The sequence below is a fragment of the Hordeum vulgare genome, chromosome 1H, assembly GCF_904849725.1.
Source record: "Hordeum vulgare subsp. vulgare chromosome 1H, MorexV3_pseudomolecules_assembly, whole genome shotgun sequence".
Taxonomy (NCBI): Eukaryota; Viridiplantae; Streptophyta; class Magnoliopsida; order Poales; family Poaceae; genus Hordeum; species Hordeum vulgare.
The window spans coordinates 324,815,155-324,959,333 of NC_058518.1; positions in this window are offsets into that span (position 1 = coordinate 324,815,155).

The following is a 144,179-nucleotide window of genomic DNA, read 5'->3' on the forward strand; positions in this document are numbered from 1 at the left end:
CTATCAATCCAAGATCCATTGTTTGGACATCCGAGATCCTCTGGTTTTAACACCCACATTGGTGCTTTCATTGGGAGCTACTGAAAGGACGTGGATGTCGCCTAGAGGGGGGGGGGGGGTGAATAGGCGCTTTAAAATAATTAAGGTTTAGGCTAGAACAAATGCGGAATAAAACTAACGTTTAATATGTCAAGCACAAAACCTACAAACAACTAGGCTCACCTATGTGCACCAACAACTTATGCTAAGCAATATAAACAACTAAGTGATAGCAAGATATATTACAATAAACAATATGTCTATCACAAAGTAAAGTGCATAAGTAAAGGGTTCGGGTAAGAGATAACCGAGGCACGGGGAGACGATGATGTATCCCGAAGTTCACACCCTTGCGGATGCTAATCTCCGTTAGAGCGGTGTGGAGGCACAATGCTCCCCAAGATGCCACTAAGGCCACCGTAATCTCCTCACACCCTCGCACAATGCAAGATGCCGTGATTCCACTAAGGGCCCTTGAGGGAGGTCACCGAACCCGTACAAATGGCAAACCTTGGGGGCGGTCACCGAACCCGTACACGTGGCAACCCTTGGGGGCGGTTACCGGTACCCATACAAATTGCTCGGGGCAATCTCCACAACCTAATTGGAGACCCCGACGCTTGCCCGGAGCTTCACACCACAATGATTGAGCTCCGAGACACCACCAAGCTTCTAGGACGCCAAAGCATCCGCGAAGAACAATATCTAGGGTACTAAGTACCAAAGCTAATAAGCTTCTCAAACTTAACTTCCACGTATCACCGTGGAGAACTCAAACCGATGCAACTAATGCAATGGCAAGAACACACGAAGTGGTCAAGTCCCTCACACTCAAATCCCTCCACAACAACGAAAGCTATGGAGAAATATGAGAGGAAGAACAAGGAGCTCACAAAGAACTCCAAGATCAAGATCCAAGGGGTTCCCCTCACGTAGAGGAGAAAGTGATTGGTGGAGATGTGGATCTAGATCTCCTCTCTCTTTTCCCTCAAGAACAAGCAAGAATCATTGGAGGGATTGAGAGTAAGCAAGCTCTAAGAATGTCAACAATGGAGGTAGAACAAGAGCTCAACGGATAGATGAGACCAAGGGGGAAGAAGACCCCCTTTATATAGTGGGGGAAGGAATCAGACCGTTACCCCCACTTACAGCCCGAGCCCAGCGGTACTACCGCTGACCCTCCTGCGGTACTACCGCTGGCTGCAGCGGTACTACCGCTGACCCTCCGGCGGTACTACCGATGGCTGCAGCGGTACTACCGCTCGCTGCAGCGGTACTACCGCTGAGCCCATGGTAGCGCAAAGATACTACCGGGCCAACCACCGCCAAGAAAGTCTTCGCAAAAATGTCCGACGCAGTACAACCGCAAAGATGACGGTACTAAAAACTTGGAGCGGTACTACCGCTGGCCAGGGGCGGTACTACCGCTGGGACAACGGTACTACCGCCAGCTCTAGCGGTACTACCGCTAGGGCCAGCGGTACTACCGCTCGCCACTGAAACAACCATAACTTTCGCATACGAGCTCCGAATCGAGCAAACCCAAGCTTGTTGGATTCAGGACGACAAGAGCTATCGAAACAGCGACCATGTAGATATGAAATTGCCAATGATATAGAGATGTGAGTCATCTATGAATGAAGAACCGGCAAAAACTCTAACATCGAAAACATCATAGTAGATGCATATGGACTCCGTTTTCGATGAACTCGAGCTTGTCACGAAGATGACCATAAACTCTAAAACTCACAAAGAGAAACACCAAACAAGAACCAAGAAGTATGATGCAAGGATGCAAATGGTTCGAGATCTCAACGAACGATACGATCAAGCTACTCACTTGAGAGCCCCCCTTGATAGTATAGCAATCTATCCTAAACAGAAAACCTATCAAGGGCAAACCTATACCTTGCACCTCGTCCTCTTGAGCTAGATGATGATGATCTTGGCTTCCTCAAGATGGACCACCTTTCTTGATTGCGTTGGCTTGATGAAGACTAATTGATTGCTCCCCCATACTCATTATGGGTGAGCCACTCTTCAGCATATCTTCACAAGTCCATTGCCACCACAATGGACGGCAAGCTTCAAGCATGGTATCTTCGTGCTGATCCACTTGAACTTGCACATCGCAATCTTGATGACGATCACAACTTGACGTCATACTTCATGGGTTGTATGAGATCTTCCGTTTGACGCAAGCCCATGGAAACACACCTAACCCCCACATAGAACTCTCACGAAGACCATGGGTTAGTACACAAACACGTAATGGACAATGCTTACCATACCATGGGATCACTTGATCCCTCTCGGTACATCTTGTACGCTTTGTGTGTTGATCATCTTGATTTACTCTTTGTCTGAGATCTTGATCAACCATGTGTCTCTATGACCATTCTTTGGATAATACCTTGAAAACCATCTTGGTCATCATATAAACTCCTTGAACCCAACAAATGGACTTCAAGAAGTGCCTATGGACAAATCCTATAAATGTAACTTAAGGCAACCATTAGTCCATAGGAATCGTCATCAATTACCAAAACCACATATGGAGATATATGCTCTAACAATCTCCCCCATTTTGCTAATTGATGACAACTACTTCAAGAGAGTTTATATAAGGAAATAAGCATAATGAACCGCACACATACAAAACAATAATGCATGCGTGCAAGATGTAAATGCTTACGCAATAAAAGCAAACCCCTCTAATCATATCCAAAGTAAACTCTCTAAACTTCTCCCCCATTGGCATCGATTGCCAAAATGGATGAAAAGTTTAGAAAGCCCATATATTTGGTGGTCCTCCAAAAAGTGTGTACTTCTCAGCAAATGAGTGCAAAGAAATACACAAATACAATGATAAGTAGTTGGAGGAAAACAAACTATATTGAGTACCCAAAGATTGCAAATAAAAGAATCGCATGCCACAAGGACATACCAAAATAGAGGCAAGCAATCAAAAGATACCGGATGGAACAAACAATCATATGGTCCTTCGAGCCACATGAATAAAAGATATTATGATAAAAGCAACGGAGTGTTTTATCAAAACTTAGAGAAGCTCCCCATGATTTGTGCACTAATAAGAGATTTTTGTATATGATACAAGTGCACAAAATAGGATCGTTGCTCCCCCAAAATTAATAAAAACACACAATGGGTGCAAGAAGAAAGATGAGACAATAAGCAAATCTCTTGCACAAAACAAGTGGTTGAGCAACATGTAAAAGAAGCAACTTAAGATTAGGCTCAACCAAAATAATGTGTGTGAGTCATGGCAAGGCACTTGAGAAGACTAAGATAAGGATGAACATTACTCATCAACATAGTCTTGATGAAATGAGACACAAAGTGCAAGACATATCATTCCCACACACACATACTAGAAAATGGGTTCACAAGCTTACTAATAAACAAAATAAGAACCAACGCTTGTGACAACCCATGGTGAAGAGAGGAAATAAGAACCTTGTCAAGAGAGGAGGGATACCAATCGAAATGGCAAAACCCTCATCAAGACAGGCATGAGGAAAAATAATCTACACGGCCAAACAGTGCATCAAGATGTAGGAAAATAAGATACACACTCAAGACAAATCCTTTCACGAAGCCACCAAAAACTGAAAAAGGAAATACAACGGTGGACGTAAAAGAAAAGAGGATATCAATTAGAGATGTAACTTCTCTCATGTGTAAAAGATTCTAAGTAGAAGACAATCATAATGATATATATCCACAAAGAAGAATGTACACACGAAATGGTTACAAGAAGGAAGAAACTAGATATCCAAAAGGAAGTCATAAATATATCAATAAGATCTTTTGCTTGGAAGCATAGCACATGGCCTAATATTTTCTTATTGTACAATATGAACTTCCAACATACGAACATCAAATACATCCCAACTAATAATAAGACATCATCGTTAGGATGCTTTGAGAAAGGAAACAAGTACTACAAGAACGAATCAAGAGATTCATGCCATGATGCAACCTACAAAGAAAAGACAGGGACCTTTGCAAGAAAAGAATGCATGAAGTAGATACTTGTTACCAAGACAACATTGGATTGATGTAGTAGATAGTTGTTCTTTGATCATCCTAACTTGGCTCCAATAATCATATGGTCTCAACACCTTCCTTATAGGTGAGCCGAGCATCCAATGCATCTCCAATTGTTCCTGGAACAACAAAACAAACAAAATGGTGCCCAAACTCATTGGGACCAAAGAGTTAGAAAACCAACAATACATAGGACAAACTCCACATACATATGTGCATATAGATATGAATTTGAATTTCATGCACACGTCAGCCATTTTATGACAAGGTGGAGTTTCCCCTATATATCGGGCAAAGAAAGAAAGCATGCCAAAGGAAATACATATAGTAAATATGCATGCTCAAGGCTTTCAAGAATCCAATCAACATATAGTTGATAAGATACCAAAAGACAAGGTATCAAGTGATAATAAGATAGCAAATGAAAAACTATCACTTGAGGGATATCAATTAAAATATACAACAAGGCATGAGATATCCATTGACACATGCCAACTAAAAAGGAAACAAGATACCAATTGAAGGAAAACAGACACGAGGTATCTAGTTTCCAAAAGAGAGCTAGGTTCCAACAAACCAAACCCTCGACAAATTTTCATGATGGCACAAAGCATCATAAAGAGCAAGACTTGCCTCCCATCAACATACACTTGATGGAGATCAAAAGATTTTATGATGGGCGAATAAAGAGAGTGTTCTAAAGAAAATAGGATAGCTCCCCCAAGGGTTATGCATTATATAGAATTTGCATTTAAATACAAAATGCACAATATGGGATCATCACTTTCTATATATCTATAAAAACACTAGGCAAGTTAAAATAGATCCACAAGAGGCAAGGAAGACAAACGAAACACAAAATCCAATGTAAAGGCGATTAGCAATTCCTACCACATGATGGGAATACCAATTGTCAAGGACAAGAAGTATTTTGGAAATGATACTCATTGGTAGATCGCAAATATATCCAAGATCATCTTTACCCATAAAACGCAAGCAAATGACACTTGTAGAGCAAACATGCCACCTAGGAACAAGATAATTTACAATATCAACACTAAGTGGCAATACCTCAAATGTACACATTCTCTAGGCTTGTAATATGCACATAGCATATTACTCCCCCATAATGTGATAACCCAACAATATTAACAAGTGGCAAACAAAAAACCAACAAGAGATAATTAATGGACCATTTAGAATTTGAATTTCTCATGAGTAAGACATACCACATAGAAACTAGATAATCTTGAAATATCAATACTAAGTGGTATTCCCCATGTATACACATTTATAGGATCGTGAGGTGTGCAAAGCACATCACTCCCCCATAATGAAATAATCCATTAATCTCTCACAAGAGCCAATCAAAGATACAAACAAGATGCAATAAGGCTCAATACAAGACTCACATGTACATGATATGCGAACCAACATACACATATTCGCTTACTCAAGATAAGCAAGTTGGAAGCACAACATATACAAAAACATGAAAGGTACAAAACCACAACATGCAAAGGGGCAAGCAACTAACAATGTAAACAGTTTAAGTACAAGTTACCGTGAGGAGGCACATTGGATATAAGATAGAAACTCGATAATCCAACTGACTTGGCTTGAGAAAATATGAATGATGAAGACCACTTAATTCTTCATTATGTATCCAAGTCTCTAATGTCCTTCATATTCACCTATTGATCAAGTTTGAGCTTGTTGGTCCCCAACCACGTTGGGTCCTAAGAGGTTAGTCACAATTGCTTGGAAACCCAAATGGTACTTTTCTTGACACCACTTTGAGTACCAACAAACTTGGCAAACACATTGCCAACCTTATCCTTCCCAAGAGAATAGATATCATCAATAATGATTGGGCTGGATAAATTACCTCTCGTGCAAGAAGAGGCGAAGTGACCCTTCTCACGACATAAGTAGCAACATCTACCCTTTAATTTCTTCCCTATTGATTTCTCAACATGAGGAGTGTTGGCTTGGGTCTTCTTGGGAAGGGGTCTTTCTTCAACTTGTAGTTGAGTATGTGAGTGCACTTGTGGCCTCTTCCCTTGTTGCTTGTGACTTTGGGGCTTCTTCTTTAGTGGGCAAGATCTAACATGGTGCCCTTCAATTTTGCACTTGAAGCAAATAATCTTGGCCCTTCTTCTTGAAGCTTTTGGACTTCTTCTTCTTGTTGGAGTTGAATCCAAGTCCATTCTTATCATTCGGGGATTTTTGTCCACACAAGACATTGTTGAGTGTGGACATCCGTTCATGCCTCTTTTCCAAGTCTTTCTTCAAGGAAGTGACTTGGGCCTTGAGCTCTTTGATTTCCTCTACATGGTTAGTATCAACACAAGTACTAGAGGAAGTATAAGCTTCATTGTTAGAGCAACAAGGCATGGAAAGTAATTCATCACAAGATGTAGCAACATTATGAGTAGATGAATTACAAGGACTAGCACATGGCAATATAGCTTTTTGACTAGAAGTAGTGTTAATGTCCACATGAGGCTCACTCGATGTTACCTTGGTAGTAATAGCCTCATGAGATAATTTTAGCACATTATGGGATGCTAGAAGATCATCATGAGAGTTTGTGAGCACTACATGACTTTCTTCCAATTTCCCATAATTGCTAGATAACAACTCAAGTTGAGCCCTTAGCTCAACATTCTCCTTTAAAATGGATGCTTCACAAGAAGTAGACTTAGTAGCACAAGCATCATCATTAGCAATAAGAGGAGAAGGCACCTTGGCAAGCTCTTTAGCATATGAAGCTTCAAGTTGAGCATGAGACTCGGTGAGTTCGATGAGCGAGCTCTTAATAGCCCTTGAGCCATTTTCGAGGTGCTCATTGTCCTCAAGGAGTTTAGCATGTGCAACTTCAAGCTTATCATTTTTAGTTCTAAAATCATTAGCCACCTCAAGAGCTCTATCATAGGATCCCTTTAATCTAGATAATTCTAGAGCAAAGGTTTCCTCAAGAGATTCCTTGGTGGTTTGTTCATTATCAAGAGCTTGAGATAGCTCTGCGATCTCATTAGCGTAATCACGCTCATGACCTTCCATTGTCTCAATGGTGGCCTCATGCTCCTCAAGATGAGCTTCCAACTCCTCAATGTATTTCTTGCCCTCAGTGGCAATAGACATGATTTCCAAGAAGTTGGAACGAGAAAGTTTATTCTTATAAAGAGATTTAAAAATCATTTCACCCTTAATTTTTAAGGAAGAAATATTATCACTCTCTTTATCATTATCCTCATCCCCATTATCATCAACATCATCATCATGAGATATATTGGAATTCAAAGTAGGAGATACCTTTGAAGCCTTAGCCATAAGGCAAACGTGAGTCATAATAGATGATGATGTAGGATCCCTTGAAGCATCATTCAAGGCCACATCTTGTTCCATGGAGTGATGAATTTCCTCTACATTGTTAGCACAACAACTCGAGGAAATATATACATTTTTATCATGACAACAAGATATATGAGGCATATCATCATGAGATTTAGACAAGCAGTTTTTACATGATATGCACGGACTAGCAACACAAGCATGTGAAACATTTAGAGTGCTCAAAGTGTTAACACCCAAAGATGAAGCATTGCAATAATATAGTGATGAAGGATCATCAACAATAAACCCACTTTCATTATTGCAATGGTCACCACTACTCACCATATCATTACCTTGTGGCAATCCACATGTAGGTGAAGTAGATGAAGTTGAGAAGACCACACGACTGGAGGTGGAGGGAGAACAATCATCCCTACAAATCTTGGACACACCATATTTATCTTGAAGCTTTGTCCACAACTCATGAGCATCCCGGAATGGCATGAGTTGAAATGTAACTACATTGCTCAAAGCATCAAAAAGCACATTAGAAGCTTGAGTATTGAGATAAGAGTTTTTCTCATCCTCTAAGGATATATTTTGAGAATCCTTTGGAGGAGAAAAACCCATATCTACAATTCGCTCTAAATTTGGGTCCAAGACCCGAAAGTGATTAAGCATGCAAATTACCCAAACATCAAAATTTGTGCCATCGAAACTAAGAGTGTCAGTGAATCCTAAACCCCTAGTCGACATCCTTACTCTCTAGGTGGTTAAACCTAATAAAGAGAGACCTAGCTCTGATACCAATTGAAAGGACGTGGATGTCGCCTAGAGGGGGGGGGGGTGAATAGGCGCTTTAAAATAATTAAGGTTTAGGCTAGAACAAATGCGGAATAAAACTAACGTTTAATATGTCAAGCACAAAACCTACAAACAACTAGGCTCACCTATGTGCACCAACAACTTATGCTAAGAAATATAAACAACTAAGTGATAGCAAGATATATTACAATAAACAATATGTCTATCACAAAGTAAAGTGCATAAGTAAAGGGTTCCGGTAAGAGATAACCGAGGCACGGGGAGACGATGATGTATCCCGAAGTTCACACCCTTGCGGATGCTAATCTCCGTTAGAGCGGTGTGGAGGCACAATGCTCCCCAAGATGCCACTAAGGCCACCGTAATCTCCTCACGCCCTCGCACAATGCAAGATGCCGTGATTCCACTAAGGGACCCTTGAGGGCGGTCACCGAACCCGTACAAATGGCAAACCTTGGGGGCGGTCACCGAACTTGTACACGTGGCAACCCTTGGGGGCGGTTACCGGTACCCATACAAATTGCTCGGGGCAATCTCCACAACCTAATTGGAGGCCCCGACGCTTGCCCGGAGCTTCACACCACAATGATTGAGCTCCGAGACACCACCAAGCTTCTAGGACGCCAAAGCATCCGCGAAGAACAATATCTAGGGTACTAAGTACCAAAGGTAATAAGCTTCTCAAACTTAACTTCCACGTATCACCGTGGAGAACTCAAACCGATGCAACTAATGCAATGGCAAGAACACACGAAGTGGTCAAGTCCCTCACACTCAAATCCCTCCACAACAACGAAAGCTATGGAGAAATATGAGAGGAAGAACAAGGAGCTCACAAATAACTCCAAGATCAAGATCCAAGGGGTTCCCCTCACATAGAGGAGAAAGTGATTGGTGGAGATGTGGATCTAGATCTCCTCTCTCTTTTCCCTCAAGAACAAGCAAGAATCATTGGAGGGATTGAGAGTAAGCAAGCTCTAAGAATGTCAACAATGGAGGTAGAACAAGAGCTCAACGGATAGATGAGACCAAGGGGGAAGCAGACCCCCTTTATATAGTGGGGGAAGGAATCAGACCGTTACCCCCACTTACAGCCCGAGCCCAGCGGTACTACCGCTGACCCTCCGACGGTACTACCGCTGGCTGCAGCGGTACTACCGCTGACCCTCCAACGGTACTGCCGCTGGCTGCAGCGGTACTACCGCTGAGCCCATGGTAGCGCAAAGATACTACCGGGCCAACCACCGCCAAGATGACGGTACTAAAAACTTGGAGCGGTACTACCGCTGGGACAGCGGTACTACCGCCACCTTTAGCGGTACTACCGCTAGGGCCAGCGGTACTACCGCCAACTCTAGCGGTACTACCGCTAGGTCCAGCGGTACTACCGCTAGGGCCAGCGGTACTACCGCCAACTCTAGCGGTACTACCGCTAGGTCCAACGGTACTACCGCTCGCCACTGAAACAGCCATAACTTTCGCATACGAGCTCCGAATCGAGCAAACCCAAGCTTGTTGGATTCAGGACGACAAGAGCTATCCAAACAGCGACCATGCAGATATGAAAATGCCAATGATATAGAGATGTGAGTCCTCTATAAATGAAGAACGGGCAAAAACTCTAACATCGAAAACATCATAGTAGATGCATATGGACTCCGTTTTCGATGAACTCGAGCTTGTCACGAAGATGACCATAAGCTCTAAAACTCACAAAGAGAAACACCAAACAAGAACCAAGAAGTATGATGCAAGGATGCAAATGGTTTGAGCTCTCAACGAACGATACGATCAAGCTACTCACTTGAGAGCCCCCCTTGATAGTATAGCAATCTATCCTAAACAGAAAACCTATCAAGGGCAAACCTATACCTTGCACCTCGTCCTCTTGAGCTAGGTGATGATGATCTTGGCTTCCTCAAGATGGACCACCTTTCTTGATTGCATTGGCTTGAGGAAGACTAATTGATTGCTCCCCCATACTCACTATGGGTGAGCCACTCTTTAGCATATCTTCACAAGTCCATTGCCACCACAATGGACGGCAAGCTTCAAGCATGATATCTTCATGCTGATCCACTTGAACTTGCACATCGCAATCTTGATGACGATCACAACTTGACGTCATACTTCATGGATTGTATGAGATCTTCCCTTTGACGCAAGCCCATGGAAACACACCTAACCCCCACATAGAACTCTCACGAAGACCATGGGTTAGTACACAAACACGTAATGGACAATGCTTACCATACCATGGGATCACTTGATCCCTCTCGGTACATCTTGTACGCTTTATGTGTTGATCATCTCGATTTACTCTTTGTCTGAGATCTAGATCAACCATGTGTCTCTATGACCATTCTTTGGATAATACCTTAAATACCATCTTGGTCATCATATAAACTCCTTGAACCCAACAAATGGACTTCAAGAAGTGCCTATGGACAAATCCTATAAATGTAACTTAAGGCAACCATTAGTCCATAGGAATTGTCATCAATTACCAAAACCACATATGGAGATATATGCTCTAAAAATCTCCCCCATTTTGGTAATTGATGACAACTACTTCAAGAGAGTTTATATAAGGAAATAAGCATAACCAACCGCACACATACAAAACAATAATGCATGCATGCAAGATGTAAATGCTTACGCAATAAAAGCAAACCCCTCTAATCATATCCAAAGTAAACTCTCTAAACTTCTCCCCCATTGGCATCGATTGCCAAAATGGACGAAAAGTTTAGAAAGCCCATATATTTGGTGGTCCTCCAAAAAGTGTGTACTTCTCCGCAAATGAGTGCAAAGAAATACACAAATACATTGATAAGTAGTTGGAGGAAAACAAACTATATTGAGGACCCAAAGATTGCAAATAAAAGAATCGTATGCCACAAGGACATACCAAAATAGAGGCAAGCAATCAAAAGATACCGGATGGAACAAACAATCATATGGTCCTTCGAACCACATGAATAAAAGATATTATGATAAAAGCAACGGAGTGTTTTATCAAAACTTAGAGAAGATCCCCATGATTTGTGCACTAATAAGAGATTTTTGTATATGATACAAGTGCACAAAATAGGATCGGTGCTCCCCCAAAATTAATAAAAACACACAACGGGTGCAAGAAGAAAGATGAGACAATAAGCAAATCTCTTGCACAAAACAAGTGGTTGAGCAACATGTAAAAGAAGGAACTTAAGATTAGGCTCAACCAAAATAATGTGTGTGAGTCATGGCAAGGCACTTGAGAAGACTAAGATTAGGCTCAACCAAAATCCCAAGGCAATCTGGTTCTCGCTGGGATCTCAGTTTCAACCGAAGAGCCTAGAAACCCTGAAGCCTTGACTTTGAGTCCCTTCTCGACCTCGCATCGTGGATGGTGCCCACTTCGGATCCAGCCTTAAGCACTGATCCGATCTCCGTGTACGGGGATCGAAGTTTAACCCTGTCTGAGCAGAATTGTTGTGCCGATGCACCAGAGATTAACTTCGCCAAAACTCCAAGGACTAGTCCGGGCAATCTCTGACCCAAATCACGGAAATTTCGGATGCCCCCGCCCTGATCTATGAACAGTTTGGCTTCGAGCCCGGACACAGGGAACTTTATTTCCCACCGACCTCCCACTTAGTAGCCACTATCGCTGACTTAACTGATATGTTGGACTTCTCTTCAGACGATGCTAAAGGCATATTTATAGATGTCTACACATCGGCTCCTCCCAAGACGGGACGATGGACAGCCACCTCCACCTACGACGTATACATGGTGGATGCCCCTAAGGACGATAACTACACAAGAAAGAGCAATGATGATACCCCAATTAAAAGAAGTGGCGATGGACCCCAAAGGGACAGGCGTCGCAAGAAACCTAAGCCGCGTAAAGGCAAGGAAAGCAATACGGGTACCAATGACGATGCCATCTGGGATAACTCAGAGAACCCCGTTGATCTCGTTGTTCCCGAACAAAGGCCCGACGGTTCGAAGGGACAGATGGATCTGGATAAATTCAAGGACCTAGACGATTCCGAGGATAGCAACTATCTTCCTCTTTCTTAAGAGGAGTGTAGTCTCGGACACGAGGATTTCATCATCCGTGAAGACCCGCTGGATAAGGAACGATTCAAGCGACAACTAATAGCCACGACCCGAAGCCTCAAGATCGAACTACAAAATCAAGGCTGGACAAGACTCCATCAATGACAGATGGACCCAAGTCCTAGACGCTGAATGAGGGTACAACATGAGTAGGAGGAATAGTATGAAAGTTACCCGCGTCATAGATTATTTCCAGAATTTGAGAATGAAGCCTTGGAGCCTGATACGTCTCCAACGCATCTATAATTTTTGATGGTTTCATGCTATTATATTGTCTTCTTTGGATGTTTTATATATATGAATATGCTATTTTATATCATTTTTGGGACTAACCTGTTAACTCAGTGCCAAGTGTCAGTTTCTGTTTTTTCTGTGTTTTTGACCCTTTTTCAGACGGAGTCCAAATGGAATGAAACTTTACGATGATTTTTTTGGACCAGAAGAGACCCCCGAAGCTTTGGAAGAAGGCCAGAAGATCCACGAGGGAGTCACAAGCCCATGGAGCGCGACCTACCCCCCAGGTCACACCGTGCATGTTTGTGACCCCCTCGTGGGCCCAACTGACGCAATTCCACCGCCATAAATTCCTATAAATTCAGAAACCCCCAGAAAGAAACCTAGATCGGGAGTTCTGCCGCCGCAAGCCTCTATAGCCACCAAAAACCAATCTGGAGCCCGTTCCGACACCCTGCCGGAGGGGGAATCCATCCCCGGTGGTCATCTTCATCATCCTGGCGATCTCCATGACGAGGAGGGAGTAGTTTTCCCTCGGGGCTGAGGGTATGTACCAGTAGCTATGTGTTTGATCTCTCTCTCTCTCTCGTGTTCTTGAGATGTCTTGATCTTGATGTACCGTGGGCTTTGCTACTATAGTTGGATCTTATGATGTTCTTCCCCCTCTCCCTTCTTGTAATGAATTAAGTTTCCCCTTTGAAGTTATCTTATCGGATTGAGTCTTTGAGAACACTTGATGTATGTCTTGCACGTCTCTATCTGCTGTGATCAACTTGCGGGTTTGTGAGAATTGGGAACCTATGCATATGGGTTGGCACACGTGGATTCATGTGAGTACTTGATGTATGTTTTGGTGATCAACTTGCGGGTTCATGACATTGGGAACCTATGCATAGGGGTTGGCACACGTTTTGACTCTCCGGTAGAAACTTTGGGGCACTCTTTGAAGTTCTATGTGTTGTTTGAATAGATGATTCTGAGATTGTGTGATGCATATCGTATAATCATGCCCACGGATACTTGAGGTGACAATGGAATATCTAGGTGACATTAGGGTCTTGGTTGATATGTATCTTAAGGTGTTATTCTAGCACTAACTCTTGAATAGATCGATCAGAAAGAATAACTTTGTGGTGGTTTCGTACCCGACAATAATCTCTTCGTTTGTTCTCCGCTATTAGTGACTTTGGAGTGACTCTTTGTTGCATGTTGAGGGCTAGTTATATGATCCAATTATGTTATCTTTGTTGAGAGAACTTCACTAGTGAAAGTATGAACCCTAGGCCTTGTTTCCACGCATTGCAATACCGTTCGTGCTCACTTTTGTTACTAGTTACCTTGCTGTTTTTGTAATTTCAGATTACAAAAACCTATATCTACCATCCATATTGCACTTGTATCACCATCTCTTCGCCGAACTAGTGCACCTATACAACTTACCATTGTATTGGGTGTGTTGGGGATACAAGAGCCTCTTTGTTATTTGGTTGCAGGGTTGCTTGAGAGAGACCATCTTCATCCTACGCCTCCCGCAGATTGATAAACCTCAGGTCACCCACTTGAGGGAAAATTGCTACTGTCCTACAAACCTCTGCACTTGGAGGCCCAACAACGTCTACAAGGAGAAGGTTGCGTAGTAGACATCAAGCATTTTTCTGGCGCCGTTGCCGGGGAGGCTAGGTAAGCGGCACTAACATCCCGTCAACGAAGCATTTTTCTGGCGCCGTTGCTGGATAGGTTAGCGCTTGAAGGTATATCTTTAGATCTTGCAATCGAATCTTTTTGTTTCTTGTTCTTTCGCTAAAGAACTACAAAAAATGGAATTGAGGATGCCTCATATGCTCCATCTTTTCAATGTCTTTCGTGAGCATTATGGGAAGGAAAATTGTGCTCAAGTGCTGAAAGAAGAATTACATAGAATGCTTGGCATATAATATGTGAATGATGAGCATGATTGCAATGTTCTTAGCATGAATTCTTTGAATACCCATGATGCTAATGATATGCAAAGCCACAAGCTTGGGGATGCTATATTTGATGAAGATGATCTTTTTAGTTCTTCCACTTTGAATGATCAAAATCATTTTGATGAAAGCATGCCCCCTATCTATGATGATTATTGTGAGGATACTTATGCTTTGAAGAAGAGGGATGATAAAACTTGTCATACTTTCGAAAACCCCTTTGCTAGACCTTGCTTTTTCATCGTGGACACAATTTGTAGTGCTGAAGTCTTTTACGATACTCCCACTACTATTCTTGAGAATAGATTTCCTTATGTGGAGAGTAGTAAAATTCCTATGCTTGTAGATCATGAAAAGAAAGCCTTAGGTGGTGGTTATATTGTTGAATTCATTCATGATGCTACTGAAAATTACTATGAGAGGGGATCATATGCTTCTACTTATTGCAATAGTATCAAGCTTCCTCTCCATGTGTTGAAATTTTTGAAGCTATGCTTGTTTTGCCTTCCTATGCTAGTTGACTCTTGCTCCAACAAGTTGTTTGTTCACAAAATCCCTATGCATAGGTGAAAGTGCGTTATATCGACTAGAGGGGGTGAATAGGAGATTTTTAGAATTTCATCACTGAGGAAATTCCTTTTGAGGAAATTCCTCACTGATGACTAACTTACAGCGGAAACAGTAAAGGATCAGACGCGCAAACGTTCACACCAGCAGTATTTCAGAGTGAAGAATGTGAAAACAGATCGCACAGTAAGCAGGCACGCAGAATACAGATGATGATTAACTATTGTGAAGAATTTGGGGTTGAGGAAATTCAAAGAAAGTCTTCAGCAAATTCTTCAAACAGTCACAGTGAAAGTCATCAACACATAATACAGAGAAAGTAAAGAGTTGAGGAATTAGAACCCGATTCTGAGAGACGACAGTCGTTGATGACCCAGTTCCAACTGCTGTGACAGTTGTACATCTGGTTTGGAGCGGCTTGGTATTGAAACCAAAGGACACCCAGTCCCGGGACACACAGTCCCTACCGTATTCTCCTTGAGCTAAGGACACACAGTCCTCGCCCAACTCTCGTGGTAAGTCTTCAGGGAAGACTTCCAAACCCTCACAAACTCGGTCACCCGGTGATCCACAATTGACTGCTGGATTGCTCTAGACCATGACGCCTAACCGTCTGGAGGATGCACAATCCTCAAAGGTAAAAGGCTTCAGTCCCACACAGGAACAACTTCTTCAGTGATGCTCAATCACTAGGTTTGGTTTGTGGTTTCGGTGGGTGGTGTATTTCCTCACTGATGAATTACTCTCGAAGGCTCTAAGGAATTTGGGTTGCTCTTATGACAAGTGTCAGTTTCTAACGGAGCATCCAACCAGCTAGTGGTTGTGGGGGGTGGCTATTTATAGCCTGGGAGCATCCCGACATGATTTGACACTAATGCCCTTAAATAATATGACCGTTGGAGTGGATAAGACGAGTGACTTGGCGTGGTTATCGAAACGGTCGGGACCCTCAACTGTGAGAGTCCTCATGTCACTCATATTCCTCACTTGAGGCTTTTGGTAGTGGGCTTGGGTTGAGCATCATGAGGAAATCCATTCCATAGTGTTACTTCGACCCCCTTTAACAGTACGGTGTTCCTATTCATCAAATGCGAAGAAAGTAAAACAGAAAACGTAAATCTTCACGCTTCAATTTCTTCAGAATGATTTTCTTCAGGAACCACCGGTCTTCTCAATATCAGTGTCTTCATGAGGAATATCGATTTCATCGCAGATTCGTCACGATTCATTTCTTCAGCTCCAGACCAATTTCTTCAACTGAAGATATACATTTTTAGGGGTCGATATTCTTCAAATATCTCAAACTCCTCAATGACTTATAGATCATGTGTACACTTATAAACACATTAGATACTTAACCTATAAGTCTTCAAACCACCAAAATCACTAAGGGGCACTAGATGCACTTACAATCTCCCCCTTTTTGGTGGTTGATGACAATTAGGTTAAGTCTTCAACAGGGATCAAAAATATGAAGTGTAAATACTCATTTGAGGAATTTGAAAACAAGATTCACAGAGACTCCCCCTGAAGATGTGCATACCTTGAGGATTTTGCTTTTATAGCGGATGCACATTGATGATTTATATCATGGAGATCTCCCCCCGAGTCTTGTAAATCATGCATACATATAACATATCATATGAAGAAAATGAAGATGCATGATGGCAAATGGTATGTGACGAATTCCAGCATGCGTGCATTAAAACTTGAGGAATAAGTATGCGAAGAAAAACGTTCAAAATCATGAGAGTACCATCGGGCTTAAGTTACAACTCATTACATAAAAACTTCAGAAGAGCCAAGAGTTTGTAACTTATATATAGTTCATAAGCCCCCAAAAATATCCCGCTTGAAGACTAACTCTCGAGTTTCTCTCCCTTTGTCATCAAGTGACATAAAGGGACAAACTGAGGACTAACGCCCGTGAAGACTTCATTTCTTGGCGGTTGATGAAGAGCCTTGACGCTTCTTGGGGGTAATCTTCTTCCTTGGGCCGGTTGCTATGTCGAGTTGTTCCTCATGAGATTCAGCGGTGCGGAATGAAGAAAAGGAGCTGTCTTCAAGGTCTGGCACTGGAATGGGCCTGAACTTCCTCTTGGGAGGCCACGACCAGTCAAAGTCTTGCTCAAAGTTCATTTCTTCAAGCTCAGTCTGGGTCTTTAGATGTGCAAGTGTAGCCCAGGTGCGATCGAAAACCTCATGCAGATAGTGATGATTAATCTTCACAGAGTTCTGGGTTTCAGTGAGGGTTTTAAAAATGGCACCAAACTGGCGTTTGACCCATTTGTGGTTGTGATCCACCTTCTGGTGAAGACTGAGGAGAAGCTCTCTGGTGGTTAGCACGCGAGGAGGAACAGGGCTTGCTGGACGAGTCTTAGTATCGTCCCATGAAGAATATGCTTCTGGCTCTCTGAACTGACCATCAAAGGGCCTGTTGCCTTCTTCAATCACAGATTTTCCTTTTCTTTCAATGGGCTCAAAAGTCTTCTTGTTGACCCTGATAGGAGGCATATACCCAACATGGTTTTGACAATCAGCATGAAAGTTGATGCCTGTCCTTGTCCTGATGAATCTCATGATCCATGGGGCATAAATCTTGTGGTCATAGGGGCACATGGCATTGTCAGCCAAAGTCCTCAAGAAGAAATCATGGATATTAATAGGAATACCGTGAATGATGTTGAAGAGGATATTCTTCATGAGGCCTACAACATCTTCTTCATCGTCATGGCCTTTGATTGGCGCAAGCACACTGCAAAGGATTCTGTAGACAGACCGTGGTGTGTACTTGAGCTCATGGACGAGAAATGTGGTTCTTGAGGGTTTTCCTGCAGCCAAAGGGTTCATGAGGACTTCCATCATTCCATTTGGCAGCTCACGCTCACCATAAAGCTTCACTGCCCCATCTGAGGGAATTGGTACGGGCAGTTCTCTGAGGAGTTCAGAAGCTGGAGCTTTGTAGTGAGTATTTTGGGACATCCAGTCGAACACCCAAGTGTTGATGTCATCAGCGTTGCCAGAGATGTGCAGAGTGGCATAGAACTGAAGAATAAGCTCACTATTCCAGTCTAATATGTCGGAGCACATAGGGAGCAAACCTGCATCGTGGAGTACACTGAGGACTGGTTCCAGGCAGGGTATTGCTTCAAGCTCAACATGAGGAATGTGCCTGTGCTGGAATATCTTGTTGCGGCCACAGAGCACTGAGGAATAGTAGTTCATCTGAGTTCTTGTCCAAAACTTCAGATGCCTCATTTGAGGCTTGTCATAAGGGTTCTCTTCGATGAAATACATGCGTTCTTCAAAGAAATCTTCTTTCTAAAACTTTGGACGCTTGGAGAATGGCTGGCGTTGAACTGGCTTGAGATTGTGCTGAGGAATGAGAGGGGAAACAACCATGGCAGTCTCTGGGTTGAGCACAATGAATTCATTGTCTTGGGTGGGAACATTTTCTTCAGCATGTTCCTCAGGTTGAGGAATTTCATCAGCTGGTACTTCTTGCTCTGGCTGAGCTTCAGGCTGAGGAATTTCTGCTTCTTTCTCAGCTTGAGGAGTTGGGTCAGCCTGTTCAGAATGAGGAGTCTGCTCAGAATGTGCATTTTCCTCAGCTTGTTTTTCTTCAGCTGGCTTTGTGGCAGAAGCAGTTTCATCAGCTGCTGCAGCTGAAGCTTGAGCAGTCTCTGTCTGAGGAACAAGAGGTTTAGGACTGTCATCAATCTGGATTTCCTCATCAGTATGTTCCTCAGAGGCGACATCCTTCATTTCCTCATCTGCCCTTGTATTCGGGTCACCAATGACGACCATCTCATATGAAGGGGCGACATTTAGAGGCACTGGATCTAGAGGAGCAGTTTCTTCAGTTTCCTTGAGGCGCTTTGCCTCTATCTTTTCTTTTGCTGAGGAAGCTTTTTCTCTTCTTTGCTTCCTTTTCAGCATCTCTTGTCTTCTTCGCGTCTGATGCAGACGAGATTATCTTCTTCACCTTTGAACCTTTTTGTGAAGGTGTTCTTTCTGCAGATTCTTCAGCTGGTAGTGAGGAACCAGCTGGAACAGAGTCATCAGCCTGCTTTGATGAAGCAGCTGGATCAGGAGCAGTCTCATCAGTTGCAATTTCACCAGTTGCAGTCTCCGTGATGATTTCTTCAATGGCCGGTTCATCAGCACGACGCTCTTGGTGTTCTTCCTCAGCTTGAGGAGTTTCCTCCTCATCAGGAGATGCATCTGCTGGCTGCTCAACCAGGGGCTGAGGAGTTGGTGCTGGTTGTGCGGTTCTCTTGTTGTAGTCATCAACAGCACTAGTGGCTAGCTTGATGAAATTGCGCTTGATGCTTTTGCGATCTGATATCTTGTCATACTTGTCAGTCAGTACTTGCAACTCTGCCTGGGTTGACACCAGTGCATCAGGAGTCAGCTTGAGGAGATTCTGCCTGAGGAATTTCTCCTTTTTGGACTTTGCAATCTTTGCCTGCCTGGCCTGCTGTTCCTTCCACTTGGCTTCATTTATGAAGGTGGCCACCATGTGGCTGATGCCAGGAGGAAGTTTCAAATCATCAATGGGTGTGTTTGGGTCCTCATACCATATATTGATGTAGTCGAGGAGGACCTTGGGGTCCATGGCCAGAGGAATAGCACTGCCTGATGCTTGTGCTACCCGTTCTTGCTTGTTCCTGATGATGGCTTGCAGGGTTTCATCATCATAGTCATCACTTCCCTCTGATGCAGACGGGACTGCGATGATTTTGCTGGGGCTGGGCAGAGGTGCACGTTGAGCAGTTGTCAAAGTCTTCACAAGTGGTGTTGAAGACTGTCTCCGAGCTAGTTGCAGCTGGGAGTGAGGATCTAGAGCTGGCGGTCGTAGGCTTCACGACATGCTTTTGTACTGGTTTTTCTTGAGGCTTTGGAGGTGGAGCTGAGGATTTTGGTGCAGAGGAGATTGGTGCTGAGGGTTTTGGCGCTGATGGTTTTGGTGTTGAAGGTTTTGGAACTGAGGGTTTTGGAGCTGAGGGTTTTGTGACAGAAGCCTGAACAGACTTCTCTTGAGGCTTTAGAGCCCTTTTCTTTGTCGGCACAGACTGCGTGTGAGGAATCTCTGAGCCAGAGGTTTCCGCCGCTGAGAAATTAGCAGCACCGGAGGCAGCAACTGAGGATTCATTAAATTTCCTCACTACAGCTTCTGCTTGCTTCTTGAGCTTGGCCAGATGCTTTTCCTTTTCATCTGGGTAGTCATCAATTTTCATGAGACTTGAGGGGTGTGCTACTTTATGATCTTCAAGTGGGGCCCTTCTGCCAGGAGGCTTCAAAGCGAATTTCTTCGCATATTTTGGAGTCACAAACCTGTACTCCTTCCATTCCTTCGCCCATCTGCGTTCAATCTTCTGCAACCTAATCTTTCTCTTGGCCATTGTCTTAGGTTCTTCATCAGGCGTACAATAGTCCAAGTATATGTCCTCAGGAATATCAGCAGCTGTGTTCTGCTCCAGTTTCTTTCCTCCCTTCTGTTTTCTCTCTTCCTCCATTTTCTTCAGTCGAGGAATTTGCTGATGATTTTGAACTCTTGAGGATTCTGATGAGCCTTGAAGAGTTTCTTCCAGAAACACTGCAAATGAGTTAATGTGATGAGAACCGAGAGATTCATCAGCTGACATGTGTGTACCTGTGAACAGAGTATAGTTGCGAGGAATTTGGAGAGGTCATATGCGTTCTCAGATTTGAAGAAAATGAAAAAGTTTGACAGTTTGAGGAATATAACCAGTGGTTGAGGAATTTGCCTAAGCATACTGTTCTTGGGTTCCAGAGTTGTACAGATCCGAAAATTCACACAATTGAGGAATCTCGTGAAAATCTTAGATGCTTAGCTAGTTCATCAATGATTGCGGTGATAGGTAGTGTTTGAGGAATCATGTGCGCATCGTATCTTGAAGAAAAACAGATTTCACATAGAAGAGGTAAAATTTCAGATCTAATCTGCTGTAAAAATGGGATATATTTACCCTGGAAGGTGCGAACAAAGAACACAGAAAGTAGTGTTGGAGAGGCTCTTCGGTCGAGTGTCCAATGCACCCTAACTTGGCGGCAGAGGATGTCTACGGCGGCGGCGGACGTAGATGGTCCGACTCCGGCGTGATCCTGGCGATGAAAAGGTCGAGGCAGTGAAGCTCTTCCTCTCCGACGACAAGACTACCAGCGGTGGCACTAGGGTTCGGTGGAGTGTGCTGTGGCAGGAGAGCGATGAGGCGAAGAAGAGGATACCGAGGGGGATAAGGACATATTTATAGCCTGAAAGTTACTGTTTGGCGCGAAAGTTTCGGACCAAATAGCCCCTGCCTCTACGTCTCCGCAGGACACGTGTAGCTCCCGTACGATGCGGTGGAGATAGTGGAGATCGTGGTTATCCGATCGTGGGAAGTGGGGGTTCAGTTACTGTGCTTTTAAAGAAAACAATTTTTGAAGATTTGATGATTTTCGTTACAAAATCATCAGCTGACAAGGATGCAATGAGGATTTTGAACAAAGTTTCAAGTAGAACGCATATGAAGAATTGAATAGACTGGATAAGTATAGCATAGAGGGAAAGTAGGGTCCGATCACATTCACTTAGCAGAAACATCAACTTGAAGAAATAGCAATAAGTGAATGCTGTTGAGGACTAGAAATCTCAGTCTACCTAGGCAAATGAAAGTCATCAAGTGTTTTTGAAGATTTTGTAATAGATCATCACAATGAGGAACAACTGTTTTGAAGAAAAATGCATTGTGAGGAAATTGATCATTTGAAGAAAATCAACTTGAGGAATTTCACATTGGGCGGTGGCGTTACCCACCATATAAGAATGTTGATTACAGACGCCGCGTAAAATTGTCGTAGGGCCCTGAGAATCAATTTCTTCGTTAATTTCTTCACATTCAGAGTGACTTTCTTCATCAGTTGAAGAAAATCGTTTCATCATGTGTTGCACATCTAAGTGATCAACTTTGCATAAGTGTTAGGATGTGTGCATGTTTTTACAAAACATTCGAACACTCTAAGATATTTAGCTCACACCGCAACTTGCAAAACCTTTTCTCATTTAAGGGCTTAGTGAAGATATCTGCCAGTTGATCATCAGTCTTCACATGGTCGATGAGGATATTGCCCTTGAGGACATGGTCCCGAAGAAAATGATGACGAATTTGGATGTGCTTGGTCTTCGAGTGCTGTACTGGGTTGTATGCAATCTTGATAGCACTCTCATTGCCACAGTAGAGAGGCACATTCTTCATGTTGATGCCGTAGTCCTTGAGGGTTTTCTTCATCCATAGCAATTGAGCACAGCAAGAACCAGCAGCAATGTACTCAGCTTCGGCAGTGGAGAGTGATACGCAGTTCTGCTTCTTTGAGGACCAGCAAACTAGTGATCTTCCGAGTTAATGGCATGTGCCAGAAGTTGACTTGCGATCCACACGGTCACCAGCATAGCTTGAATCAGAATACCCTACCAGATGAAGATTGGAGCCCTTGGGATACCATAATCCTAGTGTTGGTGTGTGAGCTAAGTATCGAAGAATATGTTTCACAGCCTTATGGTGTGATTCCTTCGGTTTTGCTTGAAAACATGCATGCATGCAAACACTAAGCATTATATCTAGCCTAGATGCACATAGATACAATAAAGAGCCAATCATAGAACGGTAAACCTGCTGATCGAAATCTTTACCATTTTCATCAGTGCCGAGGTGGCCGTTGGTAGGCATTGGAGTCTTGGCACCTTTGCATCCGTGCATGTCGAATTTCCTCAGAACATCCTTGAGGTATTTCTCCTGTGATATGAATATTCCATTGCTTTGTTGACGAATTTGAAGACCTAAGAAGAATTTCAGCTCCCCCATCATGGACATATGATATTATTCACTCATCATGTAGGCAAATTCATCACTGTATCTTTTGTCAGTACAGCCAAATATGATATCATCAACATATATTTGACATACAAACAACTTATTATCATAGGATTTTGTGAAAAGAGTTGGATCGAGTGAACCAGGTTTGAAGCCTTTCTTCATGAGGAATTCCTTCAATGTATCATACCATGCCCGAGGGGCTTGCTTGAGACCATAAAGAGCCTTTTTGAGTCTGAAGACTTTGTGTGGATTCTTTGGATCCTCAAAACCTGGGGGCTGAGCAACATATACTTCTTCCTCAAGCTTACCATTGAGGAATGCACTTTTCACATCCATTTGATATAAGGTGATGTTATGATGATTAGCATAAGGAAGTAGTATTCGAATAGCTTCAAGTCTAGCAACAGGTGCAAAAGTTTCATTGAAATCTATTCCTTCAACCTGGGTGTAGCCTGGGGCTACAAGTCATGCCTTGTTCCTCACCACTTGACCGTCCTCATCTTGCTTGTTTCGGAAAATCCACTTGGTGCCGATGAGGTTATGCTTGCGAGGATCTGGTTGTTTGACGAGCTCCCATACGTCATTCAGCTTGAATTGAAGAAGTTCGTCTTGCATGGCTTGGATCCACTCCGGTTCCAGAAAAGCCTCAGCTACTTTTGAGGGTTCTGTGACGGATACAAAGGAAAAATGCCCACAAAAGTTAACTAAGTGTGAAGCTTTTGAGCGAGTGAGAGGACCTGGCGCGTTGATGCCGTTGAGGATTTTGTCAAGTTCTACTTCGTTTGCAATCCTCGGATGAGCTGGTTGAGGATTTTGTCTGGGATGAGGAAGTGGTGTTGTTGCAATTTCCTCAGGAGCATCTTCTTGGTTTTTATCAGCGATGGGGATCGTTTCTTCACCAATTTCCTCAATGGGGACAATATCTTCAGTAGGCTTAAGCTTTATCGCTTCCTCAGGAGACAACTTATCTGGATCAGAAGGCAATTGCTCTCTTTGCGAGCCATTAGTTTCATCGAACCGCACATGTACAGTCTCAACAACTTTGTTGTGATAGTTTTTGAAGACTCTGTAGGTGTGCGAGTCCTTTCCATAACCGAGCATAAAACCTTCATGTGCCTTAGGTGCAAATTTTGAGCTATGGTGAGGATCTCTAATCCAGCATTTTGCTCCGAAGACTTTGAAATAACTTACATTGGGTTTCTTGTCAGTGAGGAGTTCATATGAGGTTTTCTTGAGGAATTTGTGAAGATATACCCTGTTGATGATATGGCATGCAGTGTTGATTGCTTTAGGCCAGAAGTGACGAGGAGTTTGATATTCTTCAAGCATAGTTCTTGCCATTCCAACCAGAGTCCCGTTCTTCCTTTCGACGACACCATTCTGCTGAGGAGTATAAGGAGCAGACAATTCGTGAGTAATACCAAGTTCATCAAGATAATCATCAAGACCAGTGTTTTTGAACTCAGTTCCATTATCACTCCTGATGTGTTTGATCTTGATGCCAAAGTTCGTCGAGGCCCTTGAAGAAAATCGTTTGAAGATTTCCTACACTTCAGTTTTATACACTATGATATGCACCCAAGTATATCTGGAATAATCATCAACTATGACGAAGCCATATAAAGATGCTGCATTGGTTAGTGTGGCATAGTGAGTAGGTCCAAATAAGTCCATATGAAGCAATTCAAATGGACGTGTAGTAGTCATGATGGTTTTAGAGGGATGCTTGGATCTGGTCATTTTCCCAGATTCACAAGCACCGCAGAGATGGTCCTTGAGGAATTTGACAGATTCGATGCCGATGACATGCTTCTTCTTTGCAAGCGTGTGCAAATTCCTCATGCCTGCATGACCTAGTCTTCGGTGCCACAGCCATCCTTCTGAGGTTTTTGCTAGTAAGCAAGTGGCTAGTTGAGGACCTGTAGAGAAATCAACAATGTACAAATCCCCTCTTCTTACACCTTCGAAGACTTTGGATCTATCAGATTCCATGATGACTACACATCTATATCTACCAAAGATAACAATCATATCAAGATCACAAAGCATCAAAACTGACATGAGGTTAAAACCAAGGGATTCAACAAGCATCACTTTGTCCATATGCCTATCCTTGGAAATAGCTACTTTGCCAAGTCCCAATACCTTGCTTTTACCTTTGTCAGCATATGTGATTTGCTTCAGAGGTGATGGAGTTAGTGGCATATTCATCAGTAGGCTTTTATCACCAGTCATGTGATGTGTGCAGCCACTATCGAGAACCCACTCAGTATTTTTGGGTTTGTCATCTTGCAGATGAATTAGTACAGCTTACCATCTCATATGCTTCAGATTTGAAGAATATGATACTAATTTCACCAGTTCAGTAATTTCATCATAACAGAAATTTAAGGACGTGTGAAATATTTCTATTTCATCAATCATTAGCTTGCGTCCTATCAAGCATTTCCTCAGGTCTCCAGAAAATTCTTCAGATGATGATTTTCATCTGGAGACCTGACCTGCAGAAGTGATTAGTTTGATTTCTTCACCACCCACATCTGAAGGGGTGGCAAAGCGTTCATCATCCTGCGAGCACCATATGAGAAAGTTGGCATTGAAGCTAATGCATTTCTCTTAACAGCAGGGGGTTAAAGTACTCATATGAGTATGCAGAGAACTGGTTTGAGGATTTATGAATATAATGATTTGAGGAGTAACACTCATATTCATATTCCTTGTAGTTTCCCTGCATGTTAGACGCATAAGCACGGGTATGAGCATAGTTTTGACCAGTTGAGGATTTTGATCCTCTTGAAGTCTTTGGTCCTCCTAAGGAATTTGATCTGGGGTTCAGATTCTTCAGAGGTGGTGTCATGAGGACATTCACCTGAAGATTTTCAAGACAACTTTTGGGAACCCAGATTTTCCTCAGAGGAGGGCCATTCCTGCAGTTAGTTCCAACATATCGAGCAAATACTTCACCAGATTGGTTTTTGAACAGTTTATAGTTGGAATCAAATGACTCATCCGAGGAATAGGATAATTCACATGAGAAGCCAGTTAGATTAGATGGATCAAAAGGAGGCCCAGTAGCAGCAACCCATGAGGTTTTGGGATACTGCTCAGGTTTCCAATTAGTTCCATCAGCATTTAATTTCCTCTCAAAGGCAATTCCTTCTTTCCTCGGGTTCCTGTTCAAGATCTGCTTTTTGAGCACATCACAAAGGGTTTGGTGTCCTTTGAGGCTTTTGTACATGCCTGTCACGTACAATTCCTTCAACCGTGCATTTTCATCAATAACATTTGTGTTTTCCTCAAGTGAGGAAATAGACACAACAGGTGCAGTTGAAGAATTTGTAGCATTTGATGATTCTGGTGAGGAATTAGCAGTTTCACGTTCAATGCATTTAAGACATGGAGGAATAAATTCAACTTGACTAGCGCTGATCTGTTGAGCTATTAATGAATCATTTTCCATGCGAAGATCATCATGAGACATCCTCAGCTTCTCAAGATCAAGCTTCCTTTGAAGAAATTCGTAGGAAAGCTTCTCATGATCAGTGAGGAGTGTATCATAACGATCTTGAAGAATATCAAATCTAGACTGAAGATTTTTCATGTCATCAACGAGGATTTGATTAAGATTCATTTCATCATTCAACAGATCATCACTTTTGTCTAGCAGTTTTTGAAGCTTTTCCAGAACAGTTTGTTGTTTAGTGGCAATGATGGCAAGTTTACTGTAACTGGGTTTTTTATAATCATTATGTTCACAGTCACTTGAATCAGAGGAGGAGGCATTATTTGATACCTTTGAACCTTTTGCCATGAAGCAATAGGTTGGAGCGATGTCATCAGCATAGTCATTAGTATGGATGGTGCAATCATTTTCTTCAAGATTGAAGATTGACTTGCTGACGAAATTGGTTGCTAGTGCAAGACTAGCCTGTCCGGATTCTGAGTCTTCTCCAGAGCCTTCTTCTTCATCACATTCCTCTGTTTTTGCCTCGGAATCCATTTCCTTGCCAATAAGTGCCTGAGCCTTTCTGAAGCTAGTCTTCTTGTGTGAAGAGGACTTTGAAGATGAGGATTTTGAAGATTTCTTCTTCTTCTTCGAGTCATCGGAACTGTCATCCTTGTATTTCTTCTTCTTTGATTCCTTTCCCCGACGGGGACAATCAGCAATGTAATGACCTGATTTCTTGCTCTTGTGACAGGTCCGTTTCTTGTAGTCCTCAGATGCAGATTCTGATATCCTCATGTCTCTTTTTGATGATTTACCGAACTGGCCTCGGCGTGTAAATTTCTGAAATTTCCTCACAAGCATTGCAAGCTCCTGTCCAAATTCTTCAGGGTCACAACTGTTGTCATCTGTGTCTTCTTCTTCAGATGAGGAAATTGCTCTAGCCTTCAGTGCACGTGGTCTGGAATAGCTTTGTCCATATAGATCTCTCTTTTCTTCTTGCTGGAATTCATGAGTATTTAGCCTTTCAAGGATATCAGCTGGATCTAGCATCTTGTAGTCTGGTCTTTCTTGAATCATCAGAACTAGAGTGTCAAATGAAGAATCCAAGGATCTCAGCAATTTCTTCACAACTTCGTGATCAGTGATGTCTCGAGCTCCCAGTGCTTGCAGTTCATTTGATATATCAGTGAGGCGATCAAAGGTGTCTTGGCAGCATTCATTGTCATGTCTCTTGAAGCGATTGAAGAGATTGCGAAGAATATCAACACGAGAGTCACGCTGGGTTGATACACCTTCATTTACCATGCACAGTCTCTCCCAGATCAGTGTTGCAGAGCCCAAAGCACTTACGCTTCCAAACTAGCCAGGGCTCAGATAGCCACAGATGATGTTCTTCGCTTGAGAATCAAGTTGCTTGAATTTCTTCACATCAGCTGCAGTGACACTGGCAGAAATGATGGGGACGCCATTTTCCACAATATACCAGAGATCATTGTCAATAGCTTGTAGATGCAGTTGCATTTTGTTCTTCCAGAAAGGAAAGTTCTTCCCTTCGTAGGTGGGACATGGTGCAGTCACCTTGAACATGCCTGCAGTCGACATAACTAAAACTCCAGGTGGTTAAACCAAAATCACACAGAACAAGGGAGTACCTTGCTCTGATACCAATTGAAAGTGCGTTATATCGACTAGAGGGGGGGGGGGGGGCGTGAATAGGAGATTTTTAGAATTTCATCACTGAGGAAATTCCTTTTGAGGAAATTCCTCACTGATGACTAACTTACAGCGGAAATAGTAAGGATCAGACGTGCAAACGTTCACACCAGCAGTATTTCAGAGTGAAGAATGTGAAAACAGATCGCACAGTAAGCAGGCACGCAGAATACAGATGATGATTAACTATTGTGAAGAATTTGGGGTTGAGGAAATTCAGAGAAAGTCTTCAGCAAATTCTTCAAACAGTCACAGTGAAAGTCATCAACACATAATACAGAGAAAGTAAAGAGTTGAGGAATTAGAACCCGATTCTCAGAGACGACAGTCGTTGATGACCCAGTTCCAATTGCTGTGACAGTTGTACATCTGGTTTGGAGCGGCTTGGTATTGAAACCAAAGGACACCCAGTCCCGGGACACACAGTCCCTACCGTATTCTCCTTGAGCTAAGGACACACAGTCCTCACCCAACTCTCGTGGTAAGTCTTCAGGGCAGACTTCCAAACCCTCACAAACTCGGTCACCCGGTGATCCACAATTGACTGCTGGATTGCTCTAGACCATGACGCCTAACCGTCTGGAGGATGCACAGTCGTCAAAGGTAAAAGGCTTCAGTCCCACACAGGAACAACTTCTTCAGTGATGCTCAATCACTAGGTTTGGTTTGTGGTTTCGGTGGGTGGTGTATTTCCTCACTAATGAATTACTCTCGAAGGCTCTGAGGAATTTGGGTTGCTCTTCTGACAAGTGTCAGTTTCTAACGGAGCAGCCAACCAGCTAGTGGTTGTGGGGGGTGGCTATTTATAGCCTGGGAGCATCCCGACATGATTTGACACTAATGCCCTTAAATAATATGACCGTTGGAGTGGATAAGACGAGTGACTTGGCGTGGTTATCGAAACGGTCGGGACCCTCAACTGTGAGAGTCCTCGTGTCACTCATATTCCTCACTTGAGGCTTTTGGTAGGATTGGGCTTGGGTTGAGCATCATGAGGAAATCCATTCCATAGTGTTACTTCGACCCCCTTTAACAGTACGGTGTTCCTATTCATCAAATGCGAAGAAAGTAAAACAGAAAACGTAAATCTTCACGCTTCAATTTCTTCAGAATGATTTTCTTCAGGAACCACCGGTCTTCTCAATATCAGTGTCTTCATGAGGAATATCAATTTCATCGCAGATTCCTCGCGATTCATTTCTTCAGCTTCAGATCAATTTCTTCAACTGAAGATATACATTTTTAGGGGTCGATATTCTTCAAATATCTCAAACTCCTCAATGACTTATAGATCATGTGTACACTTATAAACACATTAGATACTTAACCTATAAGTCTTCAAACCACCAAAATCACTAAGGGGCACTAGATGCACTTACAATAGGAAGTGGTTTAGACTTAAATGTGCTAGCCACATGCTCCATGATGCTCTCGTTCTGTTTCAATCCTTACCTTTTATGTGAGCATCATTGAAATCATGCCTATCTAAGGGCGTTAAACAATAGTGCTTGTTGGGAGGCAACCCAATGAATTTATTTTTGCTTTTTTGCTTTCTATTTTTCTTTTTCCACACTATCATAATTCTGTTATGATTGTGTTTTTTGTGTTTCTTGTAGTGTTTGTGCCAAGTAAAGCCTTTATGATAGCTTGGGTGATAGTTGTTTGATCATGCTGGAAAAAGACAAAAACTTTCTGCTCACGAAATTATTTTTCATTTCTATCCAGGAAGAGCTTTTGAGTTGATTCGTTTTGCTGCTGATTGATATGCTTTTTTCCCAGGCTGTCGTAATTTTTCAGATTTTTTGAGGTACCAGAAGTATACGAAGTATACAGATTGCTACAAACTGGTCTATTTTTGTCAGATTCGGTTTTTGTTGAGTTGGTTGCTTGTTTTGATGAAACTATGGTTAGTATCAGGGGGTACTAGCCATGGAAAAGTGAGAATACAGTATCCCATCATCAATACAGATAGTGTCGGGACCCCGAACCTAAGCCATAGGAATCCAGCCTGTAACACATCGCATCTCTTTGCGGTCTAACACACGGTTATCCCCATGGCTGCAGCCTTACCTTAGCCGGGACCGTTTGCGCCTTTTGACTCGCGTATGCAATTGTGTCGCTAGCAATCCAATGTCAAAGAACCCGGATCGACATGTCTAGTCATAAACTAAAGCGGCAGTTCCATACAGGGACAGGCATACATGACCCAGCAAAGCAGGTGTCGGTCATCAGCGAATGTAGACGAGTCGTAGCAAGCTACAAGGACTCTATTACAACGCGTGACATTTCCCAAAGGGACAGACACATCATCTAAGAAGGACACATGCCGGTCAACCAATGTGTCCGGAGCAGTAGCGAACTACCTTGGCTCGATGGAATCACAAAGGGGCATTTCCCTATAAGGAGTGCTACTAAGGCATACGACTAGGTATTCGAACCCCATACATATCAAGTACAACACACGTACGCATGGCATACCGATATGTATAGATACATCAATGGCATCACAACATAACCATAAACATACAAACTTTATTTAGAAGGCTCGGAAGAGCCTCACACATAATATTACACAGATAGGGGTCTCACGACCCATCATCACAAGTCATACACACAAGACTTACAAGCCACCGAAAGATTAAAACTTTCTGAGTACAGACAGATGGAAAGATAAAGGCACATGGCTTGACTTTCTACAGACCCAACCTAGGGCCAGATCGTAGCTGGGACACCAACTACTCGTCGTCGTCAACGTCTAGGTAGAACCCTCCATTAGGGTCATTAACAACCTCTGCAACAATTTATTAAGCAAATGTGAGTACAAAAGTACTCAGCAAGACTTTAGGATAATCTATCTACTCATGCAATGTATCAACAAGGAGTTGTGGTGTTTCATGCAGAAAGCCAGCATTTGACTCTTGGCTAGACAACTTGCATTTTTAAATAGTTTTGACAACTATGTTTCTCGCACACGAGTCCACTAATACCACAACAATACTCCATCGTGGAATCATTCCGTCTCCCTATGGAAGTGCCATCCACGACACTCACACTTATCTTGACAATTTTATGAGTAGCCATTATAGTTATCTATGAACAACATATGTTTCCAAGTAGTCCATATCCGTGGACGCGGCTATTCGAATAGATTATAACCCTGCAAGGGTGTACTTCTTCACACACGCTCTCGCCACTTATCGCCATGTGCACGTCATGCACCTCGGCAACCTTCAAGCGGAAGCCCAGCGAGGGAGTCGACCACGACCGTTAACCATGCTAATACCTAGTCCAGGTTTATCGCTTATCTGAGGGTAACCCGTACAGAAGTCCGGCCGAGGTTTCCGCCACGGCCCCAAATGATGTGCGCAGGGTTCCCAAGCCCACCATCCAGGTGCCACTTGGTACACCGTGCCACTGCCTACCGCATCATAGCCCACCTCTAAGGTCAGCACCATGCACGGTCTCCAGCATGACTATAAACACCAAAAACTACTTGCAACTCCTGGACCGAGTACTAAGCGGTTAATAAGTCAAGAGGGTCAATTAAGTATCCCAACGTGTGGTAGTATCTAGTCTTGGATTACATACACGAAACTCAGTTCCTAAGGACAGTTGCAATGAAACAACCCACCATGTACTCCTACATAGCCTTTCACCGGTACCTTTACCAAATTAGGTTCAACACACAACCTTTACTAACTGAACACATTCTCACGATCCTGTTCATCACCCAGATGACAGACCATACACAACTCTAAGCATAGCATGCATAGCAGGATAAGGCACATCATGGCTCAAGCATCTACCAGGTATGCTAGGTTGCAAGGTTCAGCTATTTACTGTGAGAAGGACAGGTCATGCAAAGGAAGTGGGTTCAACTAACATGGTAAAAGCATTTGAAGCATTTGAACCTAATGCAAAAACTAAGAGCAGGAGCGAGAACATGGGATTTATCGGGATGGTCAAAATGGTTGCTTACCTTGTTGCTCAGCAGAGGGGTGATATCCGTCAGTCGGATAATCAGACGTATCCGGAGGGGCGGAGCCTACCGAAATAACAACAATCAATCAATATCAATCATATGCAACAAAATGATGCATGAAATGCAATTTAGCATGGTTTGAGATGACCAACAAAACCTTTTGGGTGATCTTGATTTGAAATCATAATTCAAATATCATTTGAATTATAATTTATCACATTCTTTTAATCGATTTGACCTGATGTTGTTTCATAACTTTGTTTTTCATGCATGAAAATAACACCATTGGATTTCTTGAATTTTTCAGATCCTTTTACATATATTATTTGTCAAATTTGGAGTTATATTCAATTTTCTATGAATTTCCAAAGTTTTGAACTTATTCTGGAATTGTTTTTAAACAGAAAAGGTTTTATTGCATCAGCATGACATCAGCAGGTCAATCTAGCCGTTGAAAGTAAAACCTGACGAGTGGGGCCCACTGGTGAGTCACTCTGGCCAGGTTTTAGTTAAATTTAAACTTAATTAGGTATTTAACAGTGCTGGACCCACATGTCAGTGACTGTTTAGGTTTTTGTTTATTTAATTATTTTATTAACCTAAACTTAATTAGCCAGGGGGCTGGCCCCACATGCCAGTGACTCAGGGGAGTCAGATCCACCGGCGGCGAGGTGGATCTCACTGGCGATGAGCCTACGGCGACCACAGAGACGGCGGAGGGATTCGGGAATTCGATTCCGGCAACCATTTGCACGGCAAAGAACACCAAACGAACCAGCACACAACCGCAGTTCCAGTCCTGCAAAGAACCAAGGCTAATATGGCCGGAGATGACGCCGGTGACGAGCTCGACGGCTGTCGGAGCTCGGGCATCATCGAGGTCACTGCTATGGGGCTCAACACGCGCGGGGCTAGGCTCCTACATCACCTACTCAATGCACTGAAGCCATTGGTGGCCTCAGAATGACCAGTCGATCACCGGAGGGCTACCGGCGACGAGGTCCCGTGGTGGATCTCATCGGGCTCCGGTGGAATCGGGGCCTAGATCTCGGGATCGAAGGGGAAATGAGGGGGAAAGAATCCTGAGCTCACGAGGAGTGCAGAGGCGACGAAAGTGGGCACGGGGATGGCCTGAGGAGGGAGAACGACGGTGGCGAGCTCCGGTGACCCGAGGAGGAAGATGACAGCGTCACGGTGTTTCAGGGGTTCTTGACATCGCGCGACTGGCTGGAGAGCTTCAGGGGACCAAGGCGAAGCTAACGCGCATCTCAGGCGAGAGGGAGAGAGGCGGGAGCGACTGCTAGCTCGAGCTCGAGCTCGCGGTCATGGCGGCCGAGAGGGGGAGAGAGCAGGGGGCGAATGGAAAGGGGATGAGCACGGGGAGGTCTTCGGGGACCTTATCCCCTTCGCGCGAGCGCGATGCGGTGGCCAGGCAGGCACGCAGCTGCGTGGGCGCCGGGAGGAACGATGACCACCTCCTGGTGCCGACTGGCACAAGGAAGACGACGACGCTATGGTGGGCTGGGCCTCAGGTGAGCGACAGGTAAGGGTTTTCTTATTTCTTTTCTTTTCTGTTTTCTGTTTTATTCTTTCTGACATTTGTTTCATTTTATTTTTGGCTCCAAACTATTCCTAAAATAGTTTGAATGATAGTGGAGTGTTAGTTGGAATATTTCCAACCATATATAAAGTTTTCAACATTTTTGGAAACTTGAAATATTTGAAATCAAATATATAATTGATATCAATAGCTTTTAACTTAAATTTAAAATGCCAAAAGTATTTTGAAAATATGTTTCAACTCTGATATCTTGTTTTCAACAATTATCAGAAAAGATGAATGGCTAGCCCGTACACTTGGGCAAGATAGGCCAAGAACAATGGCGGCCCTAACGTCCCTCACGACCCGCTTTTTCATAGGTGAGGACAGCTGGATAGCCCAACGGAACAATTCTCTTGCAAACCCCAGCACATCTGAAGTGCAGGACATGAATGAGAAGCCATGACATAACAAGAACAAGCGTCGTCGCAACACTGATGAAACAGAAGATACGCCAGTTAATGCCGGATTCAGCAACTCTAGGTCTAGACCACGGAAGAAACCCTCTAAAGGGAATTGGGATGGATCGACCGTGCTGGAAAAAATAGTGGATAGGCCCTGTCGGATCCACGACACCCCAAATAAGCCCACTACCCACACCAACTATAACTGTCGGGTAATCAAATAGGAGAGCAAATATATAGCCGAGGACCAGGGCAAGAGTCCTCATAGTGAGGATGGTGTAGAACCTCATCGACCGAACAACAGGGGCCCAAAGCATTTTCCTCGTGAGGTGAAAACCATGAACATGATCTATGTCATGCACATACCAAAAAAGGAGAGGCAACAAGAACTTCGGGACGTATACACCATAGAGCTAGTAGCCCCAAAGTACAACCCATGGTCGACATGCCCGATCACTTATGATCGCACACATCACCTGACCAGTATTCGGCACGGGGGTTCAATGGCTTGGTGCTCGACCCTATCAACGATGGGTATCATCTCACTAGAGTCCTCATGGACGAAGGTAGTAGCCTCAATTTGATTTACGTAGACACGATGAGAAAAATGGGTATCGGTCTGTCAAGGATCAAGCCCAATAACACGAACTTCAAAGGCATAATTCCTCGCGTCGAGGCTCGCTGCTTAGGCACTATAACTTTGGAAGTAGTGTCTGGTTTGCCTAACAACTTTTGCAGCGAAAACTTGATCTTCAACAATGTCCCTTTTTACAGCGGGTATCATGCACTCCTTGGTCGTAGATCATTCGCTCACTTTAATGTCGTCCCCCATTATGAATACTTAAAGCTGAAGATGCCAGGACCCAAGGGTGTTATTACCGTTAATGGTAACACTGAGCGATCCCTCCGAACCGAGGAACATAATGCGGATCTGGCAGCCGAAGTAGAGGCCGGCAATACGACTCCAAAATCCGAGCTCACTGTTAAGGAACACAAACGAGCTCATGTTCCGCCACAGTTCCCAGACCTTTCTCCCGCTCACACTAAATAGGGATACGCTCCCCATAGGAGTCCCTTGCCACCAGCAAAATATGTGCCTTGAAGGCACAACTTTGTGCTTAAGATACCATGGGCAGCTATGGGGACCAATTATACATAGCCAGGTATTCGGTTAAACCGAACTATGGTCATTACATGTCCCAGATAAATACATGTACCATCAAGGACCCATTTGGCGTCAAACTATCGACACCTAGGCGACTTGTCAAGACCGCCTCCAACTATTCCCCCTATAAAGGAGTACTTACCGCACAGTAAAGGAGCAAACATGCAGTAGGGGGCCATAAAGGACATCAAGCCATCCATAAAATACCCTATATAAACCCTTCCTCTAAAAGTTTCTTTTCAATATTCATAACCGTTGCTTGGTCAATTCGGATCGTATGGATAGATATTGTGAGTTAATCGGATATAAAGATCACTCTTTATTGTTCATTAGCATTTCTACATCTTTTTTCTTTCTCCTTCTTCCCTGAACTGTTTTTCAACACCAACACAAGCCTGTTTGATACAAATATAAGACGCTACTCGTTAATTGACCGGGGGCTTGGCTATCATGGTCACCCTAAGCATCATTCCGACACTATTTGGTATCACATGTGTGCGGAGTCTTGGATATTGCAATATATGCATCGGTTCCGAATTATGTCTTGGGTCAATAGTTGGGTTGCAGGGTTCCTATGCTTACCCCTTTATGTTCTGTCTGTTCGGCTAAAACGGTAAAGGGAGAACCGATGTGATTGTGCTTCTAGCTGGTCTGGTTAAGTACCTCAGGAGAGAAAGCCAAAAACTGACTATCATAATAAGTGAGAACTGGTCTGCAATCTGATGAAAAACATTAAAATGGGAGCCCCTGGATGTCCACCGCACTATGTAGAGGGTTTGGAGTAATACAAACCAAGTGATAATGGTTTTCTACACCTCGGCGTAGCCAAACATCACAATTTTAAAGGGGGCTCTTCTTTTGTCCCCATAGGTAAGCTCCTATGGTTAAGTGAAAGGATTAAGGCCACATAGTTTGATTGCCTTGTTTCCTTTCGCACTACCACCTTCGGGTGCCAAGATGTTGGCTAAGGGTGATAGTGCAGAAGCCTAAAACACCCCTGATAGCATGTGTCGGGGGGTTGAAGCTGACTACTGGAAACTTTCAAGTTAAAATGAATGCACATGACTCAATATTAAAAACAACATAAGACATGGTATACCATGCAAAGAAAAGCATTGTACCAAACAAAGATTCGACAACTCATACATGATAGTTTTTTCAATCAATGATTACATCCTTGGGGCACTGAGCTTCTATTGCCCGAGAACCTTTCATAACTTTGGCAAAATATCACACGAGGCGTCTATGTTCCTTTCCAGGCAGCGGAGGCGTGATGGCCATCTTGGTGCATTCCATGTTCACGTAGTGCATCATAGTCCTTGCAAAGGCCATGTGAGCTCCCTGTGTGCAAACGGAGCGCTTCATAATGTCAATCTTAGGAGCGACAACAATTAATTTCTGCAACATGCCAAAATAGCTTCTTGGCAGCGGCTCTATGGTCCATAACCTAACGCAGAGATCCTTCATTGCCGGCTCCGCCATCCTATGCAGCTCGAGGATACGTCTCCGTCGTATCTACTTTTCCTAACGCTTTTGCCCTTGTTTTGGACTCTAATTTGCATGATTTGGATGAAACTAACACGTACTAACGCTGTTTTCAACACAACTACCATGGTGTTGTTTTTGTGTAGAAATAAAAGTTCTTAGAATGAAACAAAACTTTTTGGAGAATTATTTTGGAATAAAAGAAAATTATTGGAGCCAAGAACCACTGGAGGGGTCCACCTGGCAGGGCACCACCCACCAGGGCGCCCCCCTCCTCACGCGCCCTGGTGGGTGGTCCTCACCTGGTGGCCCCAATCGCCTTATCCCTCATGCTATAAAATCCTATTTTCGGAGAAAAAATCATAGAGAAATAATTATCGCGTTTCATGAGACGGAGCCGCTGCCACCTCATGTTCTTCATCGGGAGGCCAAATCAGGAGTCCGTTTGGGGCTCTAGAGAGGGGATTCTTCGGTCTTCATCATCACCAACCCTTCTCTATCACTAATTCCATGATGCTCCCCACCGGGAGTGAATAATTACTTCGTGGGCTCGCTCGTCGGTGAGGAGTTGGATGAGATTCACCATGTAATTGAGTTAGTTTTTTATGGCTTGATCACTAGTATCCACTATGTTCTTCGATTGATGTTGCTATGACTTTGCCATGATTAATGCTTGTCAGTTTTGCCCGGGTGCCATGATTCCAGATCTGAACCGTTTATGTTATCACCACTATATCTATGTTCTAGAGCCGATCTTGCAAGTTATAGTCACCTACTACTTGCTATGATCCGTAAACCCTGGAGTGACAATATTCAGGATACTTTCCGATGATGATCGTAGTTTGAGGAGTTCATGTATTCACTATGTGTTATTGCTTTGTTACGATTCTTTATTAAAGGAGGCCTTAATATCCCTTAGTTTCCTTATGGACTCCACTTCCATGGAGGGTAGGACAAAAGATGTCATGCAAGTTCATTCCATAAGCAAGTATGACTATTTACGGAATACATGCCTACATTACATTGATGAACTAGAGCTTTTTTGTATCGCCCTAGGTTATAACTATTATATGATGAATAGCATCCAACGAATCCACCCATCCAATGCTTACGTTTTTCCACTATATTGCTCTTGCTAAGTTACTACTGTTGGTGCTACTGTTACAATTGCTACAAAATTACTGCTATCACTATTACTGTTGGTGCTACTGTTATCACCGCTGTCAACACTATCATATTACTGTGCTACTGATCCTATTGCTGCAGATAATTAATCTCTAGGTGTGGTTGAATTGACAACTGAGTTGATAATACTTGCAAATATTCTTTGTCTCCCCTTGTGTCGAATCTATAAATTTGGGTTGAATACTCTACCCTCGAAAATTGTTGCGATCCCCTATACTTGTGGGTTATGAAGACCTTTTTCTGGGGCCGATGCTGGGGATGCGTAGCTATATTTGTTGAATCACTTGGGATTATTACCTATTTATCGCTATGAAGAATCTGAAGGATGATAGAACCAATATATTTCCCTCGAAGACGAGGGGAGGTAAGGAATTGCCATCTAGCTCTGCACTTGATTCTCCTTCGGTTATAAGTAAACTTGCAACACCACTATCTCTTCTAATCCTGATATTTCACAAGTTATTGATGTTGCTGCTTCTGCTATGAATGATGCTCATAATGCTTATGATGATGCTAGTACCTTGCCTGATAAAACCGTGCCATTAGGTGAACTACCTCATGAACAACTTGCTCAACTTAAAAATACTTGAATGCTGAAAGTGATAAATTTGTTGAAACTCATGAAGTGCTTGAAGTTGAAAATCTTGAAACCCCTGCTAGATCTAGTTCTCTTAGATATGAATTGCTTAAGGTGTCTGAAGGTTATGTTATGGATGCAGATATATCTAGGGAGATCTTGCTTGCAAAGATAGAGATGATCTAAGGAAATTAGTATGCATACTGAAAGAAAAATCTTTGAATGCTAGAATGAAATATGACCCTCAATTTTCTACTTCACCTATATGTGTTACCGATAAGGATGATGAATTCTATGTCGACCCAGAGTTAGTTACTTTGGTTGAATCTGATCCTTTCCGTGGCTATGAAACTGAAACCATAGTGGCACATCTTACTAAACTGAATAATATAGCTACCCTATTTGCTTATGATGAGAAGATTCGCTTTTACTATATCCTCAAATTATTTCCGCTCTCACTAAAGGGTGATGCTAAAGCTCGGTACAATACTCTTGCTCCTCGTTGTGTGCGTAGTCCCTAGGATATGATTTATTACTTCTCTGAAAAATATTTTCCTGCTCATAAGAATCAAGCTGCCTTACAGGAGATATTTAACTTTGTGCATATTGAAGAAGAGAGTCTCCCACAAGCTTTGGGGAGGCTTCTCCAATTTCTTAATGCTTTGCCTGATCATCCACTTAATAAAAATGAAAAACTTGATATCTTCTATAATGGAGTAACTGATGCTTCTAGGGATTTCCTAGATAGTTGTGCTGGTTGTGTTTTGAGGGAACGAAATGTTGAACAAGTTGAGAAACTATTGAATAATATATTGAAAAATTATGATGATTGGACTCTTCATAACACACTTCCCAAGCCCACTTCATAGAAGAGGGGTATTTTATATCTCAGTCCCGAAGATATGCAAGAGACAAACAAATCTATGAAGGAAAAAGGTATTAAAGCCGAGGATGTTAAGAATTTACCACCTATTGAAGAAATACATGAACTTGATGCACTACCCACACAGGTGGTAGAGGTAAATTCTTTATTAAAGTTTAATTAGAAATATATCCCCTATGATAAACATCCTAACCAATGCTTAGATGAGTTTGATAACTACATGATGAAACAAGATCACTTCAATGCCAATGTCATGAAACAATTGAAACATAACGCTGATATGATTGCTCGCTTGAGTGACTTGTTATTTAGAATAACCAATGATGTTAGAGGTGTAGGAAAACGTGCCTCTATGGTTCGAACTTAGTTAGAACAAGTTGCTAAATCTCAAAGAGAATTGCTTAATGAAATGAATGACAATATGAATGATCATGCTATTAGATTAGGAACTAGAGGAGGTACAATGACTCGGGAACCAATTTATCCCGAGGGACATCCTAAAATAGATAAACAAGATTCACAAAGAGTTAACACCGATACACCTAGTCCTTCTAAAAATAAAAAGAAAAAGAAGAATGGTAGGACTTTGCATACCTCTAGTGAACTTGAAATAGATAAACCTCCTGATAATGACAATGATAATGATATCTATATCTCCGATGCTGAAACTCAATCTGGTAATGAACATTCATCTAGTGATAATGAGAAAGATAATGAAGATGTTCATGAAAGTACTCAACCAGACAAAGATAAAGAACCAGATAATGATGTTGAGATAGAACGAGCTGTCGATCTTGATGACCCACAACCCAAAAATAAAAGATATGATAAAAGAGACTCTGTTGCTAGAAAACATGTAAGAGAAAGAGAACCATGGGTTCAAAAACCCATGCCCTTTCCACATAAGTCTAATAATAAAAAGATGATGACGAATTTGAACGCTTTGCTGAAATGATTAGGCCAGTCTTTCTGCGCACCCGCTTAACTCATATGTTAAAGATGGCCCCTTATGAAAAATATATGAAAGACATCATCACTAATAAGAGGAAAATACCAGAAGCCAAAATCTCCACTATGCTTGCTAATTACTCTTTCGAGGATGGAGTACCTAAAAAACTTGGAGATCCGAGAATACCAACTATACCATGCTCCATCCAAAGAAATTGTGTGAAAACTGCTTTGTGGGATTTAGGAGCTAGTGTTACTCTTATGCCCTTCTGTTTATATAAAAGACTTGATTTGAATAAACTCACACCTACTAAAATATCGTTGCAAATGGCTAACAAATCAACTACCATTCCGATCGGTATTTGTGAGGATGTGCCTGTTGTTGCTGTAATGTTACTATCTTAACTGACTTTGTTATACTTGAGATGCCCGAGGATGACAACATGTCTGTTATACTTAGTAGACCATTCTTAAACACTACATGGGATGTTATTGATTGCAATAAAAGCAAGGTCACTTTTCATATCATTGGTAATGAGAATACGGTGCACTTTCCAAAGAAACAATTCCAAGTGAATGGTATAAATGTTATTGAAAAATCTCTGACACTCACTATTGGAAGTTTTTATCTACCTCTACATACTGCCGAAAAGAAATATGAAATGCTTATTGTTGGGGACATGCATATCCCCATTGAGGTAACTTAGTGTTTCTCGAAAGTCCTTCGAATTCATGCTAATCGAACGTGGTTGTTAATAAGACTTGATCAATCTTATTAATGGATCATTTTTAGAGACTATGAAGTTGATGAATTTAGTGAGCACAAACTTTATGTCCTAAGTTTATTTTCTATTTTCTTTTGTTAATAAAATAAAATGCCATGTTTTGTCTGTTTTGTGTTTTTCCCGTGCAATAAAAAATGGCCCAAAAAATAAAAGTGCTCAGAATGTTGTAAAAATTTGATCTGATTTTTTTCTGAATATTTCTGAATTTATAGTCCAAATAACTTTAGAGGGAGTTGTACCAGGTGGGCACCACCCACCTGGGTGCGCCGGAACCCCAAGCGCGCCCTAGTGGGTGGTGGTACCCACGTGGGCCCTCTCGCTTATCTCTTTAGCCCTAGTCATCACCTACCTACAGAAAAAAAATCACCATTGCTTTCTCTCTCGTGTTCTTGCTCTCAAACCCAGAGATTTTGATCTCTTTGCTCAAAGCTCCATTTTGGAAACTATTTCGGGGGATTGTTGGTTGGTATGTGACTCCTCCGTTCATCCAATTAGTTTTTGTTTTAGTGGTTTATATTTTGAATAATTAGCTGCTCTTGGTGCTGCCGTAGATGATCTTGCATGTTGAATTCTTAGGGTTCTAAGTAGTTTGAATGCTTAATATGGCCTATATGCATCCCTATAAGTAGTTGCTATCAATCTTGCAAAGTTTTGTTGACAAAATTTTGTGGACCAAAAATTTCAGAAATTGTATGAAAATAAAATGTATCTTTTTGGGAAATCTTCGAAGAGGAGTTCCTCAGAGGCATCATACATTAGTGGTACGGTACGCCGATCTTATGTGGAACCAAGTGCAAGATCAATATGAGAAGCTGCCACCAAATCCTGCTTATGACCGTGCAACAAGTTCATGGTAATGGCAGGTATTAAGGAAGAGAGTTCGAGTGTTATACTCTTACACCAAGCTTGGTCCTCACATCACAGATAAGTGCCAACAATATCTCCGTCTCACTGAATCATTCACTAAGGAATTTAAATTTTATCCTAGAGAGTCTAGAGTTTTGTTCAAACTGTATGAAGAGCCTTTTACGTTATCTCTAGATACATTCTCTAACATATGCACTATTCCGTTTTGGGGTTCGTTTGACGAACCACCAAGAGCTGAGTATGAGGCATTCTTATCCAGTCTTTGCCTTGGTGAAGACAGGGGTGACATAGGGGAGAATAAAATGCATTCATTTCCCATCAATCCAATACTTTGCACTATTCAATGGAAAATGCATTGTAGACGAACAGGTGTGTAGTACACTTTGTGCTCCATACTTGAGCTTCATTTACACTGCCCTCACCGGTATTAAGAATTATAACCTTGGAGTGATTGTTGCACGCAGTTTGCACCATAACGCAGGTAGTGTGTACTTCTATGGTGGGATTTATGCTTCACGTTTAGCCAAGGAATTAGGTGTGTCACCTTAGCCATATGACCCCATCCTACCCACTCAGTATTTAGACTTTGAGGCCATGAAGCGCCATAAGTTCCTTAAGGGCAAGATCATTGATTAAACTTATAACCTGAGGTTCAATAAAGAAACCATTGTGCTCTCTTTGATTTTCACAACAAAGGAATATATTCTGTTTTTGAGAACGAGGCCCGAGAGTACAGTGTGGCGGTTGTGGCTGCTCGACAAGCTCAGGAGGCTGCACTGCGAGCTTCTGTGATCTACCACTCCGACGTCTATACAAGCCACTGATGGTGATTGCCGAGCTAGGCCAAAAGCCTAAGTTTGGGGGAGTATGTATTCCCACCGACATTACATTCATGTTCGCACATTTCATTCCAGTTGTCGGTTTTCACACCTTTGCATTGTATCATCCATGTTAGATTTATTTTTTCATTTTCTTTTTGTGCGTTTGAAAACTTTAAGAAAACCTAAAACATTTCCTTGTTCTTCTTTTTCTTGTTGGGAGTTCTCCCGTGTAAATAGTTTTCTCATTTTTTTCTTTCTTTCTTTAAATTGCTTTAGTTAAGAAAAACTAAAAACTCCAAAAATATTTCAGTGTGTTTATTTTAATTTCTTTTTATTTTGTTGAGTTGTACCTAGGAGGAGACCATGATGAAAATGTTGAGTGGCTCTCATATGCACTATTGTTTATCTAACAAAGAGCTCAAATTACCGCGTCTTCTCATTTCGAATAAAATGTTTGCAGATTCCAGCTTAGTCCACAACACTCTTGCAATATTATTATTTTCACACCATTCGGTCGTGCAAGTGAAAGGCAATAATGATGATATTCGATAAATTGGTCGTGGCACAGAGAAACGGGTATGAACACGACTTGTTCTATTTTTGTAAATATGTTTAACCTAGTATCCATGATTCAACATATTATGATCAAACATGTTTGCAATGACCCTGAGAGATTATAGTTTCTCATGCCATGCTTATGTAGCTAGGAGTGGATACTGATTTATCTTGGATATCAACATGTATTAAAATAGCCGTGATGTAGTATGATGGTATCGTATCCTCCTCTGAATGTTTCGAGTGGCTTGACTTGGCACATGTTCATCCATGTAGTTGAGTCAAAACCAACATTGCCTCTATGATATTTATGTTCATGGTGTTCATATCGTAGTCATGCTAGTATTCAATGTTACTTATGCATAATGCATGTTCATGACCGTTTTCGCTCTCTAGCTGGCCGCTTCCCAATCTATTTGCTAGCCTATGCCTGTACTAAGCGGGAATACTGCTTGTGCATCAAAATCCTAAAACCCAAGTTACTCCAGGTGAGTCCACCATACCTACCTATATGCGGTATTACCCTGCCGCCCTAAGTAAATTTGCAAATGCCACCTCTAAAACCTTCAAATAAATATCTGCTTTTGTATGCCTGGATAGTTTATAGAGTTACATGAGGTAGTTGATATCTTCCATGCTAATTAGGTGATTCTCATGATGAGTGTTTATTCACTCGTCCTTGCACGAGAGGGATGGTAAAAGGGATTCCCAGTCCCAAAATCAAAAGAAAATTACAAATAATTAAACAAACTCCGGCAAGATTGATGTTGGTATGGACGGTACCATGGATTCGGCTAGTCATGGAGTGTGATTGTTAGTGGAGGGGGAGTAAACCTTTACTTTATCGCTTGGGAACCGCTACTAATGTGTTTCGCATGAAAGATATAGATAACTGATAGTCCCGAAGTAAACAAGAAGGGTGTAATTCTCAAAATTACATTTACCTCTATTTTAAAAATCTGAGCTCTGGCATCGCTGCAAATCACTACTTCCCTTTGCGAAGGGACTATCTATTACATTTATGTTGTGTCATCACCTTCTCGAACAAGCGCCAGATCTGAGAGCACTATTGTCATCCTCATGCATTGTGTATAATTAATGTTTGATGCATCATGACTGGATCTTTTCTACCATGAATTACAATGTTTAGTCGCTGCTTGAACTTTGGAGATGCTATGCATTTATGTTTTGCGGTATCAGAAAGGGCTAGCGAGATACCACTATTGTCATGATCGTTTTGACTAAGTGTTGTAGTTTGAGATATTTTATTATTACTCGCTAGTTGCTTGTGTTATTGATATGATTTAATGTAGTTTCTAAGAGTTATTGTTGGCATGGTTAGTCATAATATTTGCTGAAAACCTGGATGCTACCTAAGCTTATTTATGTAAACAAGAGCAAAGGAGTTCGTAGAAGTTTTTCTTTCTCACTTTTAGTATATCAACTGAATTGCTTGAGGACAAGCAAAGGTTTAAGCTCGGGGGAGTAGATACGACTCCATCGTATCTACTTTTCCTAACACTTTTGCCCTTGTTTTGGACTCTAATTTGCATGATTTTAATTAAACTAACTCGGACTAGCGTTGTTTCCAGCAGAACTACCATGGTGTTGTTTTTGTGCAGAAATAAAAGTTCTTAGAATGGAATGAAACTTTATGGAGAATTATTTTGGAATAAAAGAAAATTACTCGAGCCAAGAACCACCAAAGGGGGCCACCTGGGAGGGCACCACCCACCAGGGCGCCCCCTCCTCGCGCACCCTGGTGGGTGGTCCTCACCTGGTGGCCCCAATAGCCTTATCCCGATGCTATAAAATCCTATTTCTGGAGAAAAAAGATCAGAGAGAAAGAATTATCGTATTTCACGAGATGGAGCCACCGCCACCTCCTGTTCTTCATTGGGAGGCCAGATCCGTAGTCCGTTTGGGGCTCCGGAGAGGGGAATCTTCGATCTTCGTCATCACCAACCCTTCTCCATCACCAATTCCATGATGCTTCCCACCGGGAGTGATTAATTCCTTCGTGGGCTCGCTGGTCGGTGAGGAGTTGGATGAGATTCATCATGTAATCGAGCTAGTTTTGTTAGGGCTTGATCCCTAGTATCCACTATGTTCTTAGATTGATGTTGCTATGACTTTGCCATGCTTAATGCTTGTCACATTGGGCCCGGGTGCCATGATTCCAAATGTGAAGTATTTATGTTATCACCATTATATCTATGTTCTAGATCCGATCTTGCAAGTTATATTCACCTACTACACGTTATGATCCGTAAACCCTGGAGTGACAGTATTCGGGATACTTTCCGGTGATGACCGTAGTTTGAGAAGTTCATGTATTCACTATCTGTTAATGCTTTGTCCCGATTCTCTATTAAAAGGAGGCTTAATATCCCTTAGTTTCCTTATGGACCCCGCTGCCACGGCAGGGTAGGGCAAAATATGTCATGCAAGTTCTTTCCATGAGCACATATGACTATTTACAAAATACATGCTACATGACATTGATGAACTGGAGCTAGTTTTGTATCGCCCTAGGTTATAACTGTTATATGATGAATATCATCAAACGAATCCACCCATCCAATCCCTATGATTTTCCACTATATTGTTGTTGCTAAGTTACTACTATTGTTGCTACTATTACAGTTGCTACAAAATTTAAACTATCACTGTTATCGTTGCTGCTACTATTATCACTACTATCAACACTATCATATTACTGTGATACTGATCCTATTGTTGTAGATAATTAATCTCCAGATGTGGTTTAATTTACAACTCAACTGATAATACTTGCAAATATTCTTTGGCTCCCCATGTGTCGAATCTATAAATTTGGGTTGAATACTCTACCCTCGAAAACTGTTGCGATCCCTTATACTTGTGGGTTATCACTCCAACAACTGTTTTAGCTTATCAAAGACACAGAGGGGTTGCTCCGGGGATTCAAATTGCGCCAAGAACAACATTTGCTCGGCGGCCCCTTCATGGATACATAATGCCTTGAGGCATTGGCCGCACTCTTTGCAAGATCCGCAAACAAGCGTGCAGAATGCCATACTCAAGTAAGCAATTCTAGCCTCTTTCCGCCAAAAATACATTCTAGTAAATATCTTTTACATATGCAATCTGCTTGATCTGGTGGAACTCCTTCTGATGGCTGTGTGCCTCCTTTCGCGCATCCTGAAGTGCAGCGGTTGTAGAGGACATCTTGGAAGATTGCTCTTTATTTTTCTGCTCAAGGACCTCACATTTACTGACGACATCCTTGATCTCCTGTTGTACCTCACTGACCCTGGCCTCGTGCTTGTCGCTGACATACCTCACTGTCAATAGTTCGGCAGCTACCTGTTCGGTAGCCTCTTGCTTCGCTTTATCCACCTCGGCTTTGAGCTTCTCAACCACCACAACATTAACCATAGTTGTCATGCAAATAATTCGCATTTAAGGGCACAAATAAGAATGCCTCACTTTTATGTGAAACTTAAAGGTTAAATAGTCCAGTTCAGACGTATCTTGTTCATCATCAAACCGCTTGTTCATAAGGTCGAGCTTTTCTTTGGAGCTCTTCAGATTCCAGTTCATTTCCGCCAACTCTACGGAGTTGGGGGCCACTGCTAAGGTCGAGGCATGCAAATATGTGCCTTAGACTCTCAAATTATCAGATTTTTTGAACTCCTCTGCTAGGCGGCTTTCATCATCCTGCCAGAGTCTTGGGGGCTACTGTTCATTTTTTTTACAATTATATGGGTGTGATTTCTCCGCACTACTTTGACCCCTGCATGATTTTAAAAAAAACTCACACAAGGCTCGGGAGCTAGTGAATATAGGGTTTGCTTACAAACCTATAAAAACACAATTACTTTGTAAAAAATAGATTGTGGATTACCTTGAAGCGTGTCAACAAGCCGTCAAAAGCCTCTTCCAGTCCGTTGTCAACAGACCGAATGCTTTTCAAAACTGCACTCAGAAGAGTGCGGTGTTCTTCGGGGATGGAAGAGTCATTTAGGCCCTCCTCCATCATGACCGACCACCCGGTTTGGGGCCACTGTATTGTGAACGGCTCTAGGTGCAGCTTGGCAGTTTCCCTTTGCGAAGAAACTATTGCAGATGGTTCCGGAGGCGAAGAGGCCTCGAGAATTTTCTTTGAAGAAGACTCGGAGTGTCTGGGCTCTCTTTCCTTTCTTGCTAGGAGGGATTCATCCTCCTGGTGATTTGCGGCTTAGGTATTAGCCTCAACCATGAAATCATCATCTCTGGCCTTGGTTTCCGGTTCTGGGGGATTCTCTCGAGATGCTACCTCCTCGATCTCCTCGATGGCTGAGGGAAGTGTGTTGTGTGCACCGGTCCCGCTTTTCGCTAGATGGGCCGGCAAAGAGTCCCCCTGAGAAATCTGATCGGTGGGGAAATTCTGCGGCAGGCTACAAAGCACAAAATGGCCAAACAACATCTCAAAACTATAGTATGTTCGGGTTTTTGATAATTACCTTTGCGTTCGGGGTTTCAACCTGAGGGTCCTTCGAGGGACCAGGTCATAATCCTCGGATTCTTTGTCAGAATCCGGAACATCATCAAACAAGGCCATGGGGGGCCTGCATTGCCTCTTTGGAGCAGAGGGAGCTGGATCTCCCTCGGTGTCGTCGGACGCCACTCTCTTCTTTGAATGATCCGCTCTACTCCTCCTTGTCTTCTTCCTCCTCTCCCTCCAGATGAGAGGGATCAAACATGTCCTCGGACCTAGTGTCCGGTGGACCCTTCGATCGAAGACCCTCCCGGGCCTTTTTCTTCTCCTTCTTCTTCTCGCCCTTCTCCTTCGGGGATGTGTATGGCTTCTCGACTAGCATGGCTATCAATAAGGGCTTCGTGGGGTCATCGGGCAATGGCGCCGAATAGTTGATCCGCCCAGATTTTTTTAGCCGGATGTGCGAATATGGAGGAAAAGAGAAGTAAGAACCTTGTTAAAAGGAAGGGGAAAACAAAGTATATGATAAAACCTTACCGGTCCACGAGGGTTAAGAACGGAGATGCCGATGTCCTCTTCCTCGATTGGCCAAGTCTTCTATGGGTTAAACAACACCTTCCACAATTTCTCGTATGTATTGCAGAAAAAGTTCCACAAAGTTGCCGGATCATCCAGATTGTAAGACCACATCAGAGTGGCCCAATGTTGACAGGGAGGAGGCGACGATGTAGAATTACTTGGACTACATTGGTGAGCTCAATTTTATTATCCAGTAAGAGGAAGATGTTCTTTGTTAGCACCTTCACGTCTCCGGCCTCTCCCCAATCTAAGGATTTCTCCGTCCACAACACTAGTTGGGTGGGGGACCCGATCTAAATGTCAGAGGCAATGCCCCTTCCATGTCACGCGGCTCGGTGATATAAAACCACTCCTTCTGCCATGCTTTGTTGGTGTCCCTGAAGGTACCCTTCGGCCATTGAACCTGAGCAAGCTTGCTAAACATTGATCCCCCACACTCCTCCTGCTCACCATTTACCGCTTTGGGCTTGATGTTGAGGACCTTTATCCATAGGACAAAGTGGGGTGGACCCGCACGAAGGCCTCACAAAATACGATGAAGGCTGAGATGTGCAGGAAGGAATCTGGGGGAAGATCATGGAAGTCTAACCTGTAATAAAACATTATGCCACGAACCTAGACCCTGAAGAAAATGGGGAATGAAAACCACTCTCGCCATCTTTCGGCATGGGGATGATTTGGCCCTTTTCCAGAGCACGATGGACGATGTCTTCCGACAAATAGCCCGAGCTCTTCAACTCTTGGATATCCTTTTCGGTGACGCAGGAGGCCTCCCATTTGCCTTTCGAGCCCAAGCTGGCCATGGCCCGACTAGGAGAATGATTCGAGGAAGTGGAAGGAAGAGGAGAGCATGAAGGCTCAAGCTTAGGAGGCTGGGAATGGCAATACCGGTGCGAGATGTGGAATGAGTGAGGAGGGTGTGGTGACTATTTTTCCTTTTATGAACTGCTAAAATACCAAGAGCCCCACTACTGCGCCGTGAACTTCGCCACTTCCCAATAAAATCACGTGGTTATGCACGCATGGGATAACCCAAATCATAAACCATATCCATGGAAAATAGGAGGACGGTCTTTGTAATGGAACATGTCAGTAAAGTCAGTCTCGAACCGCGCTTCCTTCATGGGTCATTGGCCTTGACTAGCCGCGACCTTTTGTTAGAAAGGGTGTCACACAAAAGGCACTATTTGTGATTGAACGATTCGCCTGAAAGCTAAATCTCGTCTTTATATATATATATATATATATCGTTGTGGAAATAAGGTGGTTATCAGTGGCCGAATTATTACCGAGTGAATGTGAAGGAGGTGATAACTCGCTTCGCAAGCCGAAGACTTATGATGCGACTACTGTGTTGGAGGCCAGTTCGGGTGCTACTAAGGGAGTCCTGGAATAAGGAGTCCTTGGGCCGCTTACCTATTTCGATGGGCCAAACACCGGGGCCATCCTATTTATCATTATTTGACTTCAGATAGATGAAGGTGATCTTGTGTTCAAGACAGATTATTCCGAAGACTTGGCGTGCACTCCATGGCTATGGGCAGACCGACATGTTTACTTCCTGATTGTAACTGAAGTATGTAACCCTAGCACCCCTGGTATCTATATAAACCTTGGGGCTTTAGATCATATGGGAGATTAAGCTCATTACGCCTAGTGTTTAGGGAACAACATACAATCTCGAGGTAGATCAACTCTGTACTCGATATTCCACCATCAATATAAACAAGAGCAAGACATAGTGTTTTACGTCCATCGAGAGGGCCCAAACCTGGGTAAACACCGTCTCCCTAGTATCCTGTTACCCATCGATGGAAGGTCCACACTTCGGACCTCCTAACCGAGATCCACCTATTTTAACACTGAAAGCAGAGACGGTTCCTTCCCGGCAGCCACACACATGCGCCCCCCTCCTATGTGCATGGCCGACCGGGGCGGTTCCGGGTCTGGTGAGCCGCGGGAACACTGCTCCTTCTCGTTCCTTATGCTCACTTGCACCTTGGTGCCTCCATGATGACCCACAAGTATAGGGGTTCAATCATAGTACTTTTGATAAGTAAGAGTGTCGAACCCAACAAGGAGCGGAAGGAAATGACAAGCGGTTTTTAGCAAGGTAATTTCTGCAAGCACTCAAATAGTCTTAGCAAGTTGTTTGATGGCAAGATAATTGTAACAAGTGACAAGTAGTAGTAGTAACAATAGGTGAAGCAAGGTAGCCCAATCCTTTTGATGCAAAGGACAGGGCAAAAGAGATTCTTATATTAGGAAAAGTGTTCTTGAGGGCACACGGGAATTTCATCTTGTCACTTTCGTCATGTTGGGTTAATTTGCATTCGGTATTATGGTAATTTGATATGTGGGTGGACCGGTGCTTGGGTGCTGTTCTTACTTGAACAAACCTTCCACTTATAATTAACCCTCTCGCAAGCATCCACAACTACGAGAAAAGTATTAGGAATAAATTCTAACCATAGCATTAAACTTAGGGATCCAAATCAGCCCCTTACAAAGTAGTGCATAGACTGGGGTATAAGTTTGTGTCACTCTCGCAACCCACTGTCTAATTCCTACTACACAATGCATTCCCTTAGGCCCAAATTATGGTGAAGTGTTATGTAGTCAACGTTCACATAACACCACTAAGGGAATCACAACATTCATATCATCAAAATAAAGAACGAATATCAACTTCACATGACTACTTGCAACATGATTTGTCCCATGCCCCTAAGAATAAAAGTAACTACTCGCAAGTGATAAACATGTTCATGATCAGAGAGGTATTAAATAGCATAATGGATCTGAACATATGATCTCCCACCAAATAAACCATAAAGCATCAACTACAAAATGTAATTAACACACCTGGACACACCCGACGTACCAATTTGAGGTTCCGATACAAGATTGAGTACAAGAGATGAACTAGGGTTTTGATAAGAGATGGTGCTGGTGAAGTTTTTGATAAAGATAGGCATTCCCAAGATGAGAGGGTTGTTGGTGCTGACGATGGCCTCGATTTCCCCCTCCAGGAGGGAAGTTCCTTCGGCGGAATCTTTCCGCCGGAGGGAAAAAGTGCTCTTGCCCAGTTCTGCCTCGAGACGGTGGTGTTTCGTCCCGAAAATCCTCTCCTTATTTTTTTAGGTCAGAGGAGAACATATACGAGAAGATGGGCGCCAGAGGTGGGCCATGTGACCCACTAGACATTAGGCCATGCTAGGGGTCCCTAGCGCACCCTGGTGTCCAGTGGCCACCTGGCCACCTGGTGACCACCCTCCGACACTTCTTTGTTCCAGTATTTTTTATTTATTACAAAATAAATCTCCATAAATTTTCAGCCCAATTGGAGATGTGCAGAACAGGTATTTATGACATAGCTTTTTCAGGTCCAGAATTCCATGTGCCGGTATTCTCCCACTTGATGTAAACCTTAAATATTATGAGAGAAAAGGCATTATAATTACACCTCCAAGTGGAAAATGCATAAAAACATTATAGATAATAGTAACAAAACATGATGCAAAATGGACGTATCAACTCCCCCAAGCTTAGACGTCGCTTGTCACCGGAGAGAAGACATTAGAACACTCCAGACACCGGAGGAGCACATTATTCAAACCATGAGACTTGAGTCTCAGGCTCTTCCTTTTAGGGGTTGTGGAGTGTTCTTGAAGGTATCCCTAATGTGCTCCTCCGGTGTCATAGTTTGAATAATATTTGTTTCAACATTAATTGGTGTACCTAAGATATGGTGCTTTATTCTTTGTCCATAGACCACCTTCAGGTTAGTGCCTTTGGCATTATTGATCTTCATAGCTCCACACCAATAAAATTCTTCGACGATATATGGTCATTCCCATATGGAGAGAATTTCTCCTACAAAAAATCTAAGACGAGAATTGTACAATAGAACATGTTCACCAAGTTTGATTTCTTGTTTTTGGATTCTTTTGTCATGCCATGTTTTAACATTTTCTTTGAATAGTTTGGCATTTTCATAAGCTTGGGTTCTCCATTAATATAATGAGCTAATATCAAATAACCTCTTTTCACAGGCAAGTTTGAAATCATAGTTGAGTTCTTTAATTTCCCAATAAGCTTTATGTTCTAACTCAAGAGGTAAATGACATGTTTTCCCATAAACCATTTTATAAGGAGACATACCCATAGGATCTTTATAAGCTGTTCTATAGGCCCACAATGCATCTCTAATTTCTTAGACCAATTCTTCCGGGACCTATTGACAGTCTTTTGCAATATATATTAGTTTTATTTCTCTATTGGTTAATTCTACTTGACCACTAGATCGAGGATAATAGGGAGATGCAATTCTATGGTTGACGTCATATCTAGCAAGCAGCTTTCGGAAAGCACCATGAATAAAATGTGAACCAACATCATTCATTAAATATCTAGGGACTCCAAAACGCGAGAAAATAACTTTCTTAAGCATCTTAATAGAGATGTTATGATCAACACTATTGGTTGGCATAGCTTATACCCATTTAATAACATAATCAAGAGCAACCAAAATATGTGTATACCCATGTGACATCCTCGACTTTTGCTACAATGATGATTGTAATTAAGCGACAGTGATCCCGCGCTAATGATGTCACGTCATCGTTAATTATATCAACGATCTCGCTTTGGTAGAAACCGAATCAAAGTTCGAAACTTAAAATTAAAGTCGGACGAGAAAAGATTTTTATGTTGTTGAAATAAAAACGTCGGGGAGTTATAAAAATTCCCTAGCGGATTATAATAGCAAATCGGGCACTTTAGGAATTGTTGTTAAACCCCATATATTTAAAAGTGGAGCTTTAAATCAAATAAATAAAAGAAATATAGTAAATGAAAATAAATAAATAAAAGAAATAATTAAAAGTATATATAATAAATTATTAAAAGAAAGTAAATAAAATTAAATAATAAAAAGAATTAGAAATAATAATAATGAAATAAAAAAAATAAAAAAATCAAACAAGGGAGACCCCCTTGCCCCACTGGGCCTAGTGGCCGAGCCGGCCAGGCCACAGCCACCGCGGGGGGGGGGAACCCTAGCGAAGCCCCCGACTCCCCCCGCTTCCGTGCCGCTGCCGCCAGAGGCTCCCGCCTCCCGCTCACCTACCAACCCCCATGGGTCCGCCCTCCATCTACCGACCCCCAGCGATCCCCACGTCCGCCCCTTCTCTCGGTAGCCTCACCGCACCAACCCCCACCGAGAGGCTTCTCTCCCTCTCGGTCACGAGACCCCCACCGACACTCCCCTTGGCCTCATCCTCTCCCGCACCTAACCCCACCTATCATTCTCTCCCAACCGGCACCCCTAGCCGATTCTCCCACCTACCACCGACACCCACATCCCTCGGCTCCTTCTCCCCCACGGCACCACTCCCACCTCGCCTCCCAGATCGGCAGGGAGCCCCGCCGACCGGCCCTCCCCTGCTAACTCCCAATCCACCTCGCCCCTTCCTCCCACCCCGCCCCCCAAATCCCATCCCGTCGGCCTACCAACCTCCCGGCCAGCCCCACTTCCTCCCTCCGGCGACCGAGCCCCCGGTTCCCTCCCATCGGCCACCAGATCTCACCCCGGATCTTCCCCCACCGACCGGCCCCTTCCCCATCCCCCGGCCAACCCGCACCAGGACCCCGTCGGCCGAGCCCCTGCACCATTCCCCCGTCGGCCCCTTCCACCCGCTCGGTCCACGAGGGACTGGGCAGGGAGACCCCTCCTCCTCGTCACACCGGTCGGCCCCCTCCGGGAGGCCTCTCCGGCGACCGTCCTCATCGGAACCGCATCACCACCGTCACCGCCTCATCCTCCTCCTCGCCGTCACCTCCGCCTCACGAGAACTCCGGCTTCACCGGGCCCTCTCGTCAACATTGGTGAGCCCCTCCTCGAGCTCCTCCCACCATCTCCTTCCTCGCGCCGTCCCGGTTCCGTTCCGGCAAACGGCGTTCCGATCCGACGCAGTTAGGTTCGCGTAGGTGATCTTGGAGATGTGTCCCTCTCTCTGTGATGTTGAGTTCTTTGTTAAACACAGAGGTTGGAGAGAGAGAGTCCTTGAAAGAAATAAAAATAAATGTTGTATTCCGTATGTATGTATGTATAAACGCCGTAAGTATTTTGTATGTATGAGATCCACGTATGTATGTATTTGTCTATGTCAGTATATGGCGGAATACGTTATTTGTATGGATATGTATCTGTGGGTAAATAGGTGTATGTGGCCTAATCCACTTACCGGTGGGGCCAACTCACCCCGCTGTCTACGACAGGGAGGCCCGACACCCTCTTTTGAGTAAATGTGAAAAATGAAAATATAAATATAAATATAATATTTTTATTAAATAAATGAATAGATATATTATTTAATTAATTAATTGGGTAATTAGAATAATTAGAGTATGACACGTGGGTCCCCCACTAAATTAATCTGATTAATTACTATTTAATCTTAATTAAAAACTTGTGTCTATGACGCTCGGGACCCATTGGTCAGTTGACCAGTCAACTGTTGATGTCAGCATGACATCATGCCGATGTCATAATTGCTTTTAATTAAATAAATTAAATCTGTTTTTAATTCCTAATTTTTGAATAAAACTTTAAAAATTAATATAAAATAATCCGTAAGTCAGATCAAAATATTTTCAACATGAAAGTTGATCAGCAGAACGAGACGGACCCGGATACATGGTCCATTCGTGTGTCACGCGTCCCTAGCATAGCAAACATGGAACATTTGCATTGTTTCCTGTCTGACCGGTAGTAGCCCGAGACCCGGAAAATATCGTCAGATATTCTTCCGACCCGTTTATGACGGATGTTGCTGCGTTAGCTCATGTCTAGCCTGCATCTTGCCATGTCATGCTTTTGTGTTGCACCGTTGCTATTATTTATTGTTTCTTCCCCGTCTTCTTACCGATAGACCCCGAGACTGACGCTGCTGCCGGGTACATCTACGACCCTGCTGATCAGTCCTTTGCCGCGGAGCAGCAAGGCAAGCAAACCCCCTTGATCATTCCTATATCGCATATGGCTTTCTTCCTACTGCTTGCATTAGTATTTTGCTACTATTGTAGTTAGCTCCTATATCTGATGCATAGCCTATTTTTGATGAACTGTTACTTTCAGTCATGTACTTTAATCTGCTTAGTATAGGTGGAGGAGTCATCCCCTCTGACCCCGTAGTCCAGTTGCCGCCTTGCTTTCAAATATCGATCCCTGATCGACGAGCCAGACCCGACACAACACATACACCCCCCTTAGTTGTACGACGCTACAGAGATACTATCGGGTACCGAGGGTGACACCTCGCTAAGTACTCCTGATGATATCTCTGTAGTATAGCTAGTCGGTCGTGGTTATCGAGGGTGATTCCTCTTTCACCATTCCCGACGATGCCTCTGTCGTGCAACCCCTCAAGTGTGGGACCCTCGAGGGTGATTCCTCTAAGCCCACATTGACGGATACATCGTTCAGAATCCAACGAGGGTGATACCTCGGATTCCCCCCGATGTTACAACCACACAGTTACTCGACCATGTTACTGGGATCGTTGGTGATTAGTTGTAAGACGGGTGGATTCCCGCGAGATTGTGTCGATGGCCTAATTAAAATGTTAATGGATTTGGGTATTTGACCTGGGTTGGTCGGAGACCTTTTCGCACTAACCGGCTACGCGGGAAGAATTATGGGTACTCGGCGTCGCGGTATCAGCCGAAGCTTTTTAGATGTCAGCAAAGTAGTGGCGCGCGCCCGAGTGGTCCCGAGATGCATTGCGCTTGTGATTAAAGGATGCTAGGACTGATGTCGGCCGCCCTCGCATCGTGCAAGAGCGCGGAGGGGAACTGGGCCCATGAACCCTTTGCGCTTAGGATTTAGACCGACGGGCTGGCCTGTGTGATTAGTCTTAGGTGGGGCTGTGACGTGTCGATATTCCGAGGCCGGGTAGGAACCAGAAAAGTGTGTCCGGCCAGAGTGTTATCGAGCGTGACGGGACATGTGGTGCACCCCTGCAGAGATGAAAATTAACTATTCGAATAGTCGTGTCCACGGTTACAGGACGACTTGGAGTTGTGCCCTGATCTTATACAACTACAATTGTTACTTAACTGGAATTAGTTGCCTCGGGAGTGCTTCCTCACAGGGAGTCGAGGGAGGATCTCTAGGCGTGACCTCACTTTAATAATATTGCAACCATATGTCTATTAATGGTGTTATCTGTTCTACTCTCGTCTATTGCTGCAAGACCCTGAAGATGCTAGTCTTCGATAGGACTAGGCCTTCTCTCTCTATTCTCGCATTGCTGCAGTCAGTCCACATATAACCACCCCCCTTCTTTGATACTGATGCATACTTAGCATTGTTCTGATGTAACTCTTGCGAGTACTTTGGATGAGTACTTGATGATGACCCACAAGTATAAGGGATCAATCGTAGTCCTTTCGATAAGTAAGAGTGTCGAACCCAACGAGGAGCACAAGGCTCTGATAAATAGTTTTCAGCAAGGTAATAACTGCAAGCACTGAAAGTAGCGGTAACAAGTGATGGTGTAGTAAGTTGAAACGTAGCAGGTGTAAAGTAACAAGTACCAAGTAGTAGCAACGGTGCAGCAAAGTGGCCTAATCCCTTTTGTAGCAAGGGACAAGCCTGAACAAAGTCTTATAGGAGGAAAAACGCTCCCGAGGACACACGGGAATTTCTGTCATGCTAGTTTCATCATGTTCATATGATTCACGTTCGTTACTTTGATAGTTTGACATGTGGGTGGACCGGCGCTTGGGTACTACCCTTACTTGGACAAGCATCCCACTTATGATTAACCCCTCTCGCAAGCATCCGCAACTACGAAAGAATAATTCAGACAACGTCTAACCATAGAATTAAACTAGTGGATCCAAATCAGCCCCTTACGAAGCAACACATAGACTGGGGTTTAAGCTTCTGTCACTCTAGCAACCCATCATCTACTTACTACTCCCCAATGCCTTCCTCTAGGCCCAAATAATGGTGAAGTGTTATGTAGTCGACGTTCGCATAACACCACTAGAGGAAAAACAACATACAACATATCAAAATACCGAACGAATACCAAATTCACATGACTATTATTAGCATGACTTATCCCATGTCCTCTGGAACAAAAGCAACTACTCACAAAGCATAATCATAATCATGATCAAAGGTGTAATGAGTAGCATCAAGGATCTGAACATAAACTCTTCCACCAAGTAATCCAACTAGGATCAACTACAAAGAGTAATCAACACTACTAGCAACCTTACAAGCACCAATCGGAGTCGTGATACGGAGATTGGTTACAAGTGATGAACTAGGGTTTGGAGATGATATGGTGCTGATGAAGATGTTGATGGAGACGAGTCCTCTCCGATTTGAGGAGTGTTGGTGATGATGATGGCGACGATTTCCCCCTCCGGGAGGGAAGTTTCCTCGGTAGGATCGTCCTGTCGGACCTCTAGATTGGTTGTGCTCAAGTTCCGCCTCGTGGCGGTGTAGAGTCCATGAAAAAGCTACACCTTGATTTTTTTTCCGGAAGAAACCCTTCATATAGCAGAAGAGGGGGGCCAGTGGGCCACCAGGGTGGTCACAAGCCCTGTTGCCGCGGCCACCAGGCTTGTGGGCCCCTGGCAGCTCCCCTCTGGCACTTCTTTCACCCAGTATTTTTTATATATTCCCCAAAAATTCCATGTTGATTTTCAGGGCATTTGGAGTTGCGCAGAATAGAGGACTCAGACTTGCTCCTTTTCCAGTCGAGAAGTCCAGCTGCCGGTATTCTCCCTCTTCAAATAAACCTTGCAAAATAAGAGAGAAAAGGCATAAGTATGGTACCACAAAGTATAATAACAGTCCATAAAGCGATAAATATCAACATGAAAGCATGATGCAAAATGGACGTATCAGTACTCACCGTTGCTTTGCTCCCCTTTGTTCCCTTGATCCGTTGCCGCGACCAGATGATGGAGCCCAGGAGTGGAGTTTCCTGCCGATGTCTGCCCTCCCGATTTTGCCTTCTTCGTGGAGGCCGCTGGAGATAGGAGTAGTTAGGAGGTTCCCAGGCAGGAGGCCTCGCCTCGTTCGATCGTGTTTTTCCTTTTGTGCTAGCCTTCTCTAAGGCACCCCATGTTTTATGTGTGTACTCAGATATTTGTTGCTTCTGCTGACTCGTGTGTTTAGCGAGCTTCTGTACTCTAGCCCTCGAGGCCCCTGCCTTGTAATTTGAAGCTTGTATTATTTTATTTGTGTCTAGAGTTGTGTTGTGATATCTTCTCGTGAGTCCTTGGGTTTGATCGTATGCATTTGCGTGTATGATTAGCGTACGATTAAACCGAGGGCGTCACAAGTTGGTATCAGAGCCGACTGCCTGTAGGTAGCCCCCTTTCCAACTCCTTGGCCTAAGTTGAGTCTAGTGTTTGAAAAACTTTACTAACACTGATGTTGTGGCTTACGGGCCCACATCTCAATTGGGTGGTATTAGCATCTTTTACTCCTTTTCTATACTCTGGGTTCTACTCTCTCTTCTCTTTCGGGATAAAGATTTTGCTAACTCTAACATTAGGTTCTCGTAAATACTTCCTCCCGGAGAGCCCCGTATTCTAGACGATGGCTTTATCCCTCAGAAGAACTGCAGTTACTCTTTGATGTTCTCTTGAGCTGTTGTGCTCATATCTTCTACAATTTTACCTTCCTCCGTCAACCACTATGGATGACTACATACAAATGTCGCTTATACTTTCCCTTCCAATTGCTCTTGTTTTACGAGAGGCAACGAATTTTGTTATCGAGGATACGGCCGTCATCAGTTGTCATGGGTTTCGAATGTTCTTCGGATTACTATTCGATCTTTCAGAATCCCCAGTAGCCTATTGCTTTTGACCTTTCTCACCTGCTTGTGCTATGGTTAAATCCATATGTCTAGCGACATTCACTAAAACTCCTTTGTGATTTTCATGTGATCTTATTGGTTCTACCTTTGTGTGAATGCACACAATCATCTACAGATACTCATGAAGTATCTTCCGGCTCAAACGTACTTCCAGACAGAGCTGGTTCTCAACAAATCAACTGTGTGGTTGTCCATCAAAATCCATTCAGCTTACTTATTTTTGATCGGAGCATCTGATTATGATACACCAACCTGGAAACCTTAATTCCTTTGGTAACTAAGTATCGATATTTTTCAGATGTTCTATAACCCGATGCGTTGCATCCTATCTCCCTGTGATTGAGTACCGATACTCACATCAGGTCATTTGTGGATTGCCAGACTCAGTGTGAGTTATTATCCGACGACATCCCTTTACATTCAAAAGATTCTTGTGATAGTGTTCCACTGATACATAATGTCATTGGTAAATTTGTCTTCTCCCTCTCGTAAATTCTATCCTATACTTTTGTCGGCCATGCGTTATTGTCAAGCATGTGTTAATTACTCTTAGAGTGTATGGTATATGTTCCTAAGGTGCTCCGATGGGTTGAACCTATGCCTTCCTAAACCCATATGACTCGAAAGGTTTTCACGAGTCTTGCTCCCATGGTGTTTTGCCAGATAAACTTTTTAAGCTATAACCGATCAGAGGCGAGGAGTAAATGGCAGGTGATGCATTGATGAAGTGGGAGTCGGCCTTGAACTTTGTGTTCATGCCCATGGAAATGACGTTGATCCTATCATAGAAACTTCTCGTATCAATAATCATTCATTATATGATCTGATCTGGTATATGTGATCTTGCCCTTTGCAATCATGGTTCCAACCATGTTGTCCTACAATGACTTCATTCTCAGGCAAGTTAAAGGTACTTGTCTTCTTCAGATCAACACATCGGCCCAAGCCTTAACGTTGATCTACCTTCGAGTATTATCCCTCGTATCTTGAGGATATCACGGAGCTACCTATTTTCTTGTGAGCTCCTCATCAACTATGATATTTTCATTAATTCTAGTCTTCCTCGTGTTGAGTTGTTGGACACGCGAGTACATCGATAACGAAATCGAGTATGCATTGTGATTCAACAATTTTTAGTAATCTTCCTTGTTTACGAGTTTGTACTCGATCCTGTCATTCGAAGCTGTTAAGCTACATCATCATCGTCATGTTGGAGCTCGGCCATGCTATCTATACCCTTCATCCGTGGAACACAATTCCAACTATGCGTTAAGCTTGGATCGAGCTTTCCACATCATGTTGGTTGTCATGAAAGGCAATCTCAATTCTAAGCTAGCATTCTTATCTGTGATTCCGACAACCTCTTGCTTCATCATTCCCTTGCTTGATGTCGTCGCTGAACGATTACATCTTCACGAAGCTTCTCGACAAATGTGTCATGATCATCATCAACATCCCGAGCTCTTGGACGGTATCAATCGAATGCATGATGAGAAATACCATCCTTGCACCCTTGATGGTTTGTATTATCATCGACATCCTTGTTTGCTTTCCCTCCAACACAAACGTGTTCATGTTTTGTGTTGTCCCTTGAGTTCCTTACTAATTCAGCTTATGTTATCTTCTACCTTGGAGTATTACCATCTTTGTGTCAAGAATATTGTGGGCATCATTGCACCTCTTAAGAATTCTTGATATAGTAATACTTCTCGCCATCACCCTTCATTTCTTGGTCCCGTGTTGTTTCTAACCAGAATACCAACAAGTGAACCCTGATGTGTGATCCCAATACTTCTGGAAACGCTAGTGCCTTGAGGTTAACAACTGATTGTTTCATTCTTAGTGAGTTGGGTGTTGACTCAGCATTTTTGACATTGGTTGCGCTACTCCGTCCGTATTTCCGAGTGCACCCTTCGACCAATGTTTAATTGTTATTGTTTCCTCGAGCATGCGACATTATACCATTTGTTTTGAAAAATGCTATCCCCTTCATATTGTCATTTTAAAAATTCATCCCTGTCAAAATCTTGAGGGATTGTTGCTGAGCCCATCGGCCGCACCCTCAAGTTCTAAATGGTACGTGATGAAGCTATTGCAGGTATTATCCTTGTGCCTAGCTCATGAAGAATGTGTTTGGTAGCAGAATTTTTTTCCCAAAGTTCACGTGCACTCTTTCCGCCGTGAGTATGTGGAAGTTTAGTTTTTCCTCTTCTCAGGAAATCCCAAGTCATTCACGCATGTGTGAAGTGTTATATGTTTTGAAGATTTGTTATCTTCACTTCATATAATTTCTCTTAGCACGCCAAGCCACTGCCTGATTTGATTAAGGGAAAAGAAGTTCCTTCATAAGAGCTAATCAGACTTACACATGGAGCCCTGTTATCCTCAATGACGGTTCGCAAATCAGAACTCAGTCGAATTTTGACGTAAGAATTCCATGTGGGCACGAATGTATTGACATTGTGTTCATATGTCTTAAAGTCGAACTCATGATTCAAGGATTGCTTGTTTAGTTCATATCCTGAGACTCCTGCATCACCATCTTTTCTTCTCAGGTATCTTGAGCCTGAGGTGTTCCGACACCAATCAGATCTAAATCTCTGGCAGATATACTGGTTGGAACATTTTCCAATAATTATAACTTTGGTCTTATATAACCCGGTACAGTGATGTCTTGGCTGGCACACCGGGCCGCAGGACCTATGGTTATGAATTCTTCTATATGTAAGATTCACCATCCTTTCATGCGGGAACTATATGACTTATTTAATAAGTTGTTCCTCATGAATCCTCTTTGTATACCCATAAGTCCAACCTTTATCTGATGACCCTGTCGATGCTACCCCGAAGTACGGATGTGGTACTTCAAATTTCAACAGGGACATTGGAAGCGCAATGCTAAATTGTTCCTGATCGATTATCCAACCCGTATGGTATGGGTAAAAATCATGATTCTTCTTGCCTCTTTGTCAAAATGGTTGTGTATTGGATGACCTATCAGGTATACCATACTCTATGTTTTCCTCGGGAATGGTATACTTTAATACTTGTGTGGGTGGACACATTTCTCCTTCCTATTGGTCTGTTTAACCTTTCTTGTGACATTACTTATCTAAGAAGTGTTAACTCCCTGCTTAGGTCAAAATCTCGGTATACAACTCTGTCAATAAGACCTTGTTGCTATTGTAGATAACATTCTGGTAGCCGCCGGTGGACGAGAACTTTGCCTTTTGGTCCGCCTCGTGTCAACGAGCAGGACAATGGTTCTATTCGTCCCCCACCCTTGGTACTGATGTTGTTCCAACATAACTGACAGGTTATCCTCTGAAATGTCTTGATACCAAGACCGTATAGTATGTCACCCCTCTGCCTACTCTCGGCACACAGAGTGGACCCATAACCCAAAGTTCCAAAAGATTGAAACCTGACTCTCCTGTACATCATTTGACTCCAAGGTATCCCTTACCCTTGGCTTCGTAAGAAAGTCTTGAGCCACCGTTCAATGGGCCAATCACTCTTCGGTCCGGATATTTATCCAACATGTTGGAGATTAAATCCGTGTTGTTCTAGAGAATCTGAAGGCTGGTCAGTCTCGTCAGAAGAGGCAGTATGACCATCATCATCAAGATATGGTCTGTCCACCTGGCGAAAGGGCTTACATTCGTGTCACACCAATGAGAGGTGCACATTGTTTTGAGATCAAGGGCAAGTTAGCTTCTCGCTATATTGGTCCTTTCACCTTTCTCAAAAGGCGTGGGAGAGTGGCTTATCAATTGGAACTGCCGGCGAACCTTTCTCAGGTTCACGATGTCTTCCATGTTTCTCAACTTCGTCGTTGCTTCGAGGATCCTATTCGAGCAGTGGATCATGGTATGCTTGAGCTTCAACAAGACCTCTCTTATAAGGAGCATCCGGTCCGCATTCTCGACCAAGCTGAACGTAAGAATCGTCGCAAGGTCACCAAGTTCTTTAAAGTGCGGTGGTCAAATCATTTTGAAGGTGAAGCCACTTGGGAACGCGAGGATCATCTTCGTGATGAATACCCCGGGCTCTTTCCTTCTACCTCTTAATTCTCGGGACGAGAATTCTTGTTAGTAGGGGAGAATTGTGACATCCTCGACTTTTGCTACAGTGATGATTGTAATTAAGCGACAGTGATCCCGCGCTAATGATGCCACGTCATCGTTAGTTATATCAACGATCTCGTGTTCGTTGAAACCGAATCAAAGTTCGAAACTTAAAATTAAAGTCGGACGAGAAAAGATTTTTATGTTGTTGAAATAAAAACGTCGGGGAGTTATAAAAATTCCCTAGAGGATTATAATATCAAATCGGGCACTTTAGGAATTATTGTTAAACCCCATATATTTAAAAGTGGAGCTTTAAATCAAATAAATAAAAGAAATATAGTAAATGAAAATAAATAAATAAATGAAAGAATGAAAAGTATATATAATAAATTATTAAAAGAAAGTAAATCAAATTAGATAATAATAATAATAATGAAATAGAAAAAACAAAAAAAACAAACAAGGGAGACCCCCTGGCCCAACTCGGCCTAGTGGCCCAGCCGGCTAGGCCACAACCACCGCGGGGAGGGGACCCTAGTGAAGCCCAGCCCCCCCCCCCCCCCCCCGCTTACGTGCCACTCCCGCCAGAGGCTCCCGCCTCCCGCTCGCCTACCAACCTCCACGGGGCCCCCCTCCACCTACCGACCCCCCAGCGATCCCCACGTCCCCCCTTCTCTCGGTAGCCTCACCGCACCAACCCCCACCGAGAGGCTTCTCTCCCTCTCGGTCATGAGACCCCCACCGACACTCCCCTATGCCTCATCCTCTCCTGCACCTAACCCCACCTCTCGTTCTCTCCCAACCGGCACCCCAGCCGATTCTCCCACTTACCACCGACACCCACGTCCCTCGGATCCTTCTCCCTCACGACGCCACCCCCACCTCGCCTCCCAGATCGACAAGGAGCCCCGCCGACCGGCCCTCCCCTGCTAACTCCCGATCCACCTCGCCTATGCCTCCCACCTCGCCCCCCAAATCCCATCCCGTCAGCCTACCAACCTCCCGCCGGCCAGCCCCACTTCCTTCCTCTGACGACCGAGCCCCCGGTTCCCTCCCATCGTCCGCTAGATCCCACCCCGGATCTTCCCCCACCGACCGGCCCCTTGCCCATCCCCCGGCCAACCCGCACTAGAACCCCATTGGCCGAGCCCCTGCATCGTTCCCCCCGTCGTCCCCTTCCTCCTGCTCGGTCCAGGAGGGACCGGGCAGGGAGACCCCTACTCCTCGTCATGCCGGTCGGCCCTCTCTGGGAGGCTTCTCCGGCGACCGTCCTCACCGAAACCGCGTCACCACCGTCACCACCGTCACCGCCTCGTCCTCCTCCTCGCCATCACCTCCGCCTCACGAGAACTCCAGCTTCACCGGGCCCTCTCGTCAACGTCGGTGAGCCCCTCCTCGGGCTCATCCCAGCATCTCCTTCCTCGCGCCATCCCCGTTCCGTTCCGGCAAACGGCGTTCCGATCCGACGCCGTTAGGTTCGCGTAGGTGATCTTGGAGATGTGTCCCTCTCTGTGTGATGTTGAGTGCTGTGTTAAACAGAGAGGTTGGAGAGAGAGAGAGTCCTTGAAAGAAATAAAAATAAATGTTGTATTGCGTATCTATGTATGTACAAACGTCGTACGTATTTTGTATGTATGAGATGCACGTATGTATGTGTTTGTGTATGTCGGTATATGGCGGAATACGTTATTTGTATGGATATGTATCTATGGGTAAATAGGTGTATGTGGCCTAATCTACTTACTGGTGGGGCTAACTCACCCCGCTGTCTATGACAGGGAGGCCCCACACCCTCTTTTGAGTAAATGTGAAAATGAAAATATAAATATAAATATAATGTTTTTATTAAATAAATGAATAGATATATTAATTAATTAATTAATTGGGTAATTAGAATAATTAGAGTATGACACGTGGGCCCCCACTAAATTAATCTGATTAATTACTATTTAGTCTTAATTAGAAACTTGTGTCTATGACGCTCAGGACCCACTGGTCAGTTGACAAGTCAACTATTGATGTGAGCATGACATCATGCTGATGTCATAAATCCTTTTAATTAAATAAATTAAATCTGTTTTATTTCCTAATTTTTGAATAAAACTTTAAAAATTAATATAAAATAATTCGTAAGTCACATCAAAATATTTTCAACATGAAAGTTGATCAGCAAAACGAGACGAACCCGGATACACGGTCCATTCGTTTGTCACGCGTCCCTAGCATAGCAAACGTGGAACATTTCCATCGTTTCGAGTCTGACCGGTAGTAGCCCGAGACCCCGAAAATATCGTGAGATATTCTTCCGATCCGTCTATGACGGATGTTGATGCGTTAGCTCATGTCTAGCCTGCTGATACGTCTCAAACGTATCTATAATTTTTGATGGTTTCATGCTGTTATCTTGTCAACTTTGGATGTTCTATATACCTTTTATATCTTTTTTTGGGACTAACTTATCAATTCAGTGCCAAGTGCCAATTCCTGTTTTTTCTGAGTTTTTGACTCTTTTCAGATCTGATTTTGGACCGGAGTCCAAACGGAATAAAATCCCCAAAATGAACTTTTCCAGAACAGAAGAAGATCGCGGGACTTGAGGGCCAAGGCAGGAGGCCCACAGGGGGCCCACAAGCCCTGTAGCCGCGGCCAGGGGGGCCCACGGCTACCAGGGTTGTGGCCCCCCTGGAGCTCCCCTGCCCTAGCTCTTTGTCCTATTTATTCCCTAAAATCCCAGAAAAAATCTGGGCGTCCACGAAACCACTTTTCCGCCGCCGCAAGCTTCCGTTTCCGCGAGATCTCATCTGGAGACCCTTCCCGGTGCCCTACCGGAGGGGACTTTGGAGCTGGAGGGCTTCTACATCAACATGATTGCCTCTCCAATGACTCGTGAGTAGTCTACTTCAGACCTAAGGGTCCGTAGTTAGTAGCTAGATGGCTTCTCTCTCTTGGATCTTCAATACAAAGTTCTCCATGGTCTTCATGGAGATCTATCCGATGTAATCCTCTTTGGTGGTGTGTTTGTCGAGATCCGATGAATTGTGGATTTGTGATCAGATTATCTATGAATTATATTTGAGTCTTTGCTGATTTCTTATATGCATGATTTGATATCCTTGTAAGTCTCTCCGAGTCTTGGCTCTTATTTGGCCAACTAGATCTATGATTCTTGCAATGGGAGAAGTACTTCGTTTTGGGTTCATACCGTGCGGTGACCTTTCCCAGTGACATAAGGGGCAGCAAGGCACGCATCGTGTTGTTGCCATCAAGGGTAACAAGATGGGCTTTCATCATAGATTTGAGATTGTCCATCTACATCATGTCATCTTGCTTAAGGCATTACTCTGTTCTTATGAACTCAATACACTAGATGCATGCTGGATAGCGGTCGACGTGTGGAGTAATAGTAGTAGATGCACAAAATATCGGTCTACTTGTTTTGGACGTGATGCCTATATGTATGATCATTGCCATAGATAACATCATGACTTTGCGCGGTTCTATCAATTGCTCTACAGTAATTCATTCACCCACCGTCTACTTGCTTTCATGAGAGAAGCCACTAGTGAACACTACGCCCCCCGGGTCTATTCACAACTATGATCTCCGTTTTTACTTTTACTTTGCTTTGTTTACGTTTTGCTTTCAGTTCTCACTTTGCAAACAATCTATAAGGGATTGACAACCCCTTCATAGCGTTGGGTGCAAGCTCTTTTTGTTTGCGCAGGTACTTGTGACTAGACGCGATCCTCCTACTGGATTGATACCTTGGTTCTCAAACTGAGGGAAATACTTACCGCCGCTGTGCTACATCACCCTTTCCTCTTCAAGGAACACCAATGCAAGGCTCCAATGCCGCGGGGGAATCCTTTGCATATTTGCCAAGCCAAATCCCTATAGGCGTAGCCAGCAGCAGAAGGATTTCTGGCGCCATTGCTCGGGAGAGATCAAGTCAAGATCTATCCAAGTAAGTGTCACAAACTCATCTCTTGCATTTACCTTTTTTGCCAGTTGCCTCTCGTTTTCCTCTCCCCCACTTCACATTTGATGTTTTCATTTGCCTTTCTCCTTTCCTGTTTTCATTTGCCGTTCTGCCGTTCTCTTTTGCCCGTTTCACTCGCTTACTTCCTGTTCGTTTGTGTGTGGGATAGTCCATCAATGGCTAGATCCACCACTCCAAACGATACCCCTGAGAATAAGTTTTCAATTTCAAGCAGAATGAGGAAGAAATTTAAAGGACGCTTGGTACAGGATTTGCAATGCTCAAAGTAGATCTACTCGTATGCAATCCACTACCGTTCTTCTTCGCAGTTTTTATGTTGGAATCTCTCCTTGGATTAGGTATATTCTTGATACCATCGTAGGTGGGAATTTTTTGGGGAGCCATATTGTTGACTCCTATGGAGCTATCATGAATTTGGTAGGCTCACCCCCGCTCATGGTTAATGGAACTACCTTGACCTTGGAACACGTGATGCAAAGGCTTCATGCCATTGAATTTTTTTTCCACAATTGAACTTATTGAGGATTTGGATAGAAATATCCACAATCAAATTACTCAGTACGGATCGAAAGTGGGAATGGTTTCAAAAATTTAAGGGAGAAGGAACCTATAGTTAATGATTCCTCTAGAATTGGCAAACTAGAAGATGTCATAACCAACTTGGGTTCCGCTTTTGCCGCTCTGTAAAATACTCCAAATCTCACTCTCAAAAAGACCGTCAAGTCTGTTTTTGTTCCTAAAGCTAGTGGTGAGTCATCCAATAAAGATGAAGATCTTAAGATGATAAATGATCACACTACTTATGGTTTGAGCACCAAAGATGACTATACGTGATTCCATCACCTTATGCCTAGCTAAGGGCGTTAAATAATAGCGCTTGTTGGGAGGCAACCCAACGAATCTATCCTTTTTCTTTCTATTTTGTGTTTTCCACACTTTCATAATTCTGTTATGATTGTGTTTTTTTGTGTTTCTTTTGTGTTTGTGCCAAGTAAAACCGTTATGATTAGTCTTGGGGATGATCGTTTGATCATGCAGGAAAAGACAGAAACTTTCTACTCACAAAAAGAATTTTCATTTTTTTGTGAGAGCTTTTGAGTTGATTCTTTTTGCTGCTGATTGCTACGCAAATTCTTCAGATTGTCGTCATTGTTCAGATGTTTTGAAGTACGAGAAGTATACGAAGTATACAGATTGCTACAGACTAGTCTGCTATTAACAGATTCTGTTTTTGTTGAGTTGGTTGCTTATTTTGATGAAACTATGGTTAGTATCGGGGGGTATTAGCCATGGAAGATTAAAAATACAATAACCCAACATCAACATAAGTAGAATTTAAGTTTGCTACAGTACCTAAGGAAGTGATGGTTTGCTTTCTTATACTAATGATATCACGAGTTTCTGTTTAAGTTTCGTATTGTGAAGTTTTCAAGTTTTGGGTTAAGTTCTTATGGACAAAGAGATAAAGAGTGGCAAGAGATCAAGCTTGGGGATGCCCAAGGCACCCCAAGTTGATTCAAGGATGCTGAAAAAGTCTAAGCTTGGGGATGCCCCGGTAAGGCATCCCCTCTTTCGTCTTCAATCCATCGGTAATGTTACTTGGGGCTATATTTTTATTCACCACATGTTATGTGTTTTGCTTGGAGCGTCTTGTATCGTAGGAGTCTTTTATTTTTGTTGTGTCACAATCTTCCTTGCTGCACACCTAGAGAGAGAGACATGCACTCACCGTGATTTTGTCGAGCTTCACTTATATCCTTTGGTTAGGCAATTCAGCTCACATGTGTTTCACTTATATCTTTTGAGCTAGTTGATTTTGCTCTATGTGCTTCACTTCTGTCTCTTAGAGCACGGAAGCGCGTGGCGTGGTAGTTGATCTATGCTATGGAAGTAGTCTCAAAAGGGGTAGTTATCCAAAGGGATATGAAAACTTCCACCTTCATGTGCATTGAGTAGTTAGAGAAGTTTGATTCATCTCAATTAGTTTTGAGTTGTGGTTGTGGTAATATTGAAGTTATAATAGTAAGGTGTTGTGGATCTAGAAATACTTGTTTTGAAGTTAGTGATTCCCGTAGCATGCACGTATGGTGAACCGCTATGTGATGAAGTCTGAGCATGATTAGTTTATTGATTGTCATCCTTTGTGTATCGGTCGGGATCGCGCGATGGTTTATACCTACCAACCCTTCCCCTAGGAGTATACATTGAATGCTTTATTTCGATTACTAATAGAACTTTTTGCAACAAGTATATGAGTTCTTCATGACTAATGTTGAGTCCATGGTTTAGATGCACTTTCACCTTCCACCATCACTATCTTCTTTAGTGCCGTGCAACTTTCGCCGGTGCATAAAACCCATCATTAGCCTCCCTCAAAACAGCCACCATACCTACCCACTATGGATTTTACAAAGCCATTCCGAGATATATTGCCATGAAACTACCACCATGACATGTGCCACAGCTTCTACATTGCCATTGCATGATCATAAGATAGCTAGCATGATGTTTCCATTGATGTCTATGCCATGCTAGACCGTTGCCACGGTACACTACCGAAGGTATTCCATAAACAGTCATCATTGCTCTAAGTTTTGAGTTGTAAGTGCGATGATCATCATTTATGGAGCATTGTCCCATGTGAGGAAATAAAAGAGGCCAGCGAAGCCCATTTACAAAAAGAGGCCAAAGATGCCCACCCAAAAAAAGAGGCCAAAGAGCCCACCAAAAAAATGAGAGAAAAAGAGAGAAGGGACAATGCTACTATCTTTCTAGACTTGTGCTTATTAAGTGCCATGATCTTCATGATTGAGAGTCTCTCGTTTTGTCACCACCATATAGCTAGTGGGAAATTTTCATTATATAACTTGGCTTGTATATTCCAATGATGGGGTTCCTCAAAATTGCCTTAGGTCTTCGTGAGCAAGCAAGTTGGATGCACACCCACTAGTTTTCTTTAAGAGCTTTCACATACTTTTAGCTCTAGTGCATCATTTGTATGGCAATCCCTACTCATTCACATTGATATCTATTGATGAGCATCTCCATAGTTCATTGATATGCCTAGTCAATGTGACCATCTTCTCCTTGTTTGCCTTTCAACCTCCACCACACTCCATTCCACTTATAGTGTTAAAACCATGGCTCACGCTCATTTATTGCGTGAGAGTTGAAAAAGTTTAAGAAAGTAAAGGTCTGAAAACAATTACTTGGCCAATACCGAGGTTGTGCATCATTTAAATTCGTTGTGCAAGGATGGTAGTGCATAGCCAGACTATATGATTTTGTAGGGATAACTTTCTTTTGGCCATGTTATTTTGAAAGTTCATGATTACCTTGCTAGTTTGCTTGAAGTATTATTGTCTCCACGTCAATAGCAAACTATTGTTTTAAATCTAACGTATCTGAACATTCATGTCACATAAGAGGAGTTACAAAGGACATCTATGCTAGGTAGCATGAAAGCATAAAAAATTCATTCTTTATCACTTCCCTACTCGAGGACGAGGAGGAGTTAAGCTTGGGGATGCTTGATACGTCTCAAACGTATCTATAATTTTTTATGGTTTCATGCTGTTATCTTGTCAACTTTGGATGTTTTATATACCTTTTATATCTTTTTTGGGACTAACTTATGAATTCTGTGCCAAGTGCCAGTTCCTGTTTTTCTGTGTTTTTGACTCTTTTCAGATCTGATTTTGGAACGGAGTCCAAACGAAATAAAATCCCCGAAATTAATTTTTCCAGAACAGAAGAAGATCGGGGGACTTGAGGGCCAAGGCAGGAGGCCCATAGGGGGCCCACAAGCCCTGTAGCCATGACCAGGGGGCCCGCGACTACCAGGCTTGTGGCCCCCCTAGAGCTCCCCTGCCCTAGCTCTTTGGCCTATTTATTCCCTAAAATCCCAGGAAAATCGGGGTGTCCACAAAACCACTTTTCCGCCGCCGCAAGCTTCCGTTTCCGCGAGAACTCATCTGGAGACCCTTCCCGGTGCCCTCCCGGAGGGGACTTTGGAGCTGGAGGGCTTCTACATCAACATCATTGCCTCTCCAATGACTCGTGAGTAGTCTACTTCAGACCTACGGGTCCGTAGTTAGTAGCTAGATGACTTCTTATCTCTCTTGGATCTTCAATACAAAGTTCTCCATGATCTTCGTGGAGATCTATCCGATGTAATCCTCTTTGGCGGTGTGTTTGTCGAGATCCGATGAATTGTGGATTTGTGATCAGATTATCTATGAATTATATTTGAGTCTTTGCTGATTTGATATCCTTGTAAGTCTCTCCGAGTCTTGGGTTTTGTTTGGCCAACTAGATCTATGATTCTTGCAATGGGAGAAGTGCTTGGTTTTGGGTTCATACCATGCGGTGACCTTTCCCAGTGACAGAAGGGGCAACAAGATGGGCTTTCATCATAGATTTGAGATTGTCCATCTACATCATGTCATCTTGCTTAAGGTGTTACTCCGTTCTTATGAACTCAATACACTAGATGCATGCTGGATAGCGGTCGACGTATGGAGTAATAGTAGTAGATGCACAAAGTATCGGTCTACTTGTTTTGGAGGTGATGCCTATATGTATGATCATTTCAATAGATAACGTCATGACTTTGTGCGGTTCTATCAATTGCTCGACAGTAATTCGTTCACCCACCGTCTACTTGCTTTCATGAGAGAAGCCACTTGTGAACACTACGGCCCCCGGGTCTATTCACAATTATCATCTCCGTTTTTACTTTTACTTTGCTTTGTTTACTTTTTGCTTTCAGTTCTCACTTTGCAAACAATCTATAAGGGATTGACAACCCCTTCATAGTGTTGGGTGCAAGCTCTTTGTGTTTGTGCAGGTACTTGTGACTTGACGTGATCCTCCTACTGGATTGATACCTTGGTTCTCAAACTGAGGGAAATACTTACCGCCGTTGTGCTACATCACCCTTTCCTCTTCAGGGGAACAACAACGCAAGGCTCCAAGGCCGCGGGGGAATCCTTTGCATATTTGCCACGGAAATCCCTATAGGCGTAGCCAGCAGCACCTGCATCTTGCCATGTCATGCTTTTGTGTTGCACCGTTGCTATTATTTATTGTTTCTTCCCCCTATTCTTACCGGTACACCCCGAGACTAACGCTGCTGCCGGGTACATCTACGAGTCTGCTGATTAGTCCTTTGCCGCACAGCAGCAAGGCAAGCAAACCCCCTTGATCATTCCTATATCGCCTATGTCTTTCTTCCTACTGCTTGCAGTAGTATTTTCCTACTATTGTAGTTAGCTCCTATATTTGATGCATAGCCTATTTTTGATGAACTGTTACTTTCAGTCATGTACTTTAATCTGCTTAGTATAGGTGGAGCAGTCATCCCCTCTGACCCCGTAGTCAAGTTGCCGCCTTGCTTTCAAATCTCGATCCCTAATCGACGAGCCAGACCCGACACAACACATACACCCCCCTTAGTTGTATGACGCTACAGAGATACTATTGGGTACCGAGGGTGATACCTCGCTAAGTACATCTGATGATATCTCTGTAGTATAGCTACTCGGTCATGGTTATCGAGGGTGATTCTTCTTTCACCATTCCCGACGATGCCTCTGTCGTGCAACCCTTCAAGTGTGGCACCCTCGAGGGTGATTCCTCTAAGCCCACCTTGACGGATACATCGTTCGGAATCCAACGAGGGTGATACCTCGGATTCCCCCCGATGTTACAACCACACAGTTACTCGACCATGTTACTGGGATCATTGGTGATTAGTTGTAAGACTGGTGGATTCCCGCGAGATTGTGTCGATGGCCTAATTAAAATGTTAATGGATTTGGGTATTTGATCTGGGTTGGTCGGAGACCTTTTCGCACTAACCGGCTACGCGGGAAGAATTATGGGTACTCGGCGTCGCGGTATCAGCCGAAGCTTTTCAGATGTCAGCAACGTAGTGGCGCGCGCCTGAGTGGTCCCGATATGCATTGCGCTTGTGATTAAGGGATGCTAGGACTGACGTCGGCCGCCCTCGCATCGTGCAGGATCGCGGAGGTGAACTGGGCCCATGAACCCTTTGCGCTTAGGATTTAGACCGGCGAGCTGGCCTCTCTGATTAGTCTTAGGTGGGGCTGCGACGTGTCGATATTCCGAGGCTGGGCAGGACCCAGAAAAGTGTGTCCGGCCAGAGTGTTATCGAGCGTGACGGGACATGTGGTGCACCCCTGCAGGGATGAAAATTAACTATTCGAATAGCCGTGTCCACGGTTACAGGACGACTTGGAGTTGTGCCCTGATCTTATACAACTACAATTGTTACTTAACTGGAATTAGTTGCCTCGGTATTGCTTCCTCGCAGGGAGTCGAGGGAGGATCTCTAGGCGTGACCTCACTTTAATAATGCTGCAACCATATGTCTATTAGTGTTGTTACCTGTTCTACTCTCGTCTATTGCTGCAAGACCCTAAAGATGTCAGTCTTCGATAGGACTAGGCCTTCTCTCTCTATTCTCGCATTGCTGCAGTCGGTCCACATATAACCACCCCCCTTCTTTGATACTGATGCATATTTAGCATAGTTCTGATATAAGTCTTGCGAGTACTTTGGCTGAGTACTTGCCATTGCTTTTCTCCCCTTTGTTCCCTTGATCCGTTGCTGCGACCAGATGATGGAGCCCATCAGTGGAGTTTCCTGCCGATGTCTGTCCTCCTGATGGTGCTTTCTTCATGAAGGCCGCTGGAGATAGGAGTAGTTAGGAGGTTCCCAGGCAGGAGGCCTCGCCTCGTTCCATCTTGTTTTTCCTTTTGTGTTAGCCTTCTCTAAGGCACCCCATGTTTTATGTTTGTACTCAGATATTTGTTGCTTCCGCTGACTCGTGTGTTTATCGAGCTTATGTATTCTAGCCCTCGAGGCCCCTGGCTTGTAATTTGAAGCTTGTATTATTTTATTTGTGTCTAAACTTGTGTTGTGATATCTTCCCGTGAATCCTTGGGTTTGATCGTACGCATTTGCATGTATGATTAGCATACGATTTAACCGAGGGCGTCACAACCCATTAGAGGAAGGAAAAGGTCCCATATAATCAAATCCACAAACATCAAATGGTTCAATAACAACTGAATAATTCATAGACATTTCCTAACGTCTACTAGTATGTCACGCCCAAGATGCGACCCTATCCTCAATTTGACACGAGGGCCTCGTCGGGGATAGAAGCGCATCTCGTCGTGTCGCAAGAATGGATATCGTTACAAGTACATGTACTGAAAAGAAGAGATATATAATAGAATTGGTTACACTCGCCACAAGCTACATCAGTGTCACATCAGTTCAATACATAATCATCAAGAGTAAAAGCAGGGTCCGACTACGAATGAAAACAAACTAGAAAAGAAGAACGTCGTCCATCCTAGCTATCCCAGGCTGCCGGCCTGGAACCCATCCTAGATAGATGATGAAGAAGAAGAAGAAGCAACTCCAAATGAACAATCAAAGCGCTCGCGTCGAGTAATCTTTACCTGTACCTGCAACTGGTGTTGTAGTAATCTGTGAGCCACAGGGGACTCAGCAATCTCATTTCCAAAGGTATCAAGACTAGCAAAGCTTATTGGGTGCAGTATGGTTAAGTGGTGAGGTTGCAGCAGCAGCTAAGCATATATTTGGAGGCTAAACTTACGAGCACAAGAAATAAGAGGGGGAATATCTACGCATAACGAACGTGAACTACTGATGATCAAATGAATGATCCTGAACACCTACCTACGTCAGACATAACACCACCGTGTCCTCTATCGGAGAAGGAACTCACGAAAGAGACAGTCACGGTTACACACACAGTTGACATATTTTAATTAAGTTAACTTCATGTTATCTAGAACGAGTGTTAAACAAAGCTTCCACGTTGCCACATAACCACGGGCACGGCTTTCCGAAAAGATTTAACCCTACAGGGGTGCTCCAACTAGTCCATCACAAATTACCACAAGCCACATAGAAATCCTCAATCACGAAGCTCGCGATCTCGTCGGATTCCCGAGTGGAAAACCTCAACTCTGAGATTACCCAAAGCATCACCGGAATCCATGTTTTCACATGGAAGCAACTACACCTGCAACTAGCAATGCTAACAACATGGTTGAGCAAGCAGTAACATAGCCAAACAGTGGTTTGCTAGGTTGAACAGGTTGAAAGTTCTCATGGCATGGTTGAGAGGCTGATATTTAACAAGTGGTAGGCAACGAGACATAAACGATAGAAGCGATAAAACTATCATGGCAATGATAGTAATGGTATCTGGGGAAATGATCATCTTGCCTGAGATCCCGCTTGGAAGAAGAACAACTCCGAGAAGTCGGTGAACCAACGTAGTCGAACGGGTCCTCACATTCCGACACGCTTGCGGAACTCTATCAAGACGGAGCAAACCGGAAACAAACATCAACACAGATATTGACCACATGACGCACAACATGATGCACAACCTACTATGATGCATGATCAGTTCAATGATGCAAGGCATGGCATGGCAATTTACCTCTCGCAAACACTACAAATTAAGTGAAGCTCGATATGCAACGAGTTGCATATCGACAAAACTCCACATTAATTATTTAGTTCACTCCCGGTTATTTACACGACAATATTAAATTCTTGTTAGGATGGCAAGGGGTGAAGCGGGTCCTACATGGCATCCTAGACGGTTAACATACAGAGCATAGATCGGAGCTACGTCACAAGAAGCATGCAACACAAGATATCATGCCATGAATGCGTCATGCATGCAAGTTACAACACCACGGGCAATAAGAGAAAGAAACATGAGTCGCCACGGCGAGCGAAAGGGTACCATGGCGGCAAGACGGAAACGATGCCACGGCAACGTTCCTATACCGATAACTCGTTGATATATCGTGCCAACATATACGGAGCGTGTGCGGGAACGCTAAATAAAGATGGGGTGATCCCGGTTACCAGGTTCCCATGTGTCAAGGGCACGACGAAAAGGAAGACAACGTGCAACGGGCAAACATATATAGGCGCATACATACGATACATCTAATACATCACATGCAAACGATCATGACAACGTCCCATCGGTATACCTTTGACGCGTGCATATCTGAGCGGATCGGTTCGTAGCGGACGTCGTGGAAGACGTGGTGCTCGGGTCTCGTCGACGGTAGTCGTACTCTCGGCGTCGGTTCACGGGTCTTCGGCGTCGGTATTCGAACACGTTCCGGGGGTCGTCGAGGACGTCGTGGTACTCACCGATCTTGTCGGTTCCATGAAGGAGGGGATGGTGCACGCGGCGATGGCAAGCGGCAGCACAAGCAAGCAATAGCATCTATAATAGCACGAGCAACAGCAACACGCAAGCAAGCATATCATCAGACAACGCAAGCTACAGCTAGCATCTAGCAAAAATAGCTAGCAGGCAACATCAACTATCAACCTAGCCTATCAACTATAGCTAGGAGCAAGCAAGCAGCAAAGCAACTACAGCAAGCACACTAGCAAGCAATAGCAACAGCATACTACAGTACGCTATCAGCTGGCTAGCAAGAGTAACTAACAACCTAAGCAGCTACAGGCAGCAGCAAAGCAAAGCAAAGCAAGGCAGCTAGCTAAGTGGCATGCATAGCAGCAACAACAGCCTAGCAGCGGCAGCAGCAAGCAACATACGACCACGCAAGCAAGCACATCAGGCAGCAGCATTGGCAAGCAACAGCGGCAGCAGCTTGGCAACGGCAGCAAGCACATCTATGGCATAGCAACAGCAACAACTAGCGCAGTAGCAAAACGGCGGCGGCAACAACTTCCGCAGGGGAACGGCCAAGGCGGCTCGGCGACGGCAACCGGAGGAGGAGGCTGGGCCCTGGAGGGGCAGCTCGGCAGAGAGCGCGGGGCGGCTCGGGGAGGCGTCCGACGGGAGCGAGGGCGAACGGCGGCGAGGCGGCAGCAGGGCGAGCACGGGGACGAGGAGGCGAGGACGGCTGCTGCAGCAAGGGGAGGATCTCGACAGGGGAACAGACGGCCATGGGGGCGAGAAGAGGGATGCGAGCACATCGGAGCTAACGCGCGGGGGCGGAGTGGCACTCGTGACGCTGGGGCTCGGCAAGCTGGCCCGGGCAGGGGGCGAGGGGAGGCCATGGGGAGCACGGCGGTGACCGGCGGACGGGGAACGACGAAGGCGAGCGTGACGGGGCGGCCTGGAGGTGAGGCACGGGGCGAGGCGGCGCACGGCGGAGCAGGCAGGGCATGCGGCGAGCCGCTGGTGGCGCGGGGAGGCGAGGTGGACGACGGCTCACGGGGGGAAGGAGGTAGAAAGGGGATCGGGACACAGCACGACGGCGCGGGGGGGGGGGGGCAGGAACAGAGAGGGATCGCTAGGGGATCCCTCTGCGCTAGGTTGGAGGCCCGGGGAGGCCTTGGGCTTGGCACGCTTGCTCTCCCCCTCTCTCTATTTGTTTTTTTCTATCCCTTTTAAAAAACAGAAAATCACACTCCAAAAGAAAAAGATTTAACAACATAATAAAATGATTTTGGCTCCTTGAAAAATATACCCCAAATATAAAATAGATTGGGCATTTTTAAACAAATAAAAATGAAACCTTTTTTTGAAAAATAAAATAAAACCCTTTTATAACGAGAATAAAATAAACCCCTTTTATAAATAAAAGGGTCTCTAGTTTTAAAAATAACAAAAGGGAAAAATAAAGCAAACCCTAGGGGTTGCCCCACATTTAATAAAAGGAATTAAAAGAAGATGAACCCCTTTTTTAAATAGGGGTTAAAACGGAAACTTTAGCAAAACCACAAAAATGAGACAAGAGGGGAGAGAAGGGTTTTACGTCCTCGGTGCAACAGGGTTTGAGGTGGCTCTCACGCACCCACTCTCATCACTCCAACAAAACTACGCCACTCACCAAGCACTAACACCCAACAACACGGAGCAACAAGCAACACCGACAAAACACAGTTGACATGATGCCATGCATGATGCGATGATGCAAACTAAATGCTGATGCAACAAACGAAATATAATGACACGACGGAAACGGAAATGAAGGGGAATCTTCTGGGGCATCGGCATCGGGCTGTCAAAACTCTCCTACACTACAAGAGGATCTCGCCCCGAGATCCAATAATGAAAGGGGAGAGGATGAGAAAGAACAAGAGGTAAAAACTCAGTCCTTTCTTGACAAACGAGTGAAGCCAACGATTCTTGAAAGTTGCAAAGGGATGAGGGATGATATGAGAAACAAGCAAGAATTCACGGAAAATTTTGGCAGCACTTCGGTAGGAAAATCGGACAAAAAATTCGATAAGATGGAAAATTAGACAATAATCACAACTAACAACTAAATAGAGCAAGGGAACACCATGATCTTGATAGAATAACACGATAGATCCAAAAGAGCAACATCACAATGCCTCCGGAACAAGAGAATAGGAACTAGCTCAAGCGGAAGAAGAGAATGAAGAAAAAGAATGACAACTATCATCACAATAGAATTGAAGAGCCTCCGGACAGAGAATTTACGTAGTAGTTGGAAAACCAACAACGAAAAACAAGATAGTAGTGGGCTTATGAAAATCATCTCAACATATATGAGGTGACGACCAACCACTAAAAGAAACAAGGATAGATTGGGAGCAACAAGATATGAACACTTCTTACACCAAGAGGATACCTTGAGAACTCTGATTAATGACAAGCACCATGATAGCACAATCCATAGGAAAAGCTTTAGGTGAAATCCAAACAAAGATAGCTCAATGAAGAAATCATGGGTTGAAAATATCTCATGATCAAAGAATTGGTGGATTTAATTATCTTATTCTTGAAAGTAAAACTCTTCGAGGCTCCTACACTAACAAGAATGCTATAATACCACCTGAAATGATAACGGAAGAACAAATGCACTGAAAATGGAAGAGAAAGAATACTTGAGGTATTCCAACAGGAATGTTGAAGAACACTTTAAGTAAAATTCACATGCTTGAAGAACCACCATGACGAGCCTCCGTATCAAAATGAATGATGCAAAGATATGAAGGTAGAAAAGAATAAGATTGAAGCCTTGCGAGACTTCGATGAAGCTTCACGAAGAGATACTTGAGAAAACTTGGAACTCCGGAAAGACAAGATAAGACCACTTGAAAAACGGAATTGATATCATGAGCCACTCCGGACGAAGAATTGGGATCACTTGATGAAACAAGAATAAGAATTATGTTATGCTTATCCTTCATCAAGTTAAATTGATGACAAGCAACGGATATAGCATACCACTTATTCTTCTTGAAAGAATCTTGAAGAGATAGAGAGATAAGCACCACTTGAAGCACAAATGAATGAAGCACCGGTAAGAATTCACAATTGAATGGGAACACCACGAATTAATGGAGATACATGAGAATGAAGAGATCATGAGCCACCTGAGAGAAAACTAGAACAGGGCACCAGAATAATTGAGAGACGAACGAAGAGACAACAATTGAGAAGAATTGAGGATGAAAGCTGACAGTTGAGAACGAAGAATCTTCTGAAATGATGGCCTTCGGAGGATCGAGAAATAAAAACAACTAAGAACTGCACCGGATGGCAAGAAAGGGATACTCATGATTGACAACAATTAAGATGATGGCACAAGCTGAAATGATGAATCTGCAAGAGAATGACAAGGATTTGAGAGAAACACTCCTTCGGTCTTCAAAGAAGAGAATGATGAGAAGAACACCACCAAGAGTTAATGAGACACTCCGGAATAAAGAAGAATGAAAGGTTGAGCCAATATGAGAATTAATTCCAATAGATCTTGGAGAATGGCTATAACTGATGAAATACGTATTGTCGTCATATTTAAAAAGAATTAAGGATCTCTGGGAAAAGGTTAAAAAAGCCAGGAAAGATCCTCGGAAAGAACCTCTGGGTTATGGGCCCACTCAAAGAAACCATCGTTAGAAAAGTTGCTTAGAAGAGAGATATTGCGCCGGTATGAAGAGAACTAGATGAGGTTGAGCACCTCGAAATAATTAAAGATCTGAAACAAGAAACTCTGAGATATCTTCAGCACTCCGGATAAGAAAGAGATGAATGAATAACAGGATAGGCTGATAAGAATCTATAACATGGGAAAGAATTAACAAGGATGAAAGGATATGATGAACACGGACAACTGAATTAAATTCACCGGAAAAAGATAACAAGATTGAATAAAGATGAACACTAGGCTCCCGAGAATCTTCACAACGAAACACCGGGTAAGAGAGAAAAGAACAGACAACGGAAGCACATGAAAAGAAAACTCTTGGATGAAAATTGAATCAATGAGAGAATGATCTGCAACAACTAGAGAGGATTGAATTTAGTTGAAGAGAAGCACACTGGTTGAAAAAGAATAGATATGACAACTCCAGTAGACAAGAATTGGTAAGACCACTGATTGAGCAAAAGAATTGATACTCCCATAGAAATATGATAACACCTCTTGGAAAGATCTGAAATCACCACTTGACATCGAAGCAACTTGAATTACCATATTCAGCAAAACAAAGGGATGAGGCTTATGAAACAAGCCAGAACAAACACATGAGAAAGATTTCCGTTCGATATTTTCGTGGACAGGATCGCACGGGCTCGAACCTTACAGTAGCCATCAAGTGCAATGTAGTGCACCCGACATACGAAGCGTCTCCGAGTCGTAGCAAGCTACAAGGACTCTTTAAGACACAACAAGAACCGCTGTAAGTCGACCGTCAACAAACGAATCCACTAGATGTCGAACCCCAACCTAACATCATGCATTTGTTGGAAGATTTTCCTATAAGCAACTACTTGAATTCCCACCTACGAATTCCCGAAATATCTGGTCATGCAATCTGGTACACGGATACAAGGAGTAATATCACACAACTCCTGTACTAACCCGTCACGTGTATCACATCCGTCAATATACAACCAGAATCTCGGACCTTCATCTACAACAGACCCTCGTGATCACAACGATACAAAGTATGGCAGTACTCCCGAACAATCTGCACCAGTACTGGGGACATCGGGGTTATCTCGTCAATACTAGTATTGAAGCAATTACGAACATCCTTCGTTCTGAGATATTAAGAAATCTGAATGTTAACGATGTGCTCGAGAATCCCCTGGAGCTCAACTCCCCGGAAGAAAATCAAGTCAGACAGGAGGCACCAAGACAGAACTCCGTCACATCGACATCATATAGATCCCAAGAATATTCGCGTGATCCTAAAAAAATTGAGTGAGAAGAGGAGTAGAATTAAAATATTACGTCAAGATTCCTCACCAAAGAATGGAAGAGGCGAAAAAAGAATCCTTCTCTTTGATATATAATTAGACTCAAAGTAGTTTTTCACTAGACTCGACTCGGCCAAGTTCGATCAATCAAGGCGGCTCCTAGGTCGGTACTGCTCTGATACCAACTTGTCACGCCCAAGATGCGACCCTATCCTCAATTTGGCACGAGGGCCTCGTCAGGGATAGAAGCGCATCTCGTCATATCACAAGAATGGATATTGTTACAAGTACATGTACTTAAAAGAAGAGATATATAATAGAATTGGCTTACACTCGCCACAAGCTACATCAGAGTCACATCAGTACAATACATAATCATCAAGAGTAAGAGCAGGGTCCGACTACTGATGAAAACAAACGAGAAAAGAAGAATAACATCCATCCTTGCTATCCTAGGCTGCCGGCCTAGAACCCATCCTAGATCGATGAAGAAGAAGAAGAAGAAGCAACTCCATATGAACAATCAACGCACTCGTGTCGAGTAATCTTTACCTGTACCTGCAACTGGTGTTGTAGTAACCTGTGAGCCACATGGGACTCAGTAATCTCATTTCCAAAGGTATCAAGACTAGCAAAGCTTATTGGGTGAGGTATGGTTAAGTGGTGAGGTTGCAGCAGCGGCTAAGCATATATTTGGAGGCTAACCTTACGAGTACAAGAAATAAGAGGGGAAGATCTACGCATAACGGACGTGAACTACTGATGATGAAATGAATGACCCTGAACACCTACCTACGTCAGACATAACCCCACCATGTCCTCGATCGGAGAAGGAACTCATGAAAGAGACAGTCACGGTTACGCACACAGTTGGCATATTTTAATTAAGTTAACTTCAAGTTATCTAGAACCAGTGTTAAACAAAGCTTCCACGTTGCCACATAACCGCGGGCACGGCTTTCCGAAAAGATTTAACCCTACAGGGGTGCTCCAACTAGTCCATCACAAATTACCACAAGCCGCATATAAATCCTCAATCACGAAGCTCGCGATCTCGTCGGATTCCCTAGTGGAAAACCTCAACTCTGAGATTACCCAAAGCATCACCGGAATCCCGATGCACAAGATATCTCGTCAAAGGTAAAACTAATCCAGCAAGGCCGCCCGACGTGTCGACGATCCCGATAGGAGCCGCGTATCTCGTTCTCAGGACACGACGGATAAGCACAGCGTACGGTGGCCTGATAGAAATCTCCCGAGTTGCCTCGGGTTGGCCCCGCAAACGGCTCTAGTGTTGGACCAGCACCATCAGCACTGGCCCCCCCTGTATTACGTAGAATTACTCCTCGGGTTCATGATGCCCTATGCTTTCAGTATTAACAAAATTATTATGTTGGAAAATAGTACCAATGTTGGGCCTTGCCAGACTAGCTTTAATCTAAAACGAATTATCAAGGGGGTCCCCATAACAACCCCGATCGTGTTAGGAGCGCTCAAATATGGAACATAACACCGGTAGCCGAAACTAAGGGGGCAAAGGTGGAACAAAACACCAAGCTAGAAAGGCCGAGCCTTCCACCTTTTACCAAGTATATAGGTGCATTAAATTAAACTAGCAAAAGGGCCAATGCGTTGCAACGGGAGAAAAAAAATACCACACGCTTTTAATTTTTTATAATCATTTTGATTTATTAAAATAATAAGCTAACTAACTAATGTAGTCAGTCCTATCCTATTTTGTTGAGCCATTGTTAATTCCACCATGATGAGAAATTGAGCGGGACAAGCAAATCAAAACAAAGAGGCTACGTGAATTGATCAATGGACTGTTATCTTATTTCATTCATGGGGTAGAGAATGTGGGATCAGATGACAAACTGAAAGTGGTGTTCCATTCTCTGTCTCTACAACAATACAATCTTACATTCAATACATTCATTCATCAGCAAACAAATCCCCACAAAACAAAATTTCTTGCCGGTGCTTGGCGCATGGTTGGAGGCATGGAGAGGGGATCTCACCAGATGATGTGTTACTGCCGGAGGAGGGGATACGATGAGGGGGGCAAGGGTTAGACGCCTCTATCTGGCTATAAGGAGTCACCGTTGCCGCGCCATAACCTCGAAGTTCTCCATGTGAGCCATGGAGGCCCGCCTCCACCTGCAAGTACTTCGCTCCGCCGCGCTTTATCCGCGCGCCGCCGCCGTTCTGCATCGAGCAGACGCATCATCCCCAATCACTGTAGCTGTCGCGTTGATTTGACCAGAAGCTGTGCTCGAGCGCCGAAACGGGGGCAACAAGCGGACAAAGGTACGGCCGCGGAGGCGGGTGGGTTGAGATCGACAACAGTGGTGGTTGAGGTCGACCGCGGCGGCGAGTGGTGTGGCAGCGGCCTGGGCACATGCCAGGGTGGACCAGGGTCAACGCGATGCGCTCGAGCGTCGCAACAGGGGCAGTGAGCGGGGAGAGGTACGGCCGCGGAGGCGGGTGGGTTGAGATCGACAGCTGTGGCGGTTGAGGTCGGCCGCGGCGGCGAGTGGTGGGGCGGCGGCCTGGGCACAGGCCAGGGTGGCCCAAGGTCGACGGGAGGAGGCGATGCGTACGGGTATAATTTTTGCAGCGAATCATTTTTTCCTTTTGCGTTGCAGATAAATGAAGCGCGGGTTGAATAACAAAAATTACACGGGCTTTTTTATAAAAATGTCACGGTGGGTTTTCCGACGGAAGCAATAGCCGCTTTATTATTAGGTATAGATAGAATTAAAATGGTGATATGACAAGGAACCCATGTTTTCACATGGAAGCAACTACACCTGCAACTAGCAACGCTAACAACATGGTTGAGCAAGCAGTAACATAGCCAAACAGTGGTTTGCTAGGTGGAACAGGTTGAAGGTTATCATGGCATGGTTGAGAGGCTGATATTTAACAAGTGGTAGGCAACGATACATAAACGATAGAAGCGATAAAACTAGCATGGCAATGATAGTAATGGTATGTGGGGAAATGATCATCTTGCCTGAGATCCCGCTTGGAAGAAGAACAACTCTGAGAAGTCGGCGAACCAACGTAGTCGAACGGGTCCTCACATTTCGACACGCTTGCGGAACTCTATCGAGACGGAGCAAACCGGAAACAAACATCAACACAGATATTCACCACACGACGCACAACATGATGCACAACCTACTATGATGCATGATCAGTTCAATGATGCAAGGCATGGCATGGCAATTCACCTCTCGCAAACACTACAAATTAAGTGAAGCTCGATATGCAACGAGTTGCATATCGACGAAACTCCACATTAATTATTTAGTTCACTCCCGGTTATTTACACGGCAATATTAAATTGTTGTTAGCATGGCAAGGGGTGAAGCGGGTCCTCCATGGCATCCTAGACGGTTAACATACGGAGCATAGATTGGAGCTACGTCACAAGAAGCATGCACTACAAGATGTCATGCCATGAATGCGTCATGCATGCAAGTTACAATACCACGGGCAAGAAGAGAAAGAAACATGAGTCTCCACGGCGAGCGAAAGGGTACCATGGAGGCAAGACGGAAACGATGCCACGACAACGTTCCTATCCCAATAACTCGTCGAGATATCGTGCCAACATATAGGTAGTGTGTGCGGGAACGCTAAATAAAGATGGGGTGATCCCGGTTACCGGGTTCCCATGTGTCAAGGGCACGACGAAAAGGAAGACAACATGCAACGGGCAAACATATATAGGCGCATACATACGATACATCTCATACATCAAATGCACACGGTCACGACAACGTCCCATCGGTATAACTTCGAAGCGTGCATATCGGAGCGGATCGGTTCGTAGCGGACGTCGTGGAAGTCGTGGTACTCGGGTCTCGTCGACGGTAGTCGTACTCCCGGCGTCGGTTCACGGGTTTTTGGCGTCGGTATTCGAACACGTTCCGGGGGTCGTCGAGGATGTCATGATACTCGCCGATCTTGTCGGTTCCATGAAGGAGGGGATGGTGCACGCGGCGACGGCAAGCGGCAGCACAAGCAAGCAATAGCATCTACAGCAGCACAAGCAACAGCAACACGCAAGCAAGCATATCATCAAGCAACACAAGCTATAGCTAGCATCTAGCAAAAACAGCTAGCAGGCAACATCAACTATCAACTTAGCCTATCAACTACAGCTAGCAGCAAGCAAGCAGAAAAGTAACTACAACAAGCACACTAGCAAGCAATAGCAACAACATGCTACAGTACGCTATCAGTCGGCTAGCAACAGCAACTAATAACCTAAGCAGCTACAGGCAGCAGCAAAGCAAAGCAAAGCAAGGCATCTAGCTAAGCGGCCTGCATAGCAGCAGCAATAGCCTAGCAGCGGCAGAAGCAAGCAACATACGGCCACGCAGGCAAGCACATCAGGCACAACATCTGCAAGCAACAGAGGAAACAGCTTGGCAATGGCAGTAAGCACATCTATGGCATAGCAACAACAACAACCAGTGCAGTAGCAAAACGGTGGTGGCAACAGCTTCGGCAGGGGAACTCCCAAGGCGGCTCGGCGACGGCAACCGGAGGAGGAGGCCGGGCCCTGGAGGGGCCGCTCGGTAGGGAGCGCGGGGCGGCTCGGGGAGGCATCCGGCGGGAGCGAGGGCGAACGGCGGCGAGGCGGCAGCTGGGCGAGCACGGGGACGAGGAGGCGAGGACGGCTGCCGCACCAAGGGGAGGATCTAGGCAGGGGTACGGGCGGCCATGGGGGCGAGAAGAGGGAGGCGAGCACATCGGAGCTAGCCCGCGGGGGCGGAGTAGCACTGGTTACGCCTGCGGCTCGGCAAGCCGGCGCGGGCAGGGGGCGAGGGGAGGCCATGGGGAGCACGGCGGAGACCGGCGCGCGGGGAACGGCGAAGGCGAGCGTGACGGGGCGGCCTGGAGCCGAGGCACGGGGCGAGGTGGCGCACGGCGGAGCATGCAGGGCACGCGACGAGCTGCTGGTGGCGTGGGGAAGCGAGGTGGACGACGGCTCACGGGGGGAAGGAGGTAGAAAGGGGATCGGGACAGGGCACGACGACGCAGGGGGGAAGGAACAGAGAGGGATCGCTAGGGGATCCCTCTTCGCTAGGTTGGAGGTCCGGGGAGGCCTTGGGCCTGGCAGGCTTGCTCTCTCCCTCTCTCTCTATTTGTTTTTTCTATCCCTTTTTCAAAAGAGAAAATCACACTCCAAAAGAAAAAGATTTAACAACATAAAAAAATGATTTTGGCTCCTTCAAAAATATACCCCAACTATGAAATAGATTGGGCATTTTTAAACAAATAAAAATGAAACCTTTTTTTGAAAAATAAACTAAAACCCTTTTTTAACAAGAGAATAAAATAAACCCCTTCTATAAATAAAAGGGTCTCTAGTTTTAAAAATAACAAATGGTAAACATAAAGCAAACCCTAGGGGTTGCCCCCACATTTAATAAAAGGAATTAAAAGAAGACGAACCTTTTTTTAAATAGGGGTTAAAACGGAAACTTTAGCAAAACCGAAAAATGAGACAAGAGGGGAGAGAACGGTTTTATGTCCTTGGTGCAACAGGGTTTGAGCTGGCTCTCACGCACCCACTCTCATCACTCCAACAAAACTACGCCACTCACCAAGCACTAACACCCAACAACACGGAGCAACAAGCAACACCGACAAAACAAAGTTGACATGATGCCATGCATGATGCGATGATGAAAACTAAATGATGATGCAACAAACGAAATATAATGACACGACGGAAATGGAAATGAAGGGGAATCTTCTGGGGCGTCGGCATCAGGCTATCACATAGTATTACCAATTCTTTGACATTCATCACAAGAGAGTACAAACTAACGAGCATCTTTGAAAAGAGTTGGCCGGTAAAATCCAAACTGTAATACATTGTGTGTAGTTCTATCTCCCGCATGGTGCCCTCCATAAGCCTCGGAGTGACGCTTCCGAAGTATTTGTTCTTGTTCATGCTCAGGTATACAGTATCTAATAATACCATCTAATCCCTCTTTATAAAGGTGTGGGTCATCCCAAAAGTAATGTCTTAAATCAAAGAATAATTTTTTCTTTTGTTGATAGGTGAAACTAGGTGGTATGTATTGAGCAACAGTGTAATTGGCATAATCAGGAAACCACAGTGTATTATGAGAAATATTGACCACAGCTAGTTGTTCATCAGGAAAGCTATCATCAATAGGTAGTGGGTCATCAAAAACATTTTCTAACCTAGACAAGTTATTAGCTACGGGGTTCTAGCTCCATTCCTATCAATGATATGCAAATCAAATTTTTGTAGCAAGAGAACCCACCTAATAAGTCTAGGCTTAGCATGTTTCCTTTCCATAAGATATTTAATAGCAGCATGATCAGTGTAAACAATTACTTTAGAGTCAAGAGTGTAAGATTTGAATTTATCACAAGCAAATACAACTGCTAAGAATTCTTTTTTGGTGGTAGCATAATTTCTCTCGACACTGTCTAGAGTTTTACTAGCATAAGGAATGACATTTAATTTCTTATCAACTCTTTATCCTAGAACAACACCAACAACATAGTCACTAGTATCACGCGTAATTTCAAAAGTCAAGTTCCAGCCAGGTGGTTGAACAATAGGTGCAGAATCAAGGCTTTCTTAAGTGTTTCAAAGGCCTCTACACAATCATCATCAAAAACGAAAGGAACATCCTTTGGTAATAAATTAGAAAGAGGCCTAGAAATCTTAGAGATGTCTTTAATAAACCTCCTATAGAAACAACATGACCAAGGAAACTACAAATACCTTTAATATCTTTTGGGTATGTCATCTTCTCAATTGCATCAACTTCAGCCTTATCCACCTCAATACCCCGTTCGGAAATTTATTACCCAAGACAATACCTTCATTCGCCATAAAGTGGTGTTGTAAATATGCCCTAGAGGCAATAATAAATTAGTTATTATTATATTTCCTTGTTCATCATAATCGTTTATTATCCATTATAGAATTGTATTGATTGGAAACTCAAATACATGTGTGGATACATAGACAACACATTGTCCCTAGTGAGCCTCTAGTAGACTAGTTCGTTAATCAAAGATGGTCAAGGTTTCCTCGCCATAGGAAAGTGTTATCACTTGATAACGGGATCACATCATTAGGAGAATCATGTGATGGACAAGACCCAAACTATGAACGTAGCATATTGATCGTGTCATTTTATTGATATTGTTTTCTGCGTGTCAAGTATTTGTTCCTATGACCATGAGATCATATAACTCACTAGCAGCGGAGGAATACCTTGTGTACATCAAATGTCGCAACGTAACTGGGTGACTATAAAGGTGCTCTACAGGTATCTTCGAAGGTGTCCGTTGAGTTAGTATGGATCAAGACTGGGTTTGTCACTTCGTGTGACGGAGAGGTATCTCGGGGCCCACTCGGTAATACAACATCACACACAAACCTTGCAAGCAATGTGACTAAGTGTAAGTCACGGGATCTTGTATTACAGAAACGAGTAAAGAGACTTGCTGGTAATGAGATTGAAATAGGTATGCAGATACCGACGATCGAATCTCGAGGAAGTAACATACCGAAGGACAAAGGGAATGACATACGGGATTATATGAATTCTTGACACTGAGGTTCAACCGATAAGTTATTCGGAGAATATGTAGGATCCAATATGGGCATCCAGGTCCCGCTATTGGATATTCACCGAGGAGTACCTCGGGGCATATCTACATAGTTCTCGAACCCGTAGGGTCTGCACACTTAAGGTTAGGCGATGTTTTAGTATAGTTGAGTTATGTGTGTGGTTACCGAATGTTGTTCGGAGTCCTGGATGAGATCACGGGCGTCATGAGGGTTTCCGGAATGGTCCGGAGACGAAGATTGATATATAGGATGACCTCATTTGGTTACCGGAAAGTTTTCGGCCATTACCGGGAATGTACCGGGAGTGAAGAATGTGTTACGGATGTTCACCGGGGGCCAGCCCACCCGGGGAAGCCCATAGACCTTAGGGGTGCCGCACCAGCCCTTAGTGGGCTGGTGGGACAGCCCACAAGGGGCCTATGTGCAGGAGATAGAAAAACAAAGAGAAAAGGAAAAAAAAGGTGGGAAGGAAGGGAAGGACTCCACCTTCCAATCCTAGTCACTAGGATTGGAGGTGGGCTCCTCCACCTCCTTGGCCGGCATACCCTTGGGGTCTTGGACCCCAAGGAAAGCCTCCCCTCCCCTCCTCCTATATATAGTGGGGTTCTAGGGCTGATTTGAGATAACTTTTGCCACGGCAGCCCGACCACAAACACCACGGTTTTTCCTCTAGATCGTATTTCTGCGGAGCTCGGGCGGAGCCCTGCAGGAGTAGATCCTTCACCACCACCGGAGCGCCGTCACTCTGTCGGAGAACTCATCTACTTCTCCGTCTTGCTTGCTGGATCAAGAAGGCCGAGATCATCGTCGAGTTGTACGTGTGCTAAACGCGGAGGTGTCGTCCGTTCAGCACTAGATCGGAGCGGATCGTGGGACGGATCGGGGGACGGTTCCTGGGACGGTTCGCGGGGCGGATCGAGGGACGTGAGGACGCTCCACTACATCAACCGTGTTTCTTAACGCTTCCTGCTGTGCGATCTACAAGGGTACGTAGATCCAAATCTCCTGTCGTAGATGGACATCACCATGATAGGTCTTCGTGCGCGTAGGAATTTTTTTGTTTCCCATGCGCCGTTCCCCAACAAGTGGCACTTCTCCCAATTCAACACAAGATTAGTTTGCTCACTCCTCTGCAAAACTCGATCAAGGTTGCTTAAGAAATCATCAAAAGAAGTTTTGTAAACGAAAAAATCATCCATGAAGACTTCAATAATCTTTTCACAAAAATTAGAGAATATAGGAGTCATACATCTTTGAAAGGTAGAAGGTGCATTGCATAATCCAAAAGGCAAGCATAGGTTCCAAAAGTACAAGTAAAGGTGGTTTTCTCTTGATCAGGTTGTGACACGGGTATTTGAGAGAAACCAGAATAGCCACCTAGGAAGCAAAAATGTGTGTGCTTCGATAATCTTTCTAGCATTTGGTCTATGAACGGTAAAGGATAATGATCTTTTCTAGTAGCTTTGTTTAATTTTATAAAATAAATTACCATTCTATAGCCAGTCACGATTCTTTGTGGAATGTGTTCATTTTATGATTAGGAACAACAGTAATACATCGTTTCTTCAGGACACAAAGAACTAGACTCACCCATCTACTATCAGCTATGGGATAAATTATACCTGCTTCCATAAGCTTTAATACTTCATTTCTCACCACTTTTTTCATTTTGGGATCCAGTCTTCGTTGCTGATCAACAACAGGTTTAGCATGTGGTTCCATATTAATCTTGTGCTGACATAGAATGGGGCTAATTCCCTTAAGATCATTAAGAGTATACCCAACAAGAGCTTGGTTCTTCCTTAAACTTTTTAATAATCTTTCTTCTTCATGCTCTATAAGGTTATCACTGATAATAACATGATATATCTTCTTTTCATCAAGATAACCATATTTCAAAGTGTCAGGTAATTGCTTTAATTCAAACACAGGATCACCCTTTGGTGGAGGAGGGCCTCCTAGAGTTTCAACATGCAAGTTGTGTTTAAGGACAGGTTTTTGCTCAAAGAACATATTATCTATATCATTTCTTTCATGCATATGCATATCATTTTCATGGTCTATCAAATATTTTTCTAATGGATCCATAGGAGGAACGGCAATAGAAGCAAGACGAGCTACTTCATCTTTACTAGGCAATTCTTTGTCATGGGGTTGTTTACTAAACTTGGAAAAATGAAATTCATGAGACGTACCACCAAAATTAATAGTGACAATTTCCTTTCTGCAATCTATTTGAGCATTGACAGAGTTCAAGAAGGGTCTACCAAATATTATGGGACAAAAATTATCTTGTGCTGAGCCAAGTACTAGGAAAACTATAGGGTATTTTACTTATCCACACAAGACTTCAACATCTCTAACAATCCTAAGTGGTGTGATGATGTCTCTATTAGCAAGTGTAATAGTAACATCTATGTCTTCTATCTCACCGGGTGTTACCTCCTGCATAATTTCTTGATATAAGGTAAAAGGGATAGCAGTAACACTATCACCCATATTGATGAGACCCGACTAGACGACGAGTTGTTTGTTGGCCCAATCTTTCACGGTACAAGGAAATCAACGATGAATCACGATGAGTAATTCTTGTAATAGCAGAAATAGATCAAGAAGTAATATACTCGCTCCTTGGATCTAGAAATTTGCAAGAAGACCAAAGAACATAAACTTGCTATGGAATCGATAGGATCAATCCTCATGCATAGCAGCAACAAATCCCCATGGATCAGCAACGAAGACGATATTTCATGTCCCCCAACATGGGACGTTTTGTGTAGTTTTATTTAACTCCAGCAAAAAAACAATCTCCCGTACAAAGGCCGAAGCCTACCTATTATATATGCTACGCATACGCTGACCAAAACGATCCTAACAAACCAAACTAGAAACGGACTCTATCTCTTTCTTGTTTAAACTAATCACAATTTAACTAATTAAGTATCCGACATGCTGATTAGTAGAATCCAAACAAACCTGGAGTGACTCAAAAGTCACGACCTGAAAATACCACGGTGTTGTACCAATACTAATTGTCTACTCTTGTCTACTCTTGTCTACTCCGGCCACAAAAATTACCAACATGGACGAGTCCTGAAATTTGGCTTGACTTCTTGCGCAGCGATGAGTTCAACTGAAACTTCTCCAATGAAAATAATTGGTGCTTCCTCTCTTAAGTTTGTCAAAGTGTAACTAGGAGAAGTTGTATACTTTTCTTCCGTCGTGATGGCACATGGAATAACACTCAATATACTTGCATTTCCCCTCTCCTTTAATGTTTCCTTCTCACTTAACAAATTATGTGCATGCAAAATAGTAGTAACTATAGGGCTGATCACATCATCCCCTCTCCCTTCAAAGGAAACCGTCCTTGGTTTCAGATCAGCCTTTGGAATCTTCTTCTTCAACTGAACATGTTCATCTACAGTGATGGCATTGTCAAACATTGGTCATAGCACACGTCGCTTTCCAGCCTCCCAAAACGAATATGTATTCATTCGGCTTTCATGTGTAGCATTGTGGTCATACTGCCATGGTATCCCCAATAAGAAGTGACATGCATCCATTGGTATGACATCACATATCACCATACCAGTATAATCACCAACAGAGAATTTGACGAGCACCTTATGTGTGACCTTGAGCTTTCCAGTATGGTACATCTACTCGACACGGTGTGGCTGCAGGTGCCTCCATGCAGACAACCCCAAAGCTTCAACCAACCCTTTGTTGACTGCATTGGTGTAGCTTTCACCATCTATTATTAGCTTAAAATTGGTGTTGTTGATTTTACACTCGGACTGAAAAATATTCCATTGCTGGCCCTTATACTCAATACGATCCTCTTGCACTCGTTGCACCATTAATGATGGGTATGCTTCTGCCGCTTCAAAACTCATCAAAGTCCCTTTTTCTCCATCATCAGATTTCTCACTAGAAGTGTTAGCATTTTTTATCTTCATTACTTGCAGACATGTATCCTTCTTCCGTGAGGAGGACTCTCCTCTCATTAGGACACTCAAACTTCTGATGCCCCCTGCCACCACACTTGAAGCACACAATATCACTAGTACGCGAATTAGAAGCACGAGATGATTCAACCTTGGACCGAGATATTTCCTTGGTAGCCGGCTTAGAATCTGATTTGAAACCACCGTTACCTCCACCTTCTCGCTGAAAATTGCGTCGCACTGAATTTACTAAATTATCATGACTTCCACGATGCTTTACATGCTGCTCTGCCCGAATGGCATGGTGTAACAACCCCTATAATCCATTATATTCTACCATATCGACACGATCTTGTATCTCTGATTTCAAACCATGCATGAACCGTGCCATTGTAGCCTCTTCTTGCTCCTCTACCCCTGTACGAATCAGCAATATTTCTATCTCCTTATAATATTCCTCAACACTAGAGTTACCTTGCCGAAGTTGTTGTAGGCGTGTGTACAAGGTTCTAGTGAAGTGCTCTGGAACAAAGCGTCTCTTCATGACATTCTTCATCTGACTCCAAGACTTCGGACGTCCTCCCGCACGACATAGTTGGTTACACCATATTAAAGCATAACCCGTGAACTCAACAGATGCAACACGAACCTTTTTCTCCATGGTGTACCTTTGCCCATCAAAAATCTGATCCACGCGCATCTCCCACTCCAAATACTCATCCGGGTTATCTTTTCCACTGAATGGCGGTATAGAAATTTTTATCTTGCCAATACCATCATCCTCATAAGCACGATGTGCACGTTCATGTCCTCCCACGTGGTGCACGCCACCTCCACGATGATTATAAGGACGACGTACATGCTCATGATAGCTACCAGCCCCCTCGGACTGATGATCTTGATGCCCACCATGGTTTCGAACCTGTTCTTATACCCGATGTCCACGTAATTGCCGATGACGTCTCGGCGCAATGGACCCATCACTAGGCGGTGATCGTGGTCTTAGTCGATGAACAGCCTCAGTCATGTAATGGCCCAGAGTGTAACTTACCTTATTTGGAACGTTCTGTATGTGGGTCCATCTTGTCATTCCCATGAGAGATCAATGCATGTGTTATTTCATGTGATGCTTACCTTGTCATGTTTCCCTTTGCATGCATGCATCCATTTCATCCCTTGCCTTCCTTGTGATTGTTACCATTGTGAATCCATGGTGTGTGTGATGATGTGTGATAATAGGTGATGATATGTGAGGTGATGTGGAGTGGTGCTTTTGTAAGTAGAGAGAAACTTTGTTGGTTTGCACTAGGTTTCAAAACTTCTTCCTCTCTATTTATCTCAAGCTCAAGTTTCACTTGCTCCATCCCTGTTTCAAAAATGCTCTTGTTTTAGTATGAATTGTGGTGGTTGTGATGCTATGTTTTTAGTGTTTTGAAACTTAGTTTTAGTGGTGCAAATATTCACAAAACAGATCAATTAATTCTGTTTTGTAAATATTTATAAGCTCCCAAAAATTCCCTTTTCATTTTATTTAAATGGGTCACAATTCCTTATGACCAGGGGCATTTTTGTTTTATTTTTAGCTTCAACGGGGTTGCCTGTGCATTTAGTTTTGTCTTTGTTTTGTTTAAATAGGAAAACCCCAGTGGGTTTTCCTTTTTCTTATCTGGCGCATCCAGTTGGGCCTTCTCCTTGTGGCTGGCCCAACTCCCTCTCGTGCGTAGCCTATCCCTGTAGACGTCGTCTTCCTCCTCCTTCTTCCGTTAGTTTCGTCAGAGAGGAGACGAGACAGAGAGGCGACGCCGTCACGGAAATCGAGGCTGTGCGTCCCTTGCCTCCTCCTCCTCCTCCTATAAAGAACCCTTGGCGTTCGTGCAAGGCCTAGGGTTCCTCCCTAGTGCCGCCACTTCTTTCCCCATCTCCTCCCCCTCTCCCTCGTCGGCAGCAGGTAAGCGCGCGCCTCCTCCGCCATGGCCAAGACGTGAGAAGCTCCTCGCCGTCGCTACCGTGCCCCTATGTCCTCTCCAACCCTTCGGTGAGCACGCAGGACCTCCAGGGACCCGTTCCCGCAGCTAGGAGGAGCAGATCGGGTGTGCTTCCCCTACCTTGACGATGGTCTGCTTCCTCTCCATTTGTCCCCTCCGCCACGGCTTCTTTCGCTTATTCCTCTACCTCCTCTCCGACAGGCACGACGTCCTCGTCTAGTGGGTGATCACGAGCATCATTCCCTTCCCCCGTAGTTAGATCTTGCGTGTAGGAACCGTAGTCGTGCCGTATTCTTCTCTCTGTTGCCGGCGCCGCCGCGCGTCGTGGAACCGTAGCAGTAGGTGTTCCCTTGGCGCGTTTAGTGTAGGAATGGAACCCTGGGAGCCCCTTCTCCCTTCCATCGACGAGTCGTTGCTCGATTTGAAGTAGATCGCCGACGTTGCGGTTCCCCTGTTTCGGCCGCCGTCGGGCAGAGGTAGTGCCAAAGGGGGTTGCTCAAAAGAGCAGAGCCCTCCTCTCTGTTAAGATCCAAGCGCATAGCAGAGTGGTATGTGGGTTTTGTCGCATCAGGTGGTCGTGGGTTCTAAACCCCGCGGCGCCACCCCCTTTTTGCTAATTATTTTCGGCACAGTACCTTCAGGGGAGAGCATACCCTGTTTACTCTATCTCTCCTGTCGAGACAGAGTGATGTAGTGTAGGTGTGCTAGTTGCTGGTGGTGAACCACGGGGTCTTGGGTCCGATTCCCCCCAAGCCTTTTATTCTTTTGCCTTTTTTCCTTCTGTTGTTTTCTTTGGCTTGCTAGATTGTTGTTGCAGCTTGCTTGGGCAGCAAGGTTTGATTGCCAAATAATTATTCCAATAGGTTTCTTCTTTGTTTTAGATACTAGCACTTGGTGCTTGTGCTTGTAGTTGTGCTAGTGTAGTTGGAGCAAGCTACCATGTATGTGTGTGTGTATTAGTAGGTGTGTATTGCACTAGGGTAGTGATGCATGTGTGTGTGTTACTCATGTGCATGAGTGATGAACTTAAGCACAAGTGTTTGCAAGTGTGGTGTGTGTGGGGGGGGGGTCCCCACCCACATACTTTGTGTGTAGTGTATGTGATCTTGTGGTGTATGAGTGTGTGTGCATGTGTGTGTGTGTCACACACATGCCCAAGTCATGGTGTGCCTTGATAAGCACTTATGGCAAGCTTGTATGTGTAGGTGTAGGAATGCATGATCTGAGTGTAAGTTAGTGTGTGTGTTTTAACTAGCATGTGTAGGTGCTTGATATATGTGTGCTTGATGTATGTGTGTGTGTGGTGGTGTCATAAGGCACATGATCATGAGGTCTACCCCTCATGTGCACCAATGGAGTGATGAGAGTGTGCAAGGGCATGTGTAGGTGATGATCTAGTGAGAAGAATGTGATATAACACTATTTACCTCTATGTGATTCAATGTATATTTTCTTCTTAGCTTTGTGCTCATTTTTTCTATGCAAGTGCCTAGGTATTGTATATGTTTTCGGGGTAGAATCATCCCAGGAATCCAATGGTGGAATCAGATTTCCCTTTGGAACACTTTCTGGGAATGTCATATTTCTGCTTTGTTCAATGTTTAGAGCTTGGTTCCATGTGATGTGATGAGCCCAAGAGAATGATTCCTTGTTGTGGCAGTAGAGGGTGAACCCCTCTATAGCATGTTGGTTTTGTTTTATGCTTAGGAGTTTACATCTGCAGGTTGTGCCTAGTCAGAGTAGGCATGTGGCTGAAAATTTCAGCTTAGTGAAAATCTGTGATTTTCACCAAGTCTGAGAAACTGCTGTTATTTTCTTCCCTTGTATTTGTGCTTGCAAAAGTTCATGTGTTGGGAATCAGCTCTTGCAATCAAATGGAAAGTTGTAGCTTTGGTGATTGTCTAGCTCTGTGTCAATTTTCATTCCATTTGGCTTCCTGTAGATATTGTTTTGGGTGCTGTCAAAATGCTTCAGAGCATAAACAGCTAGTGAGAATCTGAGAATTTCACTAAGTCCCTGAAAACTGATATTTTTATCCAAGTTAGCAATTGTAGATCTTTCTGTGTGTAACTCCTTTGTATTATATTTTTGCTCATGCTTGTAGAGCTTTTGAATAGCTTCTGCCACATATCTTATTTGGCACAATTGTGTGGTTGTAGGTGCTTTGCATGTGGCTCTCAAACTTCTATGTTGCTGTTTAGGACAGAATGTATAGTTTTGATGTTTTGATGCTTGTGAGTGCATAGTTGATGGTGTGGTGAGTTTCTTTGCAACACCCCATCTATACTTGCTTGTTTGGTAATTTGGCAACCTCGGAATACCAGCAGTGTGCCATTGGAGTGTGTTGGTGGTGGATTTGATCCGTAGAACTCCGTTCCTTGTTTTGTAGTTTCTGGTTGATCCGTAGCTCCATTCGTAACGTTCTTTATATGTTTTTGCATCGTTTTCGCGTGATGCATCTGTTCATGTCATCCTCATGCATGTGAAGATAGCTTAGAGTGCAGTTATGTCCAGAAGTTTGTGTTTTCTTCTCATGCATGTGCAAGTGACTAGAATAGAGATGCATGTTCATTCTCATCTCATGCATCATGTGTTTGTTGCATATTGTGGTGTTATTGTTCATTGGATGCTATTTTTATGTTGGGTAGCACCGGGATCGGAGAGCGATTACGTGGACTCGGGTGAGTACGTGCAGGACGAACAAGAGCAGTTCCAAGCTGAATACATCACAGGCAAGATGATATGACCTTGGTACCATCTCTAGTATTTTTGTGCTTAGATTCACGTTTCCCTCATCATATGCTCGTTGCCTACCACTGAAATAATTGCCTCCTGATATTGCCATGAAACCCAAACACTTTCCCCTCCTAGCAAATATTGAATGGCTAAGTAGGCTTGCTCAGCTTCTAATGTTAGCGTTGCTAGTTGCAGGTGCAATTGTCTCATGTGATAACATGAGTTTGATATCATTATGTTAAATCTGTTATTTAATTAATGCACCTATATACTTGGTAAATAACAAAAGGCCTAGCCTTTTGCCGAGTGTTTTGTTCCGTTATTGCCGCCATAGTTTCCGCCTACCGGTGTTTGATTCCATAATTGATCGCTCCTAACACGTTCGGGGTTGTTATGGGGACCCCCTTGATAAATCGTGTAGTGTTAAGACTTGTCCGGCAGGACCCAACATTGGTGTTAATTTGCTAATCACTTAATAATAATCTGCATAGGGAATAGCTACCCCGAGGAATTAATCAAAAACCCGGGCCAGTGCTCCTCATGAGTGTTGGTCCAACCTAGTCTGCCTGCGGGGCCACCACAAGGAAACTTGAGGTTTGGTTCTCGTAGCTAGTTCCATCCGTCGTTTCCTAAGACTGAGATACGCGGCTCTTATCGGGGTCGGCAACACGACGGGAGGTCCTGCTAGTCTTGTCTTACCTTAGCGATATATCTTGCGTATAGGAATCCCGGTGAAGCTTTGGTTCTCCCCAGAGTTGAGGTTTTCCTCTAAGGAATCCGACGAGATCACGAGTTTCATGATAGAGGATTACTCTGCGGCACGTGACCATTTTTGATGGACTAGTTGGAGCACCCCTGCAGGGTTTAATCTTTCGGAAAGCCGTGCCCGGGTTATGTGGCAACTTGGAATATTTGTTAACATCCGGTTCTAGATAACTTGAACTAATTCTAATAAAATTGCCAACCGTGTGCGTAACCGTGATTGTCCCCTTCGAAGACCTCTCTTCGATCGGGAACACGACGGGGTTATGTTTGACGTAAGTAGGTGTTCAGGATCACTTATTGATTAGCTAGTCTTTGCCGCTAGTATAGACCACCATCAATAACTTGTTCTACGTAAGTTAGCCACCATAAATGCTTAGGATGTTGCAACCTAAACACTGAACCTTCCTTACCTAATAGCTTGACTAGTTCTGGCACCGAGGTCATAGATTGTTGGGTCCATGTGGCTCACAGATTACTTCAACACCCCAACAGGTACAGGTACGCCGGACACTGGTGATCCCGATGGCACGCAGCTAGCGTGGCAGTACGATGAGGAGAACGACCGTCTGTACATGAACTATCCAGAAGACTGAGGCATGGTCGTGATCATGGGCAAGCATGCAGGGTAGCATAGGCTTTTCTCATGTTATGTAGTCCGTAGCGGAACTACCTTGTCTGAATAAATGTGTGATGTAAACTCTGATATTATCTATGAGATGGCAAACGATTCCCTATTTGTCTTTCTATTATTATGTATGTGCTATGTTATCGTGCTTGCAAAGCGCTTAGATGCACTTCTTTCCATTTTGGGTCCTCGTTCCCTAAATCGGAAAGGACCGCATCTTAGTCGTTACAAGTTGGTATCAGAGCCTTACGACCATAGGATCCTTTGTGTGATCGTACTTGGCCGAGTCGAGTCTAGTAAAATGTTTTGAGTCTTAGTTATATCAGAGAGTAGGATTCTTTTTTCTCCTCTTCCATGCTCTGGTGAGGTTCCTGGCTTAGGAAATCTTAATTCTACTCCTCTTCTCGCTCAAAATTTTTTGAGGATCACGCGGGTATTTTTGAAATCTATATGATATCGATGTGACGGAGTTCTGTCTTGGTGCCTCCTGTCTGCCTTGATTTCTTCCGGGGAGTTGAGGTCCAAGGGATTCTTGTGCACATCGCCATCATTCATATTTCTGAGTATCTCAGAACGAAGGATGTTCGTAATTGCTTCAATACTAGTAGTGGCGAGATAACCCCGATGTCCCCAGTACTGGTGCAGATTGTTCGGGAGTACTGCCATACTTTGTATCGTTGTGATCACGAGGGTCTATAATAGATGAAGGTCCGAGATTCTGGTTATGTGTTGATGGATGTGATACATTGGACGGGTTAGTATAGGAGTTGTGTGAATATTACTCCTTGTATCCGTGTACCAGATTGCATGACCAGATATTTCGGGAATTCATAGGTGGGATATCAAGTAGTGACTTATAAGACAATCTTCCTATAGATGCATGATGTGAGGTTGGGATTCGACATTCAGTGGGTATGTTTGTTCACGGTCGTCTTACAGCGGTTATCGTTGTGTCTTAAAGAGTCCTTGTAGCTTGCTACGACTCGGGGATACTTCGTAAGTCATGTGCACTACATTGCATAGGATGGCTACTGTAAATTCGAGCCCGTGCGACCTTATCCACGAAGATATCGGATGGAATCTCGATCATACGTTTGTTCCGAGCAGTTCTAGCTCATACTTGTTTGCAAGTCTTAATTAGAATTTTGTTGACAGTCACTTTGAGGAAGCATTCTTACTATTTTGTTTGAGTGCAATTGCTAATATTCCTGTTCAGATATTCCTGCCTTTTTGATGCAGCTATACCTTCAATTATTATGTGGGCTAATGTGTTGTCCGTCTTCAGGATGGCTCCACCAACTCGTCAGAATCCAGGTCATGAGGATGTGCCGCCACCACCTCCTCCTCCGAAGAATCCTCCTCCGCTGTCGCCTCCTCCTGTAGAGGCTTGGCAAGCGGTGATGGCTTCTACAAATGCAAACACTCAGATGCTGATATAGTTGTTGCAAGAGAGGACTAATCAGCAGCAAGGGAACTTCAATCATGGTGGTAATCAGTTTGCTAATCTGAGTCAGTTCCTGTCAAATCAGCCGAAGACTTTCACTCCCTGTTTCCAGCCGTTTGATGCTGAGGATTGGATCCGCGACATGAACAAGCACTTTGAATGTAGCAATGTTCGTCCAGAGGATTTTGTCAAGTTTGCAACATTCCAGCTGAAGGGGCAAGCATCTATCAAGTGGCAGTAGCTAAAGGTTTCCAGGGGTGCTAGAGTGATCACTTGGGATGAGTTCTGCCGTGACTTCAGATCCCACTACATTATGTCCAGCTTTGTGGAGGAAATGCGTGAGAAGTTCAGGCGCTTGAAGCAAGGTGGTAACTCCGTGTACAAGTACAATGTCGAGTTCCATGAGCTAGCCCGATACGCCTTGCAGGATATCCCTGATCAGAAGAGCAAGATTTATCAGTTCAGAGGTGGCTTGAAAGAAGATTTGCAGTTAGCTCTCGCTTTGCACGACCCTGAGGAGTTCGATAAATTCTACAACTTAGCTCTCAGGGCTGAGGTAGCTTTGCTTAGGGTGGAGAATTCTAAGAAGCGCTTCAGAGATTCCAGCTCGTCTTCCTCAACTCAGGTGGTTCAGAATCAATAGAAGTATTGGGTCTCTCCTCCTCCTCCTCGGCACATGCAGCAGTTCAAGCATTCTGGTGGCCGTGGTTCTTCCCACCCACCCAACCCAGCTTTCCAGCAGAGATTCCAGCAGCAGAAGCAAGGGCTCCTCAGACACAGTACCGTCAGCGAGCAGATGTTACTTGTCACAAGTGTGGGCAGAAGGGTCACTATGCCAACAAGTGCACTTCTCAGCCCTGTCTTCCGCCTCCTCCTCCAGGCAAACCTCCAAGCAATGCTCTCGTGAAGTTCAACCCCAGGTCTGCTCGAGTCAACATGGTGAATGCGGCTGAGGCAGAAAATTCGTCAGATGTGATTATGGGTAACCTCCTCGTCAATGATATTCCTGCTAAAGTGTTGTTCGATTCTGGCGCATCACATTCTTTCATGTCATATCCCTTTGCATCTGGTAATAATATTGTGACCAAGTTTTTACCAAAGTCATTGCAAGTTGTGTCTCCGGGTATGCGGATGAGCTCTCAGTTGTTCGTATCGGGTGTTTCTGTCAAGATGGGTAGTTATTCTTTTCTGGCGTCTCCTATTGTCTTGGGCAATTCCGACAGTGATTTGATCCTTGGTATGGACTGGTTGGCCATGAACAAGGCATCGATTGATTGTGAAGCTAAAGAAGTGAAGCTTACTCACTCTTCAGAGGATGTGATTATCTTTGCGGCGCACGATGACACAATCCCTCTGTTCTCTTTGAATGAAAAGGGTGAGATTAATCCCATTTCGCAAGTCCCAGTGGTCTGTGAATATGAAGATGTGTTTCCAAAAGAGCTGCCAGGAATGCCTCCGCACCGAGAAGTTGAATTTGTTATTGAGCTTGAACCAGATACTGAGCCTTTGTGCAAACGGCCGTACAAATTGGGTCCAGAAGAGTTGAAGGAGCTTAAGAGGCAACTCGATGAGCAGGAGCGTTTGGGTCTGATCAGACCGAGCTCGTCTCCTTGGGGCTGTGGAGTTCTGTTTGTCAAGAAGAAGGATGGCACGGACTGATTGTGTGTCGATTATCGTCCATTGAACAAGAAGACAGTCAGAAACAAGTATCCACTTCCGAACATAAATGAGTTGTTTGAGCATTTGAAAGGGGCTAAGATCTTCTCCAAGCTCGATCTCAGAATGGGCTATCATCAAATTCGCATTCGCAAAGAGGATATTCCGATGACTGCTTTTAGGACAAGTTTTGGCTCGTATGAGTATACGGTCATGTCTTTTGGTCTGGCAAATGCTCCATCGACATTTTGTCGAATGATGAACTACATATTCTCTCCGTTCAAGAATGAGTTCGTCTTGCTGTATGTCGACGATATTCTGGTCTTTTCAGAGACTGAGGAAGAATATGAAGAACATCTAAGGCTGGTGCTTGATAAGCTAAGAGAGCACAAATTCTATGCCAAGTTTTCCAAGTGTGAGTTCTGGTTGAAAGAAGTCGTCTATCTTGGGCACATCATCTCTGCCGAGGGCATCAAAGTTGATCTGTCGAAGGTGCAGGCTGTTGTTGAGTGGGAGCCTCCGCAAAATGTGAAGCAGCTTCGAAGCTTTCTCGGGCTTGCAAGCTATTGTAGAAGGTTCGTTGAGAACTTCTCCAAGATTGTTAAGCCTCTCTCAAGTCTTCTTCAGAAGGGTGTGAAGTGTGCCTGGTCTCCAGAGTGTCAATTGGCCTTCCACACACTCAAAGAGAAGCTCACCTCTACTCCAGTCTTGGTTCCTCCTGATGACTCCAAACCTTACCAAGTGTTCTGTGACGCCTCTCTTCAAGGTATTGGTGCAGTTCTGATGCAAGAGAAGAAAGTGGTTGCTTATACCTCCAGGCAGTTGAAGCCAGCGGAGAAGAATTATTGTGTGCATGATCTTGAGCTGGCAGCAGTGGTACACGCTCTGATGACTTGGAGACACCTCTTGTTGGAACGAAAGGTTGAAGTGTTCACCGATCACAAGAGTCTCAAGTACATCTTCACCCAGCCTAACCTGAATCTCCAGCAAACTCGTTGGGTGGAAATGCTCCAATATTTTAATCTAAGCGTTGAGTACACGCAAGGCAAAGCTAATGTCGTGGCAGATGCTTTGAGCAGGAAGGCTTACTGCAACAGTTTCATTCTGAAGCCTCTCCAGCCTGACCTTTGTGAATCTTTTAGAAAGCTCAACCTTCAGTTAGTACCTCAGGGATTTCTTGCAAATCTTCATATCTCTCCTACCTTGGAAGATCAGGTCCGAGGAGCACAACTTCTTGATGCAATGGTGAATAAAGTCAAGATTGTCTTGGCAAAGGGACTTCCCAAATATAAGTGCTTCAGTGTTGATGCTAGAGACACGTTATTCTTTGAGGATCGTCTTGTCGTTCCGAAAGGTGATCTCAGAAAGGTAATCATGGAAGAAGCTCATAACTCTCTGCTCTCTATACATCCAGGAAGCTCCAAGATGTATCAGGACTTCAAACAGACCTTCTGCTAGACTCGCATGAAGCGTGGGATTGCTCAGTTCGTAAATGAATGTGATGTATGTCGAAGGGTGAAAGCAGAGCATCAACGTCCAGCAGGTCTTTTGCATCCATTGCCCATTCCCGAGTGGAAGTTTGACCATATTGAGATGGATTTCGTCACCGGGTTTCCGAAGTCTAAGAAGGGTAACGATGCCATCTTCGTCGTCATCGACAAGTTGAGTAAAGTGGCTCATTTTCTTCCAGTCAAGGAATCCATTTCGGCAGCTCAGCTTGCAGAGCTGTACACTTCTAGGATAGTATCTTTGCACGGCGTGCCTATGATGATTTCTTCGGATCGCAGAAGTATCTTCACTTCCAAGTTCTGGGATTCTTTTCAGTCGGTGATGGGCACGAAGATACGCTTCATCACAGCTTTTCATCCTCAGACTAGTGGTCAAGTGGAGAGAATCAATCAGGTCCTTGAGGATATGCTGAGAGCATGTGTTATCTCTTTTGGCATGAAGTGGGAAGACTATCTGCCTTTCACTGAGTTCTCGTATAACAACAGTTATCAAGCTAGTTCAGGCAAAGCTCCGTTTGAGATTCTCTATGGCAGGAAGTGTCGTACCCCGCTCAACTGGTCCGAGACCGGCGAGCGTCAGATTCTTGGGAATGACTTGATAGAAGAAGCTAAAGAGATGTGTCAGGTCATTCGGGATAATCTCAGAGCAGCGCAGTCCCGTCAGAAGAGCCATTATGATAGCAAGCATCATGACATGTCTTATGAGCTCGATGACTTCGTCTATCTCAAGGTCTCCCCTATGAAGGGTACACAGCGCTTTTGCATGAAAGGCAAGCTTGCACCTCATTTTTTTGGTCCTTACAGAGTTGTTGGCAAGAGAGGCGACCTTGCGTACCAGCTCGAGCTCCCGTCAAACTTTGCAAATGTGATACGTCTCAAACGTATCTATAATTTTTGATGGTTTCATGATGTTATCTTGTCAACTTTGGATGTTTTCTATACCTTTTATATCTTTTTTGGGACTAACTTATTAATTCACTGCCAAGTGTCAGTTCCTGTTTTTCTGTTTTTTTGACTCTTTTCAGATCTGATTTTGGAATGGAGTCCAAACGGAATAAAATCTCCGAAATGAATTTTTCCAGAACAGAAGAAGATCGGGGGACTTGAGGGCCAAGGCAGGAGGCTCACAGGGAGCCCACAAGCCCTGACGCCACGGCCAGGGGGGCCCACGGCGACCAGGCTTCTAGCCTCCCTGGCGCTCCCCTGCCCTACCTCTTTGGCCTATATATTCCCTAAAATCCCAGAAAAAATCAGGACGTCCACGAAACCACTTTTCCGTCGCTGCAAGCTTCTATTTCCGCAAGATCTCATCTGGAGACCCTTTCCGGTGCCCTGCCGGAGGGGACTTTGGAGCTGGAGAGCTTCTACATCAACATCATCGCCCCTCCAATGGCTCGTGAGTAGTCTACTTCAGACCTACGGGTCCGTAGTTAGTAGCTAGATGGCTTCTTCTCTCTCTTGGATCTTCAATACAAACTTCTCCATGATCTTCATGGAGACCTATCTGATGTAATCCTCTTTGGCGGTGTGTTTGTCGAGATCCGATGAATTGTGGATTTGTGATCAGATTATCTATGAATTATATTTGAGTCTTTTCTAATTTCTTATTTGCATGATTTGATATCCTTGTAAGTCTCTCTGAGTCTTGGGTTTTGTTTGGCCAACTAGATCTATGATTCTTGCAATGGGAGAAGTGCTTGGTTTTGGGTTCATACCGTGCGGTGACCTTTCCCAGTGACAAAAGGGGCAGCAAGGCACGCATCGTGTTGTTGCTATCAAGGGTAACAAGATGGGCTTTCATCATAGATTTGATATTGTCCATCTACATCATGTCATCTTGGTTAAGGCATTACTCTGTTCTTATGAACTCAATACACTAGATGCATGCAAGATAGCGGTCGGCGTGTGGAGTAATAGTAGTAGATGCAGAAAGTATCGGTCTACTTGTTTTGGATGTGATGCCTATATGATGATCATTGCCATAGATAACGTCATGACTTTGTGCGGTTCTATCAATTGCTCGACAGTAATTCGTTCACCCTCCGTCTACTTGTTTTCATGAGAGAAGCCACTAGTGAACACTACGGCCCCCGGGTCTATTCACAACTATCATCTCCACTTTTACTTTTACTTTGCATTGTTTACGTTTTGCTTTCAGTTCTCACTTTGCAAACAATCTATAAGGGATTGACAACCCCTTCATAGCGTTGGGTGCAAGCTCTTTGTGTTTGTGCAGGTACTTGTGACTTGACGCGATCCTCCTACTGGATCGATACCTTGGTTCTCAAACTGAGGGAAATACTTACTGCCGCAGTGCTACATCACCCTTTCCTCTTCAAGGGAACACCAACGCAAGGCTCCAGGGCCGCGGGGGAATCCTTTGCATATTTGCCAAGGAAGTCCCTGTAGGCGTAGCCAGCAGTAGAAGGATTCCTGGCGCCGTTGCTGGGGAAGGTCTTTTGTTGCCGTAGCAGAAGGATTTCTGGCGCCGTTGTCGGGGAAGGTCTTTTGTTGCCGTAGCAGAAGGATTTCTGGTGCCGTTGCCGGGGAGGAAGATCAAGTCAAGAACTCATCCAAGTAGGTGTCGCAAACTCATCTCTTGCATTTACTTTGTTTGCCAGTTGCCTCTCGTTTTCCTCTCCCCCACTTCACATTTCCTTTTTCGTTTGCCTTTTTCGTTCGCCCTTTTCTTTTGCTTGCTTTCTGTTTGCCTGTGTGCTATGTGCCTTCAATATGCTTGCATCTTCGCTAGCTGAAAATCTAGTGATTTGGATCCTCATCCACTTGCTAATCTCTTTAAGAGATCCAATTATGTTGATCCAATTGCTAGTGAGTTGAGTGCACTTGACTTTCTCTATGGAGTTTTGCTTGACATGCGTGAATCTGAAAATCGTGATGAAGAAATTTATAAAGTGATTCACGAGGGCTCCTTGGATGAAAAGCATGATTGCAATGGTTTCACTATAAATTCTATTAGTGACAATCATGCTAAAAATATGCAAAACCCTAAGCTTGGGAATGCTAGTTTTGCTATGTCCACTACTTGTTGCAATGATCATGAGTGGAGCGATGATTTTTCTTACGATCTTGAAAATTTGTTTAAGCCTCATGATGAATATGATATTTGCAATATTATTGAAAGTGCGTTTGGAGAAGTCATGACTTTAGTTGATGATAATCCCACTATTTTTGAAGAGCGTCAACTTTGCATGCATGTGGATCATGAAAAGAATATCCTATGTGATGGTTACATTGTTGAATTCGAATATGATCCCACATGTAATTATTATGATAGAGGATAATATGGTGGTAGAAACTTTCATGTTACCAAATCACCTCTCGTTATGTTGAGATTGACATTGTCTCTTTCTTCTTCCTGGCATATGGTAACTATTGGTTGTCTTGACAATCTGTTTTCCTATAAAATGCCTATGCATAGGAAGTATGTTAGACTTATATGTAATTTTCACATGCTTTATGATGCTCTCGTTGTGCTTCAATTCTTGTCTTTTGTGTGAGCATCATTGAATTATCAATGCCTAGCTAAGGGCGTTAAACAATAGCGCTTGTTGGGAGGCAACCCAATGAATCTATCCTTTTTCTTTCTGTTTTGTGTTTTCCACACTTTCATAGTTCTGTTATGATTGTGTTTTTTGTGTTTCTTTTGCGTTTGTGCCAAGTAAAACCGTTATGATTAGTCTTGGGGATGATCGTTTGGTCATGCTGGAAAAGAGAGAAACTTTCTGCTCACGAAAAGAGTTTTCGTTTTTTTTCTGTAAGAGCTTTTGAGTTGATTCTTTTTTCCGCTGATTGCTACGCAAACTCTTAGGAATGTCATAATTTTACAGAATTTTTTACGTAACAAAACTATACGAAGTATACAGATTGCTACAGACTGGTCTGTTGTTAACAGATTCTGTTTTTGTTGAGTTGGTTGATTATTTTGATGAAACTATGGATAGTATCGGGGGGTATTAGCCATGGAAGATTGAAAATATATTAATCCAACATCAACATAAGTAGAATTTAAGCTTGCTACAGTACCTAAGGAAGTGGTGATTTGCTTCTTATACTAATGTTATCACGAGTTTCTATTTAAGTTTCGTGTTGTGAAGTTTTCAAGTTTTGGGTGAAATTCTTATGGACAAAGAGATAAAGACTGGCAAGAGCTCAAGCTTGGGGATGCCCAAGGCACCCCAAGTTGATTCAAGTATGCCATAAAAGCCTAAGCTTGAGGATGCCCCAGGAAGGCATCCCCTCTTTCGTCTTCAATCCATCGGTAACGTTACTTGGGGCTATATTTTTATTCACCACATGTTATGTGTTTTGCTTGGAGCGTCTTGTATCGTAGGAGACTTTTAATTTATTTTTGTCACAATCTTCCTTGCTGCACACCTAGAGAGAGAGACATGCACTCACCGTGATTTTGTCGAGCTTCACTTATACACTTTGGTTAGACAATTCAGCTCACATGTGTTTCACTTATATCTTTTGAGCTAGTTGATTTTGCTCTGTGTGTTTCACTTCTATACTTTAGAGCACGGAAGCGCGTGGCGTGGTAGTTGATCTATGATATGAAAGTAGTCTCAAAAGGGGTAGTTATCCAAAGGGATATGAAAACTTCCACCTTCATGTGCATTGAGTAGTTAGAGAAGTTTGAGTCATCTCAATTAGTTTTGAGTTGTGGTTGTGGTAATATTGAAGTTATATTAGTAAGGTGTTGTGGATCTAGAAATACTTGTGTTGAAGTTAGTGATTCCTGTAGCATGCACGTATGGTGAACCGCTATGTGATGAAGTCTGAGCATGATTAGTTTATTGATTGTCATCCTTTGTGTGGCGGTCGGGATCGCACGATGGTTTATACCTACCAACCCTTCCCCTAGGAGTATGCGTTGAATGCTTTGTTTCGATTACTACTAAAACTTTTGCAACAAGTATATGAGTTCTTCATGACTAATGTTGAGTCCATGGTTTAGATGCACTTTCACCTTCCACCATCACTATCTTCTTTAGTGTCGTGCAACTTTCGTCGGTGCTTAAAACCCACCATTAGCCTCCCTCAAAACAGCCGCCATACCTACCTACTATGGCTTTTTCAAAGTCATTCCGAGATATATTGCCATGCAACTACCACCATGACATGTGCCACCACTTCTACATTGCCATTGCATGATCATAAGATAGCTAGCATGATGTTTCATTGATGTCTATGCCATGCTAGATCATTGTCACGGTACACTACCGAAGGCATTCGATATAGAGTCATCATTGCTCTAAGTTTTGAGTTGTAAGTGTGATGATCATCATTGATGGAGCATTGTCCCATTTGAGGAAATAAAAGAGGCCATCGAAGCCCATTTACAAAAAGAGGCCAAAGATGCCCCCCAAAATAAAATAAAATAAAAAGAAAAAAAGAGAGGCCAAAGAGCCTACAAAAAAATGAGAGAAAAAGAGAGAAGGGACAGTGCTACTATCTCCTTTCCACACTTGTGCTTCATATTAAGCACCATGATCTACATGATTGAGAGTCCCTCGTTTTGTCACCACCATATAGCTAGTGGGAAATTTTCATTATATAACTTGGTTTGTATATACCAATGATAGGCTTCCTCAAAATTGCCTTAGGTCTTCGTGAGCAAGCAAGTTGGATGCACACCCACTAGTTTTCTTTAAGAGCTTTCACATACTCTTAGCTCTAGTGCATTATTTGTATGGCAATCCCTACTCATTCACATTGATATCTATTGATGAGCATCTCCATAGCTCGTTGACATGCCCAGTCAATGTGACCATCTTCTCCTTGTTTGCCTTGCAACCTCCACCACACTCCATTCCACTTATAGTGCTAAAACCATGGCTCACGCTCATGTATTGCGTGAGAGTTGAAAAGGTTTGAGAAAGTAAAGGTGTGAAAACAATTACTTGGCCAATACCGAGGTTGTGCATGATTTAAATTCATTGTGCAAGGATGATAGAGCATAGCCAGACTATATGATTTTGTAGGGATAACTTTCTTTTGGCCTCGTTATTTTGAAAGTTCATGATTACCTTGCTAGTTTGCTTGAAGTATTATTGTCACCACGTCAATAGCAAACTATTGTTTTGAATTTAATGGATCTGAACATTCATGTCACATAAGAGGAGTTACAAAGGACATCTATGCTAGGTAGCATGAAAGCATCAAAAATTCATTCTTTATCACTTCCCCACTCGAGGACGAGCAGGAGTTAAGCTTGGGGATGCTTGATACGTCTCAAACGTATCTATAATTTTTGATGGTTTCATGCTGGTATCTTGTCAACTTTGGATGTTTTATATACCTTCTATATCTTTTTTGGGACTAACTTATTAATTCAGTGCCAAGTGCCAGTTCCTGTTTTTTGTGTGCTTTTGACTCTTTTCAGATCTGATTTTGGAACGGAGTCCAAACGGAATAAAATGTCCGAAATGAATTTTTCCAGAACAGAAGAAGATCGGGGGACTTGAGGGCCAAGGAAGGAGGCTCACAGGGAGTCCACAAGCCTTGACGCCGCGGCCAGGGGGACCGCGGCGACCAGGCTTGTGGCCTCCCTGGCGCTCCCCTGCCCTAGCTCTTTGGCCTACATATTCCCTAAAATCCCATAAAAAATCAGGGCGTCCACGAAACCACTTTTCCGCCGCCGCAAGCTTCCGTTTCCATGAGATCTCATCTGGAGACCCTTCCCGGAGCACTGCCGGAGGGGACTTTGGAGTTGGAGGGCTTCTTCATCAACATCATCGCTCCTCCAATGACTCGTGAGTAGTTCACTTCAGACCTACGGGTCCGTAGTTAGTAGCTAGATGGCTTCTTCTCTCTCTTGGATCTTCAATACAAAGTTCTCCATGATCTTCATGGAGATCTATCCGATGTAATCCTCTTTGGCGGTGTGTTTGTCGAGATCCGATGAATTGTGGATTTGTGATGAGATTATCTATGAATTATATTTGAGTCTTTGCTGATTTCTTATTTGCATGATTTGATATCCTTGTAAGTCTCTCTGAGTCTTGGGTTTTGTTTGGCCAACTAGATCTATGATTCTTGCAATGGGAGAAGTGCTTGGTTTTGGGTTCATACTGTGCGATGACCTTCCCCAATGACAGAAGGGGCAGCAAGGCACGCATCGTGTTGTTGCCATCAAGGGTAACAAGATGGGCTTTCATCATAGATCTGAGATTGTCCATCTACATCATGTCATGTTGCTTAAGGTGTTACTCTGTTCTTATGAACTCAATACACTAGATGCATGCTGGATAGCGGTCGACGTGTGGAGTAATAGTAGTAGATGCAGAAAGTATCGGTCTACTTGTTTTGGACGTGATGCCTATATGATGATCATTGCCATAGATAATGTCATGACTTTGCGCGGTTCTATCAATTGCTCGACAGTAATTCGTTCACCCTCCGTCTACTTGCTTTCATGAGAGAAGCCACTAGTGAACACTACGGCCCCCGGGTCTATTCACAACTATCGTCTCCACTTTTACTTTTACTTCGCTTTGTTTACTTTTTGCTTTCAGTTCTCACTTTGCAAACTATCTATAAGGGATTGACAACCCCTTCATACCGTTGGGTGCAAGCTCTTTGTGTTTGTGCAGGTACTTGTGACTTGACGCGATCCTCCTACTGGATCGATACCTTGGTTCTCAAACTGAGGGAAATACTTATTGCCGTAGTGCTACATCACCCTTTCCTCTTCAAGGGAACACCAACGCAAGGTTCCAAGGCCGCGGGGGAATCCTTTGCATATTTGCCAAGGAAGTCCCTGTAGGCGTAGCCAGCAGCAGAAGGATTCCTGGCGCCATTTCCGGGGAAGGTCTTTAGTTGCCGTAGCGATGTGCATGACGTATTCCATGTCCCTCAGCTCCGCAGATGCTTCAAGATTCCCGAGCGCACGGTTCATCTTCAAGACTTCGACCTTCAACCCGACCTATCCTATCGTGAGCATCCAGTTGCGGTTCTCGAGGTGACTGAGCCCAAGACCCGCAACAAGACTGTCAAATTTCTCAAAGTACAGTGGTCACACCATTCTGATAGAGAGGCCACTTGGGAACGCGAGGATCACCTCCGTTCTGAATTCCCAAAGTTCTTTCAGTCCTAGATCTCGAGACAAGATCTTTTTGTAGTGTGGGAGAGTTTGTAATGGCCCAGAGTGTAACTTGCCTTATTTGGAACCTTCTGTATGTGGGTCCATCTTGTCATTGCCATGAGAGATCAATGCATGTGTTATTTCATGTGATGCTTACCTTGTCAAGTTTCCCTTTGCATGCATGCATCCATTTCATCCCTTGCCTTCCTTGTGATTGTTGCCATTGTGAATCCATGGTGTGTGTGATGATGTGTGATAATAGGTGATGATATGTGAGGTTATGTGGAGTGGTGCTTTTGTAAGTAGAGAGCAACTTTGTTGGTTTGCACTAGGTTTCAAAACTTCTTCCTCTCTATTTATCTCAAGCTCAAGTTTCACTTGCTCCATCCCTGTTTCAAAAACGCTCTTGTTTTAGTATGAATTGTGGTGGTTGTGATGCTATGTTTTTAGTGTTTTGAAACTTAGTTTTAGTGGTGCAAATATTCACAAAACAGATCAATTAATTCTGTCTTGTAAATATTTATAAGCTCCCAAAATTTCCCTTTTCATTTTATTTAAATGGGTCATAATTCCTTATGACCAGGGGCATTTTTGTTTTATTTTTAGCTTCAACAGTGTTGCATGTACATTTAGTTTTGTCTCTGTTTTGTTTAAATAGGAAAACCCCAGCGGGTTTTCCTTTTTCTTATCTGGCGCATCCAGTTGGGCCTTCTCCCTCTCGCTGGCCCAACTCCCTCTCGCGTGTAGCCTTTCCCTGTAGACGCCGTCTTCCTCCTCCTTCTTCCGTCAGTTTCGTCACAGAGTCAACGAGATAGAGAGGCGACGCCATCACGGACGTCGAGGCCGCGCGTCCCTCGCCTCCTCCTCCTCCTATAAAGAACCCTTGGCGTTCGTGCAAGGCCTAGGGTTCCTCCCTAGCGCCGCCACTTCTTTCCCCATCTCCTCCTCCCTCTCCCTCGTCGGCAGCAGGTAAGCGTGCGCCTCCTTCGCCATGGCCGAGACGTGAGAAGCTCATCTCCCTCACTGTCGTGCCCGTGCGTCCTCTCCAACCCTTCGGCGAGCACGCGGGACCTCCAGTGGACCCGTTCCCGCAGCTAGGAGGAGCACATCGGGTCTGCTTCCCCTACCTCGACGACGGCATGCTTCCTCTCTATCGATCCCCTCCGCCACGGCTTCTTCCGCTTCTTCCTCTACCTCCTCAACGGCCGGCACGACGTCCTCGTCTAGTGGGTGAGCACAAGCATCATTCCCTTCCCCCATAGCTAGATCTTGCATGTAGGAACCGTAGCCATGTCGTGTTGTTCTCTCTATCGTCGACGCCGCCGCGCGTCGTGGAGCCGTAGCAGTAGGTGTTCCCTTGTCGCGTTTAGTGTAGGAATGGAACCCTGGGAGCCCCTTCTCCCTTCCATCGACGAGCCGTTGCTTGATTTGAAGTAGATCGCCGGCGTTGCGCTTCCCCTGTTCCTGCCGCTGTCGGGTAGAGGTAGTGCTAGAGGGGGTTGCTCAAAAGAGCAGAGCCCTCCTCTATGTTAAGATACAAGAACATAGCATAGTGGTAGGTGGGTTTGGTTGCATCAGGTGGTCGCGGGTTTGAAACCCCGCGGCACCACCCCCTTTTTGCTATTTTTTTGGCACAATAGCTTCAGGGGAGAGCATACCATGTTTACTCTATCTCTCGTGTCGAGCCAGAGTGATGTAGTGTAGTGGTGCTAGTTGCTGGTGGTGAACCAGGGGGTCTTGGGTTCGATTCTCCCCAAGCCTTTTATTCTTTTGCCTTTTTTCCTTTTGGTGTTTTCTTTTGCTTGCTAGATTGTTGCTGCAGCTTGCTTGGGCAGCAAGGTTTGATTGCCAAATAATTATTCCAGTAGGTTTCTTCTTTGTTTTGGATACCAGCACTTGGTGCTTGTGCTTGTAGTTGTGCTAGTGTAGTTGGAGCAAGCTACCATGTATGTGTGTGTGTATTAGTAGGTGTGTATTGCACTAGGGTAGTGATGCATGTGTGTGTGTGTTACTCATGTGCATGAGTGATGAACTTAAGCACTAGTGTTTGCAAGTGTGTGGTGTGTGTGTGTGGGTTCCCCCCCCCACATACTTTGTGTGTAGTGTATGTGATCTTGTGGTGTATGTGTGTGTGTGTCACACACATGCCCAAGGCATGGTGTGCCTTGATAAGCACTTATGGCAAGCTTGTATGTGTAGGTGTAGGAATGCATGATGTCAGTGTAAGTTAGTGTGTGTGTTTTAACTAGCATGTGTAGGTGCTTGATATATGTGTGCTTGATGTATGTGTGTGTGTGATGGTGTGCTAAGGCACATGATCATGAGGTCTACCCCTCATGTGCACCAATGGAGTGATGAGACTGTGCAAGTGCATGTGTAGGTGATGATCTATTGAGAAGCATGTGATATAGCACTATTTACTTCTATGTGATTCCATGTATATTTTCTTCTTAGCATTGTGACCATTTGTTCTATGCAAGTGCCTAGGTTTTATATATGTTTTTGGGGTAGAATCATCCCAGAAATCCAATGGTGGAATCAGATTTCCCTTTGGAACACTTTCTGAGAATGTCATATTTCTGTTTTGTTCAATGTTTAAAGCTTGGTTCCATGTGATGTGATGAGCCCAAGAGGATGATTCCTTGTTGTGGCAGTAGAGCGTGAACCCCTCTATAGCATGTTGGTTTTGTTTTATGCTTAGGAGTTTACATGTGGCAGTTGTGCCTAGTCAAAGTAGGCATGTGGCTAAAAATTTCAGCTTAGTGAAAATATGTGATTTTCACTAAGTCTAAGAAACTGCTGTTATTTTCTTCCCTTGTATTTGTGCTTGCAAAAGTTCATGTGTTGGGAATCAGCCCTTGCAATCAACTGGAAAGTTGTAGATTTGGTACTTGTCTAGATCTCTGTCAATTTTCATTCCATTTGGCTTCCTGTAGATATTGTTTTGGGTGCTGTCAAAATGCTTCAGAGCATAAACAGCTAGTGAGAATCTGAGAATTTCACTAAGTCCCTGAAAACTGATATTTTTGTCCAAGTTAGCAGTTGTAGATCTTTATGTGTGTAACTCCTTTGTATTATCTTTTTGCTCATGCATGTAGAGCTTTTAAATAGCTTCTGCCACATATCTTATTTGGCACAGTTGTGTGGTTGTAGGTGCTTTGCATGTGGCTCTCAAACTGCTATGTTGCTGTTTAGGACAGAATGTATAGTTTTGATGTTTTGATGCTTGTGAGTGCATAGTTGATGGTGTGGTGAGTTTCTTTGCACCCCGCCATCTATACTTGCTTGTTTGGTGATTTGACAACCTCGGTATACCAGCAGTATGCCATTGGAGTGTGTTGGTGGTGGATTTGATCCGTAGAACTCTGTTCCTTGTTTCGTAGTTTCCGGTTGATCCGTAGCTCCGTTCGTAACGTTCTTTATATGTTTTGCATTGTTTTCGCGTGATGCATCTGTTCATGTCATCCTCATGCATGTCAAGATAGCTTAGAGTGCAAGTCTGTCCATAAGTTTGTATTTTCTTCTCATGCATGTGCAAGTGACTAGAATAGAGATGCATGTTCATTCTCATCTCATGCATCATGTGTTTGTTGCATCTTGTGGTGTTGCTGTTCATTGGATGATATTTTTATGTTGAGTAGCACTAGGATCGGAGAGCGATTACGTGGACTCGGGAGAGTACGTGCAGGACGAACAAGAGCAGTTCCAAGCTGAAGACATCATAGGCAAGATGATGTGACCTTGATACCATCTCTAGTCTTGTTGTGCTTAGATTCACGTTTACCTCATCATATGCTCGCTGCCTACCACTGAAATAATTGCCTCCTGATATTGCCATGAAACCCAAGCACTTTCCCCTCCTAGCAAATATTGAATGGCTAAGTAGGCTTGCTCAGCTTCTAATGTTAGCGTTGCTAGTTGTCTCATGTGATAACATGATTTTGATATCATTATGTTAAATATGTTATTTAATTAATGCACCTATATACTTGGTAAATAACGGAAGGCCTAGCCTTTTGCCGGGTGTTTTGTTCCGTTATTGTCGCCATAGTTTCCTCCTACCGGTGTTTGATTCCATAACTGATCGCTCCTAACACGTTCGGGGTTGTTATGGGGACCCCCTTGATAAATCGTGTAGTGTTAAGACTTGTCCCGCAGGACCCAACATTGGTGTTAATTTGCTAATCACTTAATAATAATTTGCATAGGGAATAGCTACCCCGAGGAATTAATCAACAACCCGGGCCAGTGCTCCTCATGAGTGTTGGTCCAACCTGGTCTGCATGCGGGGCCACCACAAGGAAACATGAGGTTTGGTTCTCGTAGCTAGTTCCATCCGTCGTGTCCTAAGACTGAGATACGCGACGCTTATCAGGGTCGTCGACACGATGGGAGGTCCTGCTAGTCTTGTCTTACCTTAGCGATATATCTTGCGTATAGGAATCCCGGTGAAGCTTTGCTTCTCCCCAGAGTTGAGGTTTTCCTCTAAGGAATCCGACGAGATCACGAGTTTCGTGATAGAGGATTACTTTGCGGCCGTGACCATTTGTGATGGACTAGTTGGAGCACCCCTGCAGGGTTTAATCTTTCGGAAAGTCGTGCCCGCGGTTATGTGGCAACTTGGAATATTTGTTAACATCCGGTTCTAGATAACTTGAACTAATTCTAATAAAATTGTCAACCGTGTGCGTAACCGTGATTGTCCCCTTCGAAGACCTCTCTTCGATCGGGAACACGGCGGGGTTATGTTTGACGTAAGTAGGTGTTCAGGATCACTTATTGATTAGCTAGTCTTCGCCCGCTAGTATAGACCACCATCAATAACTTGTTCTACGTAAGTTAGCCACCATAAATGCTTAGGATGCTGCAACCTAAACACTGAATCTTCCTTACCTAATAGCTTGACTAGTTCTGGCACCGAGGTCATAGATTGTTGGGTCCCCGTGGCTCATAGATTACTTCAACACCCCAACAGGTACAGGTATGCCCGACACAGGTGATCCTGATGGCACGCAGCTGGCGTGGCAGTACGATGAGGAGAACGACCGGCTGTACGTGAACTATCGAGAAGACTGAGGCATGGTCGTGATCGTGGGCAAGCATGGAGGGTAGCATAGCCTTTTCTCATGTTATGTAGTCTGTAGCGGAACTACCTTGTCTGAATAAATGTGTGACGTAAACTCTGATATTATCTATGAGATGGCAAACGGTTCCCTATTTTTCATTATATTATTATGTATGAGCTATGTTATCATGCTTGCGAAACGCTTAGATGCGCTTCTTTCCATTTTGGGGCCTCGTTTCCTAAATTGGAAAGGACCGCATCTTAGGCGTTACAAGTCAGATGAGCTACCTTTTTTCCAAGACTTTCCTCGACCTTGTCGATGCACCTCCCCACTCGATTCAGCACAAAGTCATGAGTTGCCTCCAATCCTAGCACGATAGCCGGCACAACACTCGGATCATAGGTAGGCAAGGGCATCTCGTCCTCTACATCTCCTTCATGTGCAGTGTGCACACTTGAATTTGAGTTCTGTGAATTCACCATGGTAGCAACTCCAATAGATCAACTTCAAAAACCAGAGAGAAAAATTGTACCGTGATAAACCTTGCTCTAAATACCACTTGATGAGACCCGACTAGACGACGAGTTGTTTGTTGGCTCAATCTTTCATGGTACAAGGAAATCAACGACGGATCACGATGAATAATTCTTGTAATAGCATAAATAGATCAAGAAGTAGTATACCGGCTCTTCGAATCAACTAAATTGCAAGAAGACCAAAGAACATAAACTTGCGTATGGAATCGATCGGATCAATCCTCATGCAAAGCAGAAACAAATCCCCATGGATCAGCAACGAAGACGATATTTCATGTCCCCCAACATGGGACGTTTTTTGTAGTTTTATTGAACTCCAGCAAAAAATCAATCTCCCGTACAAAGACCGAAGTCTGCCTATTATATAGGCTACACATACTTGACCAAAATGATCCTAACAAACCAAACTAGAAACGGATTCTATCTATTTCATGTTTAAACTAATCACAATTTAACTAATTAAGTATCCGACATGCTGATCAGTAGAATCCAAACAAACCTGTACCGACTCACAATTCACGACCTGAAAATACCACGGTGTTGTACCAATACTAATTGTCTACTCTTGTCTACTCCGGCCACAAAAATTACCAACATGGAGGGTCCTAAAACTTGGCTTGACTTCTTGCGCAGCGACGAGTTCAACTGAAACTTCTCCAATGAAAATAATTGGCGCTTCCTCTCTTAAGTTTGTCAAAGTGTAACTAGGAGAAGATGTATACTTTTCTTCCTTCATGATGGCACATGGAATAACACTCAATATACTTGCATTTTCCCTCTCCTTTAATGTTTTCTTCTCACTTAGCAAATTATGTGCATGCAAAATAGTAGTAACTGTAGGGCTAGTGATCACATCACATATCACATAAACCATGGTAGCATTGATCACCTATTTTGACTGAAATGACAGGCATGCCAACAACGGGTCTATTCTTGTCTTTAGTATCATGTTTGGCAATTCTAGAAACTACGGAAATAAATAACATGCCCATCAATATTGTCTACCAAGAGATCTTTAACCATAGAGTTTGGTTTTTCTAACATAACTTTTACTAACCATTGTTGAAGCTTTAACGTGTTCCTTTATCCTAACACGGAAAGGTGGTTCCTCAGTGTAAGAAGTAGGCACAACTGGGTCAACATTATAAATAATAAATAATAGTTTCAGCTTCAACTCTAATTGGTTCTTCAATTTTTAGGTGGATGATATTTAAACCACTTCTCTCTAGGGAGATCAAATTGAGCAGCAAAGGTTTCACAAAATGAGGCTACTATCTCGCAGTCAAGTACATGCTTAGTGCTAAAATCATTGAAAGCATTGATATTCATAAAAGATTTAACACGATCAAACTTTAGTTTTATACCTCACTCTTTACCTTCGTCGATCTCCCAATCTTCAGAGTTGCGTTTAATTCTTTCCAAAAGATCCCACCTGAATTCAATAGTCTTCTTCATAAAAAACCACAGCAATAAGTATCGAGCATGGTTTGATAATTACGAGAAAGCCGAGCATAAAAATTATGAACAATAATTTCTCTCGAGAGCTCATGATTGGGGCATGAATATAACATTGACTTCAGCCTCTGCCAAGCTAGAGCGATACTTTATCCTTCACAAGGCCATAAATTATGGATAAAATTCTGATCACGATGAACAAGATGCATAGGATAAATTTTTTGGTGGAACTCCAATTGCAATCTATTCCAGTTCCAAGATCGTGTGTCATCACATAGCCTATACAATGTCAATACTTTCCCCCGCCCAAAGATAAAGGGAAAACCTTCTTCTTGGCTTCATCTTCAGATAAACTTCCAAGCTCAAATAATCCACAAACTTCATCCACATAGATTAGGTGCATATCGTGATGTTTTGTTCCATCTCCTGCATAAGGATTAGCTAGCATTTTTTCTATAATACCTGAAGGAATTTCATACAAAACATCTTCAGTACTTGCAGCAGGATGAGGGACTACTTTTGGTGTTTTCGGTTGAGGTGAGGATACTCCGAACAAGCCCTTGAAAGGATTACTTTCCATAGTGACAAGTCACAGTAAATTTTAGCACGCAGTATATATTTTCCCTTACCAAATTTCGCTTCCAAAGGCGCTTCACTCCCTGACAACAGCGCCAGAAAAGAGTCTTGATGACCCACAAGTACAGGGGGTCGATCATAGTCCTTTCGATAAGAAAGAGTGTCGAACCCAACGAGGATTAGAAGGAAATGGCAAGCGGTTTTCACCAAGGTAATTTCTGCAAGCACTGAAATAGTGGTAACAAGTTGTTTGATAGCAAGATAATTGAAACAAGTGACAAGTAGAAATAGTAACAATAGGTGAAGCAAGGTAGACCAATCCTTTTGATGCAAAGGACAGGCCAAAACAGGTTCTTATAATAGGCAAAGCATTCTTGTGGGCACACAAGAATTTCATCTAGTCACTTCCATCATGTTTGGTTAATTAGCCTTCGCTATTTTGATAATTTGATATGTGGGTGGACCGGTGCTTGGGTGTTGTTCTTACTTGAACAAACCTCCTACTTATGATTAACCCTCCCGCAAGCATCCGCAACTACGAGAAAACTATTAAGAATAAATTCTAACCATAGCATTAAACATAGGGATCCAAATCAGCCCCTTACAAAGTAGTGCCTAGACTGGGGTTTAAGTTTCTATCACTCTTGCAACCCACCCTATAATTACTACTCCACAATGCATTTCCTTAGCATCAAAATATGGTGAAGTGTTATGTAGTCGACGTTCACATAACACCACTAAGGGTACGAGAACATTCGTATCATCAAAATATCGAACGAATATCAAGTTCACATGACTACTTGCAACATGATTTCTCCCGTGGCCTCAAGAACAAAAGTAACTACTCACAAGTGATAAACATGTTCATGATCAGAGAGGTACTGAATAGAATAATGGATCTGAACGTATGATCTTCCACCAAATAAACTATAAAACATCAACTACAAGATGTGATAACACTACTAGACACACCCCACGTACCAATTTGAGGTTCCGGTACAAGATTGAGTACAAGAGATGAACTAGGTTTTTTATAGGAGATGGTGATGGTGAAGATGTTGATGAAGATAGGCCTCCCCAAGATGAGAGGGTTGTTGGTGATGACGATGTCCTCGATTTCCCCCTCCATGAGGGAAGTTCCTCCGGCGGAATCGCTCCGCCGAAGGGCAAAAGTGCTCCAACCGAGGTTCCGCATCGAGACGGCGGCGCTTTGTCCCGAAAATCCTCTCCTTAACTTTTTTAGGTCGGAGGAGAATATATACGAGAACATGGGTGCCAGAGGTGGGCCAGGTGGCCCGCTAGACATCAGGCTGCGCGAGGGGTCCCTAGCATGCCCTAGTGTCTAGTGGCCGCCTAGTGACCCCCCTCATGCGACACTTCTTTGTTCCATTTTTTTTATTATAAAATAAATCTCCATAAAAAAAATTCCCAATTAGAGGTGTGTAGAATAGGTATCTCTGACGTAGCTTTTTCAGATCCAGAATTCCATCAGCCGGTGTTGTCCCACTCGATGTAAACCTTGATATTATGAGAGAAAAGGCATTATAATTAATCCTCCAAGTGGCAAAAGGCATAAAAACACTATAAATAACAGTAACAAAACATTATGTAAAATGGACGTATCACTCCATACCCCCCACCCTGCCGGTGTCCGTAGTTGGTCGTCCATCATGGCGCGTCTTTGATTCCGATACACCTCAGGATCCGTGTCCCCTTCTAGCTCCTTGGTGTCTCCGGCGTCCTTGCAGCCCTGGTCTTGTGACTAGGTTCTGCGCTTCCCTTTGGACTCTGGTTTTTTGGGCCTCCAACCAGCATCACATGGCTCACCGCCTCTCGTTCCGCCCAGTCGCTCACTTTCATGCCCCATCTATCCTTTCGACGCTCCGTTGTTCGCGCGTTCAGCGCCTCTCAGTGCCTCCTTTGACAATGGGTGTGGCTTCCTTTTCCTGTGGTCATGGTCTTAGCCTATGCTCGAATTCCTATTCTCCAATTTTTGCTCTAACAACGATTACTCAGGATCTGGCTTTGGCAGAAGCCCTACTTCCTTTCCGGGTAGCAGCAACACCCACGGGTGTCATCCCCTTGATGGAGGCACTCCTATGGCTATTATGTGAGCCCCTCTTCAAGCATCAAGGGAAACCCTACGTCCAGTTCTCTGGATCATTCTGCGACAGTGTCTCGATGATGCTCTTCTTCGTGAAGGCACTGTCTTGTTTGCTACTGGCGTCCTCGGTTCTGAATCTAGAGATGTTGGGGTTCTTGCTGTTGGTCTAGGCTGCATCTGAGATGGCGAGTTTAGGTGTGTTTTCTCTTTGGTTTTTCTTTTTGGGTTGGGCAACCCATGTATCTTTGTCGTGGACACCATGTTCACGCCTATTGCATCAATGTCATGTGTTGTACCATATCTTGTACTCATCAAACTTATTTTATCGATGGAATGATATGCTAGCTTTGCGTATTCATGAAAAAAATAGTTGCTCTCGGGTATGTTTTGGTTGTCAAGATCTATGTAGGCTCTACAGCTCAAATCTGGGTTGATGCTCTCGTGATCATGTACCAAACAGATTGAATGGCTTGATTTTCAGGGAATCGTTAACCTCCCGAACTCTATCCAAGACAACGGATTTCCAGGATTCGTTGTTTAGTATGTAGAACGAGAATTGTTCCCGAGAGGAAAAGTTCCCGTTTACCAGTTGTCGGCATCTAGCCAAGATGGATGGGGCGGTTGATTTTGAAGGTTGTGAATGTGTGCATGTGGATTTGCTAGACATGTGATCCTAGATACTCGTAAATATACTATTGTGCCAACACGATCGTCAAGCTGCTATTTCTACACATGTTCACAGAAGTCAAAATATTGTAGCTCATGCTTCAGCACAAATGGGTAGATCATCTACACGCACGGTCGTATGGATCCTCGATGGCCCAGACGATATTACCATTCTTTGCCAAGAGAACTGTAGCGAACCACCTTGAATGAGATGAATTATACTTTCCCCGCAAAAAAGTCATTATTGCTACAACCTGATTTCATCTGAGAGGGAGAAGCGGCTTATCCTCTCTTTATGGCTCTAGTCCAACCGGTTTGGAGTATTGCCACTGTCTCCTCTTCTCTGAGGACACATTTGGTTACCTGCGTCATTTTTTGTCCCTTTGCATACCTGTCCCATTTAAGCCTGATTGAGCACATGCAGAAAAAAATCAACATATGCATGTTGATTGGTTGCATGCATCCCCTCTACTCTGCATGAGCCAAAAGGGAAGGCATGCTATTTGGTTGGAGACTTCTATCAGGAAAAACACAAGTCCAGTTGTTTGGTCACATCGAGGACAATTGTGTGATAACCTCCTCCTCGATGTGGTGAGGTTACAGAGGTGCAAAACTTGAGCAACCAAAACAAACTGAAGCACACATTAAAGTATTAACCACACATAGAAGTTTAACATACCACGATAAGTTTTAAACGATACCGCGTCAAATAATACAGTCTTAAACAAACAACAAACATGTAACTAGCAACAAGAGTTCACTTAGGCAGTTGAGAATCCCCAAGTGCAAGGAATCATCATAGCACTTTCCAAAGATGGAAGTGATAAGTATGGAATGTCGAACCCACAAGAAGCTAATGGTAATATCAATATTCTCTCAAGTCCACTCTGCCACCAATACGACTCTACCTACATCGAAAGTTTGCTTTATCTAGTAACGAGAAATAAAACTGCATTGTGGGTATAAAGAGGATAGCTTCGCATGATATTGGAGAAAAATTATGATAATATTCGCTGCCTAAATAAACTTAGAATTATTACAATATATTATAATATATTACAAATAGCAAGCGTGGAATAATAATGGTATGGTGTGCGGAATTCTCCTAGGCAAATGATAACAAGATCAATAATTATTATTGTAATTTTATATAAGGGAGAGACATGAGCTAACATAATTTCCGTACTTGGATCATATGCACTTATGATTGGACTTATAGCAAGCATCCGCAACTACTAGAAATCATTAAGTTAAACCCAACCATAGCATTAAACATCAAGTCCCCTTTACTTCCATACGAAGCATTCCCCTTACTCGGTTGTAAGATTGTGTCACTCTAGCCCCCACTATAAGAGAATCATGAACATGTTGCAACACCATACAATGAGAATCCCTCACGTGTGCACAGAACGAAGGGGACGATAGGACAACACCAAAATAAAACATACAACTCAAACCAATCAAGATCATCAATCAACACAAAGGACAACATAAATCTACTAAAACATCATAGCATGGCAACACATCATTGAATAATAATACATGGCATGAAACACCATGTTCAAGTAGGGGATTAGATCAGGGTATGGGAAAGTGAACCGTTGAAAAGAGATGAGGAAGGTGATGAAGATGGTGATGTTGATGAAGACGATCACCATGGCGATGGTTCCCCCGGCGGCACTTCGGCGCCATCGAGAGAGAGGGCAGAGAGTCCCCCTTAGGCTTCCTCTTCCATGGCCTCTCCCTAGGTGGGGAGAGGTTCTCATCTTTGGTCCTTTGCCTACATTGCTCCCGGAGGGACGAGGGCCCCTTCGAGATTGGATCTCTCTATGTTTCTCTCCTGTTTCCGATGTTGTTTTTGGCCCTTCACCGTTTTTTAAATATCCAGAGATCCGTAACTCCAATCGGGCTGAAATTTTGAGAGGATTTTTATGTGTAAATTATCTTTCTTGTGGAGGAAGAAGGGCCCCAACCGACTTAACTGCTTTCCACAAGCTATGAGGGCGCGACCACCCCCCTAGTCATGTCGTGTTAGCTTGTGGGGCCCTCGAGCACCGTGTTGCGTTTATTCTTCTTCCCAAAATTCACATATAATCCAAAAAATCTCCTTAATTTTTTATCCCGTTTGGACTTTGTTTCATATGAGTTTTCTGCGAAACAAAAACACACACACAAAACACGCACTAGCACTAGGCACTCGATAAGTAAGTTAGTCCCAAAAATAATATAAGATGTTGCCAAAACTATATGGAAGTTGTAGAATATTGTCATGAATACTTCATAAATTATCGATACGTTGGATATGTATACCCGGGCACAGTGAAGTCCTCATCGTGTTTCTTGTGGCACCCCGGCCCAGAGAGACCGGAACACCCCGTATTCCAGCCAAGATGTAAAGTCTTCTGGAATACGACACTGCTTGGCATAGAAAAAATCATCTCTTTATTACAAATGATATGGACATAATGGTTTTGATATCACAACAAAACATCAGTATGGCGACACTACGCATGCTCAAGTAGTTCTATGCTAGCAGCAGAAGAACTCGAAGCAGCCGAATAACTTCTAGCAGCGGAACAACGACGAAGGCGATGGACTCCACTCTACGGGGACTCTAGCAGGAACGCTTATCCTAGCTCGTAAACACGACCAGCAATCAATCATGGCATGACTTGCAAACTAGCATGACACATCAGGTGAGTACTTTGAATGTACTCACAAGCTCAGAACAACCAAAGCAATCAAGGCAAACAACAGCGTGGCATTTACAGGTTACAGATCAATGATGAACATGATATCACTAGAACAATACAAGATGAGCATGGCATGGACATATGAACATGATTATATGCGACATGTTTAAACTATCATGATTCAATCTACTCTGATCGGGGTTATCTCGTAACCACCACATGTATCAACTTACCATCATGGACATCACACGATATTAATAATCAAGCTTGGTATTAATAATATCGTAGTGATTATCACATAACCACAAGGAGCTTGATCCTTACCCGGAACCATAACATGACATCATAAACCTCAACCAACTTCGGTATCAACGATAGCATGGTGATCCTCTCATGATCACATAAAGATCAACCAACTTCTTTCCTCATTGAACCAGGGTTGTTTATTAAACACGTTATTATTACTATTGACACATTGTGTGACCTACTATGAACTAGGCCCATATCCACGAGCACAGCTATCGATAGATTATACACACTCTGCACAGGTTAGTACATTGTACCCACACCAAAGAACCCTAGGCCTCGTTCTCCCATTCCAGTGGACCAACGGCGTTCCGACAAAACCGATCTATTGCATGACACTCTCCTTGCCACTTTTACAAACTCCCCTTTGGGCTAAGTCATGGGTGCCCCGATGCCACTCTGGGCATCCACTAACCACCTAATACGTCCAAAATGCATCACTACTTTGTATCATAATTTGTCTCTATTCATCGATATATTTCACATTATGATGATGTACTTATAGTGTTTTGGCCTATTTTACACAGTTTACAACTTTCCGGTGCCGAAACAGGAGACGCAGGATTCAGCGGAGAAAATAGCACGAAGAGTCACCATATCAGAACATCTCCATCTCCGCTGAAAATTTGAGGGAAGAAGTTTCCGAACAGATCCCGAAGACACGCCAAAAAAGGGCCGGAGGGGGCCACACGTCACTGAGGCGACCTGCCGGCACCCCCCTAGGCCGTGCCAGGAGGCCGCCTGGGAGGAGGGCCCCGCCTCCGGTGATCTCCTTTGGCCTATATTTTCTTCTTAACCAAAAAGTTACGGGGGCAGAAGAGTTTTTGCAGTTCCGCCGCCGCTGCGCGACGGAAACCTACAAAGAAGAAAAGACCTTTCTGGCGGACAGGTTCTGCCGGGGAGAACTCCTCCCGGAAGGGGAGATCATCCTCATCGTCATCACCATCGTCACGGGAACCATTGATATCATCATCACCATCATCACCATCACCAGCACCATCTCCATTTTCATCCCATCTACCTCACCATTGCAATCGGAGTTGTACAATGCACTATTCATCCCCTCTACTTTGCCGGTGTTGATTACTCTTTTGTGGTGAATGCTATTGAGTTTTGTTGGAGGATTATTGTTATGATAAGATTGTTAATCATATTTTCATCACCTCTGATCATGATATCTTTTATGTCTTGTGAGCAGTTCCATTAGTTCTTGAGGACATGGGAAAAGTCTAGATGCTAGTAGTCATATGATGTTGAAGTAATATGTTTTGATTGATATTTAAGTTATGGTGTTATTCTTCTAGTGGTGTTATGTGAACGTCGATTACATAAAACTTCGCCTTTTTAAGGACCTAGGGGAATGCATCGTGTATAAAGAATGCTTATGGTGGGTTGCCGGAGTGACAGAAACCTGAACCCCAGTTTGCACCCTTTTGCATGAGAGAGTATTGGATCCTAAAGCTTATTGCTATGGTTAGGCTTTGCCTTAATTTCTCTCTTGTATTTGCGGATGCTTGCAAGAGTAATTGATCATAAGAGTGTACTTGTGTTAGCCTAGATGATGCACTAGTTAAGATCCACCCACATAACACTTATCAATACAAAACATAGTACTAGACGGAATATGGCGAAAGCACTTGACTATCTCTCCTGTGTGTCCTCAGGAACGCCTTAGTCTTTATAAGTTTAGTCCCTCGGCTTATCCTTTGTGTTTAAAAGGATTAGGCCACTTGCTGCACCTCGGCACCATTTACTTTACCTGCATTTATTTCCTTGTTGCTTATATTAGAAAACCCATAAAAAGTTACCTTTGAGTACTTGCAGTTATTCCTTGCTTAAGATCACTTGTCAATACCTTCTGCTCCTTGTTGGGTTCGACACTCTTACTTATCGAAAAGGCTACGATAGATACCCTACACTTGTGGGTCATCAAGACCATTTTCTAGCACCGTTTCCTAGGAGTGTAGCGCTATTGGTAAGTGAAATTGGTAAGGAAACCTTTATGCTGTACGTGTTGTTTTTGTTTTATTGTTTTCATTTCTTTTGTCCCTATGGACCACTCTTGTCACACCCAAGATGCAACCACATCCTTAATTTGGCACGAGGGCCTTGTCAGGAATAGAAGCGCATCTCGTCGTGTCGCAGTAATGGATATCGTCACAAGTACATGTACTGAAAAGAAGAGATATATATATAGAATTGGCTTACACTCGCCACACGCTACATCAGAGTCACATCAGTACAATTACATTAAAATCATGAATAAGAGCAGGGTCCGACTACGAACGAAAACAAACGAGAAAATAAGAATGACATTCATCCTTGCTATCCCACGCTGTCGGCCTGGAACACATCCTAGATCGATGAAGAAGAAAAAGAAGAAGCAACTCCAAATGAACAATCAACGCGCTCGCGTCAAATAACCTTTACATGTACCTGCAACTGGTGTTGTAGTAATTTGTGAGCCACATGGGACTTAGAAAATCTCATTTCCAAAGGTATCAAGACTAGCAAAGCTTAATAGGTGAGGCATGATTAAGTGATTAGGTTGCAGTAGCGGCTAAGCATATATTTGGTAGCTAAACTTACAAGTACAAGAAATAAGAGGGGGGAAGATCTACGCATAGCGGACGTGAACTACGGTTGATCAAATGAATGATCCTGAACACCTACCTACGTCAGACATAACCCCACTGTGTCCTCGATCGGAGAAGGAACTCATGAAAAAGACAGTCACGGTTACGCACGCAGTTGGCATATTTCAATTAAGTTAACTTCAAGTTATCTAGAACCAGTGTTAAACAAAGCTTCCACGTTGTCACATAACCGCAGGCACGGCTTTCCAAAAAGATTTAACCCTGCACGGGTGCTCCAACTAGTCCATCACAAATTACCACAAGCCGCATAGAAATCCTCGATCACGAAGCTCGCAATTTCGTCGGACTCCTTAGTGGAAAACCTCAACTCTGAGATTACCCAAAGCATCACCGGAATCCCGATGTACAAGATATCTCGTCAAAGGTAAAACTAATCCAGCAAGGCCACCCAGTGTGTTGACGAACCCGATAGGAGCCGCGTATCTCGTTCTCAGGACACACCATCTATGCATAGTGGACAGTAACCAAACGCTCGAGTTGCCCCGAGGTGGTACCGCCGACTGCTAGGTGGGTGGACCAACACTCATGAGGAACACCGTCCCGGGGGTTGATTAAATTTCCTCGGGTTAATTACTCCCTATGTGGTTCATTAGTTATTAGGCAAATGTAAAACCAAGGTTGGGCCTTGCCAGACCAGCTTTAATCTAAAACGATTATCAAGGGGGTCCCCATAAAAATCCCGATCGTGTTAGGAGCGCTCAATTATGGAACATAACACCGGTAGCCGAAACTAAGGGGGCAAAGGTGGAACAAAACACCAGGCTAGAAAGGCCGAGCCTTCCACCTTTTACCAAGTATATAGGTGCATTAAAATAAATAGCATTTAATATGGTGATATTACAAGGAATCCATGTTATCACATGGAAGCAACTGTACCTGCAACTAGCAACGCTAACAACATGGTTAAGCAAGCGATAACATAGCCAATAAGTGGTTTGCTAGGTTGAACAGGTTGAAGGTTTTCATGGCATTGTTGAGAGGCTGATATTTATCATGTGGTAGGCAACGAGACATAATCGATAGAAGCGATAAAACTAGCATGGCAATGATAGTAATGGTATCTGGGGAAATGGTCATCTTGCCTGAGATCCCGCTTGGAAGAAGAACAACTCCGTGAAGTCGGCGAACCAACGTAGTCGAACGGGTCCTCACATTCCGACACGCTTGCGGAACTCTATCCAGACGGAGTAAACCGGAACAAACATCAACACAGACATTCACCACGGCAAATGCTCGACATGAAGCACAACCTAATATGATGCATGATCAGACCAATAATGCAAGGGATGGCATGGCAATTCACCTCACGCAAACACTACACATTAAGTGAACCTCGATATGCAACAAGTTGCATATCGACGAAACTCCACGTTTAACTATTTAGTTCACTCCCGTTTATTTACACGCAAAATTAAAATGTTGTTAACATGGCAAGGGGTGAAGCGGGTGATTCTACATGTCATCCTAGTCGCTTAACACACGGGACTTAGAACAGAGCTACGGTTACAAGAGACATGCAACACAAGATATTATGTCATGGATGCGTCATGCATGCGAGTTCATAACATCACGCGCAAGAAGAGAAAGAAGCATGTGTCGCCATGGCAAGCAAAAGGGTAACATGGCGGCAAAATGGAAACGAAGACACGGTAACGTTCCTATCCTGATAACTCAACGAGATATCGGTGCCAACTAATTGGAAGCGCGTGCATGTCAGGCCAAATAAAGATGGGGTGATCCCGTTTATCGGGTTCCAAGTGTCGGGGCTCGGCAAAAGAGGGACAACGTGCAACGGGCAACATATAAGGCACTAGCATACGATTACATCTCATACATCACATGCACTCGGTTCACGATAACGTTCCAACGGTATAGCTTCGAAGCGTGCGTTCAGGCGGATCGGGTCGTTGCGGCGAAAACATAGGTCGTCGTGAAAGTCGTTGTACTCACGATCTTGTCGACGGTAGTCGTACACTTGGCGTAGTGGAACACGGGTCTTCGTGTCGGTAGCCGAACACGGTTCTGTAGATGTTCGGGATCGTCGAGGACGTCGTGGTACTCGGCAAACTTGTCGGATCCATGGTGGCGGGGATGGTGCACACGGTCTTCGGCGACGTTCCAATAGGCAGCAGGGCAAGGCAAAAGCTCAACGCACGCAGGCATGCAAGCGGCAGCAGCGGCATCAGCGACAACAGCTATCAGGCATAGCGGCGACGGCAGCAACAGCTAGCAGCCTCGGTGAAAGCAGTAGGCACGCAACAAGCAACAGCAGCATCAGCATAGCAATAGAAAGCAAGCACAGCAGCAGGCATCAGGCGGCGACAGCAACACCTAGCAGCAAGCCTCGGCAACAGCGACAGCTCAAGTAACAGCAACTGCATAGTGGCACGTAGGCATAGCAACAGCAGCAAGCTGGCAGCAACGGCGGCAAGCGGCAGCAACAACAAGCAGCAAGCTACTAGTAGGCCACGCAAGCAAGCACAGCTACAGCAGGCGGCAGCAGGCAGGCGGCAAGCAGCAACAGCATCGGCGACAGCAGCAGGATACGCCAGCAGCAGCAAGCTTCAGCAACAGGCTACCGCGGCGACAGCAACATAGTGGCAAGAAGGCAGCAGGAATAGGCGAGCGGAGGCCATGGCTGCCGAGGCGAGCGGGACCTCCGGTAGCCGGCCATGGCGAACGGCGGCAGGGGAGAGGGCACAGGGCGGCCCGAGTGACCGGGAATCGGCGTGGCGGCGGAGGACGCAGGCGGCGGGGCTGGCGAGCTGCCGGCGGCGGGGCTGGCGAGCTGCTGGCGGCGGGCATGGCGCCGGCAGGAGAGCTACAGGTGGCGGGGCCGGAGGCTGATGCGCGGGGTGGAGCAGCTCGGGGCAGAGCTCCAGCGAGCACGGCGGCCGACGAACGGGCACCGGCGCGGGAGGCGAGCACGACATCGACGCGGGAGGCCAGCACGGCAGGGCTCTTGCGGTAGGCAACGCAACAGGCGGCGGGGCGAGCACGGGAGGAGAGGGATCGAGCCTGGGGAGGAAGATGGGATCGGGAGGAAGGGAGATGGGATCGGGCTGGGGGAGGACGACGGCGCACGGGCCCAAGGAGGGAGAAACGGGGAAGGGGCCTCTCTATCGCTAGGGTTGGAGCACCCGGTGGACCTTGGGCCGGCTCGAGCACAGCTGGGCCTCTCTCTTTTCCCCGAAATAAAAAAAATGCCTAGCACAAAAATGAAATAGTCGGTTAACAAAAGGAAACCACAACCAAAAGGAAAAGTATTTTAACTAAAACAAAAATACTTTTGGGCTCCTTAAAACATGCTCCAACTATAAAAAATAGATTGGGCATTTTTTGAAGAATAAAAATAAAACCTTTTATAAATAAAAATGAGACTCTATTTTGCAATAAAACAAAAGGAGAAATAAAAACTAAAACCAGAGGGTTGTCCCAAATAATACGAATATTTTTTTTTAAAGAATAGGAACAATTTATTTAGGCAAATCAGAAACTGGAATTGCCTCAAAAGAATTAGGAGATGAGAGGGGAGTTCCTATTGCACTAAAGACTCTGAGAGCACTTGAAGCGCACACACTCAAAACACACACACACGCAACAGATGATGCAAGATGCCATGATGCAAACTAAAAGATGATGCAACAAATAAAAATAATCACACGACGGAAACGGAAATGAAGGGGAATCTTCTGGGGTGTCGGCATCGGGCTGTCACAACTCTGCTCTTTGTTTGTTGCTTGTGGGGAACCGCCCCAACGCTATTGTGGTGGAGAAGCCTCCCTCACCTACTGAAATTGTGCCCTTTAAAATACCAACAGGTATTATTGATTATGCTTTGGCTAATCGATATGCAGGAGATAGACATCGAGGTGAACACTTGCTATATCTTTCACAACTATGCTCCTTATTTAAGCTTGCGGGTATATCGATGGGTTTTGTTGTGAGAAAGCTATTCTCTCCATCATTAAAAGATAAGTCTTTGGATTGGTATAGGATTCTTGATGGCTCTCATTTACTAAATTGGCAAGATCTTATGCCTCTCTTTTATGCAAAGTTTTGTCCTCTTCATGAAATACATCAAGACAGGAATTATATTTATAACTTTTGGTCTCGTGACGGAGAAAGCATCGCTCAAGCTTGGGGGAGATTGAAGTCCTTAATGCTCAAATGTCCCAATCATGAGCTCTCCAAAGAAATTATTCTTACAAATTTTTATGCAAGGCTTTCTCGTCAAGATAAAGAGATGCTTGATGCTTCCTCTAGTGGGGCATTCTCCAACAAAAGCACTGAAGCTAAGTGGGATCTTATTGAAAGCATCCAAAAGAACACTGAAGACTGGGAGATTCATAAAGGTATTGAACCCGTTATAAATTATGAGTGTGATTACATTGAGAGCTATGTGAAAACTAATTACTTCAATACCTTTTGCACTGAGATTGGTCTTGATTCCCAGCTTCTAATTGATTTTTGCAAAGACTTTGCCTCTCATATCGACTCTTCTGAGAACACCATAAACATTTTAAGGAATTACCTGTTGATATTAATGTTGTTGACCCTATTTTGCCTGTAGTTGAATATGAAAAGCCCCCTTTTCCCGCAAGGATGAGGGAACATTCTTTTGTCACAGGCATCCTGAATAAAAGTGAAGAACGGCTCATGAACATGAGGACCTGATTAAAGTCGATCCTCAAGTTGCATTAGTCAACTATCTTGTTACTAGTAATATTGAGGATTCCAATATAAATTTTTGTGTTGTTTCCACTAGCCTTGTTACAGCCAAGAATAAAGGCCCAATTTCAGGTACTCCAGTTGTATCTATTAAAATAGGAGATCATAATTATTATGGGCTATGTGATTTGGGATCCAGTGCTAGTGTTATTCCTTTTTCACTTTATCAAGAGATCATGAATGAGATTCTACCTTGTGAAATTGAAGAAGTCAATGTTACTATTCATCTTGCAAACAAAGAAACTATCTCTCCAATTGGAATTGTTCGAGATGTAGAAGTTCTATGTGGAAAGGTAAAATATCCTACCGACTTTCTAGTACTTGGTTCAGTGCAAGATAGTTTATGCCCTATTATCTTTGGTAGGCATTTTCTCAAAACTTGTGGAGCTATTATAGATTGCAGGAAAGGAAAAGTATCTGTTGAATTTAATGGTGAGCCATATGAATTTAACTTTTCTAAATTCTCAAAGCAAACTCGTGGTACTGATCTGCCTAGTAATGATAAAATTCTTGAAGTGATTGCTTCTATTGCTATTGCTCCTAACGATCCCTTGCAGCAATTTATGGAAAACCACGATAATGATATGCATATGCAGGAAAGGAATGAGCTAGATGACATATTCTTGAGACAACCTACTATTTTGAAGCACAACCTTCCGGTTCAGCATTTGGGAATTTTATCAAAACCAAAATAAGACCCGGTGTTTGATCTTAAACCTCTTCCCATTACGCTCAAGTATGCTTATCTAGATGAAAATAAAGTATATCATGTTATTATCAATTCTAACCTTTCAGGATATGAAGAAGAGTGATTATTGGAAGTCCTTCGTAAACATCGAGGCGCTATTGGCTATACCCTTGATGATCTTAAGGGGATTAGACCATCTATTTGTCAGCATACTATCAATCTTGAGCCTGATGCTAAACCGGTTGTTGATCATCAATGACGGTTGAACCCGAAAATGAAGGATGTTGTGAGGACCGAAATCCTCAAGCTTCCAGTACATTGTGTTCCCAAGAAAGGAGGTACGACTATGGTTCCTAATGATAAGAATGAACTAATACCTCAAACAATTATTATTGGATATAGAATGTGTATTGATTACAGGAAGCTGAACAAGGCAACCAGGAAGGACCACTACCCGCTGCCGTTCATTGACCAAATGCTTGAAAGGTTATCCAAAAACAGTAACTTTTGCTATCTTGATGGGTACTCTGGCTTCTCTCAAATTCATGTTAACACTGTCGATCAAGAGAAGACCACTTTTACTTGTCCCTTTGGTACTTATGCTTATAGACGTATGCCTTTTGGTTTATGCAATGCTCCTGCTACTTTTCAAAGGTGTATGTCCGCTATCTTTCATGGTTTTTGTGAGGAAATTGTGGAGGTCTTCATGGACGATTTCTCCGTCTATGGAACCTCATTTGACCATTGTCTCCACAACTTTAATAAAGTTTTGCAGAGATGTGAGGATACGAACTTGGTACTCAACTGGGAGAAGTGCCACTTCATGGTCAATGAGGGAATTGTTCTTGGCCACAAGATTTCTGAAAAGAGAATCAAGGTGGATAGGAAGCAATTGAGAGAATGCCTTATCCAAAGGACATCAGAGGTATTCGTAGTTTCCTCGGTCATGCTAGTTTCTATAGAAGATTTATTAAAGACTTGTATAAGACTTCGAAACCCCTCACCAATCTTCTCTAGAAGTATATTCCTTTTGTGTTTGATGAAGATCGTAAGGAAGCTTTCGAAGTTCTTAAGAAAGCCTTGATAACCGCCCCCATAGTCCAGCCACCTGATTGGAATTTTCCTTTTGAAATAATGTGTGATGCTAGTGATTTTGCGGTTGGATATGTGTTAGGACAAAGGGTTGATAAGAAATTTAATGTTATCCATTATGCTAGCAAAACCCTTGATAGTGCTCAAAAGAATTACGCAACTACTGAGAAAGAATTTTTAGTGGTAGTGTTTGCTTGTGATAAGTTTAGGCCTTAAATTGTTGATTCTAAAGTCATCATTCATACTGATCTTGTTGCTATTAAGTATCTTATGGAAAATAAGGATGCCAAACCAAGGCTTATCAAATGGGTCCTTCTTCCTCAAGAATTTGATTTGCAGATTGTTGATAGGAAAGGAGCAGACAACCCTGTAGCAGACAACCTTTCCAGGATGGAGGACATACCACATGATCCTATTCCGGTCAATGATAGTTTTCCCGATGAACAATTAATTGTTTTGCAGGTGGGATCTTATTCACATCCATGGTATGCAGATTATGCTAAATTTATTGTTGCCAAGTTTTTGCCTCCAGGTTTAACATTCCAGCAGCGGAAGAAGTTCTTCCACAACTTGAGGTATTACTTTTGGGATGACCCACATCTTTTTAGAGAAGGTGCAAATGGAATTGTGAGGAGATGCATACTGGAGCATGAGCAGAAGGATATTTTGAGACAATGTCATAGTAGTCCTTATAGAGGACATCATGCCGGTGAGAGGACCGCACACAAGGTTCTCCAATCAGGTTTTTATTGGCCTACTCTTTTTAAAGATGCTAGAAATTATGTTTTATCTTGTGATAAGTGCCAGAGATTTGGTAATATTAGTAGGAGGAATGAGATGCCTATGAATTATTCTCTACTCATTGAGCCTTTTGATTGTTGGGGTTTTGATTTTATGGGTCCTTTCCCTCCTTCACACAAAGTACACTCACATCTTAGTAGTTGTTGATTATGTGACCAAGTGGGTTGAACCAATCCCCACTAAAAGTGTGGATCACAAGACATCTTTGAATATGCCCAAGGATGTAATCTTCCCTAGGTTTGGTGTACCTAGGTACCTCATGACCAACGGAGGATCACATTTTACACACGGTGCTTTTAGAAAAGCTCTAGCCAAATATGATGTTAATCATAGAATTGCTTCACCTTACCACCCTCAAACAAGTGGGCAAGTTGAGCTCACAAATAGAGAGATCAAGCTGATCTTGCAAAAGACAGTAAACAGTTCTAGAAAGGACTAGTCCAATAAGCTAGGAGATGCCTTGTGGGCGTATAGAACTGCTTACAAAAATCCCATGGGGATGTCTCCGTATAATATGGTCTATGGAAAGGCATGCCATCTACCTCTAGAGTTAGAGCACAAAGCTTTCTGGGCTGTTAGAGAGCTTAATGTTGATCCAAAGCTTGCTAGTGAAAAGCGTCTCATGAACTTGACTTCTCTAGATGAGTGGAGAAGTGAAGCTTACGAGAGCGCAAAAATGTTCAAAGAAAAGGTAAAGCAGTGGCATAACAAGAGAATTTTGAAACATGAATTTAATGTTGGTGACAAAGTTTTGTTGTATAGATCTCGTTTCAGGTTTTCTCCAGGTAAATTACTTTCCAAGTGGGAAGGACCGTACCATATCGAAGAAGTCTACCGCTCCGGTGCAATCAAGATTAATAATTTTGAAGGCACAAAACCACATGTTGTGAATGGGAAAAGACTCAAGCATTACATGGCTGGAGACCCCATCAATGGAGAGGTGGATGTGATACAGGTAGCCACTCATGAAGAACATATTGCAACACTATATCAGACACCGGCACAAGCAGAGTAAGAATAGGTATGAAATACGGTAAGGAAACTTTGCGAACATCAATAAAAGTTCTGTATTATGTGTTTTTGCAAACTTAGGAAAATTCCGACCCGAAGCGGAGCCGGAGAGGAGCTCCAGGTGCTCCAGGCAACCTGGTGGCGTGGGCTAGCCCCTGGCCACGCCAGGAGGCCACCTGGACAACCCGGAGTCCATCTTCGACTCCACCTTGTCTTGTTACCTTCCTTTCAATTTAGAAACTTTTGCTATATATTTTCCTGGATCGTCCCGGCTTTGTATCTTGCGATTTCGTGTGTTTTCTTTTCGATCTGTTTGTGTGAGGAGAACTTTCAGCAAACTTAGGTGCCATGGCTTCCCCAAAATATCCCAAGGACAAGTTCCTCATCAACGTCATCAACCCTTACCTCATAGAGGTAAAGAGACACCCTCAAACACTTTGGGTGGAGGATGGTGTCCTCCACAAAGAAGATTTGAAGGGACCTGTCAAGGAGGGGAGCACCAGGGCCAGGCTGGAAGAAGTGGAGCAAGAAGTCTTCAAGTACAAGTTGATGATCGAGCGTGTTGTCGAGGCCAACTGTGATATCATCGGCGAGCTGAAGAGGGAACATGAGGAGCACATGAAGGAAGTGCGATCAATCATATACGCACTAGAAACCAAAGTGTTTGAGCTTCGAGGGCACATCTATGACCTTCAAAACAATAAGTGTGAGTATGAACTTAAGTTTTTGTGCATAGGCTTATCTGCTGAAAGCGGGATCTTGGAGACTGAAGAATCATGTGTGGAGGGAGGACCTCTTCCATGGAAGCGCTTCGCTAAGGATTACCTGAGGAACAAGAACAAGGATGAAGAGTGAAATCTTCATGGGTAATGGCATTCCCTTAGCTTGTTCCAAGCTTGGGGAGTGCCTGGTATCTTTATTTTTATCCTTTACCTTTTTTGGTCAAGTTTAGTATCGTATCATGTCTAGGGAAGCCATCTTATGAAATAGGTCTTTGCATTGATGTCTATCACTCCTTTGTGGAGAGTCTTGTATCCATGAGCGCGCAATGTCTATGATGGAATATTAATAAGAAGTCTATTGGTTTCTTTGTTGCACTTGGTATTCTCTTCATGCAATCGATCTTATATGTTGATTCTTATGGGAGTATTGATCTTACATATCAGGTATGGCTTTGAAAACTTTATTTAATCTTGGCAAACATAGCATTGGTCATAACAACAAGCATGAGTTTTTTTAGTAGCAACATAGCCAAAACCTTTATGTTCTTATGCTTGAAGTGATTATGCTGACAAGGAAGACAACTTGATGTTTTATGCCAATTCTTTATGTTAAACTTTATATTGTTTTGCATCCAAGTCAACATTATTTGTCTGCTCTCAAAAGCCTTTGCTAGCCAACCCTTGAACTAAGCGGGAATACTTCTTGTGCATTGATAGGTCTCAAACGCATCTATAATTTTTGATGGTTTCATGTTGTTATCTTGTCAACTTTGGATGTTTTATGTACCTTTTATATCTTTTTTGGGACTAACTTACTAATTCAGTGCCAAGTGTTAGTTCCTGTTTTTTCTGTGTTTTTGACTCTTTTCAGATCTGATTTTGGAACAGAGTCCAAACGGAATAAAATCCCCGAAATAAATTTTTCCACAACAGAAGAAGATTGAGGGACTTGAGGGCCAAGGCAGGAGAGCCACAGGGGGCCCACAAGCCGTGTAGCCACCACCAGGGGGCGGCGGCTACCAGGCTTGTGGCCTCCCTGGCGCTCCCCTGCCCTAGATCTTTGGCCTATAAATTCCCTAAATCCCAGAAAAAATCAGGGCATCCACGAAAATACTTTTCTGCCGCCGCAAACTTCCGTTTCCGCGAGATCTGATCTGGAGACCCTTCTCGGTGCCCTGTCGGAGGGGACTTTGGAGTTGGAGGGCTTCTACATCAACATCATCGCCTCTCCAATGACTCGTGAGTAGTCCACTTCAAACCTACGGGTCCGTAGTTAGTAGCTAGATGGCTTCTTCTCTCTCTTGGATCTTCAATACAAAGTTCTCCATGATCTTCATGGAGATCTATCCAATGTAATCCTCTTTGACATCTATCCAATGTCGAGATCCGATGAACTGTGGATTTGTGATCAAATTATCTATGAATTATATTTGAGTCTTTGCTAATTTCTTATATGCATGATTTGATATCCTTGTAAGTCTCTCCGAGTCTTGGGTTTTGTTTGGCCAACTAGATCTATGATTCTTGCAATGCGAGAAGTGCTTGGTTTTTGGTTCATACCGTGTGGTGACCTTTCCCAGTGATAGAAGGGGCAGCAAGGAGCATCGTGTTGTTGCCATCAAGGGTAACAAGATGGGCTTTTATCGTAGATACGAGATTGTCCATCTACATCATGTCATATTGCTTAAGGCGTTACTCTGTTCTTATGAACATAATACACTAGATGCATGCTGCATAGCGGTCGACGTGTGGAGTAATAGTAGTAGATGCAGAAAGTATCGGTCTACTTGTTTTGGACGTGATGCCTATAGATATAATCACTGCCATAGATAACGTCACGACTTTGCGCGGTTCTATCAATTGCTTGACGGTAATTCATTCACCCACCGTCTACTTGATTTCATGAGAGAAGCCACTAGTGAACACTACGGTCCCCGGGTCTATTCACAATTATCGTCTCCACTTTCACTTTTACTTTGCTTTGTTTACTTTTTGCTTTCAGTTCTCACTTTGCAAACAATATATATAAGGGATTGACAACCCCTTCATAGCGTTGGGTGCAAGCTCTTTGTGTTTGTGGAGGTACTTGTGACTTGACGCGATTCTCCCTCTGGATCGATACCTTGGTTCTCAAAACTGTGGGAAATACTTACCGCCGCTGTGCTACATCACCCTTTCTGCTTCGAGGGAACACCAACGCAAGGCTCCAAGGCCACGGGGGAATCCTTTGCATATTTTACAAGGAAGTCCCTAAAGGCGTAGCCGTAGCAGAAGGATTCCTGGCGCCGTTGCCGAGGAGTATCAAGACAAGAATTGTAACATCCCAAAATTATAAATTTTGGAATGTTAATATAATTATTAGATTGATTGTTTGTTTGTTTGCTGAGTGATTGAAACTTGGGTGAAATTTGAAACTTTTCGAAACTTTTGAAAGAGAGGGAATAAAATGACTTTCCCCTTCTTCGGTGAATTCAAATTCAAGCTTTTAAAAGCAAAGAGAGAAGATGACATGACTTCTTCAACTATAAATAATTTGAACGCAGATATTTGCATTTGAATTCTCTTGCATTTTTATTTGTTTTCTTCGTGCTAGAAATGCCGGGAAATACTTTCCGTCAAACAGAAAAAAAGAGCGGAGGAACTTGACCCTCAAATACCCGGGCATTTTGAATGTTATTTGCACCCTAAAACTTAGAGGGTCATTTGACAATTATTTGCAAAAGAAAATAAACCTTTTTGGCAATTTTGTGAAAATATATTTTTTTTGAAGTTCTTATTTTTGCCGTGGAAAAATGCCCATCATCTATATTTTATTTTTCTGATAATTTTAGTATATAAAAACTCTTTCTTCCGAATTGATTTGATTTCCTTTTTAACGTTTTAGTTTCCTAGTTTTGAAAATAGGAAGGAGATCACTTTTATTAGGAAATACCTCCAGGCCCATTAAAACCTTTCTCTATTTGGGTCCAACAGAGGATCATCTCCTACCTCCCTCTCCCTCACGTGAGAGAAACCTTCCATCCATGGAGGAAGGAATCCCCTCCTTCCCGATCTCCCTCTCCTTTCCATCCCGGCGCCTCCTGACCCCCTTATAAGAGAGCCCCGACTCCCCTCGTCTCATTTTCCCCCTCACCACGACCTCTCCCTGCCCACAGCCACCTCGCCATCACCCTCCACTTCCCTACCTCACCGAGCTCTACAGGAGTTTCCCCACCGCCCAGGCTCCCTGCCGAGCCCTCTCCTGGTACTCCACGCCGCCCCTACACCAACCTGCAGCACCCCATCACCCTCCCCACCTCGCCGGAGCAGCTACCTCCCCGGAGTTCTTCCTCTGTGTAACCCATGGTGAGATTCACGAAATACCGTATTGCAGTTTTTTCAGAAAATTGCAATCCTAGAAAATTCATATCTATTAGTCTATAACTCCGAATTAGGTGATTCTTTTTGCGTTGGATCACAAATTTTATGCAGTTTCTGTAGATATATAATTTGTCTATGTTTGGATTTATAAAAATTGAGTTAGATCAGATTTGAATTAAAGCTTGTTTTGCTTATTCCGAGAGTTTAAAAATAGCTTTTAATTTGATTCTTTTTGCTCCTGCTTCCTATTGATCATATCATTCAGTAGTTTAAGTTTCAATTTTATTTAAATATTTTTACTTAGGGTTTTAAGCAAAACAGATTCTGTTTTAGCCTTTTTTGTTTTCTTGCTATTTCTTTTGTATTAATTGTTCTTAATTTGTTTTTTTTTGTAATTGTGACAAGTTATATTTTGTTTTTTTGATATTTACCAGTAACTTTTCAACAACAACAAAATTTTATTTTATTTATTCTTATTTGTTTGCATGGAATCAATTCTAGTTCTATACTAACTTGCGAATTGATTGCATTGCTAGTTTGATTTCCTATTTTGAAAATACTTATAAAATAATATTGTTTTGTAAATTTTACTTCTGTTATCTTAGTCATTTTATATTTTGTTTTCTGTTATTTTTCTATTTTAGTGTTTTATTTTCAGTTAGAACAAAAACTATATAGTGTTTGATGTAGTAGAAGGCTTCCTAGCTTCTTTGAAGTTTCCTTTGGATTTTTATCCGCTCTCTCTTATTGATTTTTGATTGCATCAACTTTTATTGCTGTTTGTTAATTGATTGCTAGAATAATTGCTAGTGTGAGTGCTTATGTGAATACTATGTTTGATTATATAGATTTCATCGGAGAGTGACGAATAGTTCTATCACGTATTTCCCGAGAACGAAAATTCTTCTTCGTCAACATCGCCAGGCAAGTCACTTTGATCATACTATCACCTATGTTTTATGCATCGTAGTTCTACCATCCTATGCCCAATTGCATGCTGAGTAGGCACTTGGAAATTTTAGTATAGTTTGTAGTGTCATGTGGTAGGCACCCAACAACCCCGATACTTGGCCCCGGGACGACAAATTTCATATTACTATGCTTGAGTAGACGGGAATTCGGTTGAGTGCATAACACGAGTGATGCGAGGTTGATTAAATAATCAAGACCGGTTAAGACAAGATTTTCAAGACCTCGGACGCAATGCAACTCTGGGTGAAGGACGGTTGATCGGCTCCCTAGAGAACCCAGTGGATGACCCGGGATGCTGGGGACGGCCATGACATCCTGCGGAAAGCTTCACCCAGGCTCAAAGAGACGGACGGATATTTTCAAGACCCAAGGCTTACCTGCACAGCCACAAGTCATTATGGGCTCTGGCTTGGTTGGACAACGCGGCGACTCTGGACAGGCGGTGCTAGCAGATGTAGAAGAACGGTAGGAATGGATGGGCACCGACAGGGATTCAGAGGGACCCGTTGAAAGACCATGTTTTGATCATCCGGTCTTCAAACACCCTGAAGTGCGAGGACATACACGGAGGCGATCAAATCTTGTGGGGAACGTGTGCAAAACTCTGCAGAGTGCCCAACCTAATCGATTAGCCGTGTCCGCGGTCATGGACGACTTGAGCCAAAGGAACTGAAGTTATCTGGATTTCTCAACACCATTATATATATTTGTTGAGGGTAACTATTGACAACTCAGGTACGAGAACTGGTTGGCGGAACCATCTCGTTAACAACCAACAATGTAGTAATATTTTGCTTTTAGCCCCTCTCTTGATGTAGGAGAAAACTTGCTTTTCGCTAAAAACTTATAGCCCCACCCGCCATATATGCATATAGTATAGATGATTACTTTTCACCCCTCTCTTATGTGACTTGTCGGCATATTCCATATGCTGACCTACACGGCTGCAACGTCTTATGTTGCAGATATTTTTCTTAGACGAGTAAGAGTACGATTCAGGGTTACGGTCTACACTCAACTTGCCGTTGGTGTTTATTGGGACTCCACTCCCTTGACTGCTTCCGCTGAGATATTTAAGGTATATATCAGTTTTATGCTATTTACATGTGATTGCACTTTGATATATACATTGATGTACTGTGTGTGCCAGCATACTGATCCAGGGATGGCACAGATACACAGAGGCTTGACTCGTCTTGAGTCGGGTCGCTACAAGAATAGTCTCCCGTCAACACGCGTATTTCTAGCGCTGTTGGAAGGTCTTTTGTTGCAGTAGTAGAAGTATTTCTGGCGCCGTTGCCGGGGAAGGAGATATCAAGTCAAGATCTATCCAAGTAGGTGTCACAAACTCATCTCTTGCATTTACTTTTTTGCCAGTTGCCTCATGTTTTCCTCTCCCCCACTTCACATTTGTCGTTTTCATTTGCCTTTCTCCTTTGTCGTTTTCCTTTGCCAGTTTTCTTGCTTGCTTGTGTTCTTGTTGGTTTGTTCAAGTCATCATGGCTGAAAACACCAAACTTTGCGACTTCTCGAGTACCAATAATAATGATTTTATTAGTACTCTGATTGCTCCCGCCACTAGTGTGGAATCGTATGAAATCAACTCTGCCTTGCTGAATCTTGTTATGAAAGAGCAATTCTCTGGCCTTCCTAGTGAAGATGCCGCATCCCATCTCAATACTTTCATTGAACTTTGCGATATGCAAAAGAAAAGAGATGTGGATAATGACGTGATTAAGTTGAAGCTTTTTCCTTTCTCGTTGCGAGATCGTGCAAAAACTTGGTTTTCTTCTTTGCCTAAAAATAGTATTGATTCTTGGGATAAGTGCAAAGATGTTTATATATCCAAGTATTTTCCACCGGCTAAGATTATCTCTCTACGTAACGATATCATGAATTTCAAGCAACTTGATCATGAACACATTGCACAATCTTGGGAGAGGATGAAGTTAATGATTAGAAATTGTCCCGCTCATGGCTTGAGTTTGTGGATGATTATACAAATCTTTTACGCTGGTTTGAATTTTGCTTCTCGCAGTATCTTGGACTCTGCCTCAGGTGGAACATTCATGGAAATCACGTTAGGAGACGCTACAAAACTCCTAGACAATATCATGACCAACTACTCTCAGTGGCACACTGAAAGGTCACCTGCTAGCAAAAAGGTACACGCTATAGAAGAAATTAACTCGCTTAGTGCTAAGATGGACGAGTTGATGAATTTGGTTGCTAGTAGAAATGCTCCATTATATCCTAATGACATGCCACTATCTTCCTTGATTGAGAGTAGCAACACTAGTTTGGACGTTAATTTTGTTGGTAGGAACAATTTTGGCAACAACCATGCTTTTAGAGGAAACTATGTTCCTAGGCCTTTTCCTAGTAACTCCTCTAACAATTATGGCAATTCCTACAACAACACTTATGGAAATCACAACAAATTACCCTCTGATTTAGAGACTAATATCAAAGAGTTCATCAATTCTCAAAAGATTTACAATGCGTCCATAGAGGAAAAACTACTCAAAATAGACGATTTGGCTAAGAGCGTTGATAGGATGTCTTGTGATATTGATGCTTTGAAAGTTAGATGTGCT